Genomic DNA, 124,982 nt, shown 5'->3' on the forward strand with positions numbered 1-124,982 from the left:
TGTTTACTAATGTGTGCATTATGTTGCTTTGGCAGCGTGCCATCTTTCTCCCTGTGCCCTTGCCGCCCCTGAAAAGATGCCATCACTAAATCGCTGGCAACCGTTGCCCGGGCACCTCTTCTTGGCTTTGTCCAAACAAACAAATGGTGATTAGTAGCAAATCCTCGGAGGTGAGTCCTCGTCTTTGACTATGACAGTTCTCCACCATTCGCTTCGAATGCTTCGGGCATGCCACATGTACAAACTGGCATGCTGCCCATTGGATGGCACACTGCAGCTGGCATAGAAAGGAAGAAAAATTGAATAACGGTTACAATAATTCCAACGCTGTTTCCCATTCTGCGACCTATCGTGCATTTACAAATTTAAAGTATTGTCCATCTTTCTCCTCAACATCCTATGATTCTGTCGTTTATCGATATCCGAGTCCTCCTCTGCCTGCTGGCATCTCACTTACTTCTATGCTCCGCTATCCTCTGATATTTTTCCCATCTTCCCTTTCTCTGCCCAGTCTCTTGTTCGTTACGCCCCATTATGCCTGTGCCAAGGTGCCACCATGGTAGCAGTATGGAGGTCTGTTTCTCTTCCTCTTTCATTCTTATTCTCCTCCTCGCCCCTTTTCCCATGCCCATGCCCGCCCCTGCTCAAGTCCTGACTGGATGGCACTGTGCCAACCTGCCACCGCCATCGCTCTCATTTGTAGCTCATCCCTCCGTTGCCCTTCCCCCTGTCTCTTCATTTCCATCCCTCTCTTTTCCCCTTATTTCATTCATTTATTTTCTAGCAAAAAAAAAAAAAAAAACGCTTCACATTGTATGGAACACTTTATGTGATGGACCTCTAGTTATGCGCAAGATTACTTCAGGCATACAAACTTTTCATTCCTTAGAGTCACTCTGCAAATCTTTGCTGTCATTTGAAAGACTTTTTTTGGCACCTGAAGAAATGCTCTCAGTGGCTGCCCTGTAGGTAATTACAGCAGCACTCACTTATTCCACTGAGACAAGAGGAGAAGGACGAAGAGAGCCCCGAGTTTGTAGAGAGCTTGTGCTGTTTTAATTAACTTTAACCAACCCCCCATTATGTGTGTTTCACTTCACATCTCCTAGAGCCTTGAGTAGGTTGTGCTCGTTCACACATGAACAATACAGCAATATGATTGATATGATCATCAGTAAAATTAATTGTATACCATTGACCTAACCCACTTTGCCAAGATGACCCTTGCTCCCTTGTTTTTCTTTTTTTTTTCTCCCACTCTTTTAATTCTCTTGAGTCAAACAAAAGCTGGCAGTGGTGGTGGTGATGCTATTAAGCAAATACTCTCATTAGAACACAAAACATAATGAATATGTAAATGGTGTGTGTAATTTATGCATGGGCTGAGAGACTTGTTGTCTATTCAGCCCTTTATTATACTCTCTATTTTTATCCCCTTTTCCTTAAAAGTTCACACTCTTTACCAATTTACTGCTTTTCTTAGACAACATCCTGTGAGTGAATCCTTGGGGGACTTCTCGAGGTCTATCTATTGTCTCCTTTATTTTGCCTTTTTTTTGTCTACACTTTTCTCCTTGCCTTTAACCATGGTTTGTACTCTCTAACAGTCTTTTTTCTCTGTTTGCTTCTTTTGGCTCACATCCTGTCCTCTCCAAAAACAAACCCTGCAGTGACGCATTAAACCAACAACTGAGTGTTTGAACAAGGTCTTTCTTCCAGGAATATGAATACTGAATAATCTATCCACTAAATCGCATCCGGACCTGATTGTGTTGTATTCTCTGTTTTCCCTTTGTCCCTCTGTGACTGTGTTGATCTTAATGTGTGGTCCAAACTGTGTGGCAAATTGAAGCGTGTCCTGATAGACGGAGAGTAGCCTTGCTCCTGTCTAGGATAAACACCTATAATACTCTGGCTCCCTTGGCAATCACCATAGCAACAAACCATGGTACCCACGTGAGTTGCATAATAAGATGTTCCCCAAGACCATGGACCATAAAGCGACAAAGTGACAAACTAGACACCCGCGGCACTGGCTGCAAGACAGAAAAATTCATTTTGAACAAAACAAAGGTTAGGTTTGACATTTGAATGGTTATTTTCTATTTGTCAATAAGCTCACATCAGAAAACATGCACCCTTACAAGCACATACACCTTTTCTGTGTCTCCAGACCTTAAAAGGTACTGATGAGCTGCAGTCAATGATTGTAATGAGCTATCGATCACCGTGGGAAAACAGAGGGACAGAGAAGGGTGAGGGAGGCAGAGGGAACCAGAGGACACACACACACAAACTGAAGGACTGCCAGAAAAAAAAATAAGAAAAACTTCAGACGAACTAAATGGAGACAAGCTGCCTGAGACAGAGTATCAATACTTGCTTTAATCAAGACTTCATCTCCCATTGTACTGCTTGAAATAGAATTTATGGGACTGTGTTTTCTGTGATCACAGGTTTAAATGGAAGTGGTCAACTCAGGGCTGTGTGTGGATGAGTTGATTTGCGAAGGATGACCATGCAGACACGCTTGCCATGACCAAGTACAGATGCCAGTGAATGGCACTGACGCAGTATCTCTATATTCCCCTCTTTTTGTGCTGTATGCATGGAGTGAAGGCAGACAGCTTTAGGGAAGGGGGAGGTGCGTTGCGTGTGTGTGTGTGTGTGTGTGTGTCGTGTGTTGGCTGGCGTTTCAGATAATGAAATGCAGCAGGGAACAAAGAGCTGGGGGCCCCTATTCTCTGTGCTGCAGCTTCATTTTCACTCCCGTCAGTCTATGATTCTTCTAAACCCTCTTTCTTGTGTACACGCATGCATGTGTGTGCATGTGTGTGTGCGTGCATGTTTATGTTTGTATGAACCAGTTGTTGTTATGTGCACGAGTCTCCCCTCCTCCTCTCCCCCCTGTTAGCATTCTGCATGGCAGATCCCCCTAATGTAATAACTGTGTCTGCATGTCTAATTTACAGCAGGAGAGAGTAAATAGCCTGTGGTTAATTACAGTACGTGTGTGTGCTTGTGTGTATGTGCGTGTGTGAGTCTATGCAAGTGTCTACATGCGCGTGGGTGTGTCAGAATGATTTATGAGTTGCAAATAGCTACACTAGTGGCCCGTTTCTCCTCACTTAGTTTTTAATCTGTCTTTCCATTAATTTTCCTGGAGACGTTATTATGGTTTTATAACAATGTGTACGAGGATGCACATGTGAGTACACGCGTGTGTTAATGAGACAGAGGTGTGGACATTTCGCGAGTATCAGCGCTACGTGGGCACCTGGACTGCACTTTTGCTTTTGCTTCTCTATTTCCCTTCCTTCCTTTTCCCCTTTTTCTCTCTTTTGGTGCTTCATTCACTCTCTTCATTGAGAGCCACAATGAACACAGATCTTTATTGACAGTACACGGTAGAACATGGAAACAGCAGGTCAATCCGTTTAGCCCAAGGGCCGATACACCAATTCACCAATTTGTCAGTGTTAGTTTGAAAGAGAAAAGCAGCTAATCTCTCCTCTCTGCTCTCTATTGATCACACACTTAGACTCCACTTCTCTGTCTAAACACTATTGATTCTCTCTCTCTCTCAATCTCTTTCTCCCGCTCCCTCTCTTTCGGTCTTGCTCTATTCACATACCACAGCACTCAACACCATATTCCCTTCTTACACTCCCACTACTTTTCACATAATAGTTTTGAATAACTCAGATCGTATGTCCTTGTTTGCGAAGCCTTGAGTCGCATTTTAGACGAACACTTGAGAATATTTTTTTATATATAAGTAAAATAAGACTTCTGAGTAATTCCTGTAATAGTATCACAAGTGGAGCTTATCAACTATACAAAGCATTTTAAAGTTTGCTCCACAAGTGTCACAAATCATTGTCCCCTGCTGCGTACTTTCAAAAGCTTATTCATGGTCTCATTAAAAAAAATCAATTACTTAGCAACCCTTCAACAGTCTGAATACAGACTGTGATTTAAAAAAAAAAAATCACTGCTGGGTACACCGTCTCCTGTCTCCTGGCTTTGTTTTTCAGTCACATCACAGGCTGCACTTGAAAAAGGCCACATTCCTGTCAAGATGAAGGCTATGTAAAAATTATAGAGTGATTATCCAAAGGAAGATGCCCCCCCTCCAGCATTTTAACATCACTTCAAATTGAACCAAGGATCTCTATTTGATTGGATTTTGCTTGTGGCGACCCTGGGAATGAAACATTTTCGTTGACAGGTATAGATTTGGCAGAGAAATGATTGTGCTGTGGACAGGAAGATGAAACACAGAGATCGACTCAAATCTATGTCAAAAACAGCCGTTCATATAGCATTTATTAGGTCTATATTGCTCTGCCATAATGCCAAGTTAATGAAATGTAAACAAGGAATCCCATCTGTTACTCACACGCTGTGAAAAGAAGGAAAAAAAACAGCCTAACACCCATGGGCTTTACTAGCCTCCTGCATAGCTCATTTATATTAGATTTGTACACCCCCTACTGGTGCTTTTTACTCATTACAATTTACCCCAGGTTACAAAACATTTGACAGATGGCTTGTGTAACTGAAAATCAGCTGTTGTTTGGTAACTGGTAGTTCAGGAGGTTGAGATGATCGTGAATATAGAGCTTAGGCTTTAATCTTTTTAACAAACAAAAATTCCAGTCACCTTTTACTCGAAGATGCCTCCTTCAGGAGCTGATGCCCAAGCCACAGTGAAATGGTGGTTAGGGGAAGTACTGGAGGGTCGAGAGGATCCCGAGGGTTTCTTCGCCATGTGTCTGTCCATCCTGGGGCACGTAGAGACCCGCTCACAGTTTCTGTCCCTCATCGAGCCTCTGTCCACGGGTGACAGACTCCTGCACGCCAGTCTCACCTCCATCTACCAGGAATATTTCACCAAGGTCAGTAAATGTTTCAGCAATAGAAGTACATTCAGGTTGGAGGGCTTGTAACACCCAGGAGGATTAAGTCAGCAAAAATAAAATACATACAAAAAATGACACGAACAAAACACAATAAGGAAGTAACAGGACTTAATTAAACGACTGGGGTTTTTAGAGATTAACTTAAACTGCAGCATTTGATGACACACATAACTTTAGGTAGCTAGTTGTGATAATCTTAGCACAAACGGACCAACTTACAAGTTTTTGTCACTTTTTCATTTTACCTACTAGCCTAGCTTAACCTAAAATAAATAAATACGTAAATAAATGAATAAAAACATACATAAGTATTAATGATTTCCTAATGGCGGTACAGGAGCAGCTCTTCACCAAAAATGCAAACCACTGCCAAGGCCAAAGTTTCCCCCTTTTGTGAATGCGGAGCCCCGGGATCTGCGTTAATTGGTGATATTTTCCCGAGAACTACGGAAGCGTAGAGCTGCCACCCAAGCAAAATAAAAATAGAGCTATATCACATCATAACGTGGAAACTTTATTGTTCTCACAATATACTATCATGTTAGTACAATATACTTTTCACGTTTGAACAACATAATATCACGTCATTACAATATACATCATTATCACGTTCGTAGAATATAAAAAGGGTTTTTGTTATAACGTGATAATTAAGTGTATTGTAATGACGTGATATTATGTTGTTCAAACGTGAAAAGTAGATTGTACTAACATGATAGTATATTGAACAAACATGAAAAGTATATTGTAAGAACAATAAAGTTTTCACGTTATAATGTGATATATCTCTATTTTTATTTTGCCTGGGTGGCAGCTCTATGCTTCCCTACATCAAGATGATGTCTCCCATTTTTTTCCCATTCCAGTTTTCTTTGTATTTGTAGGGATTTGTAGGGATCTTTTCTAAAAATGTCTAAAAGTAATTTAGAAAATGGAAATTGTCATTTCCTTGGCATTTTCCACTTTCCCTAAACAATTTGAGGAAAGTGGACAAGTGGAGGACAAAATAAGTGGCAGGTCTAAAGAACTATCTAAAGCAGATGAACAGTATCTGAAAGTCATGTCCAGAAGAAATAGGTGGAAAAAAAATCAAAAACAAGACCTGACAGAGTGTTGCTGGATCCCGAGAGATGCATGTGATGCTGCCCATCAGCGCAGGATTTAATTCCAGTGCTGATAGGGATTAGGGCAGGACCCCCTGGAATCTAGAGGGCGGTGTTGGAGATGAAAATGGAGGCTTGAATGAAGCCTGAGTGACAAGACAGAACCGGTGGTGGGAAGAATTTGGGTTACAATAAGGTGTCTGCAAGGAAGAATGACAGGTTTGCATGTGTCCCTTATGAAGTACTTGATGACTGTAAACCAAGCCGTGGTTTACACCCATCTAATTAAAGAGATAATACATTTAAATAAATGAAACACCTGTGGTAGTTTTTGATAAAAGCTAATGTCTTGTCATATAGGGCATAGTGTACACATTCATCTTTTTAAACTACTAAAGAATTGTTTTAAAAGTAATAACAGTGGGTTGTCCCGCTTAAATTTTAGACTGAAGATGACGAGCTTGAACTTGCTTTGGCTCTCTGTCTACTGGATATGAAAGGTCACCCTCTGCAGTCTCCCAGCCAAGAATCCCAACCACTGCAGTCTGGAGATGCTCAAAATCACATAGGATCTGTTCAGCTGAATTCTATATTAAAGCCTGAAGGAAGCAACTGCACCAATCAAACTGGATCCTGGAACAGAGAGAGTCCACCGCAGACAGCCAGAGAGATGGAGTTTCAAATAAGTACATATCCTAATAAGCAGACACTCGGGACAGGTCAGACTGTGTGTGTCTCAGAACAGGAGGGAGATGTGGATCAATCACAGAAACCAAAACGCTCTAAGAATAGGCGGCAGAGGCGAAAATGTACTGGCCAGCACCTTGTAGGTTTACCCCGCTCTCCATCAGCACCACCACCAGTGTTACTGTGGTTCAGGAGGGATTTGCGGCTGTGTGACAATCCTGCTCTCGTGGCGTCACTAGAAGTGGGTGCACCTGTCATACCTGTCTTCATCTGGAGCCCTGAAGAAGAGGAGGGAACGGGCATTACAGTGGCTATGGGAGGAGCTTGTAAGTTTGATCAAGGAATCAGTGCTTATAGCAATACTTTGTCTCAGTGTCTTCATAATAGTTCTTGACAAAATCCTTGTTTGTAAGGCTCTGTATTCTAATTGAGTGAATGTATCTTCCCTTTTTTAAATAGGTAAATATTGGTTGCATCAGGCATTGTTGTGTTTTTCTTCATCTTTGGAGCACATCGGCAGCTGTCTTGTCATCCTCAAGGCAAATGGGGAGATGACAAGTACTGAATCTTCTCTGAAGGCACTTAAGGAGCTGATTAAACAGTCTGGGGCAAGAACAGTGCTGGCTAATGCCTTGTATGAGCCCTGGCTGAAGGAGAGAGATGATCTGGTAGTATCAGCTCTGCAGAAACAAGGTGTTGAATGCAGGATGTTCCACTCTTATTGTCTCAGAGACCCTTATTCTGTCACCACGGAGGGTGTTGGCCTTCGAGGTTAGTCAAAGCATATTTCTATGTGCATACTGGGTTTGCTGATAATGTATACCTAAATTACAATATGGCTATTCTGATGAACTTTTATTGTGTTTCTATGATGTAGGAATAGGTTCAGTCTCTCACTTCATGAGCTGCTGTAGACAGAACCCAGGGACCGCAGTAGGAGTTCCCCTGGACCCTCCGGTATCTCTCCCTACACCTGCCCACTGGCCAAAGGGGGTCTGTTTGGATGAACTAGGCTTGGCACGCATGCCCCGCAGGAAGGATGGCACAACGGTTAGAAACCAAAGCTCTAAGGCAAAACAAAACAACTTAAAAATAATTTAAATCACACATCTGTCAATGTTTTCTTTGTTTTCTCTTCGGCATTCAGGTTGACTGGGCAGTGAATATTAGAAAGACCTGGGATTTTAGTGAAGGAGGAGCGCAAGCCCGTCTAGAGGCCTTTCTTCATGATGGTGAGACACCTATTGTTCAGTTGGTTATCTTAACAGACTTGGCAATGAACAACACCATATATTTATTTCTATTTCTAGGTGTGTATAGATATGAAAAAGAGTCAGGCAGGGCAGATGCTCCAAACACCAGCTGCTTGTCGCCCTATCTTCATTTTGGTCAGCTCAGTCCACGCTGGTTAATGTGGGATGCCAAAGGAGCACGTTGTCGACCCCTAAAGTTCCAACGCAAATTGGCGTGGAGAGATTTGGCTTACTGGCAGCTCACGCTGTTTCCTGACCTCCCATGGGAATCCATCAGACCTCCATACAAGGTGGAAATTAGTTATAGACTACAAAGGGAATATTAACCATACCATAAAATTGTAAACATTTTTTTGTTACCACGTCAATTTATTAATTTGTAATAAAGGCCTAAACCACATTACGGATAATTTTACATCCACTGGCAGGCTTTGCGGTGGAGCAGTGATCGGGGCCACCTCAAGGCATGGCAGCGAGGACGAACAGGCTACCCTCTGGTCGATGCAGCCATGAGGCAGCTGTGGCAGACAGGCTGGATGAACAACTACATGAGACATGTAGTGGCATCTTTTCTCATAGCATATCTTCATCTGCCTTGGCAAGAAGGCTATCGCTGGTTCCAGGTGAGATGCGTGTGCACACTGGGACTAATGCACTCACAAAGATATTGCACCAAATGCCTGACAAATATTCATAAGTACTACTTAACTTTCTGACTGTATCCAACCCATGTTTAGGACACCCTGGTGGATGCAGATGTTGCCATAGATGCAATGATGTGGCAGAATGGAGGCATGTGTGGCCTGGATCACTGGAACTTTGTCATGCACCCTGTTGACGCAGCAATGACCTGTGACCCCTACGGTACCTATGTTAGGAAATGGTGTCCTGAACTTGCAGAGTTGCCTGACGAGCTTATTCACAAACCCTGGAAATGTCCTGCATCCATGCTGCGGCGTGCAGGTGAGACATTTTCTTGTATTTCACTTTTTAAATAAGATAAATGTATGGACTCATGCTTTGCATAGTTTAGTTTCAACAGTTAATATATCAATTTATTACATCGATGCTGTCCTCACGGTTTAGGTGTGGTGTTTGGCCAGTCGTATCCCGAGCAAATAATTACAGATCTCGAGGAGCGAAGGAATCAGTCTCTGCAGGATATAGCTTTGGTGCGCAGGGAGTTTGAACAGTATGTGGACAAACACTCAGGCTGCGATTTGGTGCCTTTGCCCCCACGCCTGGTCTCTGAGGCTTTGGGTTTATCACACAAGGATGGGGCTGTGGTGACACAAGGAAAGCAGTTCCTCTTGCCTGTCATCACTCGCATGGAATTCAAACACCAGCATGAAGATCCGGATGCTGATGCCACATCAAACCCCTACAACGCAGTTTTAAAAGGATACGTGAGCCGAAAGAGGGACGAGACCATTGCTTTCCTTAATAAGAGAGACTTCACTGCCAGTGTAATGCATGAGGCAGTCCAAAGAAAGGAGAGGCTCAACAGCGATTATCGGAGAATGGAGGGGCTCCCACCGTCTCCTTCACCTCGAGGCAGGGCCAGACGAACTCCCACAGCCAAGGACAGGTTCTCTATAGTACCCGGTGGGGCAGTCACTTCTCTAAAGTGACCAAGACTACAAACCTTTTAGTCATTTGCCACAGAATGTAAATATATAACAAATTTATTGAGTGTAAAAATGATGCTAAAACATATTCTGCCAATGTGGATGTGGAAAATATTTGTGGAAACAAAGTAGATTGCAAGGGGGCTGGAAAATGCTCTCAAAAGTTTATATTCAGTTTGACCTCAGGCACTGCGTTAAACAATGGCAGCATACACCGCGTTCCAAATTTTTATGCAAATGATATTTTTCTGTTTTTCCTACATAGTTGATTCAAATGACAGTCGGCATAATTTTCGAGTCATCGACCAATAGAGTATAATTCAAATGTTACTGAACAAAACTCCCGATGAAAACAGTATGTTTTTCAAAAATAAAAAAACTTAAAATGCACTGTTCCAAATTATTACACACACAGACTTTCAAAAGATTTTATAGATTGTAAAGAATTGAAAATGGTTATTTGTTGAATTTGCAGCATTAGTAGATCACTATCATCAAAAGCTATTTCAATCAAAAACATCTTAACAGGTCAAGTTACATATTACCATAGACCCCTTATTTGATAGCAGTTTTACAATTCTTGCATCCATGGAACAGTTTCTACTTGAATGGTTTGCAGGATGTCAGAATAGCCTCCCAGAGCTGCTGTTTGGATGTGAACTGCCTCCCACCCTCATATTTTTTTGTTTGAGGATGCTCCAAAGGTTCTCAATAGGATTGAAGTCAGGGAAGAATGGGGACCACACCATGAGTTCCTCTCCTTTTATGCCAATAGCAGCCAATGATACAGAGGTATTCCTTGTAGCATGAGATGGTGCATTGTCTTGCATGAAGATGGTTTTGTTGCAGAAGGCACAGTTCTTCTCTTTCTACCATGGAAGAAAGTGGTCAGTCAGAAACTCCACATACTTTGCAGAAGTCATTTTCACACCTTCAGGGACCCTAAAGGGGACGACCAGCTCTCTCCCTGTAATTCCGGCTTAAAACATGACTCCACCACCTCCTTGCTGACGACACAGCCTTGTTGGGACATGGTGGCCGTCCACTAACCATCCACCACTGCATCCATCTGGACCATCCAGGGTTGCACTGCACTCATCAGTGAACAAGACTGTTTGAAAATTAGTCTTCATGTAGTTCTGGGCCCACTGCAGCAAGTCTCTGGAGGATCATACACCTTGATGTTCGCAGGGCTCCAGAGGCACCAGCAGCTTCAAATATGTGTTTGCTTCTTTGTAATGGCCTTTTAGCAGCTGCTCTCTTAATCTGATGTATTTGTCTGGCAGAAACCTTCCTCATTGTGCCTTTATCTGCACGAACCCATGTGTGCTCTGACTCAGCCACAAATCTCTTAACATTATGGTGATCACGCTTACATTTTCGTGAAATATCTAAGGTTTTCATTACGTGTCCAAGGCATTCAACTATTTCACGCTTTTCAGCAGCAGAGAGATACTTTTTCCTTCCTATGTTGCTTGAAAATGGTGATCTGCTTAATAATGTGGAACATCCTTCTTTAGTAGTTTTCCTTTAATTGGGCTCACCTGGCAAACTAATGATCATAGGTGTCCAAGATTGATTTCAATGATATAAAGAGTCCTGAGACACAATTCCATCCATGGGTTTAATTGAAAAACAACTTATTTAATCTTTATGACACTTAAACACAATTTGCATAATAATTTGGAATGCGGTGTATATACATATACTTTATATTAGTGCGATTTATTTTTTCTTTAAGCCATATATAAAAATTTCAGAAATAAAAATGACAAAGAAAAGAGACTTTTTAAGGAAATGTTTATTTATTTTTTATTACACGGGTCCTCTGTCCACAGTTTAACCCTTATACATGCAGTGAAGATCAAAATAATTAATACCATAAAGACAAAAGTGCTTTTTAAGTCAAACAGTGTCCCAGGACAGAATTTCAAGTCCTTCAATGAAATGATTTGTAACTATTTTATTCTAGTCTCAGTCTCTTCCACCTTTTGGTGGTTTGATGCTTTAAGAAATCAACAATGGATATTAGGTCAATGCAGGCTGGAAGGTCCCCTAAATTAAGTCTGTAAGAAATTCTAAAGTTCACAGCTCTACAGCACTGACAGATCAGTAGCCTGGAGCTACAGAGCTCCACTGGAGAATGCTATGTATTGCGTTTTAACGGACAGGCACATATTGTGCACCTCTCTCTGCCAGTGTTGTGAGAAAAAGGGAAGGTGCACAGCACATACAGAAAGGTGTTATGTCAGTCCTCAATAGAATGGATGTATCTCTCATATGCAGCTTCATCCATTAGACTGTCAAGCTCGGCAGGTTTGGAAATGCTCATCTTCATGAGCCAACCTATAATAGATGTGTAAAAATCAAGTTAAGCTAAGCTCTGATTCAAAGATGCACACTGGTTTCAGTACTTGGAGGATTAAATGCTTCACATAAAAAAACAATAATTACACAAAATATGAGTATCTTTTGTTCTTTGCATTGTTTAAAGATATAAGCTAAAAAAAACTTATAAGAGAAAATGTTTGTAAATGTCACTGACACCGTTGTGTAATATATACACACACACACACACACACACACACACACACACACACACACACACACACACACTTTTTTTGCTTGAGTAAAATAGTCCATCACAGTGAATAGCTTATGTTTTGCTTTCAGACTGAGTGAATGTTATAAGTGAAAGGTTATTTTAACATTCTGCAGTGCATTACTACCAAAGGCGATAAAGTTAATTGTGATGGGTTAGTTAATTAACTTAAATAAAATGGAATGAATGCAGTGAGGGAAAAGAGGTTGAAATATACAATGTCTCTGGACATCAAATATTCAGATGTTAGTTAGAAAATGTGCAATGAAGGGTCATTTTAATGAAATATAATGTAATGTAACAATAGAACAGCTCCAGCTTTATGGCCTTAATGTAGACCCTGTCTTCACTGTTATGTTGTGTTGTATTACTGCCATCTACTGTCCAGAGATTAAACCTCATAGCTTACTGCCGCGTATTATACTGGGTGATAAAACAGTTAAAAAACATTAGGTTTTAGCAGTGATCTATATAGAAAAAAATGCACCAATCGAAAGAAAATGCCAATGTTCTGACAAACCACAAAGAGTATTGTCATTGGTTAATTCTGTTTAAGCTCTTGCATTAATCTAAAATGTCTCATACATATACCAGAGTACCCTCCACTAACTGCACTGTGACGTTTATGTGTGTACTTACCATCTTTGTAGCAAGATTTATTGACCAGACCAGGTTTGTCTGCCAGTAGCGTGTTGATCTCTACAACTTCTCCAGTTAAAGGAGAATAAAGCTCGCTGGCTGCCTTTACACTTTCCAGAGCTCCAAACTCATCTGCAGGAGTAAATTTCAGAAAGTACGTCATAAGGGACAAGAGGCCATCCACTTTCCTGCGTTGTGGTGACTCTAAATCCAGCGATGACATGCATGAGATCAAGCTATATACCCATCTTAATAATATTCACTATCATTCAGCAAACATCATACCTTGCTGAGCCAGCTGTGTCCCCACCTCTGGCAGTCCACAATAAACTACATCTCCCAATGCCTCCTGCAAGCGGTTAGGAAAAACATTTAGCCAGGACAACCAGAGTATGATGTTAAGAAAACAAAACAAAACAGTTATTTGCGTTTTATTTAAATGTTGTGGAAAGGAATGTCTGTGTTTACATTTGAGTCACTGCTATCTGGTGTTTGAGTGTTGTGCACACACAAGAAGTGTAATGACAACTGTCAGTCCTACATATACTTTCTAAACTTTTAAATAAATGTCAGTTTAAAAACTGTACTTTATATTTATGTCAGTAAATATATGTTATTTAAGTTTTTTGGGGGCCATGTGAGGGAGCATTGCCTTAATTAGCTTGCATACTAAAAGAGCTTTAAATCTTGGATCTGCCTTGCATGTGCACATATTTCAGCGCCATTGTGCTAAAAAGTCATCACCTGCAAAAAAAAAAAAAAAAGATTATGTTTTTATGTCTAATATATTTGCTTATATTGAGAAATAGGCTGTACTCAGCATAATCTACATATGAAATAAAGAAATAACAAGTATCTTTATGACTATATTATTGTACCTACCTACTGTGTGTTTTACACAATAATAAACCCAGTCTCTTCTGGCCACTTAAAATAGCTTTTAAAAATACATTTTTAATGTTAATGAAACACCTGAACAAACAAAGGACACATAAAAGTCCCTCTGCCAAAAACTGAGTGCAGCTTCTACTGCTACTGTGACTGGACTGTTTATTTCAAAACACATTGATAACATTTAAGAGAAATATGTTTCACATACTGTAAGCCATCAAATAATTTATAACAGTTTTAATCAGTGTTGTCTCAAAAAGTGATTTGAGTAATTTACCAAAACATTGTCAGCCTAGACATGAAACATATGCCAACCATATCTCTAAAGAATGATATAAACCAGTTTGTGACAAAGTGACATTTACATAGCATTTACTTATCCAGCTAAAAAGTCTCTTGACATATAAAAATCTGGCCAAGCAGCATCAAATATAACACTATTATAAAGATATTGTGCGGCCAAAAAGGGACTGGATTGATTATAATGTAGATACAATAATGCAGAGTCATAAAGATACTCGCGAAAAAAGGTCATTTCTTTATTTTTCATATATAACATATAAAGTCTATTTACCAATACAATTAAACACATTACACATACAACTCTGAAATCAACTATCAGTTGATAATTTATTAAGACAACACCAGCAATCATCTTTTTTTCTTCTGGCAAATTCCGGAAATCACATTTTGGCACCGGTCTGTGAAGTGCACGCGCAAAGGTGGAATACTCACTTGTGCAAAGTTGCTGATCCCGACCGTCCCGATTCCGTCTTCCACACGAATCCATTCGTGTTTGTCTGTGAATTTAAGCGCTGCAAGATAACACAACATACTCAGAACTTAGCGAGGATTTTGAAGTCCTCGACGAGTATGACAGAAACACTCAAACACGCTGCAGCTATCGTGTCCTTTCTGTCGCTAATGTTATCTAATACAAGACATGCATACTCGAATACCTGCTGACAACCGGCTAGAAGAGGCTAGCGTTCTCCCAAAATAAGGCTTAGATGTCAGCTGCAATGGAGAAAGCGACGCTGAACGAGCGAGTAAAGGCAAAACTGTAGAAAAGTTGGAAGAGAGGGAACGGAGTAGCCAACAGGCAGCCATGTTTGTCGCTCACTGATGAGAGCATGATTCTTCTTCATTGATATGAGAGGTATCAGTGGCGCTTTACTGCCCTCCACCGATCATCGTTATTGATCCTCTTGAGCGCTCGGTTTGCTATTATAAAAACTATTATTATAATTTAACTATCAATAAATTTCTTAAAAAATAAAGAAATGCCAAACTCAAGCCCAAAGTAAATTACTTCTACCCCTGTTGCTTTTTTTTTAAAGTTGCCACAGATGGAAATGGAAACTGACTTAGAAGCGATGCTGCATTATTTTAAAATAAATTTCTTGGCAGTTTGAAAGTTTTATACCATTTAAGACATATTTCAGCTTCAAAGATCATCTAATATTAAAAAAGGAAAAATAAATGTTTGTTTCTGAGTTGTTTTTTCCCATGTGGCTGAATAACTCAGTAAAATAAAGTCTAACATTACCTTGGTGATAAAGTGGAAGGTGTACTACTTTTTATATTTCCAACTATTTTAGTTGATCTTTCCAGTACAACGCCAAATTTACTGTCAGCAAAGCCAAGGGAAGTTATAGTGATTTAAAAATCTAAGTGTATAATATAATGTAATAAAATATACATACACCATTACTTCACAGTAACTCAAATAATGGATTGTAGGTTATGTCCCAATACTTTTTATATACTTTGCTACTCTAGCAATGCTCAAGATTTAGACATTAATTGAAGTATAAGTTAAATAAACATTCAAATCAGTGACTTAAAGATCTAGACCTTTTAATATGAGACTGTTCTAAGACATGCCTTGCTATTTCCTCACCACGTTTCACTTGGAAATAATTGGAAAACAAAAGCCCACATATTCAGCAGCAACAAATTAAAATATATTTTTAAAAAAATGAAACGAAGGTTTTAGAGAGAAATACTGGGATATACTGGCAAATATCTGCTTCTTTCTGTGAGAGTATCACCAGGATTTCAGACTCAGAATAATACTGCGTGTAAATTTCTATGCCCAAAGTAGGGTTGTTTTTTGTTTTGTTTTGTTTTTTTGGAACACACCCAACTAATTTAACATATCTAATATCTATGGTTTTGCTGATGATAAGGATAAACTTCCAAGAAGTTTATCAGGGCGTTATTTCAGGAGCCGTGCTGATATCAGACCTGTTTATGATGGGTGGTTTATTTCCTGGCTTCATCCAAACATTTGTTTAAAAACAAACACCCCCAGCCCAGACGCATGCACACACACACACAGCTCAGGGCTTATTCTGATTGACCAGCCTCACAAAACTTAAATTATTTATTTATTAAGTAACACTTTTATTCATACAAAACAAAACGAAACGAAAACAACAGAATATATAAAGAAAAGTCACTCTCATGCCTGGGAGTTTTACTATTGCTCAAAATTGCATTAGCTGAGGAAATGGCATGTGTACAATTTAAAAAAAATAAAGCGAATTCGAGTGTTTCACACAACCACGCACTCCCTTTGTCCTGTTCTGGCTTCATATACTATGCAGTAAAACAAACTTTAAAAAAAAAAAAAAAACCAAAACAAAACAGAATGACTAAAAGTGTCCTCCCCTATACCAGCACTAAAAGCTACAAACATAAATAATAAAAGCACATTTGTTTGGCTTTTACATTACACAGCTTCAAGAGTCCATCCAGTGTCCGCTTTTCCTTTTTTTGATTCTGAATGTGAGAACAAACAAACAAAAAAAAAACAACAACAATAACAATGACAACATCAATAACAGTAAAGAGAAATGAGAGCTTGCTGTGGAGAAAGGAGTGAAAAACATAGGGGACAAATACTCCTGTGTGTGTGTGTCTGTGTGTGTGTGCGTGCGTTTGGTCGCATCTCCCTCAGAGCTCCTTGAAAGCTTGCTCGCCCTTGTGGAAAAAAAATCATGTAACATGTGTTAGGTCCTCCTGTGGGGGGTGCTGTGTGCTGCTGGGTGGGTATGAGTACTGGCGGTCCATTGCAGGCAGACCGAGGGGGGGTCTTTATTCTTTAAAGTCTCTCGCCTCACTGCACGAAGGAACAGCTAGGTTGGGAAAGCCAGGTCCAAGATCATGGTCACCACCGTGTACCACAGACACAACACACTCTCTCTCCTTTGTACACACACTCCTGTTGCCTCTGTGCTCACAAAAATGTGCACAGTCAGCCAGACCCAGCCACCCCTGATGGTTTTTTTTTAGGTGGTTCGTTCCTCCCCGTCGGTCTCCTGCTTGGTCCTGCGCAGGTTGCTTTTCATCTTCACAAACTCCGGGGTGTTCTCCTGTTCCTCCTCAATTTTCTGTTGCTCCAGTTCAAGCTGCAGGAATAAAGACATTAAATTCACATTTACACGAAACTCAAGTTTTTCCAAAACACATACAGACAGCTTAGCAACTCAGATAAAGTTTTGAAAAAGCCATTGTACACGTTGGGATTTATGAGTGTGTAAATGAAACAATGTCTATCAATCATTTACCTGCTCTAGTTTCTGTTGTCTTTTCATGAGCTCTATCTCCAAGTCACTCCTCTTCTTGTGGGCTTCTTGCTCCTCCTTCTGTTGCTTGAGAACTTGGTCCCTCTTTCTCTTTTCCAGAACCTTCTGGAGCTCAGGTTTGTTCTGAGGTGCCAGACCCCTGTGCAGAATCCATCAATGAAACAGCATGTCAGCTTCAATCAACACATGCTGATGTCACTGCAAAGCCTCATTCAGAAGGAGACTGGCATGCAAATTCATGCGTAATATATGACCTTTTTCTGTTTTGACATGCAGATTAGTATTAGACTTTCGGATTAAACACGGCAATCATGTTACAGGAAAGTTCTGATTCCCAGCAAATCGCAGATTGCTCCGCATCAAAAAGAATTGCATAAGATGATTTTTGCCAGCACAGGAAATGACTTTGAAAGAGTGAGCTGAAACCATGGGTGAGAACTTGGCTGTTTATTTCTTTTCCCAGTTGCCTTTTTTTTGGTCTTTTAGTATCAAGAATGATTGCAGGGAAGCATACGCCACACACGGAAAATGTCTTAAGTCACTGCAAAACCAGTGGGACTGTTACACAACTCAGTGAAAATAGGATAGAGACATCTCAGTAAAGTAAAAGCCTGAGGAGCAAAGATGCAAAATATTATGTAATCTGCTAAGCTCTTCCAAAATCATGACAGGAAAAAAAAAACAAAAAACAAAACACACACACACACACACACACACAAAAACAGGTTGTTTGGGGGGAGGGGGTAACAGCAAGTTTGGGACGTGGGGATATTTAAGAGAAAGAGGAACAGATGGATTGTCCTCTATAAACAGGCAAAAACTAATAAAGATCAAAGGATTAAGGGCAAATAAAGTGGCACAGAAGAAGGGAAAAAAATACTGTGCCTGGTCAAATATCCATCTCCATGCCCTTTACTGATTTAATTTTTTAAACCCTTTAATGCAGATTACCCAACACTCCAACTAATTTTTCTTTCACCATGATAGCCTGAATCTACACAGGCCACAGATGGTCTTCAAAGAAAACACAGCGTCCCTTACCTGAATACATTTTAGCAACAGCACTGCCTTAATTAAATGCATTATTAAATCAAGATGATTACATAACTGAGCTCACGGTGTTCCAAAAAGCAGTGGGAGTTAATTTACAACAAGGGTCTGTTTTATCAAGAGTCACTGCTTCAGTTAAATGCCCTGTTTTGCGTCAGTAAGGGTCTTAGAAAGCTCTTAGTGAGCTGAAGCAGGGCAGAAGGCCCAAGATGTGACTGGGTGGGCTGATTTTAAGTACCCTCACGCAAAAGGGGTGGACACCAAGGTCGGCGACAGCAGTAAGACAGGCTACAGTACAAAGATGCTGACTTCATTCTTCTCTCACCGTGGGCAGCGTTTACATAATAACTAACCTATGCACACACCCCACCACCAAATGCATGCCCTCAGGCAGACTGAGAGGAATGCGTGTTCAAAATCCCACACATCACTACATCCATCTGATCGAATGCCTGGCCAGTCGTGATGGCTGAATTTCTCAAATTCCTTTGTTTGTGTAGGAAGGTGCCATTACAGTTAAGGTAGCCAAGGCAGAGAAAGGCCCCCAGCTAGAGACAGTTTTGTAATCTCTGTTACATAACATATTTTTTTTCCTCTCCGTTACAAGCATCCATCCATGCATCCATCTAACCATCCCACTTTCATCACTGTGACTAATCCACTTTGCAGGCCAGCCTTCTATACCTCAGCACACGATAAAAGCACAATCATTAAAGTTTATTCCCCCTTAAAGCTGGTTGATGCTTGTCAAAATCCTCTGTCTAGACTATTAGAAGCAATATTTTGCAGCAGTTTGAGCCGAAATTTTTATTTTCTATTTTTTTTTTTTTTAAATTTCATTTCTCTTTGGCCAGTTTCCTCCTGATTCTTAAATGCCCTGCTTTAATCATTACACTCTGGTTTAAGACAGACCGGAGAACTGCTGCTGTGATGTAACAGCTGTCACCAGCATGCGTGTTTACAGGGCTATTTATAGTTCAGGCACAAAGCTGCTGGCACTGTATGGTGTGATAAAATACAAACATCGAGTTTGAAAGGGCAATCATGGGCCCCAGTATGTATGTGCATTTAAACAGGCTAAGATATAAACGTATGCATACACTGATAGATGCTCAGAGACTTACAGACCCATAAAATCCTTTGTTTCGTGTAATATCAGTAGCCACGACTGGATTTTCCTCCATGGCATACATCTCTGACTTTTACATAACCAATATTTGCCAAAGGTTTTATATATAATAGCTTCTATGAAATTTGTTATATCCCAAGCCTCACATTACACTGCTGCTGGGAACTAGAGGGACCAGTGAAGTCAACCACACTGACAGCAGTAGCATACGGTAGCATCAGTGTCGTTGACATGGATACAAAAAGGAATTAGCAGAAAGTGGCAAGGTTACTGGATTCACTCATCCTCCATTAGTGAAGATAAAACTAAATTATTCTGAATGTGGAACCCGAACCGTTCCTTCTTATCACAAGTTTATGTTACACCCAGAAACAAACGGGAATGTTTTATTGTCATACTAGAAACTATTGGACTTCAATGGACTCTCACCATAAAGTATTATCTATCTTGATACTAGCAGTATTAAGCATAAGGAAATCCCAAATATTGCTTTATGGCTATGACTATTAAAGGCATAGGGGTGCAGCTATCTTTGTTTAACACTTAACTGCCATTATAAAATATAATCTTGCTGTTGGTATCAACAAAAGGAGGTAAATAATCTCTCTGAAAAAATGTTTTGGATTTTCCACATGTGGTCACCAAGTGACAGCTAGGAGTGCGATTCAAGGTATTTTTCTATCTGCTGACCTTTTCTGGTTCATGAGCAACTCTCTGTGCAAGTCCTGGTGATTACGGGAGGTTTTCACTGGGTTGATCAGTTTCTTGGGCTTGATGAGCTCATCACAGTCTTCATCCATATAGTCCGGTTCCGCCATGACACTCCTCCCTGCTGACAGCGACAAACCAGGATCACAGGGATCTAAATCAACAGTGGGGGGAAAAAAAAAAGACAAAAAAAAGAGACTGATTTAAACACAGTATGAGAAATCTCTGTGTCACAAAGGCAATCATTTCACTTCTTGCAAATCAGGATATGAGCATCTGCCAGATCCTCTGGCATGAGCTCAGGGTTTTTCACTGGTCTCTATAGTGATGAAGGGACTCAGCACTAGAATTACGTAAGTGTTCCACACTGAGTGAAGAGGAACATTTCATCCCCTCGATGGATGATATAAGAAACATATGCATATTAATGAAGGGACAGTAATGGGTACAGCCCTTAAAAGCCTAATATCTTTCTGACACACAGTGTCATGTAAATATTCCAGAAATTACTAAAGCACAGAATTAGCCCAGAGAATCAGCCTACAGCTGTCTGTGGGCTTGAAATAAAACCAAGTCACATCTGTGAACTCCTCCAGATGTGAACAGATGTTTGCTTTGGTCAACTTTACAGAAGGAGCAGAAACCATAAAGTAGAAATTTCTAGCAACAGTTGCGAATGGAGTGTTCACCTATTTTCATACACATAACCAGCAAGTCAAAAACCCTCATTATGAACCATTATAAACTACAGAAATGGCAGGGGGTACTCAGGGTCAGCATGGTGTATATTTTTACTTATTTCTTCATTTAGCAGTGCTCTAGTTATAGCTGTGATTTACTCCAAGTTTGATCAATATCTCTCACAAGTTGCAATGTATGCATGTAACACCATACCATTTATAGCAGTTACTGTTATCCATCTACGTATCTGAACTCAGGCTCACGTGCTCCACTTCAAAGAATGACTAATCAGGAACTTCGGAACGATGCGCATAAAAATCCCAGGATCCAACCGCATGACAAACATACAACAAATGCACTGAGTGATACTTGTGTTTCTTTAAAACACCGACTCTGCAAGCTAAAACAAAAAGGACTCACTACTTCACTGTTGAGCTACTGTTTGAATTAAAGCAAAAGAAATACATAAATTGAAAATGAAATGATAAACTCACCCTGCAGATGAGGAAAGACGGGGTATCTGAACATTGTAGCCATCTCTGTTATTTTGATTTGGGATGTATTCTCCAAGAAAAGCTATTAAAACACGCTGTCCTCTCTCCCTCTCTGGCTCTCTTTTTTAATTGGTATCTTGTAAAGCCTCGTGCAGGAGTCGTGCTTTGTTCTGCACAGCTGTCTGCTACTGAGCTGGTTGGAGTTCAAAGTCTGTTTTACAGCTAAGCTCACACAAACCCTCCCTCCCTTGCTCGCTCGCCCTCTCTCTCTCACTCTCCCTCTCTCTCTGCCCCCTCCCTTACCTTCATTGTTCCATTCACTTTTAATACACACCTCTGGCAGTTTATGACTATGTTTTCACTTCTAACAAAGAAACAGATCATATGCACAATGTTTCACTTACCAAATTTCATGGTACCTTTATCTTTACATTTTTCCTTTATTAATACAATATGTATTCACGACCTCTGTTAGCTTTAAAACTGTAAAGTTATTAATTACGCGACTACTAAATGATTGTCTGAATATACCATCCAATAAAGTCATGGCTACCCGGTCTGACGAATGGCTCAAACTCATAATCAGGTGTTTCTTCGACTGAAAAGAATGGGCTGATAAGGACTAAAGAATGCTGCTTTTGATCTTACAGCCAATCACAGTTACTTGTTCCAAAGACGCATCACACTGCATGTGCCAGACACAATGGCAGTGGGAGTGTGTCCTCAAAAATCAAAACATGCATTCAAAAGCATTGACGCAATGAGTTACAGTCACCACAAGAGGTCGATATTTTTGCATCCCCAGGAGCTAAATGATGTCAGTTACATAACAAAGAAGCCCGGGATAAACACCTAGTGTGTGGCTGCACTGGGTGCAGAACAAAGAGAGAGAGAAATGATACAGAAACATCCTTGAAGAATATTATACGATATGCTGGTAATAGTACAGTTTTCCTGCCTGGTTGTCACGGTTGTAAACAATTCCTTCTAATCTCAGATGAGTAACCCTGTGTTTACCAACCCATGTAGCCATCACAAACCTATGCATATAACTAATTTAGAAAAGCAACATAAATAACACTGGTCACTAGTTTAGTTTACCACTACTTTCACAGACATCACTGACTCTAATATTGTGAGGAACCTGGCAGTCAAAGTGCATTTGTTTTTGACACAGGAAATAGTGATAGTGATTGTAAATGTGAGAAGGGGAAGAACTGTGTGATGCTGTAATCAGGAGCTGCGTGAACCCGCACATGATGGGCACATCAAAGGGTGGCTTCTGTTGCTGAGTTGGACGGGTACAGGAACTTACAGACTGGCAGTGTTGTCACAGTGTCCGTTTAACACATCTGCTCCTGCTTCCTCTCTGCCCCCGGGGAGAGGGGAAGTAACATAAGGAGTTCAAAAGGGACCTACAACCTCAAGTTCGAGGACTGCTTAAAGTCAGCTTGATCACTGGTGGTTCTGCATGTTTATTTGCCCCTTCTGGCTTCTTCTTCTTTTTTTTTTTTTTCTTTTTTTTTAAATAAAAGCTAAATGTTACTGTTGCACACCTAAAATTTAAGATGGGTACAGACAGGCAAGTTAACATGTTGTCCCTTAAGATCCCTCTGACTGCAGCTGCTTTGCCCATCGGTGGGGTTAAGAATGAAATAACATTGTCACTAACAGCCACTAAAATGTATGTAGTAGATTGCACGTGTTAATATGTGCACCTCCAACTCCACCACATCTCAAGATAATGATAATAATAATAACAATAACAACAACACAGTTTTTAAAAAAGCACTTTTTGCTTTTTCAAGAATCCCATTAAATCCCTCTGTGTTTATTGGTTTTGGAGACACACCCTTGCTACTGAGACAGGCATACACAGGCACACACACACACAGAAACAGATAATGAGTCTCCATTCCCCAAGATGTCCAGTAGAGAGCGAGCAGTACTAATATGATTCAAAATATCCGAGCATCCAGCAATAAAATGAGAAAAAAAAAGTTGGTGAAAACAATGGGAACTAGAGAAGAAACAGAAAACTGGGTCAGAACAGAGTCTTGGAAAGGAGAAAAGCAAAAGCGGAAAAAGAAACTTCTTTCTCCCAGCTGTCCTCATGAGCTGTTCTTGTGTTGTAGGTAATCACACTTCTGGATTAAGTAACAGGGAATATCTGATTGATTAAGTGAGGAAAAATGCCAACAAAAAGATAAACAGTAGTGCACAAAGTTAAAACCACGAGGAGGCTTAAACACACACACACTTACTCACATCTTGCTGACACAAGTGTGTTCTTCTCACTGTATAAAAGCGATACTTGTTTTGCTTTTGTTGTCGTTTTATTTTATTTTTTTTAAAAAGAGGAAGCAGTTCAATGTGTTGGCACTGTGTGAGGAAGTGTAGTCCACAGTGGCAGGCTGCATTAGAGCTGATAGAACGACTAGAGTGCCAGCATTGTGCCAAGGAATTGCATCATCATGGCCAGCTTTGCTATATGAGCTAACACGCACACAGACTTACATTCATTATATGGAGTCATTTCTCAACAGCCTCTAAGTTGCCATGGCGATCAGCCACCACTGATTTACCAATTTAGTGACACAGCACTGTGATGCAGGACTTGTGAAGACGCTAGAACATTAAAATAATTTTTGCACTGAATTAAAGCCTTAAAAACAATGTTAATGTGGCTTAAATTGTTAGCTTTGGGAAAACAATGGGAAAAAACTGCATCGTGTAAAAATGTGTTACTTACAACAAAAGCCATCAGACTCTCGAGTTAGCTTCTTTCAGTTAATTTAGAGCCTGCATATTCACCCTTAGTCCTACGGACATATGTGCATCCATTAAAAGAATAAAAACAAAACAGAGCACAGTAATGAGCATAGAAGGGGATGTTGAGCTGGCCGGGAAAACAATACTGTGGATACTCTAAGAAGAAAAAAGAAAAAAAAAAACACAAAAACAAAACAAAAGAAAAAACCAGACAAATGAAGGGGATTGTTAGTGATGTGAACATGATTAAGGAGCAAAGAAAAAGTAGATGACTATCAGCATGACTAACAAGATAGGGCATGCAAAGACACTGACAGCCATACTGAATGATGACATGGTTTAGCTTTTCATGAGTCACAAACGGCCCTCTTCCTGGTGCAGCCTTAGCGACACAGAAAATAAAGGCAAGGAGAGCAGCTGGTGGCCTGCGTCGCCATCTGACCCCACCGTTCTCCTTCTAGGACACAAGCACAGACCATCCAGAGATCTGCACACCACAGGGTGGGGTTGGGCAATCAACTGTCATTGGTGAACACATAGCTGACCACACCCACTACAGCATGTGTGAGCCAAGATCCCCCCCTTGCAATTTCCAGTACAAAAGGTACACAGGGGTTAGGCTTAAGAAAAGCACTGATCTGAGATTTAGCATCCAGTTTTGATGTAGGCTTTGGCAGCTTATGTAAAAAAAAAAAAAAAAAAAAAAAAAAAAGGATCTATTTTTTGGAATTTTTGTGCATTGTTTGACTTTGTGTTTCTTGGTTAAATACGATTACGAATCTGAATATTAATTGCTATTCAGGCCATATATTCATATATACTGACATATGTTGATTGTAGATTCATATGAGCTAAAGAAAAAAACAACAACAACACATTAACATTTAATAAGATGCATATGATTGTGGCCATAAAAAAAATTAACATTTAATCGTATACATCTTGCTTCCTTGTCCCATATAGTCTGCTTTTACTTTGGACAAATCCTCTATATTCCACTCACAGATGGGAGGTCCACCCCTCAGGGGAAATTACGTCATCAATACCCCTGAAGCAACCCCCACACCCCATTCTGTCCCTCTTACACACACAGACACACACACACAGACTCTCGCCTTGCTGTGTGTCACAAGCTGTACAGATCCGGATGTGAATCTCCAAGCCTCTCCCTTAATGAAGCGGCCATTCAGCCATAAATAGGGGAGGCCCTAATTAAAACGCAGAGATAGATGGGCTTTTAACGGACAGCTGAGGGAGGATGGGGGTGGGATAGCATGGCCCTGTGTGTGAGTGTGTGTGTGTGTGAAGAGAAAGTGACTGAAAAAGTGAATCACAGAGTTGACGGTCTACCAGTGACCATGAGATGGGCGTATGGGCTCCCTGTACATACGTGATAATTCACAGCCTTACCACATGACAACGAATAAGTCATTGTGGCGAGCGTGCTCGCTCTCCTGCACCTACAAACACATTCAAGCTGTCATCTAGAAACGCATACCACATACCCACATTTATTTTTTGTGTGTTTTGTTGTGTATTTGCATTTGTAGGTAAAATAATTTGCGTTCAAATGACTATCTAGGTAGTGCTCATCATATTGCAAAGGAGCCAGTAAGATATGAAGAAAAGATGGCCACTGGCATGATTTTGTCTGAGCTCAATGCAAATACCACTCTTGCCACCCGCATCAAGAGTTTCAGTTTAGACCAACTACTCTGGGTATGTCAGAAAGGGTGCCACACAATTGCTACCGAGAGAGCCGAGTGGTGAAGACGCGGCAACTTTGGAGCGATTATATATTTAGCCAAGTACGACAAAGAAGAAACATACAGTGAGATTGAAAAAGGGCTCCTCAAATGTATTCCGAGTTTGGGGGTTGAGATCTGTTTTGTGTTTCCTGCCTTGGGGTGGGGGTCTATAGCAGGGAAATTTAGGGGCCTCATCATGTACTGACCTCCAAAAGCACCCGGACCGCTCCCACAGTACAATGATGTCACTTGGGAGATGCAGGGGTATGGGAATTTACAATCTGGGTTTTAGGGTTCATAAACCACAGATGTGCAAACATGGAGAAAACACCCACACAAGGAAAGGATAATGTGCATCATGTGACAAAGGCATGAGCTTTGCTATGCAGCATGCGTCTGTGCATGTCGGATGCTTGAAAAACACTGGAGGCAAGTCAGTACCAGGCTGTTACAATGACAACAAAAATCACCAATACGCCTCCCAGCCAAAGGGTTCAATCGGGGCATTTGAGTTACTGTTACTCTCTTTGGCAACTTGATACTTACTGTAAATACATTATTTTTGTTTGGCTTTGTAGTGGTTCTTTTGATTTGGAAGGAAAAGTAAGCGCAGACAGAGTCCCAGGGAGTGTCCAAAAAGTGACTGCAGTTTACAAAATATCGATAGCTTCTTTGTATTGGTCTGATAAATCTTCCACTTGATACAACAGCTTATATGGGCTTACTGCAAACAAACTAGAGTTAGAAAGCATATTTATGCTCCATATACAATAATCTACAACAGAGCCATGAATATTTTGGTTTTATCTCAACAAAAAAAATAAGCGCCTTAGCAGATACTGTATCCTTTAAAAAATTTTAGGAGCTTTGCATGTTTAAAATTAAACCTTATTTATCTTATACTGCTCTAAGGGCTTACAACTGGGCCTTGGTGCTGCCCCCTAGTTAATCCACTGTTGTAAATACAGCCTTTGGGCAGCTCCCTCTCTACACAGTTCTTTCTGGGAGCAAGAACAATGTGTCTGAAATGACCACAATAAAAGAGAATAATGACCCCTCTCTGTGACTTAATACAGATTTAAGAGTAGCAGTCTGAAGCCTGAGCTTTTGGCTTGTAAGGATTTGTTGCAAACAGGACATCGTTATCTGAAAAAAAAAAAAAAAATGGCCATGTTGAAGAAAAAAACCCCATCAACTATTGCATCAGTACACATATGGTCGAAAATTAGGAAAGGCATAATAGGTTAATTTATTATATATATTAAAAATATATATATCTCAATATATGTCAGCTTGTCAAACCCTCTCATTATATCTACAATATTTGAAAGAACCCTCTTCAGAAATCAGGCTTTAATACTGACTCTAAATGAGGAACTAAACTGTTCCTTCCCACCAATGCATTTGTTTTATATCAGACAACTTCAACTATCGGAACAGAACAAAGTAGAGGAACATGCATAATTTTACTTCTCCTGTCTGGTTCTAGTCCTCGATTAAAACAAACAAACAAACCTGGCATACCCAGTGCACACTTAGGCAATAACTGTATGTGCAATTGTTAATGTAGTTTTGGGGCTGTGTTGTAAGCTGCAGTTGAAAATGGTTGTCTCTTGTGGCTGTAATTCTTTTATCTGTCGGTGTTATCTTCCACTCCTTTTTGTGTTTCAAAAGCACAGCAGCTGCCAATTTGTCTTGCCTGATGATAACACAAGCCTCACTGCCTCCATCTCTTAAGAGTATCCTGATCTTTCAAATGTGTCTTGACATGATCAGATGAAGCAGATACTGGTAAAATATTATGTATTAGTTGTTAAGATGTTACTTAAAAATGCAATTATGCTTAGCTATGACCTTTCTCTCGTTGAACTGAAACATGCCGAGTTAGACAGTTTCTGTTAAGCACAGAACTGAAATTGTTCCATGCTGTGGCTCCTGTTGCTGCACGGTTTGAGCCCCTGGGGTGAGGCAGATTACAGGATGAATGGGATGGATTGAAAAGGCACAGACACCACTTTGAGTCACGCTGTGGGAATGTGATGAAACTGCACACTGATTATCGCCTTGGACGCACAACAGCAAATACATGTATGGACACAGAGACCTAAATATATTCAAACACTGACATATTTGAGTGAGAAACATTTGGGTGTTTTCCTCCTTCAAAAGGTTAAAATGAAACTGCTGACAACTGCATTCAGGGCATATTTCAGGAAGGGATACAATTTGAGGTCACACCTGTTAGTCAAATACAAAAGGCTCGCCTATATGCTCACAACTGGCACTGACACATGTTCTTGTATGTATATGTACAGACCTGACGGGAACAGGTGGAGAGATGAAGATCACAACACATGCATAAGATCCAGACTTATATACCACAGGCACAGCTGAGACATACGCACATTTCATGTAGGTCCTCCTTACTGAGACATAAGGAAGATCCACACACACACACTTTAAAATTCATTTCCAATATCTGTCTCAATAGTGGTGTGAAAGACATGCAGGAAAATAAAAAAATATATATATATAATTGTTTTGTCTGGCTAAGAAATAAGAAGTCTTTGTTATGGCTCTGTTGTCTGTTCCAGCTCCAGATTCAAAGCTTTGTGCTTTACTGCTGTTTTCCTCATATGGAGCAGGCACGCCCATCCTCATCGACTACTGGCGGAGCCCATCTGGGATCTCACATCTGATTGGCTGGAGGGAACACCAGGGAGTATTTGGGAGGTTCTCCTTTGTTTACATGCCAGTAAAGAAAACCCCAAAAACAACTGTTACCTTGAGCGACCAGACAATCTTTAGTTAGCCAGACAGACACACGGGGGTGCAAGCTGACTGTGCGGGCACACGCATATAGAAACAATAAGGGTCCCAGGTATCCAAAAAACAGGCTAAATGAGGAGCTTTGTTCTCTCTGATTCAATTAAGTGTGCTCGTCATGACAGAAAATGTACCTGTCCTAAGTAAAATGTATCTGTATAAATCTATTTATACAGGCCTGTATAAATAGATTCATACATGCACATTTTACAGACAGAAGTCTTGATCATGTGCTTTTGCCTGATGAAACTTCCAAAACCAAGTATACGCACCTTGAAATCGCAGTCATTTTCAAGTATTAGTAGAATGGGGATCTCTTCTACTGTGGAAGTGTAGCTATGTTCCCGTTTGAGTTAAAGAAAGGGCCATATATCTTGATATGGGCTTACAATGAGCTTAATCCAATACATTGAGCTCAGACTCCCAATCGCGATATAGCCGCAAGGAGGAAAGCATTTAGAGTCAGCGTGCATGCCATCCATTCTCCAAGGCTATGCAAAGTGGTCAGCACAGTAATGGTGCTTTATTGTGATTGAAGCTCTGGCGTAACAGCAGGAAAATCAATGGGATTCTTTGAGAGGCAGAATCGCTGTAGGTGTGTGCACTTGTCTCTGCTTCAGGCTTTCCTTTCCATGCACCTTAATCTGTCTTTCATGAGTAAATCAGTCTTGAGCATGCTTAAACAAGTCTCTTCATGTCTGAGTTGCCACAGGCCCCCCCCACACAGATGTGCATGCCACACAAGCGCTATATCAAGATACTCGGCACCTGAACGGTGACGCAGCCAACTGTAAAACCGCTGCAACAAAACTGCAGCCAAGTGAAAGATCCTTCGTCGATCCTGCTTTTGGATTGCATCACTTGTGTTTATGTTGCATCATAATATTTAATTCAGCCTTTACGGGCGTGAATTTTTTTTGAAAAACTGTAGAGCCAGATTAAAATGCTAAGCAGCTCTCTAAAACAGTTGTAGAAAACATATTTTAAGAAAGCAGGCTTAAGGAGTCCTTTAATGCAAACCAAACATTTTGGTATTTTATATAATGACACTGAACTAACTTTATTATTAAACCTGAGGAGTACACTAGAATAAGTACAACTATTTTGGCTTTAAGCCTGGAAACTATTTAGCAAATGCTTAATGCCATTTAATCATTGCAGTTAGTAGATGATGGCTGATTGAATACACTGTCCTTACACTTGCTGATATTCTTTAATACCTGCTTAGGAAAGGACAAAACCAAAAGACCCAAACAAATTACTCTAGCAAACATCTTGAAAAACAAAGTATTCCTATGACATAAGCATCAAAACAGGAGCACTGTGGCACATTTGAAAAGCTTTAAACAATATTGAAACATACGTTAAAAGTGGCGCTGGACAGAGTGAGGTGGTGTTTGGTAAAAATGCTTGAAGACTTCACTAGCGATCCTCTGAAATCTTTCTTAGTTTACAGGCTAATTACAGGGGTAAATGCTTAAAAACATTTGGTACAAGGTAGTCTTTCACCAACAAGGCCTGAGCTTGAGCTTTCCTGACTCAAACACCTTTATTTTCCTGAGGTCGGTTTGACTCCTTGACATGGTCTCTAACTCTGTAATGATATATCTGAGAAATGCACCAAACCACTAATGGACACTTGCTATTATAGAATGGAAACTCAGATATTTCATTCACATATTTAAATTCCTTTGAGTGCAATGATAATGAAGCAGGCAGCTTTTCAGTTATAACACCCACCACACACACGCACACATACACAGTGACGGCATCAGCTCTTACGGGAAGACAGCAAAGACAGACCTAGTAAGAGAAACAGGAGAGAGAGAGAGAGAGAGAGAGAGAGAGAGAGAGAGAGAGAGAGAGAGAGAGAGAGAGAGAGAGAGAGGAGGAAGGAGGGGGTTCAAAGATCAGAAAACAGATGTAAATCGTTTTGCAAACTCTCCTCCAAATGACTAACACATGTGCAAAACTTTCCCCTCCCTTTAGCACAAACACCCACTACCACACTCTTAGAAGCCATTCACCTAAACGGCAACAAACTCACTCAAACCACCTGCTTTTATCGCCTCTCTTCTCAGTATAACATCAGATCGCCAGAGTTAAACTACCTCACCTTAGGTCTACTCTGCACTATTTACCAAGCTGCTAGTTTGCCTCCACCCAGCAATCACACATACATGCACACACACAGACACACAACCCTCTAGCTCCAGCTGGGGTTTGCCCTGTTTGATTACTGTTGTTAAAATTTAACAGAAACATAATTCGCTATCAAAAAGAAATGCCTCAAGTTTTAGACTTGCTGACCTGTTGCCACTTTAAAAACAGACACTCTCACACTCACATGACAGTTGTTCTGCCTGATGACAGCACAGACCAGTTTGTCAGTTCTGAATGAAGCCATGTGCTTAGACATAACCACTCCTGTCCCATTCCACTCAGAGTCTGACTCACTGATTCAGTCACCCATAAAATGTGGTCTCTTCGCATGTCATTTGTCTCTCCGATTGATCTCCTTTCAACAGTAAATACTGAAGTGCTATGTACAGGTTATGGTAGCTGATAAGAAAAATAGAACAACGAGAGGAAAAAAACGTCTGGTGGGACAAACTGTAAACACAAAATACATGGTTTTGGGGTAAAGGATTATGAACTGGCTTAAAAGCAGGAGTACCATATGTAGCCTTTGCATTGGTTGCATTTTAAGCCCTCACAGGTTCACACAGATACAGAAGGGGAACTATAATAAAGGCTTTTCCCCTCCGCTGTTTCCTCAAAGTATCAAGTGCCACAAACGCTACCTGCTCTAAGAAAACCAAACTGTTGTCTGTGCGTGTGGAAACAACAACCTCAACGTGTTTGTTCCTCACTGTCCCGTCGGCTACAGTCATGCGCCGCAACAAAAGGAGACAATGAAACAAGAGTTTGTATTTCTGCAATCTCATTCTCTCTCTTCTCCGGCTTGCTCGTTTGCCCTTAGACACTTTCTAGTTTCGAAACCCCAAACCGGCCGCTTAGCTATACCCGCGCCGCTTTTTTTTTGTTAGTGCACTTGTGAAGCAAGCTCACGAGAAAAACAGCACGAGCTCCAGCCACGCACGCACGCGCGCGCATACACACACACCTACCTCAAAGTCGAAGCCGACGCGACTTGTCCAACTCGGGTTGTTTAATATTTAAAGTGACAAAGTGGTTTGAGCCACATCGGTGCGTCTCCGGGTCACTTCTTGGGGTTGAGGTGTGTCTCCCTGTGGAATCTGTTAGCTCCGGCTCCACATACACTCAGTCAGGACCCATAGAAAATGTAAATTTAAACGGGGTGGGAGGGATGGAGTTACGTCACACAGGGGCTCCTCCTCCTCCTCTTTCTTCATCTGCTCCGGAGAGAAGATGAGTGGGGACTCCTCGAGCTCAGGGCGGGGCGTGCACGAATTGAACGTTACCAGGTTTCTTACTGAAAACTGGGCTATAGGTGACATGTGTTATCTAAAGCCTTACAGTGGCCTTGTAAAAATTATGTAACGCGTGGAGGGACCAGGCATCAACAACTAAATCTTCATAAATCATGTGACACACAACATGTATGTAAACAGAAATTTCCCAGCCTCGTAAAAGCATAAATTGAACTCTAATTTGTTTTAGGGAAGTTCTGATATGCAATCTTTTTTTTTTCTTTTGTGCATCTTCTTTATCTTTTGCAATAACTGCTTCCTGTTATTACAGCTGCTAATCACTCTGGCTATCACCCATGTGAATACATTGCTTGATAGCACACTTGTTTTTTGTTTTTAAGGACAAGTTTTCATATGTATTGACTTTCATATGAGCTAACTGAGATCTTGGACATTATCTCAATATGTAAGAACAAAAATGCTGTGTTACCACACCTGGTCATCCACATAATGTATTCTATAACAGACTTATTGTGTATTAAGCAGGCCCAATTACATCTGTAACTGTAAAAATCTGTTTGTTTCTGTACCTTAAAGTTGCAACAATTTTCACTTCGAGTGAAAAAGGTCCCAAACCTTTTCTTAAAAAAGTCCTTATGACCTTTACGACACTTCGTTCTGTGGCAGAGCTTCTCTTTGATTGCAACACATCAGCCTGCTGCCTGTTATTGGTTTCTGCAGAATGAGTATGCTGAGCATTATTTGTGATAAAGAGTAATCTGCTTACTGATAAAGGGCCTGTGGATCTTCTTATACCCCCACCCTTGTCCTTCTGTTAAATCGGCTCACTGAAACCCCTAGTTTCATGGTGATCTGTCACTTTACATTGCCTTGCTTATTTCAGGGGAAAACTATGTTTTTCTTGGCTACCTCTCATTGTGTTGGATCATTATTTCATAAAGCTCTAAATTCTTGTACAACTACCAGACCAGGCTTACTGGAAATCACACAGACACACACAAAAAAAGCGCAAAATGGCCCAAGGGTCTGGTTTGAAATCTAAACACGTGGGAGGAGGGGGGTCCAGAGAAGCAAAACATTCCTACAAAGCTTGTCATAACCTAAGACAGAGGTGACTAAGAGTTTTCAGCTGAACAATGGGGTGAATCACGAGAAGGGTCGTCACTGGCAGAAAGGACACTCCCTCCAGAGACCACCACACTTAAAGCAGAAAGCATGCAGGAAGCAGATGTGCGTGAGTGTGTGACTGCGGTTGCATGTAAGAGAATAAAATCTCTATGAAAAATCAAAAGTCGGAGCAACGACTGTCAAAGAGTTTTATAAGCCAACCTCAGCATGCTGTTTCAGATGTATTCCTCCTGCTTAAAGTGACAGTTTTGACATTCTGGAAAATATTCACTGTCTTGCACATAGAAGAGAGGAAACTCTACACATGAGACTGTGGTGGGTGTTTTTGGAAACTATCATACTATGATAGGTCTAGTGAAGTTAAGACTTTGATCTTTCGATTTTGACAAACCTCTCATAAAGGAAAAGTACAAAAATTTCTCAAAATGTTCACCCATACTCACTTAAAACTTAACTTAAACATTAACTGAGCCTTAATTTCAAGAATATAGCCGACATGAAATAATCTATGGTTTATATAAATAAAAGAACAAGCAAATTTTAACTTTGAGGTTTAGTCTTTGCCCCAAGGGAGGAAGAAGGTAGTTCCTCACTGCTAAGGTGACAAACCAAACTACTTTGTCACCATAGGAAAACTAGATCAGAAAAGATATCACATCTGTCACCAGATCCGTTTTTGGTGGCTATAGATTGGTTTCAGCAAAGGTTTGGGGAAGTTTTTTTTTAAACTTCCAAACCACATTGTGATAAACAGATTTAGTGTAGCAGTTACTGCTGGGATATACCCAAATAGTGGTTTGAATATGTAAAAAATCCCCTTTCTCTATTTAATAAAGGACAGACATTTCCATCATAACCACTTTTACTGTTAACCAGAAGCTTTCTGTGATGTCAGGACTGTCGTTATCACATGCACATTGACAGATTTGTGTGGACACATTTGAGCATATAGACACAATCCATAATGTTGCATGTGACTAGCTAATCTCGACAATTTTGGACACTGAAGGTCAAGCTGTAGGTTTTTCCTGGAAAAGATCATCCTTACTCTTCCTCTCTCACAATTTCACACCGCTGCTATCTGAAGTATAACATCCAGGAGAGATGTTTCTGTTTCTGTTCCAGGTTTTCACATGGTGCTTGTTTATCCTTGTGTCTATGTAGATTTGCAGAGATTTGCGAGGCCCCTTGTTTTTTTCTTTTTCAGGCCTCTGAGGGCCTCCACTTTAAACAGGATATAGCAGTTATCTGAAAACCATGGTGACAGAGAGGCCTTCCTGAAAGTGTGGGCAGGTCTTAAAAACCAATCTCTTTTCTGTTTAATTTTTGTGTGTGTTTGTTGCTCCGTGGACCTAGTGATGAAAAAGAGCAAAAGAGGGTGAAGTCATACTGAATCTTGCACCGGTATAGGAAAGGAGTTGATGTAAATAATTGCATAATTGCAGTGTACATAAACTCCACCCACTACATGTTTGACCTACTTCTGAGTAACTGGGGGTTCATACCAGCAGCACACCCACCATATGCTGAGGCAGTGTCTGTTCAAGAGAACTTGGTCAACTTAGCAAAACACCATTTTCTTCTCTGTTGTACTCACACCAACAGACAAACTGCATTCTTTCCACAGTTTTATCCCTCATGTCTGACACGACTACAATTTAGGGCACATAACCTCAGTGCACTGCTGGAGAAAACCACAAATAAGACTCTGTTCTTAAGTGATATTCCACTTTCATGATTTGTGTTTTGGAAGAATTTTCCAATTAGTTTGCTATTTTCAGTTGTTTGGGGTTTTTTGTTCCCCAATTTGTGTGCATTAAAAAGAGGATGTGTTCGGACTATTTTGTAACTAATAAAGCAGGGTGCCTTTTTTTTTTTTAAATAAAATTTGGGCGACACGCCCACTGTCAGCCTGTCTGCCTGTGAGATGTTTTCTCCAGTTGTTCGGGTAACGTAATGCATTCAGCTTTTGCTGCCTTTCCTTCTTTTCCCTGTGAGTGTTCAGCCAAAGTTCAGCTAATTCAATCACTGATGGATGACTCACGCCAGTGTCCCTTTGTGCACAGACACACATGGGCCAAGCGTACGCATGCACATGCACCATGGTGCTTGCCTGGATGAGGTGTGTGAGGTCAGTGCTGCGTCAGCCTCTTGGTACGCTTGTGAAATAATCGGTTCTCGCACAGCTTCACGAGCCAGCTGATGTGCCGTGATGCTGTTATATATATTTCCTGTTTCATGTTGTCTGTCTGGAAACCAACCCAGTTCTTTCACTCTCTCAAATGGAGAAATGAAGTCAAAATTGATAGCAGAGATCTAATTTTGACAAAATAGAATATTTTTTGTAACCTTTTTGTGGTCCATTACTTAAGACTAATTATCAATTTTTTCTTAATTATTTATTACAATTATTTTGACTCTTTATTATCACACTAGATCGTCACACAATCATTTGAGTGGATAAGATGGCACATTCATCACATTCAAAGAAAAAACAAGTGTAACTCGAGCGTAACAAGTGAGCAAATTAGAGACTACATGTCATTTCCCGCATGTCTGCCTGTGTGTCAGTGTTTGCATGAATTTGAATGTGATGCAAGGGAGCTCACGCAAAGATCCAGATACAGTTATTAAACTGCGGCCCTTGGATGTTGTCACAGAGGCCATTATTAATGGCCCAGCCAGCCAGATTTATTGAGCTTTAGTGTAGAGTTTTCCTCTTTAGCTTAATGAATGCCAAAAGGAATGAGAGCAGATGGCTTCCTTACAGTAAGAGCAATATAGCCACAGGGTTGGACAAAAGTACCCACTAATTATAATGTCTATTTTATCACACAAACCATAGACACACTACATTTATATGTCTTTGGGATATAAATCTCACCCACATATACAGTATAAACATGTGCTAACTGATAGGAAATTTGACAACTTGCATGATTTTACATATACAATTTTAACACACTCTACAAACAAACACAAATATTCTTTCACAGCACTGACAGAACAGTTCATGTAGATCACTGAAAGGCCTCAATAACTTACAAATCATACAGGTGCAGAAACAAGACTGACAAAGTTCAACTCAACGGTGGGAGCTAAGCAAGTCTGAGTGAGAGAATTCTTGTGCTTCCCATGTGTCCGTGCACTCATCTGTCTGTGTTTGTGTGAAAAAGCTGAATAAGCAGGATTTACAACATAGAGAGCAAGGCCCTTCCAACAACACACACACACACACAAAGAGTGCAGGAAATCAAGGTCAGTGTGACAATTGTGTGCGTGTGTGTGTATCAGAAAGAGACAGAGGAGGTTCTGTACTTACATTACCCCCTGGTGCACCATAATCTCTCCCATTTTATCCTTAGAGGGGGGTGGGGGTGGGGGGCAAAAGTGTGCTTGTATTGTTTCAGTTTCTCTCACTGGAATAAAGAGACCCCAGTTGTTCTAGACTTACATGGTACGTTGTGTTAACATAACAACTCTTAGAAAGCCATGTGTAGCAGATGGTCTTTCTTTGTGTGTGTGTGTGCGCGTGTGCTTGTGGCACAGAGGCAAAGTTAAAGATGTTAATCCTTTAAAAGCATCTAAATCACTGTTCTGGGTTAGTAAAGCACTAAGACCACTAGTGTAGTTTGTTTAATATATTATTACTGCTCTTTACCCTCTGTGCTGGAGAGCTGATTATTTACACATAACCCCAGTGAAATGATGAGCCTATTGCATTATGTAAGCAAGTACTATAAATGCCACTTTTAACTTTCAAAGATACGTTTTTGTACTGTTTCTGGAACTTTTATACTGGACTGCATTGTCTTGCGATATTTCTTCCAATTCCTGTTCCCAAAACTCTGGAGCTTATCCTAGCTGTCATAGGGCAAAAGACAGAGTACATTCTGGACAGGTTGCCAATCTGTCCAGGATGGGCACAGGGTTATGATAAATTTAGAATCACCAGTTAACCTAACCTAACCCCATGCATGTCTTTGGACTGTGGGAGGAAGCTGGAGTTCCACACAGAAAGGCCCCAAGTGGTATTTGAACCCAGGACCTGCTTTCTGTGAGGTCACAGTGCTAAATGTCCCCCACCGTGCAGCCCAGAGTGCTGTTCCTTTAAAGAATATCAAATGGTTTTAGACAACAAAAGACAAGAGACTGACTGCAGATGGGGCGGCCTTGATTTGTGCATGCCAAGGCTTTGATACACACTGCAGGTCCACTGGCACGCACTGAAATTCACACTAACATTGCAGCTGTTGTATGTAGGCGCACAACATACACACTCAATCACATTATTGCTCAGCCACTTAACTCCATCCTTTTACCTATTTGTAGCCCTCCACCCCTCCCAAAGCTTTGCCCAGGGCCCATCGTCAAGGTAACCGCCAGCACTCAACTCTTCCCAGACATCCTGGCAAGGTGAGTGGACACACACACACACATGCACACGTGCATTCAGAATATCTGCTTTTTATCAGTATTTACTGCAAACAGACAAAGAGAAGTCTCCCTGGTCATTCCGTAACAAACATATTAGGAAACACAAATTCTTCCATAATAACACGCTGACGCATTGGGGCCACAACTGTGTGAACCAGATCATTTCCTCACACGCAGTAGTAACTCTTTTCACGTATATGCCATTTCTTTGCCATTTCTTTGCCATTCAAAGTTGTTTTTTCCATCAGCAGATGATAGCTCAAGGTAGATGCCCCCCTCCCAAATCTGTGCCCAACAAATCAGCAGGGATGATGTGGAGGTGGAGAAGGGAATCAGGAGTAAAAAAGGAGGAAGCTTGTGTTATTTTCCGTACCTGATAACCTTCCATCCTCTGCCTCTCTGTAGTCTGACCTGTCAGACACTGTTTCCTGGAATTCTGATTCCTGAGGGGAGTGTTTGGAAAAGGGAACACAAAGGGATACTGTCAGTCATTGTCAGGTCTTCACTGAATAACAAACATATTAATCTAATCCACATGGCTACTTTAGGCTGCTCCCTTATTGACGAGGGTTCACCACAGAAGGTAGCTCCAAATCTTAGATGTTAGACAACAGATACCCTTTCTGATGCAACCCTTATATGTGGCTTGTTAATTTGGATCTCTCTCTTGTTAGTCAAATGTGTAAGCCAGTGCATTATGGAGCTTCTATGGCCATTAGTACAGGCCTTTAAGGGGCTGACTAAAGTAAAGTGTAGCTGTGCTACAAGAAATAAAAATGAATCCAATATTTGAATGCAATTTGCACACAATAAGGGCAAAATGGGAACCGCAGTTATGCTTATTAACATACTAAACCCTATTTTTAATAGTTGTTTATAGAAAGAACAGTGTGCCAGGAATATTGTCATAAAAATTTCAGACAAAAGTAAGAGTTATGTGGTTCAAGGAGACTATTTAGAGGCTTTAAGTTTGATCTTATCAGCTTTATCTCTGTGACGACAAAACAAGAAATGCCTTTGCACATGTAAGTTTAGTTTCTGTGGCTGTTTGCAGTGGTGTATTGTGAGATCCTTTATGTTCTTTGTTCTCTATTGTCCTCTTCAAACTAACCTCACCATTTGCCTACTAACACCCTTCAGTAAACCTTTACTGTAAAGTGTAGTTCTGGACATGTGTGAATGGCTGTGTGGTAGAGGGTGATACAGAAGAGTTTGTGTCATTGTTTAAAGTGGAAACACATTTTTTATTTACCATCTAATCATTCTTCCTGTGTGTGTTCATGCACGCACGCGCATGTCTCTGTGTGTGTGTGTATTGTGCAGAATGTGCAGATATGACAGCAGTCGGCTCTGGATAAAGGAAGTGTTCCATAAACATGTCCGGCTTCGCAGGAGGGGTCAGAGATAAATGCTATGACGGATTTATCTCTCGCTGATATGGGTCCACACAGACACATAGATGAAGCCTTTTGCTCCAAGAGATCAAAAGCTGCATCTATTACACTGGAAGTCTTAACAGAAACATTAATGACTAAGTCCAGAGAATTACACCGTGGAATGACTCGACTGGGCGATCACAGTTATTCAAAAGTCACCTTCTGTTGCTCACACACTCCTACTCATTTCTCGTACTTGGTATACTGCACAGTATCCTCATTGCAGTCATAAAAGGTCATATTGTTACATTCCACTCCTTGAACTCTACAACAATGGGGACTTTATTTCATACCTTGATGGTAGGATTCAGAAAGCCTTCTTAGTGTAAGTAGTTAGTTGTTAATCTGATGGAGTAATATAGTATAATAGTGGTGCATATGATCAGATCATGCCTATGGTCCGGTGAGCATGAACCTGTTGTCAAGATGGAGGAAGTAAGGTGGGTGTTATGCAGACTTGTTACAGTAAATATTGTGTAACCGCTTTCCTTTTGCCACAGAGAATGCGAATTACATGCCTAAATAAAAAAGCTTTCTCATTCTCACTCTGATTCACCATAACATAGGGATTCCTGTGTGCATTCACAACCTTCAAATCCAAACATGCATTGTACTTTTGGCTACTGTGCAGTTCTACTACAGTTAAATTTCGAAGCTACACAAAATCAAAAAGTGCTTTTATTTGATCTGGTTAATAATGGTTATAGTCAGCTCAGTGCTTTGGTGTCTAAAGGAGAAGATTCCTCATACCAACCTTTTGTATCACAATAACTTGCCATAGGATTTGTGTAATATCACTTAAACTTAATAGAAATAATGGCAAAAATGATCTTCAAAGACTCACAGACAGGCCATGCAGTTGGCAGTTTACATTTCAGGATTCTTATTAATACACCACCCCTCTTCCTTCTGGAGTTTCCAATGCTATTTGGCATTATTGATCAAAGCCTAAGGCCACAGCTTACATAATTTGCACTCCTCCTCTTGGAACAAGATGGAAAACCTCGTACAGAAAGTCTAAACACTGTATAAATATCAGTTTTAAAAATGCAAAAAGATGCATGTACACACACACACACACACACACACACTCATAGCACGGCACAGATGTATGTGTTTGAGGAACTTAAACTACAGAGATCAAATTGGAAGTTAGCTCCGGACATGTTTCACTGACACATTATCTACAGCTGGTGGCAAAATACGTGTGTGTACATGTGTGTCTGTGCGGGTATGTGTGTGGGGGGGATTTCAGATTTTTTTTAACCTGATTAATAAAAACTGAAACTTTAGTTTCTCCTGATAAGAAAGGCGTTCGTTTGATTGAGCTAGATTACTCTTTGCAAACCAACACAGGATGAATGAACAGTTTTATTTGGGTTCTCTGCCCCCTTGTGGTTATATAATTGATTACAACAATGCAATGCCCCCGCATGAAGGAAAATGAAGCAAGCAGCACATCTTTCAAATACCAAACAGTCAAAGTCTTAATGATCACATTGTGGCTAGTCTTATTTTTCTTTGAGAATGTGTGTGTGTGTCTGTGTGTGTCTGTGTGTCATCATGGAAAAATATGATCCTGGTGACAGCTGCAGCAGAAGATGCCACAAAGACGACTTCAGGTACTTCTTCAAGTACTTATATGTGTGTTTGTGTGCGTGGTTATATATTTTCAACATGCATTGTCTGACCTATGAGTAACAAGGTGTTTGTGAGGGTGGCTATCTTATTGGCCACAAAATTCTTACCTCACTATGTCTGATAACAATGGAGGGTCTGGGAATGTGAGTATATTTGAGCTCCAGCTCTGGACTACACTCAGACTCCAGGATGTCAATGTCCGAGTGCTCAGACGGGCTACGGGACAGTGGAGGTGACTCAAAGTATGGGTCATCATCTTTATCCTGCGTGTGGCAGACAGAGTTTGGGTTGGTACCATTTATTTTACTGGTCCTGGAGGAACGGGCAGATGTACAGCTGCCAGCCCTCTGAAGGTGTTTGTGCTGAAATTCCTGTGGGCTGTCTGGTAGGGCTTCTGGCTGAGATATAACTGGATCTGCTGCTGGAAGTTCATGATTATTACTGCTTTGCCTGGAGTTGTTTGCCTCCATAGACGGTGCAGGGTCAGTGTTAACATCAGCTGGATTACCAAAACAATGACCTAGAGATGAGCAAGGTAGTCCATGCATGCCGGCAGATTCAGAAATGACCAAGAGAATAAATAAAATAAATCCTGAAGGCTCTAACATCAGGCAGATATGTGGTTTCCTAACACAGCAATAAATGCGTAGTACTTTCTTGTGGATCATCCAGCACTGGAGTCTGAGCTACTGCCATTTAGGTATTCATATCATTTAAAGGCACATGAACAAGCCAAGTTGCCAAGTTGTGATGTGATGTGTGAAAAAAAATCTTCATACCCAGGAAAGACTTTTGGTTCCACCCATAACAATTATTTCATTAATGCAATAGCGGTCCATTTTTCCTGAAGCAACCAGATCAACAGCTTATCCGAGGCTCGTCTTTAAAAATCCATAATGTGTCAGCCATCTTGGTGAATTGATCAATCTGCTAACACATTATTCTCTCATTGAAAAAAACAAAAAAAAAAAAGGAAAAATAAAACCTCAAAAGCTAAATAAACCACAAACAGTTTTTAACTATAAAGCAATTATTTCTTCTTCTCTTCTCGGTACCTTATCTGCCACCCTGACAACCAGCATGAGTACGACTGTCTCAGGGTTTTATGCGCATACGTGAGTGCCTTGGTGTCTCATTACTCGATCAGGTAGTCCCTGGCTTGTTGTGAATTTGGAGGCTGGGGTTGGTCCACCTTGTTCCAGCTGGACTCTGGTTACCATCTGACTCGGGGTCAGTTACTAATACACTTGCCCTACACTTCACCACTATTAATTAATGAACTCATCTGATCGCAGAGCAGCAGCTCAGGGTGTAAAGGTTATTGCAGCGTTACAGATGGTTGAATATGAGAGTTCAAGTTACAGGCAAACACCGTAAGTGATAGGCCTCAGATGAGAAAGAGAAAGGGGGGAAAAAGAGAGAGCTTGAGAGAGATGGATGGATAGATAGACAAATGCACACAGAGAGAGAGAGAGAGAGAGAGAGAGGGTGGAGGCTGGCATTAGTCCTCACAGAAAAAGTGAGACGGTAGAAAGCCAGCTGCCTTTAGGTGAGAACTACTTGAATATTCATACAATCCCATGAAGAAAAGCTGGATCCATAGTTTTGTTGGTTAATGATTTTTCATAGGGAATATCAATTTTAGCATTGTGACCCAACACATTCTAATCCTACTTTGGTTACGGATGCTGGTTTGGACTGTTTCTTTTAATATAAACGGCACAGGCTCTGGATAAAGGAAGTGTTTGATGTAACCTTTATAGGCTCAGATATCATACTTATATTTTAGACCACAATTATATTGCATATGCTAATAAAATATTTCTAATCGTCTAGTTGTAATTCTGATTAAAGATAAGCTATAGTCTTCATTTGGTGCCAGCTGCATAGTTTTCTTAGTTGAAACCAAAATACTTTATACACAGGAAAAAAATTCAACAGAAAAGAAATTATTGCTAAGTTTCCTGCAACAGAATTAAATGTCAGAAAGGGTATATTCTGTCAAGCGAGGTAAAATTTCAACCCACGTGAGTTTAACAGCAGGAGTCCTGACTCTCAGTGTGTGAACAAAGGGAAGTCCTAGCACTGTGGACAAGCCTTGTGACTCAGTTTAATGCAGCATGTCATAAATTATCCACGTGAGTGCCACAGGAAAGCAAGTTGATTACACAGCCTGCCAGGCATTTTTTTCCCTCTTGAAACTATTATTATTTTATGCGTTTTCTCACATGCTGTAAATTGGGGGGACAGGTTCAGTCTCATGGGAAAGATGGGTCATTTCTAAGTTTCAAGTTCTTGGTGGCATTTTGGTCCTAAGTCAGTTGCACTGCTGACTGTAGGAGAAACACCAGACACTATTATGTCACCGATATGTTTACCAATTCCAAAGAAAGATTAATGTCAGATAACCAGTCAATGAAGGTCATAACAATTTTACACACGATTTTTTTGTTTTAAGCACAATTCTTTGCTTAGATGATTAAACTAATTTCAAATTTCTGTCCATTAAATAGAAAGTTAATAAGAAAACTGTTCAAAAAAAAAAGAGAAGAGACTCATAATGTGCATTTCTGTTACACCTACAGGCACAGAGTTGTTCTGTCAGGCTGCTCTTCCGTGTTTTTTTTAATGCAGTTTGGTGTTATGGGTGTAATGCACACCCTGACAAATTGAGCCAGGGTGTTATTATGAAACATGCATGAGCTTTTTTGTGTAGGGATGTAAACAGAGACATACAGGCTTAGAGGGACTTTATAGCCAAGAATAAAAACATGCAACCAAATTATATCCATGTCATTTTCAGGTTGATATTATTTGGAAGCTTTAGAAATCTTCTATCTGTTAGGCCTTCAGTAGTAACCTGTGTGACAAACTCTACATGTGTTCAAAACCAAAAAAATGAGCACAAACCAGTTTTTCCATGTCAGACACATCAGCTGCAAGTGCTACACTTACTATGTTAGACTTTCAGAGTTGCACGCCGAACATTTATCTCCATAAATTTCTCACTTCAGACACAAAATAAAAAAATATAAATTTGATTGTTATTGCACAGGCAGTAGATAACGTAACACAGCTAACCAGAGCCGTCCCCACAGTAATGTTGCAGAGCTTTGTTTCCCTCTGGTGGTCACTTGTGTGCATGACAGTCACCAGTGTTTAATATGAACATCGAAACGAAGCTGCTCGCAAGATCATGAAAAAATCCTTTCAAAATGTTGTGTGCCCAAAAAATTGCTGCTCGTTTGCCTTCAGCCACCAGTATTATAATTAATATGCTACTAAACATTTCGCTATATTTTGCATATTTAAATTATTTTATGATAGCCAGATTTTTTAATTTAAAAAAGAAATCTTAATTTTTTTTATGTAAGCAACACTTCAGGAGGACCAGGAGGTTAAAAGCATGAATCAAAGATGCGCAAAAGAAAGAAAATACAACGACAGCAACAGAAGGCAGCATTACTTCGCCTTCAAATTAAAGGAAAACTGGGGGCTTAAATTCTGCAGAGAACATTTCCTAAACACATCCATATCACAAAAATGACATCATACAAAATGATGCATTTCACTAAACACTACCATCACAAATCATCACCCGTACGCGCCATTCTTTATTTTGAAAACCTTAACCGGAAGCCCTTTTTTTTAATCCTACACTGCTTGAATCTGATGAGGGATCCCTGGAGCGCGCAGCGTAATTGCAGGTGGAAAGGCTGGGAAGCAAGAGGCGATACAAGCAGGTGTCAAGCCGGGTTCGGGTTCATGATACGTTCCGTTTTTCTCCTGGATTTCGGTTGTTTTTGTGTGTTTGTGTCCCCCCCGCCACCTTCGATGATCTACAATGCAGACCTCAGCTTGGCTCGTCGGTCGTTGCGCTCTCATCCTCTGCGCGCTCCAGCTGATGGACGGGGCGAAAGGACAGAAGCAGTGTACTGAGGTGAGGCTACAGTCAATCAGTCTGAGCTGTTTATTGCTATATCAAAATAACTGACTGTTTATATAGAAAAGAAAGAAAAGGCGAAAGGCTGCTGTGTCTGCGCACGCTTGAGCGAGTTTTTAATCTAGTGATCGAACAGTAAGCACGATTAAACATTGATGTCACATTTCCGGGTCGATTTAGGGTGTAGGTTTGGAGTCCCACTTTATAATTTGCAGCATGTGTGAAGACGCACACCTCAGCACTGCTTTCTGTTTAAATAACGCGAACAACATGGAGGAGTATGAATCACTGTTCAGGTCTGCTGTTTGTTGAACTTCACCAGTCTGTGCTATTAAGTTATCAGTTTCCTGCATGAACTGGCTTTTCCTTCCCTCTGGTCTGGCACAGCTCAACACGTTCTGACACTAGGTTGGCAGCACAACACACACACACACACACACACACACTCAGAGGTGTCCCAAGATAGAGGAGCAACATTCCTCTAAGTCATTCTCTTTTTTCACACTGACAAAGAGATTACTGCGGGCCTCCAGTTTGTTCCTATATGGTGGTTAAATCATTGTGCAGCTTTAGCTCTTCTGAGGAGGGTGAAATTTACCAGAGCTGATATTTACGCTGAAAGAAATTTATTCCGAAGAGGATTTTGCTGAATCATGGTGTGAGATGAATATTGAACAGCTGCCACATCAGTGATTGACCACAGCTCTTATGGGAGTCGCAAGAGATAACGAGGGTTTAGTGTTGCACAGTTCACTATCCTGTATTTATTTTTTGTATCACTACAGCAGTAAAAACAGTTTGTGTATTAATATGCTTGATTTAGCCTCATTTCTTGTGACCTTTATCGGAAAGCGTCGCTGAGCTCTAACCTTAGACCCACTTAAAACCAGGGAAAAAAAATCACTCTGCACACAACAGCCTGCATGTGCCGGGGTGTCAAAATCTGGTTTGGCTCAAGGAATAGCATTATGTAAACTGTCAGAAATTAGGCCACCCGCCTCTGTAGACACAAGATGAGGAGAAGTGGAATCAAGAACACTGGGCCAGTGCTTTTCACTCATGGGCCACAGATTAAAACAATTACATGCAATAATCGAATGTCTAAGTGAGCCTACTTGAAATGTTAAAAGCTGCTGGTAAAATGACTCAGCCTCTTTCACCAGCAGCCCACTGCTGCCATCTCCCCTACTCCTATCACCATGGAGATGGTTTGTTGTGACCAGGGGCAGAAGAATGGTTTTAGCTTGAGAGATTACACTGTGACTGGCACTCATGTTTTTCAGCCAATAGCAGCTGGATTCTGTAGTAATTCATTGTTAGTAGCAAGCAGTCTGCTCTGATTTGCTGGTGATTCTTATCTGGAAGAGATGATTCTGTGCTTTGGTTTGGGTGGAGATGTTTGCTGACCTGCCTCTGGCCTATGTTTACTCAGGGTTTATGTCCAAGCCTGCTATGTTGACTGACGTCTTATGTTTTGTGTGTCTCCCTGGCAGACTGATTACTACTTTGAGTACACGGAGTGTGACAGCACAGGATCGCGGTGGAGAGTGGCCATCCCACAGCACCCTGGGGCCTGTGCTGGACTACCAGCGCCAGTGCGAGGCACAGAATGCAGTGAGTTAAGTGTGCGTGTGGAAAATGACTCAAGCTGATGTGTGTATGTCACCTTCTTATCAGTAGCTGGAACTTTCACCACCACAACCTGACTGTGTTTGTTTGGATGTCGACCAACCATAGAGTGAAGCTACAGGCCAATAACCTTGACGCAAAAACGATGTTACATAATATCTTTCTGTGCTTGCTACGAAACAAGGCACATAATTGATGGCACGTGTTGTTGAAGGTTAGTGGTTGTTTAATGTGAAGTGAAAGGACAGGGAGATGTTAGTATAGCTCCAAGAATGCACAGGTGCTCACTGACAAACACGTGTCCTTGAGGATGTTAACTCAAGCTTGTGTGGCGCTTTTTATTGGGCCATGTAACTAACCTTTCCAGTCGATACTAATGTATTTTTTTTCTTAAGTAAAAATGTGAGTCATAGGGAGTGTTTTTGGTAGTTTTTGTTTGACACTCTTATCATAATGGAGCCAAGATGCCACCGTTTCATTACATGACGGAATGCTCATGTTGGTGGTCATACGAGTTTGGTCTTTATCATTCACCTGTACAGGTTTGCCCAGTGCTTTTATTCAACACCACCTCACTAATGGATCGAATCCAACAATAGGGTTCATGGATGCTTTCTTTTCTGTTACTGTTTTCAAACCTACATGTGTTATGTATGCATAAATTGTTTGGAAAAAAATGTATTTATTATTTTAATAATAATAGTGCCGTGAACTGGAATGCACTGAAGACTGAACTAACAAAATGCTTTCCATATCAGCACTGTTTCTCACCTTTTGTTATTTTAAAAACATTTTTTGTTTCCTTCTTCCTCCTCAGACCACTATTTATATACACTTGTGTTCTCATAGGTTCGTCATCTAATTCTAACTCGCATATGATATTTCAGTGTCATTCACTGTATTGAAATGCAGCACACCGCCCACTTAATGAGCTTATCTGTCACCAGTTGTTATGTGTAACTATCAAAGTGCCTGCCAGAGTAAACTATTTTTAAATCTAGCCTTGAAGCGGTTGCATGTGCTCACATTTAGCATAGAGAAGCATCACAATGGCATTAGACCAGAACAGGTATGAGGAAGCACTGTCCTCATACCTGTTCTGGAGAAATGCAGAGACACAATGGCTCAGTGAGGGGAAAACGAGTACAAAGACGCTGTGTAACAGATGTAAGAATGAAGTTTGTCAATCACTGGGGTTACATTACATGTAATGGCTGATGCGACCATGCTTTTTGCTGTAGAATGTGAAGAAGGTTGGTAAATTCAAAAACTGTTTTCTTTCTCTTTCACTGTGTCCACTAGCCTTCTCGTGTAAGGCTGGAGAGTTCCTGGAGATGTCAGCTCAGGAGTGCACTCAGTGTGCAGCAGGAAGCTACTCCCTCGGTAGCGGTATCCGCTTCGACCAATGGGATTACATGCCTATTGGCTTTAGTAGCCTAGCAACCTCCCTGGAGAACAGCCTACCAGGTTATAACAGCCTCACCTGTAACAGGTAATTGAGTAAGACATTTAAAAAAGGGAAAAAGTTGGGGAAAAATACTATGCTGGATTTATTTTTTCTTTCTTGTAGCTCTTCCTGGGTTCCTCAGGGAAACTATCTGGAGTCCAACAGGGATGAATGCACAGTCTCTCTCATCTATGCTGTGCATCTGAAGAAACAAGGCTCAGTTAGCTTTGAGTACCAGTATCCTGACAGTAACCTGCTATTTGAGTTCTTTGTGAGTATTCGTTGCCTTTCAGTGGAAACATCTGCCATCACTTCATTATTAACTATACAGTACTCTCTGTATATAGTAACCATTGTCCTTAATGTAAATATGTAAGAAAAATTGTTTCTGTTCTGTGTCCTGTGTACTGTTTCTTTGTATATGTGTCTTTTTGGCTGCTGTTACAACCAAATTTCTATTCTATTCTATTCTATTCTATTCTATTATTATTGCTTGTATATACATTTAGCTATGCTATTTTATTTGTAAGAAGCCTGCAATAGCTAATTAAAAAGTACTATAGATTGTGCTCAAGCTAAAGCATAGTTACATAGTTTTCTTACAGTTAATTCTAGTACTTCATTTTTTTTGTATTTTCCCCTGTTCACTTATCCTAACACAGCATTAATGTAGTGATGCGGTGTGTATGCATGAACATATAAACCATGCACAATGTTGTAACTGAAAATGAGTGTGAAAAAAGGGGGAAGGTTTTGATCTGCTTGTGTGTGTTTAGATCCAGAATGACCAGTGTCAAGAAATGGATCAGTCTGATGACAAGAAGTGGCTCAAGCTCACCAAGCATGGCGAATGGGCAACTCATACGGTAAATGTCTCACAGAGCAAGACGACGAGTAGACAGAAAGGGCAGGTTTTTAGCCTCGTTCTCCCAAAACAAATGTATTGTGTAACATCCACCGAGCGGATAGAAGCAGGAAGCGTGTACACAGAAAGGAGCTGGCATCATTTTATATTGTCTCCAGTAATTTTCCACTCATGCTGTAAATGAGCTTCTGCACGTACATATTTTGGTTTCTGCATTGTGAATTAAAACGTACAATTAAATGTAATATATGGATCTTCTTGAGATAGGTTTCTAGTGGTGGTACTGCTCCTTGCTTCTTCTCGCAGGTTAGATTAGACTTGTTTGGTTCAAGAAAATGTTCCATATTGTTCTGCTATTTTAATTCCTTAATAAGAAAATAAAATATGAATTTACTTGCGTGGCATTATATACCATGAAAACAAAACAAACAATCTGTATAAAGTTACTGTTGTCCTGCATACTTTGCAGTTTATGTTTTCTGAACTTGTGCTGTTAAGCTTTATACTTCATGGGTAGATGGCTATAGAGTTACAGCTTAGCTGCTGCAATTAAGCTGATCGCATATAATGACCTTTCTTAATTTTCAGATAGAATATATTATTAATATGTAATCCCAAGCTGATGATGCATTGATATGTGTATTCTAGGTGAACCTGAAATCTGGCACCAACATCCTTTACTGGAGGACTGGTGGTGTTACGGTGGGAAAAAAAGTGGTGAATCCTGCACTGCTGAAAAATATTCATATTGAGGGTTGGTGGTTACTTTTGCTTTTTTAATTTTTCTCTTTATAAAAAATGACAAAAAAAAGATCAAACAATTACTTCTTCTTTCTATCTTTTCTGCTCCGCTCAGGTGTTGCCTACACATCAGAGTGTTTTCCGTGTAAGCCGGGATCTTTCAGTCGAGTCCCTGGCTCCTCCTCATGTGAACCCTGTCCTCGGGACACCTATTCTGGCCATGGTGCCAGTTCCTGCACTCCCTGTAACACCAGCACTCAGTATGCAGGTATGAATAAAAAGCTAGATTTGCCATTTCAAATCTGTTTTGAATCCTAATTGCTATCACTGCTATTCAGAGAAGCACATCTAAAGAATATAGATAGAGCTTGTCCTATTTTTATGTCACAGTTGTCAAACTTTAGACAAAGAAACACAGTGAGCCCGTGTGATCGCAAGGGAATAGCAGGTTTTGGCAACTGGGGCAGCAAAAGTAATGCTTGATCTTTATGTTAGTATATTTGCTAACATTTGTAATATGATAGGAAGGCAGCCAATGCACTAGAATCTTGAACTAGAAGTTTAGATTTTTTCCCCCAGGGGGTTTGAACGAGGACTTTTCAGTTAAAGTATTGTGGTTATTTTATTTGATGATGTATCTTGTAACATACTTTTACATACTGCTACATAATGTTAACATACTTTTTGAAAATGTATTTAGTTGGATCTTTCTACTCAAGTGATTTTTTAAAAAAAAATGGCCTGTACCATATTAAATAGGCACATCTCAGGATAAATATTAAGGACTGCCAATAAGTTGCACTCCTTTGGATTATGAACTAAATATGACACAACCTACTCCTTGCCTGGGACAATGATTGGCCATTTCTTGTAGATGCACTGTTCACCGATATGTATTTTGATGTTATTTTTTTAATATTTTCTAATTGAGCTGTTCTCAGTGATGTGTTTTATGAAGACCAAAAGGCAAAACCAGCTGATATGGCAATACAACTCTTCTTTGTACTTCAAACGAGTTGTTCAGACTGTTTAACCATCTAATGAAATTTAAGTGTTAAGATGAAAGAACAGACAATTCCACAGTTTTTACTGAGGCACACTCTGCCTTGATAAAGAATCATATGATGCATTTAATTAATTTTCTGTTTAGTAAAGTCATTTAAAAGTCACTGGATACAGCTAGATATGGTAGAGGATTAGGGCCACCAGGGAAAAAAAAATGGGCATGTCTTTTTTTTCTTTTTTTCCAGAATTCTGAGAAAAAAGTCAGAATTCTGACTTTAATCTCAGAATTCAGAGAAAAAAAAATTCTAAGGAAAAAGTCAAAATTCTGAGGAAAAAAGTCAGAATTCTGAGCTTAACCTCAGAATTCTTTCTTTTTTCTCAGACTTCTGGAAAAGAAGAAAAAAATCACATGCCCGCTTTTTTTCCCCAGTGGCCCTAGTCCTCTTTCCTAGCTAGATCGTCCAGGGAATAAACATATTTTATTTAGTACATATTTTGCGACTGTTGCTTTACTATTGTTGTATCTATATAAAAGGAAATTTGGGGGGGGGGGGGGGGGGGGTCGATTCTGCTTAAAATTGCTCCTGTTTTTAAATAATTATATTTGCTTTATATCTCCTATGTTAATACTAATATAATTTATCCCCACTTTTCCTAGCTGAGGGATCTGGCTCATGTAAGGACAGACCTCCTTGTTCCATGAAGGATTATTTCCAGATCCACACAGCTTGTGACCAAGAGCGCAAGGTGAGAGAAAAGAGGCTACCTCTTTACTAAAGAGCCTGTTGAGACTCGCTCTATAATCACAGTTTGTCCTTTTTGTTCCAACTCACACCTTTTCTATCTCAGACACAGGTCATATATAAGTGGGTTGAACCTAAGATCTGTCTTGAGAATGTGACTGGAGCTGTGACATTGCCTCCAAGTGGAGAACGAGAGCCCTGCCCCCCCTGTAACCCTGGTTTCTATAACAATGACACGGCCACATGCTCACCATGTCCACCTGGGACTTTTTCCGATGGCATGAAACGTACTGAAAACTTTCTATCTTTCAGTCCTCATTTGTCTTTCACTTACCTTTTGTTTCATGCGGTTTCCCAATTGTGTTTTTCACTGTTTGTCCCCCAGCATGTCAGCAGTGTCCTGCAGGCTCTGAGCCCACCTTGGGTTATGAGTACAAATGGTGGAATGTTCTTCCTTCTAACATGAAGACTTCCTGTTTTAATGTCGGCAATTCCAAGTGTGACAGTATGAATGGTAGGTGTTTATGGCAAGATATGCTCACTTTTGCTCTTTCTCTCAATTCTGGTCTTTTGTCACTGTATTGTGTGATGACTCCAATGAAGTGACTCAAAAAGCATGGCAAATATTTGGCTACCATTAGCAACACAACACTAACCGCAACACCCACATGACACTAACTGCAACACCAGCAACACCCACATGACACTAACCGCAACACCAGCAACAACCACATGACACTAACCGCAACACTGACATGACATTAACTGCAACCCTGACACCAACGTCCCCCCCCAACAACAAAAACATCACCCCCTATGACAACAATGATGCCAACAGCTCTCCATCCTCCTCTAACAAAATAGTTAATTGTGCTCATGGAGAGGAGGGGGGACGGTTTATCTTTATTTTAAGCAAATACACTAGAATTCATGCAGTTTCCAAAATGTCTATACATTATTATACTATATTTATTTACTTATTTATTTTCAGGTTGGGAGGTTGCAGGTAATCACATCCAGACTGGAGCCGGAAGCTCTGATAATGATTACCTCATCCTCAACCTCCATGTTCCTGGATTCAAGTAAGGATATTTGCTTTGAGTTTTTTAGCCTCCATCACTTTTGCCACTGAGCTATTTCTTTCAGTGACTAATTCCCTTCTTCTGTCTTCATATGCTTCTGTTTATTTGCCATCAGGCTTCCTACTTCAGTGTCGAGTCATTCAGGGGAAGAATTTGGTCGCATTACATTTGAATTTGAAACTTCTTGCACAGCCGACTGTGAGCTCTACTTCATGATGGTGAGAAGAGTTACTGACATGATTGCTGCTCTGAAAAATGTTACCATAGATTTTCAAACCAGAAATTTGTCTAATGAATCTTTTAGGATGTAAACAGGAAGAGTACAAAAATAGTGGAGTCTTGGGAGAAAAACAAAACAAGGCAAACCTACACACACATCATGACAAAGAATGCTTCAGTTTCCTACACATGGGCCTTCCAGAGGACTAACCAAGCTTCAGATGTGAGTAGAAGTACACAATTACACACAGATATAAACTCATTTAAACTATATTCACTTCAAAGCTATCAGTGAATGATGTTCATTAATACTTTCCATCCATCCATTCATTTCATTCCCACGGTGACCCTCCCCAGACTCTGCTTCCTCTATGGAAGATCCCACAGTCTTCTGTTTATTTGCCATCAGGCTTCCCGCAGTCCCACCTGAGCCAACTCACCACCAGGTGGTGATCAGCTGTAGGGCTACCACAAACGATTATTTTGATAGTCGACTAGTCACCGATTATTTTAGCGATTAGTCGACTAATCAGATTATGCATCCATTGGACGTAAAACGTACAGCTTACTGCACCAGCAGCATCTGCTCTTATATAACTGTCATTAGCTTGCAGCTTTAAGTGTGTAAGGTATGTGCTAATTAAAAATAAAGACAAGATGATAGTTTCTTAAATTTTAATGAAATTTGCAGATTGTTTCCGTGAACTTTAATAAACTCCTTGCTATCTAAAATATAACGGGACACCTGAGTATATTCTCAAGCATCTCACATTTCTGATAATCAGTTGTCTGCTTGATGTTTATTCAGCTGTGTAAAAACTATAACTTTAATCTCAGCCAAACCGATTTACTCAGGAACAAATAAAATACTAAAAAAGCCAAACAATAACATTTTTAAGTTATCTAAGTGACTTACATATATTTAACCTGAGTAGTGAAAGACAGCGGTGGGTTTCGAAAACGATTTGCCTGGAGTGCGGTGTTCTCACGGGCTCTAGTGAGCCTTGCTCCCGGCTAGCTATCGAGCTAGTGGGTAACAGACGTCACCGAAAACGTCGGAGCGCTTTTGAAAATTTGTGGTGTCTTGATAAACTGAGCAGATATTTGAGGTTTACACAGCTACATTCTCGCCTGAAAATATGTTAAACGTTTATTTTGTGACCCAGAAAGAATAATAAGAGTAATATTAAAACTAACTAGCTACCGCCATTGTTGGAAACTGAGCTGGGCTGTGCTTTGAATTCTGGGACACAGCTTCTTCTTCTTCGGGGTTTAACGGCAGCTGGCGTAATTGTACATGCAGTGCTGCCATCTTCTGTTTCAGTCCGTTATTACACTCTTAAATCCTACTACTTATTCCTGCATCTTTTGTGATCTTACAAAGCTTCAAACGATGCGTCGACTATTAAATCAGTCGTCGACGATTTTGATAGTCGACATAATCGTGACTAGTCGACTAATCGTGGCAGCCCTAATCAGCTGTCAGCTCAGCATCTCTCTTCACCCAAGTATCTAGCACATACGGCTGCAGATCTGATGATACAGTTACAAAGTCGATCACTGACGTGTGGGCTAGGGTGTCCTTTAAAATTATAAATATATTTATATATTATTAATTAAATTAGAGTTATATATAAATATATAACTCTAATTTAATTTACCTCAAATATTTTAGTTATCTCATATAATTGCAAACCTTATTACATATCATAAAGTGCAAAACTGTAAAAGAATAGCAGTAACCTTTGCTTCTTGCTTTTGGTTTTAAGCTGTCTTTGGTTGCTGTTGTCGTTGTGTTGTAATTTGTGCAATAGCTAATAAAATCTGAAATGACCGAGTTCTTGAGGTCAGACCACTTTAGGCACACCAAGTACTCCTTTTTTTTGGTTCTAAAGATAAATTCTGAAGTGTCATTCAGTGTCTTGCACAATATATCAACACTGGAAATTTTATTTCATGTCATCTAGCTGATGTGTATTTATCTCTCTCTACCTAAGGTACGACAGTATGTCAAAGATGTGGCACGAATCTACTCCATCACTGTGAGTAATGCGGTGGATGGAGTGTCCTCTAGCTGTCGGGTTTGTGCCCTCGGTGCACAACCGTCCAGCTCTGCGTGTGTGCCGTGCCCACCTGGGCATTACATAGACGCAAGTACGAGCCAGTGCACAGAGTGTCCACCTAACACATACCTGATGCCTCACGCTGCACCAGGCCCTGATGCCTGCAAATCCTGTGGACCTTCCAGCAAAAGTGACAAGGTTTGTTGCTGTGATTGAGAAAAAAATTAAGAAAATTCTTGTTATCAGTAAGGCAGTACACCAGATACCTGTGTACTTGTTTTCCAGGAGCACAGCTTATGCTATAGTGACTGTCACTTCACCTACACAGAAGGCAATGCCACTCTGACTTTTGACTTCAGCTCACTTGGGCCAGTGGGGTCACTGATGAATGGCCCAAGCTTTACCTCAAAAGGAACCAAGTACTTCCATCACTTCAATATCAGTATCTGTGGAGGAAAGGTGTGCAAAGATGAAAATGCGCAGAAAATCCTGCAATTTTAAATGTGTTGTGCACAAATTGAATGTCATTGCAATTTTCTCTTTTTCTTTAAGGGTCAGTTGGCAGTATGTACAGACAATGTAACAGACCTATCCATCACCGACTCCCAGAGAGAAAAGGAAGGCCCCAACGCCATCACGACCTTCATCTGTCAATCAACAATAATCCCAGCGAGTGGACGAGGATTCCACACAGCCCTCTCCTCGCAGTCCATTAACCTGGCTGACACATTTGTTGGTTAGTGAGCATCAAACACAGATGGTGGCAGCGAAGAGAATTGAATTTAGGATTACTTTTTTATACCTCTATTTTTATTTTAAAAGAATAAAATAATATGTGATAATAAGTAAGTTTTGTGGGGATCATTACTCGTATAATATAAAATGTCTCTTTTTGCTTGTCTTTAAATGTTAAACTCCTGTCATAGAAAAGATTAAAGACAAATTAAAAGTAGACATATTATTAAGTAATACATTTCTATAAATATTAACAGGGGCAACTGTGGATAACAACCTTGAAGGAATAAGTGTAACACCAGATCTGTTTCCCAAGACCTCCAAGAAAGTCCCTGATGTCAACTTTTACTACAGGTGCCTATCATTACAGGCATTATTTATAGAGTGGGAAAAAAAATCAGTGCTTTAAGCTTCTTGCTTTCTGTGCTTTTTGGTGTAAGGTCTTTGGAGACAACTTCATCTTGCGAGTCGGGTCGGAGCGTGGTGGTGACACTTCGCTGTAACCCAGACAAGAGCACTACGGGGGAGCTCTCAGTACCCAGGTCTTTCTCATCAACGTCTCTCTAATTTTCACGTGTTGCATCACAGTTTGTCACTGTTCTGTGCTGTGGTCTAGCTTACTGAACAAATTGTGCCTTTGGCTATTTCAGTCAGTGCCCTGCTGGAACGTGTGATGGTTGCACCTTTCAATTCTTATGGGAGAGCTCAGGGGCTTGTCCTACATGCACAGAAAGAGACTATCATCAGATAGAGGGAGTCTGCAAGGGAGGAAATCAGGTGTGTGTGTGGACATATACTCGACCATGAGTACTGGATTTTTCTTAAAGGCACGTTTAATGTGGATTAAAACAGACTGTGTACTGCAGCTTTCATTTGAAGTGGTTTATATTCACCTCAGATTTTAAAATTCTTATCCAATTTTATAGCCAGCCAAGCAACCAAACGGGTTATAATTCCACAACTGTTCATGCTAACAAGCCTAAAGGTTGTTAGCATCCAAAATATCCATGTATGTAGAAAAATCCCACAAAGCATAAAGCCAGCACTATAACAGTCTTTGTTTCACTTAAAATGCAGGTTGCTGGAATGAAGACAAACCTATTGAACACTTCAAATTTCATATTTACACTTACTAATGTATGCACTGTCCCATTCATATGTGTATATCCACCCTTAGGACTTGCTGTATGTGTGGAATGAACCAAAGCTGTGCATGGGTGGTGTGCCCTTGCCTGCTAAGAAAACACAGACCTGTGAGGGCATTGAGTTCTGGATCCATCTTGGTGCAGGACTGGGAGCTTTCACTGCAGTGTTGCTCGTTTCCCTGACCTGCTATTTCTGGAAGAAGAACAAACGGTATCTTTAGCCTTTTTTAGCTTCACATGTTTTGTTTTTCTCCTTTTTTTCTTTCCTTAACTTTGTCTCTTCTTCTCCATTATTACCAAATCCCATCTCTTGCCATTCTGTCTCTGTAACATCACAGTATTTATGTGAAGATTCTTCGTCTTCTTCTTCTTGTAAATTTCTGCAGTATTGATTCTGTCACTTGTCTCTGTGCAAGGTTGGAGTATAAGTACTCCCGGCTGGTGATGTCTGCTAACAAGGAATGTGAAATGCCAGTGGCTGACAGCTGTGCTGTGATGGAGGGAGAGAATGAGGCAGACATGGATGATGAAGTCGTATACACAAAACCTTCTTTACTTGGAAAACTCAAAGCCATAGCATCCAAGGTGAGAGACACAGTATCACTATACTTTTAAAACCACAAAATTCCACAGTGGCAAAAAACAAACAAACTATATAGTGTTGCAAAATAATTCTCTTTTTGTTTTCATTTTAGAGAAATGGAGATAACTATGAAAATGTGCAGCTAAATTCGGCTCATTCCAAAACATTGGTGTGGAGCTAGAGTGGAAGAACCGTGAAGGGGGCTGAGGGGAGAAATCAGACCCTCAAGAGACTTTGTGACCCCTATCTAACTATCCCCTTTATAAGCTTTGATACCTGGAACACCAACTGTTTGTATGTGCACACACATATAGACACAATATCAGAGCCATGCTCAAACGAGTCACACTAACCTGGTGGCCTTAAAGCTTGGTACGATGGAGCTGTCCAGTTAAAGACTGCGTAGCAGGTGTGTGACTGACACTTCCTGATAGCTGTCTGATTCTAATTTATTTCAGGAAAAAATTGATAGAAGAGCTCAGGGTAAGACAAAGACCTATTTAAGATGTCCTGTTTTGCTATTTTTCTCTCTTCAGTTTGCGTATCGTCCAATATTTCGTTGATACCTGTGGTATAGTTCAACTTCAGGAAAGCTATGATTTGCCTTTCCATATCCCACAGATGTTTACACAGATTGGTTTATTCTTTTCATGTACAATCATTATCTTCTCATGTTTTTGTTGTTTTTTTATTTTATTTGAAATTATATAATGAAGAGAACTACTGATCAGTTGAAATTTGAATTTGCCATATTCTGTTTGGGTTGTGGTGTGGACTGTCCATGTACATCAAATAAATCATGATGTATTTATGTATAACCTGACTCAGTTTGATTATCTTATTAAAAAGCTGCTGAGAAATTAAGCAATAAATACATTTGAGTTAAGATTAAGTCAAATGTATTTGTTCAATACTATTTAGACTCAAGGTACCTTTGCATGCTTTGCAGACTGAAAAGAGGAATACAAAGAGACATTTAAAACATCTGTAAACATATGTATACAAGCTTGCACAAACAGTCAATATTAAAATATGAAGACATTTCACAGATGTCCAGTTATATAGATCTGGTGCACTTGCTTCTATTTTAATGGGATCGTCACCAAAAATTCAAGTTGTTTCTAATACGGCCTTAGTAAAAGCTATGTCAAATCATCAGTAACACTATGGGGGGGATCCATAAAAAATGGAACTGGCAAACAAAAATGTAACTCGTGAAGAAATATGCACTCATCAACCACTTTGTTAGGGGATCCTATTGTCAAGATGACCTGCCGAAGTTCAAACTGAGCATTAGAATAAAGAAAAGAGATCTAAGTGACTTTGAATGTGGCATGGTTGTTGGTACCTGACGGGCTGGTCTGGTTCACACACAACCATCCTCGAGGTTTACATTTCCCCACAGAGGCAGTGCTTTGTGGCGAAATGTCTTGTTGATGTCAGAGAAGAATGGCCAGACTACTTTGACCTGATAGGATAATGAGAGTAACTGAAATAACCACTTGTTAAAACCAAGATACGTAGAAGAGCACCTCTGAATGCACAACATGTCACAGCTTAGAACAGATAGGCTGCAGTAGCAGAAGGCCACATTGGATGTCACTGTTTTCTTTATCATGACAGTGAGTTCAACTTACTCATTTGGCCTCCACAGTTACCAGATCTAAATCCAATGGAGCACCTTTGAGTTTTGTGCAACGCCAGATGCAGGAGATCATTCTGCATCACAGTGGTGATGTGTTTCAAATAAGATCATTTTGAATTTGATGGGATCAACACATCTCAAAAAAACTTGGGACAGGGTGCTGTCCCCATTTCATTTAACAGCAGCTTGTAATTGTGAGCAAAGGAGACCATGTGCTGGAATTTTTGGGAGAGGTGATAATGGACTCAATAGCTGCTCACCAGTCCTGGGTCTTCTTATTTGTATTTTTGGTTTTCTGGTGTGAGAAATATTTGACCCATGTTATCCTAAAAAATAATTTCAAATTTAAAACAATCTAACCACAAATGGGGATTTCCATGTTTTCTCAGTCCAGTATAAATGAGCCTTGACCCAGAGAAGACGTATGTTTCTGGATTATGTTTGCAGTGATTTCTGGAAGTGTTCTCAAGCAGTGATTTCCATTATAGAATCATATCTGTCTGTTAATGAAGAACTACCTGATGGCCCCAAAGATCATGAGCAATCAATACTTATTTTTGGCCTTTTGCTTTGCCCAACAAGATTTTTCTGGATTCTCTGAATCTTTTGATGCACTGTAGATAATGAGTTATTGAACATCTTGCATTAAGGAAAATTATTCTGAAATTGTTCCACAATTTGTAGATGCAGATTAGTGAACTTCTGCCTAGCTAAGATGCTTTTTAAAAAAAAACAAAAAATACAGAATATGTTACTCACCTGTTGCACAATTAATTTTGCACAATTGCAAAATGTTCCTCCAGATATTTCTCTTTAGTACTACTTATGTTTCCAGCCTTTTGTTCTTGAAATGTGTGGCTGCTATCAATTTCAAACTAAGCAAATATTGTTCATAAAATGGTAAAATGTCTCAGTTTAATGTTTATGAGATTTGCAAATGATTGCATTGTGTTTTAATTAAATTTTTACAAAGTGCCCAACTAGTCATCACACAACAAGTTTACAGATAAGGCAGAACTTCATTTCCTGGTTTTGGTTGTTATAGTGGAATGAATGGCATTCATCAGGCAGAAGATTTATATCGTGTCCTGAAAGCATTCAGTATTTCCAAACCCCTGTGGCACTTGGCTTCAACGGTAATATAATATCCTACCAACGGAGGGCACAATATTACCTTAAAATGATATATTACTTTTTAAAGTTACCATTGCGCAAATCATCATGCTGGCTCAGAAGTGGCTACCTTTGACTTTCTGATATACAGGATGCGAAAATTACACAGCTGAAGCAGGAAAAAAAAATCCCCCTCGCGGTTAGAAATAATACATTTGATGAGCCACTTTTTCCCCACTTTTTTCCTTAGCAACTCACCCTGGTCTTCACTGGCATTCGCCATATTGTCCTGCAGATGTCAGTCAAACATTAAGATTTTAAAAGGTAAACTCATGTCGTTTAATTTAACGTCCTCTCTGATTTTTCCCTGGTTTTTGCTTTCCTACAGAACATCATTTTTCAGTGCAAGTTTCTGAAAATTTACCTGTACACGATTCCCGAGTGTTTAATGTGGCTGGAAAACTCCTTGCTGTAAACCGCAGCACACTAGGGTATGGTGGTCATAAGTGTAATTACTGAAACTAACCGCTGGAGGGCGACATTCACTAGTATACAAAAGAAGAGTCCAAATCCTGTTTTACAGAACAGATAACGATAATGTAATCTTGTAAAAATAATAAAGCAAAATGAATAAAATATGATAAGATTTTTATTTCAACAGTTTGACATGTCCCTGACTTTTCTAAAAGCAAAACAAAATAGCTTCTCTAACGTACGTTGTGTCAAACTACAAGCTACTGACTGCAGTGTAGAATGGAAAATTACCAAAAGACTGCTTCATCTTTATCTTTTTTTAATACACACTTTTAACGTCTTACTTTCAGAGACTGAACCTTCACACTGCATTTAGCAAAAACACTGGGCTCTCCGGTAGATGGTTTAACAAGAGTGCCTTCATTGGGGAACAGATGAGGCAGAGTGTTAGAGCCATCTTTTAACATTTGGCAACACACACGTTGAATAGAGCCCATGTGGATATGAAAGTGATGTTGAGAGGCTGTTAGTGTTGCTGGAGAGACGAATGTATCTGCACTTCAACACACATTTTAGCTGCATTTATTGATATTTTTCTGAGATGAACAGAGAGAAGGATGAGAGGACAAAACCAGGTTTTTTTCCTTGTTGTTATTTTATTATGATGTCATCACAGCCTTATTATTGCACATACCATAAACACGGAACTATTGCTTTTGTGGTTGATCAGTTCCAGAGTCCCTTAAACCTCAGCTTCATTTTGCCTGCAGAGATCTCATCTTGTTTCAAAGAGGCCAAGGACACATTCTGCTATACGGCGGGGGCTATAGCACAGAGATCTCTGTGGAGCACACAGCAGTTGGCTGAGGCTGAATAGAGGAACAATGTTTATAATGAATGGCTGCTTGTAAAGGATATTCATGAGTAAAGCCAATTAAGGACGCTTCCAGAGTGAGTTACTTGGTGCATGACATGGTAAAACTCGGAAAGGTGAGGCATTTCAAAGTAAAGCATTTCCTCTACGTCTCAGTTCCAACAGATTTTCCCATACACCCGTTAAACCCTTTTCAAACCTCCTTATGCCTCGACAGCATGCCTGCAGTGGGCTCCCAGATCTAAATGCTTCAGTTCAAGTATGGCCTAGCAGTCTGCTGGTCTTGCTTAGGTGGTCTTGGCTGAGACCCACTGTGTAGCAAGTTTCACACATCGAGTGGAGATGAGGTGGACAAATGTGGCGAGGGAAAGGTTGAAGGGGTGAGGCAGACTGTGAGAGACGGGGTCAAAAGAAGAGTGTGAGATTGTTGTCAGAGACTGGTCCCTGGACTAAATGAGTGGAGAACAGGGTTAAGTGCTCTATTTGTACAACTATTAAAAGCTGGGAGTAGGGTAGAGGGACTCGCAGAGCCAAATCTCATCAGTCACTGCCAATTTGAATCAGAACCAGCAACTCGTTTTTCTTTTCCTCCTTTTTCGGCAACTCCTCACCCCTCCTCTTCATGCGGACACACAGACATTCCAGCAGCGGATGTGATGGTGGTTGTCCATAGCAACGTGCCATGCTGGGTGTATCTTGTGGGAGCAGGACCACTGAGTGAATGGCTAAGCCTTCTTCTAACAAAGACTGCGAATCTCTGAGATGCTTTGAGCTTCCATAGAAGCACTGTGACTTCTGGGCTGTGGGAGTGCTTTACATAATCCAGCAGCAGCTTCCCTCTGCTCCGCCACAGCGCTCTCTCCTGCTGCTCTCTGCACCTGACACACACGCCCCAATGTAGGTCGGCTCATCTTGGCGCATCCTCTGAAATTCTTTCAATCTATCATTCAGTGTGATAATCACAGGGTGCTCTTGGAGACAGACAGCGTAAAGGTGTAGACCAGTCATGAGATGAATGTTCAACAGTTCTACCCACATCTGCTGTAGGAAATTTGAGAGAATAGTTTGAAAAGGCTCGACCGGGGGGGAGAAAATGAGTGATTCCGATCACATATTTTGCTGGAAACATCAAATATAACAGTCACACTTTATTCTAGACAGCATATTATATGTAAACATTTAAGATCAATTTATTAATAATTTACTACCACCTTAAATGCAATAAATTATTGCATGAGTCACTTGTTTAAAAAGAAAATATGCTAAATTACTCTGCTAATATTTAGATTTTCTCGCAACATTCATTTATTCCACCACCTCAGAACTGTCACCCAGCAGCGAGTCTGCAACATTTCCAGCTTGAAACAGACAGTTTGATGTGTGTGGATGTTTTGATAAATTTGATGTACTTTATGGATATGAGTTCTTCTCTAACATCCTTTTGTTAGCTGGGATCAGCCAGCAGCTGACATTGTGTGCTCTGCTTCCTTTCGTGAGCCTCTCTGGGACTGCCAAAGCCAGCTGCTCCTCTGCGCCTCTCAACATCAACACATTTAACACAGATATGTAAACTGCACACTTCAATAACTCAGTGAGTCAAAGACTCAATCTTAATGGTATATGAGCTCCTCTTCCCCTCCCTCATTTTATTGGAGATGCTATGCTGTAAAAAATATATCAGAAATACCCTTTCCCTTTTAATAACAGACTGGAAAAGATATGGGTGGTAGGGAAAGGCATTTTAACCCAGGGATTCCTCCGAGTCGCCATTTCAGTAATTCAGGTAAACAATCGATGGCAGAAGGCTCGTTAGGAAATAAAACTATCTGCATGTTCTCTATAGTTAGCCCACTTTTCCATTCACCAAACAGGGATTTGCAGCTGGTAATGTAAAATTGGTCTTTTACAACTTCTACCTGGAGAACTATCAAACATTACATTAAGGCACATAGCCATATTCAAAACATCACCACATACTGTATCTATGGGGCACAGAAACATCAGCTACCATTCCCCTCTAGCTGGAGAAATTCAGCATGTATTCATGAAAGCAGACCATTTTCCTCCATTAGCGTTTGAGTCATTTGAGTACATAAAGTTCATAATTACAGGGTAAGACACCAGTTTGCTTTTGTCGACACAACTATTGCTGCACTGTCTGTGTTGACAGTTATGAGGCAGAAAAAAAGGTGTTTGTTGTACTGTATCTTTTCAGCCCTGCTATTAGTTATTATTAGCAATCCATTACAGAAATCCTCCATAGAAACAACAGTTTAAGAGTGGGAGTAAAACACTGTTGCTTTGGTGAACACATGTCTGGAACTATGGCCATTAAGATAAAGGGATTCCATGATTAGAAATAGAAAAATGAACATTTGTATCAAAAGCAAAACATACCTTCCCGCAAAAAACAACCACATTAGGTTCTTAAATAGATCTAGGATGCAAAGCACATCTATCAAGATGTGAACGGATGAATTCTCAAACTGAAAGTTGATGAATTTGAGAGATTTTGTTTTTTATACATGTCCATTCCAGCTGTTCTAACCAGTCCAGGTTATGCTTTAGTCCACATTCACTCTAGGGTTGTAAGACCATCAACATTGTGCTGTTTGAACCATCAGTAGCATAATATACAAATGTACAGATACACAATAGAAATACATACATAATTTGTTATTACAATGAGATCTACAAAAAAGCATGAGAATAAAAAGTCTGTGGGGTATTGCAGGTGAGGCAAGCAGAGCCACAAATGTGCATCCAGACTGAGGGACACAGCCCCTCCTACCATGAGTAAGCGCATGTCTATTTACACTGCATCATAACAAAGCTATCAAAAACAAAGGCTCCAAAAATTCCTCCTAAAAACTTTTTTTGTTCTTTTGTTTCTCTACATACAACAATTTTTGATTTCCATGTATATACATCCCTAGAAAATAATTTCCATATAGTTACACACTTTCTACATATGTGAAACGATACAGTTCTAGTCCACGAGGAAGGTGTCTGCTTGTTTGTGCGTGTATGTGCACATATGTGACTGTTTATCTGTGAGCGTTGTGTGTGTGTGTGTGAGGCGGGCAAAGAAGAGGATAATGTTCATCAACTGGCTAACAGTCGCAGGGGGCAGATTTGGAGAGTAGACTGGATGTGGTCACAGAGAGGAAGTAGTAGAGTCTACAATCTCTCTCCCGTTGCACACAGTGGGAACATAGTGGGCGCTGACAGAAGCTAGAAAAGGAAAAAGGAGCAAGGGGGTTAAAAGGGAAAATACAACTACACAGACAGAAAAAAAGCATAGTTAAATATTCAAATTTGTTGGTGTCAAATTAGTAAAAGAAAAAAACAACAACATCTTTGTCATACAAAATAGCAAGATACACAAATATTCATATTTTGCAGTAGAATTAACCTCGAGCAATACCCCCCCCCCCCTCCCCACACACTCACACATTTAACATATTTTACATTTTTACTAAGTCTTGAATTACTCACAGGAACTTACTAACATTAGGAGTTGTCAGGTAATAACAATTCTCAGCTGAATAAGCCCTGTGGAAACACTCACCAACTGGGCTGCTCCAAGAAACTGAGTGATCTGGAAATAAGCTAATTGGTTTGGGTATCTACAATTCAGGGGAGTCTATAAATACAACCCATGTTCTTTTAGTTTTAGTTTCCACTATCCAAAATACCATTAAGCAACGTGAGTTTACAGAAACTGTGGAAATCAAGACAGCATCTGAGAGAAAATGTTCAGATAAAACTGCAGGTCTGCTGGGCAGGAAGTCTAATCAAAACCACCCACTACAAAACAGTTGCTGGAAGCTTTAGCTAAAATAGGCGTGGTGGCGGGCTGTTCCACTGCGCAGCACTAATGCACAAACTGGGTCCCTACATCAAAGAGTCATCAGGAATAAAACATTACCTGTGACCTCATCACTAAAATCAGTGTCTGATGTATGCAGAGCAACATCTGGATAGGTCAGAGATGAAGCTTTTTTGGCCACAATCACCAGGGATTTTTCACCAGGGGGAAAAAAGAAGCACTATTTCATGAAAACATGCCAATGGCTGCCAACTGTTAAGTAAGTAGGAGGTTGGGAATATTATAAATAGTAATAGACAGGAACATATTGGACTTTTTGTTGAGTACAGAATGTTGAGCATATAACCAAATAACCTACCGTGAGATGCATATGAGGTGGCAGCCCCGCTGACACTGAAGCGATTAAGGTTAAGCCTGTGGCTAGTTACATTCTTTTGGGGCTGAAACATGATGATGTGGACCTTGGGGGCAAACATGCAACCCAGCACCACAAAGCCACTCAAGCTGACTGAGATACACATGGTAGTTGTCTGAACCTGCAGAGGAAACATAAGAAGACAGCAATTAGTAGCCAGGTTAGCACAAGACATATCAGTTGAACATCCATCCATGCATCCATCGATCTAGCTAACAGCCACATTGTGAGCAGTTTGCAAGTCTATCACTGTCACATGGAGTAAATCGTTTAATTGCTTGTTGCTAACATTTGCATCCACGGTCAGCTGAGACTTGCCAGTTATCCTGACATGCATGCTTTTGTACTGTTTCAGCTGCTATTACAAACTAATTTAATGATAACAATCTTTAATAATGAAAATACTTCAAAGGAACATTTGAGTGCTTATGACAAAGTGCTTTGAATAGAATTAGAAATGAAAGCAAACGCTGCTAAAGACACTAAAGAAGTGGATCTCTGTGTCTGCACACGCTGCAGATAATCATGCATGTAAAGTGAGAGCACAAGTCTTTGTTAGCATACTTTGTTAGCTTATAACACTTACTAGAATCTATCAATAAAAGACTTAATCAACAGAGACCACAGTGGCCAAAGTCTCTCACTGGAGAGAAGCTTTAATTTTATTCTCTGTGAAATCAATGCCAATTAAGTACACTCTTATTCTCTCTTGATTCCTGATCTCCAGCACGCAGCAGTGCGCACTATAAGTTGCTGTATCCCGCCATAATCGTTATCATAAGTGTTACAAATGTTTGAATAACAGCAATTCCCAGTGAGATCACAATACATCTGAGCATATCAGCAATAAACCCTTCAACGTCTCCTCTGAGTACGTATGTACATAGAGTATGTGAGTGGGCGGCTATGCATATTGGCGATGCTTTTCCCATATCTGTCTAATCTTACAGTAACATTACGTCAAAAAATGCATATTTAGAGGGGTGGAGAGGAGAGCTAGAGAGAGTATGAGAGTGAGCAAAAGAGGGTCATTTATTTGACATTTTACGGGGATCAAATGAGCAGCCCTGGCATCAGCACTCTATCAGCGCTCCTCCCTTGCGCCCTTTGATACAACGTGTGCATTTGTGGAGTGTGTGTATATAAGGTGTGTGTGTGTGTATGCCTAAGATTTGTATGGTCAGGTGAACATTCGCTCCCCTTTGCTGTTAAATCTGAACATGTGTCAGCAGTTTGACAGAGCTTGTTTAAGTGTCACTCCCAGTACTGCACAGCTGGGACATTTGCCAATAGGATTAGGAATTGTTGAAGTTGTGACTACACCTATGTGATTTCTGCTTTGTTAGCTGTGCATCTTTAAAAAAAAAAATCATGTTGAGAAGATAAAAACTGCTCAAATAACCGCATTACATACTTGAAACACCAAAGTGAGTCAGTTGCCATAGAGTCCCATTGTAAAACGCTCATCTTTATCACAGAAATAAAAAACGTTTAAGGTGGAACATGAAACAGCTTTCTATTCTGAGCACTCAAAACGCTTTATACAACATCCAACATCAAAATGTCTACATATAACTTTTGCAGTCTATGGGAAAAAACAGTAAATGTGAAACTGCCAATAGTTAATTTCACCACAAACAGCCCAGAGTATTTAATTCTGCTTTTTATTTGGACCATAAGCATACCATCACAGTTGTGCTGCTGCTAGATAGTTTTTAAGGTTAGGCTTGCATCTTGTTGGGCTAGAGTCAGATCAGTGTCCTCCTTAAATACAGAAACACGCACTCGTGCATGCATGTGTATGTTCAAAACCATACCCTGTAGTCACTGGATGTAACATAGAAGATAGGAAGAAAGGCCAGCCAAATTATACAGGTGGTGTACATGGTGAATCCAATAAATTTGGCCTCATTGAAGTTCTCAGGGCACTTCCTGGTCTTAAAGGCATACCTAGTGGAGAAGAGAATCACATTTTTAAGTCGACAAAATACCCTTTTCATTTCAGCAGTTCCTGATTTGATCTGTAGAACATAAACTACTTTATATAGTACCTTTTGGGTAATAATCAGTGTCTGTGAGTTTAGTTGTGACACACTTACACAGTACACAAGATGACCAGGAGCACATCATATCCCAGTGACAGCAGCATGCTGGAGTCACGTACATTACACTTCAAGATGACGGTCTGTCGTCGCTCCGGCAACGTAAAGCGACGCGTGCCGGGGACTTCCAGCAGCAGCCATACTGACACCATTACTAACTGGACAGAGATTAGACTCAGACAGATGAACACCTGGAAAAAAAAAGGGAAAAGAGGAAGTAAGGTCATCGAGATCTACTGTTTGTCTATCCATCCATCCATCTGACTGATGCAGATGGATAGACATGATGCTGCAATCACTCACCTGAGAGGATGGGCTAATGAAGCGTGGCCTCACGGCTCCCGCTCCGTCTTTCACACCATTGAAAATCCTGGCGATTCTGTTGGTTTTGGTGAGAAGGGCGGAGTAGCAGACAGCAAATGATGTGCCCAGGCCAAGGCGGCGCAGGGCACAGATGGCAGGAGAGGGTTTGGCCAAAAAGAGGAAAGTCATGGCGTAGGACATGAAGACTCCTAGGAGGAGGATATAACACAGTTCTCTACCTGATGCTTTCACCAGTGGTGTGTTGTTGTGTCTGACGAACACCCAAATCACCAGGCCGGTGCACATGAATCTGGGGACAGGGAGGAAGTTGCAGCCAGACATACAATCAGTGTCATGAAGTCACTGCTTATATGCTGTCACACACATAAAGCATGGCTATAAATAGCAAAATTGACTTAAACAATCAACAAAATATTCTGAAATCAGTATATGCTCATGTCATTGTCTGTGCATAGCTATGAAAAATCTCTGTATCTGTATGACATGCTAAGTTTTTCCTCACTTACTTATTGTTGTGAGCTACTTCTGTCCAGTTTTCTGTGTTTGCGACAGTAATTCATAGATTTTCAAAAGCCCTGTCACTTACCCTACACATGCAATGGTAATTGGGCCAATAGCCCAGGCATCTTCCCACATAATATAGTCCTCGGGAAGGTCGTAACAGGACGTCAGGTCGTCAGTGGGCCACTGGCCAGGAGCGCAAGGTGAGCAGGTAAACTCATCAGCCAGGTATTCATGAGGCTCACAGGCTGTACAAATCCAGCAGCAGTACTCACCTGGGAAACAAGAATACGAACAGTTTGTGGCAGATTTTCCAAAGGTGCTGCTACCTTGAATATCACTACAACAAAGACGAAATTAATGAAATTCACCGTCTTACCTGCCTGCATTTTCTTCATCTCATTGCGCTCACAGGGGTCGCTGCACTGCGACGTGGGCACTACTTCTCTGGGCCAGCGAATTAAATCACTGCTCAGACTTAAACTCTCTGCCCATTCACCTACTGGCACGTAACCATAACGATCACCAGAGTGCTGGTAGCTGAAGATGTTGTATCGGCCCACGCCATCCCCCTGGGTGTCAAACTTCACTACTGTCTCGCTGCCTGGAGGAGAAAATGGGGCTGAAGAGAGAACACAGAGACAAAGAGTGGAAAAAAGGCGATAAACCCAGTGGGAAAGGAGATCAAAGCTTAACAATCACAAACAATCACCTTATTGAGGTCTCATTGATGTCTTTTAAAAGCAGCAGTGAAGAGAGGGACAATAAGCAATGGTCAGTAAGCCTTAGGAGTCCAAAACAGATAGTGAAAGGCACTACAAAAGTGTTTTCATTACTGAAGACCAGCCAGTCACAAAAGTGTTTTCTAAAAGGCTATAAATGCCCAGTATGAATGGTGATGTGTGTGTCACTGGCCTCCCACCTGTCCATAAGGTCACCTAGGGACAAAATTGCTGTTCTAAAATCAGATCTGATAAAGTTTATTACCAGATGCATCATTAACAAGCTGCCCATAAAGCCATATAGGCATGGAAGCAGAGAATTGAATCCCTTGGTAATGCTATAGCTACCCACACAATGATAGATTTGGCCTCTGGGTCTCTTCTGTGAGTGAGGTGCACTGCTGAAACTGCCAAATTGGTTTGTATACATGTTGTTATGAAAGGATTACCATCTACCCTGAGGATGTGGGAACAGAAGAGATTGTAAAATTGGCAGGATGTGCGGTCACCATTAAAAAAACAAATAGAAGAGGGCTTTGGACTGGGAAAACAGTAAGTTATTGATGCTTTGCAGGCAGTGCCGGACCTGACAGTGCTGAAACTTGGTTGTTTTGACACAGACAAAGTGTATGCCACTCCTATTGTGCCATCGCTGTCCTTTACAGCAGAGCAGTGAGCTCTGTATTGCTGACACACAGGCATGCGTGTTATACGGTGGTGCCTTGTCGAAAGATGATGTGACTAGAGAAATCACAGTGTATGCTGGGTTTATAAAGCACCGTTCTTCAATTTGAAACAAGGCTCTCGGTCCTCACCGTGCAGCTTGCTTTGATGATGCTATGCCGCCTTCCTCATATCTCTTTGTCTTTGGGTAACTGAATAAATCGTGGGCCAAATTCATTCTCCATACATACAGCCTGGGATCAGTAGAGTGAATCAGGATACAGATTGCGAATAAGCTGTTGGGCTGAAAAGTTTGCATGTGTGTACGTGTGAGGATGTGCACACAAGATTGAAGCTCGATTAGGTTTTGCTTTACAGTTTGATGGCTAAGGTATTGCTCTGAGCGCTGTGGGAGGCAGTGCTGACAGAACCAAAGCTCTGACCCTGCTGTTAGCTGTGTGTGTGTGCGAATGTGTACGTATGTGCACGCAGCACTGACAGGGGCTAAAGCTGTGCTATTGTTGTGATAGTTCAGTGTGCTCAGAAAAGAATGGCGTGTCAGATGGCAGCAGAGGGGGTTAGGGTTTATGAAATCCATAAATCACAGAGACAGCACAACTCTCTATCTTTCTCCTCTCTCATCTCCCTCTGTCACAGGAAATTCTAACTGTCAAGTCTTCTTTGGATTTTGCAGCTAAATGTTTAGGTGACAGCTAAATGAAAATGATTTCAATAAGAAGGTGCTGATAATATCTTGAGATAAAGGAGATATATGAATCCATTATGCTGCACGTCGCCAGATAATAAAGTCTGCTAATATCAGCAAGCAATAAGGCAAGCTGGGACCTCCTCCTTTTAAACACCAATACACACTGACAGAAGACGTTACCAGTGGCTAATTATCATAACTGCACCTTATTAGGACCTTAGATATGTGCCGAGGCCTAATTAGCTGCATGTGGTAATTACGTGTAATACAGACAAAAGAGATAAGAGTATTGGCCTACAGAGCCATTTGAAGGCACTGTTTTTGTCCTTGACTTCCCGCTAACACATCGCATTCAGGCAGCAATAGACTCAGAGGACCGGTGATTCCTCCTTATTTCCAACATCAGTGACCTCGCTGACATGACAGAATGGCTTATCAAGAAAGTGGATGAGGGTGCAAGTCAGAGCTAGCGAAGGCCACCGAGACTCAACTGACTGCAGAGAGCGGAGACACACAGCCCAGGTTATTGACTGATGGACCAAATTCTCTCTCTTCATCACTGTCCTGAACTGAACTAAAAAAAAATAAAACTAAAACAACAACAACAAAGGTTTTTGTTTTGACAGGACTAAGCATCTATGGCCGTAGACTCACTGAATCAAACTTCTGAGCATGTTGAAATTTTGAGACTGGCCATTTAAATAGTAGCTAACACAGTTAATAAATATTTGTCAGTCCACATCTCCAGCCTGTTTTGTTGAATTAAAAAATATATATATTTAGGATTTCCTGATGTCCCAAATAGTTACAAATCTCTCTCTCTCTATATATATACTGATCATGTAATTCACTTGCTGGGCCCACGTCCTTATTTGAGGTTTGACAGCGGTTTAGTAGATAAAGATGAATGGGTTGGACATGAATTGAGGTGCAGTTTGGGCAAGGCCTCAAAGGGGACTGGTGGCGGCTCCCGAGCCTGGCAGATCCCCATGTAGTAAATAGAAGTGAAGAAGTTAAAGAATTGAAAAGGGGAGGGACGGTGGGGCGTGTAAACGAGAATGAACAGCTTGTAGAACTGGTGGAGACGTGGTCCTGCACCTGAAATTCAGATACTTTATCTCCAATTACAGCAAGTTAGGGCACCACAAATGTGCTTTTACTATCAACAGGTTAGCTGTGGCCATATTATACCAACTGAAAGTGATTATAGTGGCCACGTCCTTTAAATATAGTCTTGGTAAACATCAACAGATGCAACTCTAATGTCAGCGATACTCATCGAGATCCATTTATCTTATGAAAATGCACGTATTAAATTCAGTTCCACCGATGGACCGAACAGGGAACCAGTCTGCCCAGTCTGGTGACGAGCCATATGTCCAATTATGAGCCGGTCTGTTTCATGCATGCGCAACACATGCTACACGCACAGCGGGGCAGGCAAATAGTGCACACTCATAACCACACATTAATATATTGTTAGCATGGAAGCTCTTCAGAAAGCAGTTGTCTCTTTGTCTTCAAAGTTTGCCAAAGTAAACCATGTGTGGACGAGTGCGAAAACATTTGTAACAATAGACCTAATCAGGCACTTAAATCACCCTCACCCAGCTGAATACAGACATTTTAAAGAAACTAACAAAGACAAAGCAGCTAAAGCTAAAGCTATCCAGTGCACAGAGTCAGCCACACGCCTGCAGGCTCTATATGAGCCTCGGTATGAGCAACAGATCAAAGCACTTAAGAGGAAAGTTATGGAGACAAATGAAAAAGTGGCTGATGTCCTGTTATCTGTTAAAGTTATAAACATACCGGAAAATAATGTAAACACCTTAAATTAACATTGTTGTATAAGTCTGTTACACCTAAATGTCAGCTGATGATGGGTGTACAGCAACTCATTTTCAGAAAATTCAGAAAAATCTTTTTCAGGTAGCAGAGCACTTATTTTTCAGCTATTTAATAGACAATATCCTGTAACTTACTGCAGTTTTGGGGGAATTGTAAAGTTTAATTTGATAATTTCTCTATAATTTCATTTGCTGTTGGTTTTGGTTCTTAGAAAGAAAATCAGAAGTGGGAACATCAGCATAGACAAGTCACTTTTAGGAAAAAATCAGAATTGACAAAGAAAATTGAAATCTCTAATATCAAATAAAGTTAGACTCCTTTAACCAGCTGGAAACCTCAATAAAACCTCAGGATCTTTATAGCAAAGCTGAAGCACTGTGACAGGTCTTTGTGTTCAAGTCCGGCATCTCAAATATGCAAACTGTCTTTTTCGACCGACCTGCAGTGTTTCCGAAACAGTGTTGCTTAAAAAATGATTTTTAAAAAGCCTGTTCATATTATTTCCAATGTGCACAAAAGCCTGTTTAACCTGCTTTAAAAAAAAGTAGAGTTATTGAGGCATCCTATTAGATGACATCTGATTTATTTGGACAGTGTGATAGTGTCACACTAAAGATGAGCCATAAAGTTGAAGGGATTTAGCAACACTGAGATTTCCCAACCCCGAACTGTAACACACTAAGTTACTGTGATTCATCTTCATGAGAATATGAATGTTTGCATGAGATTTCATGACAAATTACCTAATAGTTGTCGAGATATTGCACTTAGGACCAAACTGTACACTCACAGACAGGCTGACAGACTGACACTGCCATTTGCTAGTGTGGTTGAAACCATAAGTGAACAGTGTGGCTAAAAGGAACTTGATCTGTCAGCTACTTTTCTACAACATGGTTCTGTTACAGCAACACGCTGAACAATAAACTGACGGAATGATTTGTAGCGATGCTTCCTAACGGCGGCTCTTAGGTTTCCACGTGTAACAGATCTTTTAACGCAACCTAATACAGTGTTATATAGATGTATATGTATATGTATAGATGATTCTGTGCCACCTCATCCACACAATACTTCCCCACTGCTCCGGGTGACTTTTTATGCCCGTGAAGTGTCATCAGCAAACAAAAGACCAAGCCTCACTCGCTGACATCCAGCAATACTGTCAGCCAATTCATCTTCCATGTGGTACGCTAGAAGTACAGTAGAAACGGTGTCTTACAGGCTGGGTGAAACATAGGGTTTGCTTTGTCCCAACCAAATCTAAATATACAACTATCTTACTGCAATGGCAACAAACACTTTCATTTTTGTAATGGCACTTGATTAGACAGCTGGGAGAAATGAAAATTAAACAGCAAAAAATACAAAAAAAGAGGGAAAAGAAAGAAAAAGCAAATCAACTTAAGCAAGACAAACTGTAGTTATAAAGCAGCCTAACCAGAACCTTAATTTTTGCGAAACACTTAGCATTCCCACTAACTTGAGAAACACCTTATTATTCTAGCTTAATTAGAAGCATGGTGAAAACAGGCTTTTCATTCAGAAGCTGAGAAATTAATTATGTTATCGGCCATGTCGGGCTAAAGCAAAGCCCAAGGGGGATTGTGGGTATAAAAGGCAGGGGGAGAGAGCGAGAGGAGGCAAAGGCGGCTTGGGATGAATAAGTAGGAATAAGTCATCTTAAAGCGGTGAAAGTGAAGTGTACAGATTCATGTGGAGAGGGTAAATCTTTTTTTGTTTTTGCTTACGTGACTTCACACATACATGCACTCATGCCCCCTCAGTGCATACGGATAAATATGCAGGTATTCACTCACATGTCACAAATTCACACACAGAGGGATCACATTAGTTATATTTATTCTCCCTGTGGATTTGGTCCTAGGAGATGGAGGCGCTGACTGGGTCACAGAACAACAGGCCACAGGGGAACAGAGGACAGATAGGGTAGAGAAAAGGAAGTCTAGAGTAAGGGACAGAAATGTATAGGAGGTAAAATGTAGCAGAAGAGAGCTGAGGCTTGACTGAAAGAAAGGTGGTGAGATAGAGGAGACAAAAGCAAGAAATGGCAAGAGAAAAACAGAAGGTGCTGGGATGGAGAATGAGCCAAGAGACAAGATAAGGGCAAAGAAAGGAGGGAAGTGACAAGCGAGTAGAGGGAGAAGAATACAAGAGAAAGAGAAAGGAGATAGCAAAAGTGAAAAGCAAGAAACTGATGTCATGGTAGCTGAGATACAGGTGGATGGAAAGGAGAGCCTTTAGAGAGAGGAATCAACAGAGAATAGTTGAAGGCTGGATGGACAGATGAGCAAAGTGAGGGAGAGGAGTGGAGAAGCAGACTGGCGCAGAGAGGCAGTGGAGGCAGGAGAGCAACCTTGTGAAGTCTGAGTGGGATGTGCTGTTTTTGAATGTAGGAGAGAGTAGGACACTTTCCGGGTGAGAAAAAAAAGGGGACAAGTATCTAGAAAAGACGGAGTGATGAGGTGGGAGAGAAAGAGTGACGGAAAGACAGACAGCGACAAAGACAGAGAGACAGAGGAAAAGAGACTGAGGGAAAAATGAGGGAGAGAAAATGAGTGAAGGTTGTTCTCTAGCATCTAAACGTTGCAGCAAGCTCAATATGGCCCTGAAGGCACACCGCCTCTGCTAACACAGACATATCACACACACACACACACACACACACACACACACACACACACACACACACACACACACACACACACACAGAGAAAGAGAGAAGGGGGAATATCACATCTATCACCACTATTTGAACAGAAGACTGCATGCATGTGTGTATATACTGATCTGTTTGCTGCAGATCGGGGAGGTGGGTGGGTGGGAGTTGAATGATGGCTTTGAGAAGTGTGTGGGTTGGGGGTGTCTGCAATTTCATGCTGGTAGAAAAACAAGCATTTCAAGCCACCTCATTGTAAAAAAGACTGTTAGGAAGGCGTTTATGTGCCTCTTGTATGTCTACGTTTTGCGTATGAAGCATGTTGTAAGGCCTCATAAAAATGTGTAAAAAAACGCCTCTGTGTCTGTTACTAGTTGGTAAGGAGCAGTTCCCATGATCTACCGGATCACTTCGACAATTGGCAATAGTGTCGGCTTCATTACCATAGCAACTAGCAAGACGAGATTAGATGAAGAGAGCCGCATATGAAAACACTGCTTTTAACACAGAATAGTGCATTAGGGCATCACATACAATGTCAGTAAAAGCTAATAAAACAACAGTCTTATTACATTTAAGAACACAGTCCTAGGGGACATTGGGAAGCTATAAGGAAGCTCCGATTTTGATGCAATGCAAAGACTGTGCAATAAACCTGCATGTGTGTATAAGAGAAGGCGAAAGGAGGGAGACAGAGAGCACTGAAGAGTGTTGGTTTTCCGTCTGCTACAGTTCAGACTGAGAGCACTGCGGATGGTGATGCTGCAGTATTCATACCCCACATTCAACCTCAACTCACCTCAGCTTCTTCCTTACATACTGTAGTCGGAAGGATGTATATGTACAGCAGAGAGCGAGAGTGAGTCATTCTGGGCGAACCAATACCTCAAAACAAACACTGCCGCAAGTTCCCAGTTTAACTGTACCGTCTTCCACGTAGTTTGAGCTCTTATCAGCACAGCGTCTCTGAATGGATTTTTACCAATACAGCTGCTTGTCATTCTGTCAGCACTGTCAGTGTAAAAGGACTCAGGTTGTTTGTATTTGCTGTTCTTTCTTACCAGCTGAAGAATAAAAACGTGCAATTCGCAGACATACATTGGTATTAAAAAGAAGGCAGAAGCGGTGTTAGAGGGAGTGCATTATCAGACATAGAGATGTAGGAAAGTCACAGAGGGATTCACACCTTCTTTCTCATCTGCTGTCCTCTGCTTTTCCCTGCTTTTCTCTCCTCTGCCCCAAAACCCACTCCAGAGCATTTGTCAGCTTCCCGTGTGTGTAAATCTGCATATCTTTCCCATCTCTCACTGTATGTACTCTATAATGGAGTGGGATCATCGGTGCCAAGTGGAGGATGCAACTGCAATTGCTTTGACTGTTTCTTCACTCTCTATCTTATACTTGCTCTTCTTCTCAGACAGAAATGCTCCACTTTGATTTGTAGCAGAAATGAAGATGGGGAATTTCAAAGAGAATTCTCTTCTTCTGCTGACGCATGCCGTCCCACTCCGGAATTGCCTCGGTGCTCACTTGTTCTCTCCCTCCTTCTTTCCCTATCTCTTTTTCTGTCTTACGCTCTCTTACCTTACCCCAAACTCTCTTTTCTCATTTTAGTCTGCCTGTCACTCTTATCTGTAAGCTCCCTCCCCCCCTCCCCTCATAGGTGATGCCATTTTCTCATCCTCCATCCATCCTTGGTGCTCTCTCTCCCCAGCGTCCCATGGCAAATCTGCCGTGTTAGTGTTGTTTGTCTGGCTGTTTTGATGTCTGCTCCTGGTCACGGTTGGTGGAGGAATAAGCACCTCTAAACCTGTGTCAGTCCCTGAGACACAGCAGTTTATTTATAACACTTTCCTTTGTACGCCATCTGTCAGTCAAGCCAATCCTCTGTCTCTTCACTCCCAACTCTACAGAGACTGACAGACAGACAGGCAGCCTGCTATAGGAGCTATTATAACACACACAATCTCATTAGTGCAAGAGAGAAGAATATGGCTGACGGATTAACTGAAGCTCTCATTCCTCAAAGCAACTTTCAAGTGTCGTATCAATTACGCATGGGTAATAGGTGTCAATGGCAAGCTGGCTCTGACAATACATAGCAATTAAGTGGATTTGTTTCAGTACTTTCTATGTTCGTGGCTGCTTTGGCTGAGGAGAAGGACAACATCCCTGTATTGTTTCACTGTTAACTAGGGACTGAAAATTCCCATTGTTGTCCTGCTGTCTTTCCACCAGCTTCCTCTCCAACATTTACTTCTTATTCTTCATAAAACTTCAACACCTTATCGCTCTTCATTCTGTTTGCCGTGCTATAGCTCTCTTACCTGCAAAGCTGACATTAAGGATGTAATCCCTGTAGAGTCTGCGCCCATCCAAGGCCTTCATGCTGTCACACAGCTTGGTGGTGTTAAAGCACAAGCTACGTTGCATGTTATGTAGGGCGTAAGCCATTGCATACACGGCATTCACCACAAACATGATCTTGGACTCGGGTTCAAAGTTATTCTTGTCCATCGACAAGTCCTTGTCACATGGTGGGGGAGGCGTCTCTCCCAAGCCCACTCCGCCTCCTCCCCCAAAAGAGCACTGAAACCGCTGCTCCCAGAACTCCTTGAACCAGGGATTCCGATGATTTTTGACAGGGTTCAGACTAAGGAAGTAGCGGTTGAATTCTGGTATGGGATTGGCTGCCAATTCAAGCGTGATGGCTCCTTCAGCTGTGACCTCATTTCCCTTGACAATGCTTTCCTGCGCACCCCAGCCGTCGCTGGCCACCCATATGAAGGAGGTGTTGAGCCTGGCAGCAGCTGCCAGCAGCTCTCTGGCATCGTCACTTCGCAGGAAAAGAACAGCCACACGGGCGTTTGGCTTCTGGAGGAGCTGACGGATCACAGCTTCATAGGACTTCTTCGCGTTAGACCGTCCCACCTGGACAAAGAGGAGACATGCTGCAATTTAACGACAGACATACTGTACATGCTCCTCCCGCTTATGTTCCCTATTCGTAATTATTTATCACATAAATCATAGGCGGAAATGTGAGAAAAAAAGATTTGTCTCACAGTCTCATACCAACATGCATTTCTGTAGCAAATTAGATGAAAAATGTGACTGTGAAAGCACCCGGAATGAGTTCTTGGAGATAAGCTTTCATTTTCTGGTTCACGACTGATAACACCAGTGTGATATTAAACCCTATTTGGTGTAGGACGAGATAAGACGTAAAGACAAACTTTTATAAGCGGACAAATTTAGCACTTTGCCCATTGTTGCTGGTGCAGCCGTAGGCCATACATCAGGGTGACATTCCACATGGAAGTTTTGGCTTTGTTTGTTTTGTTTAGCTTTTCTTTGTGTTTGCTTCTTATAGCCATGTAGTTTTGACAACAGAAATGTGCAAATGAATTCTTTTTCCTACCTTCTCTGAAGTGGCAATACAGATGTTTCTCATGCGTGCCTCTTGTTCAAAAGCCTCGATACCAGTTTCCCCGTAATCACCCTCGGATGCGACGGTGGACACATAGGTCCAGTTGAAGAACCGCAGGATCTCAGCCATGGCTTTGGCCTGGTAGAAATCAGGGGGCACAGTGCGGGCAAAGTAATCGTACCGCGTCTTGTCGCTGAGTTTGGCACTTGTTGAAGCGTAGCTTATCTGAGGGATCTGGAAGAGCCTGAGAAGATTGGCAACCTGAGGGAACACATAAATCAGGTGGAATAATTCTGAGCCTGCTGTTGTAAAATTAAGCTATCGCAACTGCTTTAAAATTAGAGTCTTGACATTGATTGATTGATATCTTTTTTTTTTTTTTACTGGATTTTCATAGCCCATGCTCCTATGACATGATGAAATATATTTTAATATTTTAACTTTAATATTTTGCTGGAGATACTACTGTAAAGTTATTGCGAAGAGCCAGGGATAAATGAGCAAAAGGAGATTTCCCATAATTTTTTGTAAATTATATTTTTAATGTTATGTATTGTCAATATTGACTGTATCGATAAAAGTAAAACACCCCTTTTTACCGTATCCAGAGCTGAATTAGAATTGACTGATTATACTCTTATGGATCAGTGTGAATACAATCTAATAAGTCAGAATTTTATTAAAATATTTTCTATGAACTTGATGATTTTTTTTTAGGTGATAGTATAAAAAGTATTTTCTTTAGGAATCATTTGACAATTAGACTGAACGTAGTCAATGTCTGAAAGGTAGAGTAAAAATATTAAGGGCCAAAACATGTCAAACTTAACATTTATAACATATATATATATTTATAATATATATATATATATATATATATATATATATATATATATATATATATATATATATATATATATATACCCTAAAACTCTAGGCAGCTTTTGGAAAACCTAAGCACAGTCTCATTATTCAAGAACCACCTCTAGCAGTAATAACGTGAAGTAATCATTTTCTGTTTGACTTCATCAGTCTCTCACGTTGTTGTGGAGGAACTCTGGCAAACCTCTTTACAAAGGTGCTTCAGTTCACTGAGGTTTGTGGGCATTCATTCATGCACAGCTCTCTTGAGGTCCCGCCACAGCAATCAGGTTGCAGTTTCAACTTTGACTGGACCAACGCAGCACATTGATTCTTTCCTTTTCAGTCATTCTGTTGTGGATTTACTGCTGTAGTTGGACTCAATGTCCTGTTGCACGACCCAATTTCAGTCAAGCTGTTGGTCAGACAGCCTCAAATTTGTCTTTCGAATATTCTGGTATACAAAGGACCTCATGTTTTACTCAGTGACTATGAGGTGTCCAGGTCCTGTGGCTGTAAAAAAAAGCCTAAATCATCACTCCTCCACCACCGTGCTTGACAGTTGGTATGAGGCATTTATGCTGATGTGCTGTGTTTGTTTTTTCCATTTAGCAAACTTAAGCTGTGTTGCCATAGCCATTTTAGAAAGAAGAGGCATAGATTAAAGATGTGGTTACATTTGCTGGTGCTCAGTTAATCAGGTGTATTTGATAAGCACCACTAGGCTGCTACTTACACATTTAATTCGTATGGAAGCAGAACTTCCACAGGAAGGTGTGTTTCGCTTTTCACAGGACAAATAGCGGATAAAATGAAGAGCTGTACCAAGGCTTGGCAGAAGAAAGGGAATGGTAAAGTTAAAACAAAGTGGAACTGAGAATCAGCACAAGGAATGTTTATAGGGTTGAAATATATAAAAACAATAGCATCAGTTTGAAACTGCTAAAGCTTCTTGCGCTTAGTTATTTAAAGTTGGTGTAAGTGTTTATCTGTTTCAAGTGATCTTTAACCTTTGACTGCAAGGCTCTTAATCAAATATTTTTAATAAAAGCTGAGAAAAGACTTTTTTTCCATATGGAAAATGGCAACATATATTGAAGATCTCTGCTTGTAGAAGTTGCTTCTTGCGTAACATGAAGATAAAAGAAAACACAGCAAGTACATATGCACATGGTGAATCATTTATTAGCGACGGGTGCCTGAGCTCTAGTAGCGTCTATATTGCATTCCCTTTTACTATTGATTGGGCTATGATCATGTTCTGTTTATTGCAGTTTCAATCACAGGTGTCACACAAACAGTAGAGATACGACTGGAAGACATCCTCGCGCTCACAAAGACATGTAAACATACACAATCAAACATGCACAGGCACCCACAAATAAACACAAACTACACAGCCATTCTGTTCCCGCCTCAGTTTAATCCTTTTAGAGCGCATCAGTCTGTGCTTTTCTATATTTCATTCATAGCTCAGCTGATGAGCTGTTTTGACAACATGTCAGAATCTCATTAGACTAATAATGCAGAAGATTAGAGCACACGCTCACATACATACACCGATGTGCGCCAGAACAGGCCGACACTTACGCCAACACCTGCGCTGACATACACAAGCACGCACGCACTGATGGCTGCTTATAGTTCTGCAGGCAGGTTTTATGGGTTTAAGATGGCACTTGACTTAAATGTCACAGAAGGTCACGCTGCAAAATGTAACCGCATTGCTCCATTACCTGCCACTGAACAATGACCAGCTACCTAAGAGGGCTGTGTGTAGGGACACGGGGAGTTTACTCTGTTAGCGAAAGCTGCCTTCTTCCCTTGTGAGAGAGAGAGGGAAGGGAGAAATGCATAGGAATGGGCTGGATGTGGATATGGAAAGAAATGAAAGTAAAGGACGGAAAAAATGGTGCAGAGGAGGGGTTCTGTGCATTTTCTCCTTGGAATGCAAGTCACACACATGCACACACAGAGACATATACACAGAGACATGAATGAGTAGAGGGGAGGAATCATGCTCGCTAAGTAAATGCCTTCAAGGCACTGGAGTTTAGTTGTGCATGGTTAAACATAAAATAATTCCCTATTACTTCATTTGGAAGCCACAGACAGACTGGCCAAGTACAAAGGCATGAAGGAGTAGCTGGATTAGCTTCACTGGCATTAGATCACAAAACAGCACACAGTTCATGTCTTGTAAACACGGTTGCTGTTTAGATGGAACCCCAAAACAAAACGATAAAAAAAACCCAGCAACAAAGGCAAACAAAAATGAGCCGCAAGAAAACAAAGCATAATTATGTCTGATGAAGGACAAGAGGCAGTGCAGATGTGTTAACAATGGCTGCCCCAGGAAGGAGGAGGAGGAAAAGAAGGGGGCTGAGGTCAGCATACACTGAGATCTCCCCAAATAGCCGGGAGGGATGCCTCAGAATGCATATAAATATGGAGGGGGAAAAAAGGGAAGCAGGAAGTTATGAGAAGTGAGAGAGCAAAGATTTAGAGGAGAGAAAAAAAGCAATATATAAAACGGAAGAGGGAGAAAAAGACAGGGCAGGGTGAGAAAGAGAAGACAGAGAGACAGTTTCAGAGATTAGGGATTTAAGGACTGATAGGAGGAGGCTTTTGTGCAGTCACAGAGGAGTAAGGGAGAAGGAGGTTTTATGCTAAACTATGCAAATTACATAGTTCTATGACAAGAGCTACACGGGCTGGGAAAACACACAAGAGCTCACCGATGGAGCTTGATTCTAAGAAATAGACATACACATACATACACAGTCACATAAATATGAAAACAGCAGAAATGGAAAATGTCACTTTAACCCTTGGTCACGGGAGAATAAGCAAAAAGTTAATGAGAAAGTTAAAAGTAGATGATCACAGTGATTGTTGTTTGTATAACTACTTCTGTACTTTTGTTACCTGTATAGAGACACTGCTAAAAGATCCTCCTATGACTCCTGCGATTGCAAGCGGGCTGTCGTCCTGCAAAGCATATGATCCATCGGGACAGATGAACTCTGTGTCATCCACCTTGGTGAGAGAGGCTCTTACGAACTCCAGAGCCTGGGCAACACAGAAACACAGATATTTTAGAACAAGTGTAATGGATCATGTAGGGTACAATATGGTCTATGTTATCTATTAATTCTTAATCAGCCTTTGAAGTATTTTTGCTGTAATGAATGCGCTACATAAATAAAAGCTGAATACTTTGAGGTTATTTTTTAATGCAAAGTTTCTCTCTTCTTGAAAGGACAATGAAAATCTATTGCTTTACACATGAGGTTGATTCATTTCAGTACAGGGTCCAAATTGTAAATTAACTCATACGAGACCAAGGCAGATTATACTGTATTTAAACTGCTGTGGAAAAAAAGTTATAAATCCACAACCTGTTTAGAGAAACCAGATGTCAAGAATTCAAGGTTTATGCAATCAGTCACAGAGCTCATTGCGTAAGATCACTAGATGCATCATACCTAAATAGCTCAGCAATAAGAAGATTTTTTTGAAGATAACAATCCTTGAGGGGAAAGTGCCATCCTTTCTTTTTATCTGGCTCATTTCCCCCATCGAAAATAGCTTCAATCTATCTTTCTCATCACGGATTTGCTGTTATCATTCAAGGCAATATCCTTTTTGAGGTACATTTACTTCACCTGAATATTACCTTTTAATGAGAGCCTATAGTTTTACTCAATTTAAAATGGAAACGTTGCACATTTAACTTCTGAGGCCAAAAATTACTTAGATGAGCAACTTTTTAAAGACAAAATATAGCAAAAGTTCAAGTCGCCCAGGAGCACAAAACAACTAATTAGATTTTAACTGTGCTGTACCTAAAACGTTACATCAGCATTCACATGGATTATCCCGATATTTCACCAATGTGCTTTTGTGGGGATTTGATTACTTTCAGTGCTGTCATGTGTTTACCTTTAATGTCCTTTAAACTGACTTTGACTTACATATGTAAGATATGATTATGATGCGATCTAATTTTGTGGTAGTGAGACTAAATTTTAGGTGTGCGGGAAAACTACCATATGGCAGAAAATTACATTTGTACACTGTCTAGATTCATCATCTGTCATTGATGCACAATGGCAATCTTCACCCACCTGTTCAAGTGCATAGGTATCTCTGGAGCAGGTATCAAGAATGTGGACCCCTAGGGAGACCCCTGGCAGCAAAGCTTTGTCCGAGTTGATTCTGTCTATGGCAAACAGCATGGCCTCCAGCCTCTGGATCCCTCTGTCCTCATTAACACGGCCACATTCTTCCATGCCAGCTCCTTTTTCATGCACTGGAAACAGGCCGCCGAGCACCAGGTCACCCTCGATGCGGATCTCCCGACGTGACTGGGGTGGGTCTGAGAGCAAAACGCCTTGACACATCATGACCAAAACAAGAAAGGGAATGCGGGCCACCATGTTGTGCTCAGGGAGGATTGTCAGAACGCAAGAACAGGCGTGACAGAGAGCGAGACAGAGGGAAGCGAAGGGCTAAGGGTTAAGGTTAGGGGTGAGGGGTTACGAGTGAAGTGGACAGTGCTCAGTGGGGTTGAGTCAGGCAGCGGCCGTGGATTCTTGGGTTGTTTTGTGGCCCATGAAACGGTCAGGGAGAACTGAACTGGACCACACATGGAGGGGCACACCATCTGGGCATCAGTTCTGCTTGCAGAAGAAGGGAGAAGAGAGGAGGAGAAAAGAGAGGAGGGAAGAAGAGTGGGATATAAGTTTGTCAGTCCACATGCCACAGGGCAAATCTAAAAGCTGAAATACTTTTTGTGGTACAATGAAGTAGAAAGACAGCAAAGTAGACATTTTAGTGGAGTTTGGGGACACTGCTAACAAGGGCTCAGTCATTTCTGCTTTACAGGCAAAGCAAGGCCATGACTAACAGGGATATGGAATTGTTTGGAGATTTTACCCCACTCTTCTCCAACCTCCTCCTCCCTTACATCACCCGGTAAACTTTCTTATTGTATGTGTGCACATGTGTGCGCGCGTATGTGTGTGTGGTGGGGGGTGTCTGCCCCTGGTTGTATCAGGATAAGCCAGCTTAGATGGCTGGTTGATACACGAGCCAAGTCTTCTCATGCCACAGATCAGAAAAGCTTCTCTAATCTCATCTCTGTTCCAGCAATTCTCTGCTTGTCCATGAGTTTATACCCCTAAGTATATGTGTGCATGTGTGTGTGCGTGTGTGTGTTATCAGATTTATTGCTCCCCCTCTCCCTTGCATAATTACAGAGTGAGGGCTGAATGCATTTTACCATGAAAGAAGCTGTCTGACAACAATGAGGCCAACAACAGCTGATGCTACTTACTCATCTTACGACTCAATTAAAGCTGTGTTTTGACTGTTATCTTCACTAATGTGCTCCACCTCCATTTTTGTCAAAGCCAGCCTAAAATATATGAAATATATGAGCTGAATGTTAAAGACGGTACTCTACAGATTTTGCAGTTTACATGTTTGGACAGTACAACCCATGTGAGTATAAAGGTAAGATTTATACAAGAGCTTCTGTAGCTCTGGAGGGGGTTTTGTCCTGTAAAAATGCTTTAGCTTTAGCAGCATCCATGCATTGCAAGCTGAAGTGCAGAGCTGTGGGCATTTGCAAGGCAAATATTCTGTTGGGAGTCATTAAGGTTAGTGCACTGAGATCAGTACAAGTAAAGAAACAGCACCTTGATTATGTGTACTATTACAATGCATCACTATGACCTTTGCATTTAGAACAGGTATCGATAAGGTATCTTGTCATCTTAAATCTTAGTATATAATAATGTATGCCAAGTGTGCTGTAATAGAGCAAATCAACTTCCCTACAGCTAGGCAATGTCTCTAGCTTTTTTAGGGATCATCAGAATATATGGAGTTAGGTAATGGTAAATGGACTTGTTCTTATATAGCGCTTTTCTACTCTGTCTGAGCACTCAAAGCGCTTTATACAACTAATTCATTCACCCAATCACACCCATTCACACAAGCACTTTTTTCTGACCTAAGTGCTAAGTAAGTCTAGTCTACCATTCATACACATTCACACTCCGATGGATGCATCGGAGAGCAACGCGGGGTTAGTATCTTGCCCAAGGATATTTGACATGCAGACTGGAGCAGCCTGGGATCGAACCACCGACCTTCTGGTTAGTGGCTGACCTGCTCTGCCACCTGAGCTACAGCCACCCCAACTGACAATTAAGGAACTGTTCGTTCCACAATAAAAAACACTGTTTGTAACTCATCATCAATATTTGCTTACCAACCTCCCTCGGGTGTGTGGAAAAGCATTTTTTTTCCAGCAAATGTCCAAAACAACATATTTTATGTTTCAAGATCAAGTGAAAAAGCTCATACAGTAGCCAGTAGTACAGTGCAGTAGTACAGTGTTGTTTCTTTTAACCACAACAAAACACATTAAGTTGCTGATAAATTGCTTTTGTTTCTAAATCTTTATGGCAGATGTTGTCACATGTCACCAGTACAAAATGATGTATAATATCAGAAGTATAGAGCAGTGGTCCCCCGGGCCTCGGACCGGTACCGGTCCGTGAGTCGTTTAGTACCGGGCCGCAAGAGTTGAGGCTCAGGTGTGAAATGTATGGTTTTCAGGGTTTTTATCGGTTTTCAGCGTTATTTTGTTATAGTTTTAGAATAGCCTTTATTGTCATTGTACAAAGTACAACGAAATTGGAGTGCCACTCCCTTGGTGCAAAAAGCAAAATAAATATAAATGTAAAATATAAAAAGTACAATAAAACAACTGTAGTGCTCAGACAATAAATAAGTACAATATATACAGGATAGCAGCATAATATAATGATAGTATGAATAGCAGCATAGTATAGTGACAATGGCAAGTATGGTTAAGCAGGTTTAATTGTTTTGTGCTTATTTACTACGGTGATAGCTCTGGGAAAGAAGCTATCCCTGAATCTGTTTGTCCTGGTTTTATGTGACCTGTACCGTCGGCCTGACGGTAATAGTTCAAACAGTTGATTACTGGGGTGAGAGTAGTCCTTAATGATATTGCCAGCTCTGCTGAGGTATCGGGAGTTCGCAATGGCCTCCATGGGCAGAGGGCAGCCAGTGATCTTTTTTTTTGATTTTGTTTTGATCGTTAACTCGGTTTTCCTGGGTCTTTTCACGTGTGTTATGAATAAATCTTCTTTTTTTCGGTACCGGTACTAGTTTTATTTTGTTGTATTTATCCGCGACACATTAAAGGCCGGTCCGTGAAAAATATTGTCAGGCATGAACCAGGTCCGTGGCGCTAAAAAGGTTGGAGACCGCTGGTATAGAGAACACTGAATACTATGAACACTGAAAGGCCTTTACAATTATTGGATGGATTTCCCTAGTGCTAGTAGAAATTAACTAGTGCTTCTCCCTTTGAGGTTGACATTTTTGGAAAATGAATAGTCTGAACTAGTGGATTATTTGATATAAAATTTCACAATGTAATGTTCTTTTTTTTTTTTTTTTTCCAGAGGAAGCACTATAATACCTTTGATTAGTATTTAATCTACTTAACAAATGTTCATATGACAAACACTCAAAAGTAACTTGTTTAGTATGGTATAGAACTCCTAAACATCAGCAGGCCGGTTTTAAAATAACAGCACACAGCCGTGCTGCTGGAGGAATCCAACAGGGTGGGAGGACGCTGTGGGATGCTCTCACTCACTTGTTTTCATTTCATATGTCACTGCTATTCCACAAAACGAATGGCTGATTTCTTGCCAACATGCAGTACTCAAGGAAAAAGGGGACTGAACCTCACATCTGAACCAGCTCTCAAAGGATACAAAGAGCCTTTGTGTGTTCTGTTCTGTTCGGGGTTCTTTACTGACAGGTCACTGTCTGCTTATTTTAACTAGTCTTGTACTATGGCCTTCCACTTCTGAAACAGCTTAAGAAAAAGGCGCAGGTTATTCTACCTCTAAGATAATCCCCTTTGTGAGATGTTGCTGCAGAGGCACTGAATGATCTGTATGGAGCCATTATCACACAGGAGATATTCTGACTTCTGTAACTTAAAATCTGTGCTACCAAAACTTTTTCTGCATTTCACCTGCATAACCAGAGGCAAAAACCTCGCCTTACTTTGGGAAATCCAACTACCTGTCAGTGCTCTTGCTTCATGCCTGCAAGCAGAAAGTGAAATGCTTGCAGCCGACTGTGAGGACAATGCCAAGGCCACATTAAAGCAGCATGGGCCCCAGGGCTACAATTTTTTCAAGGTTAGTGGAATGGTCAGTGACTATCTTAAATTCTTTGTGAATATCCATATTCCAGTGTTACTCGTTCTTACCCAACAACAACATTTGATACGTGCGCAAATGTGTGTGTGTGTGTGTGTGTGTGTGTATTTGGACAAAATGTACCACTAATTTTAAATCAAGAAATAAGGAACCAAATATCCAGGTCTATCAAAACCTAGTGTAGCTATCAACATCTGTGCCTCTCTCCCAGATGAGTTGAGCAATTTTTATACTAATTTTAAAGCTCACAACTTAGAGTCAGTGGCATCACCCCAGAGCCCACCCAATGAGGCTGGTCTACAGAAACAGATCTTAAAACCTCTCAAAGGATTAGGACTCATAGATTTGCTTGCTTTGCTGCTATCCTTCACACATTATTTACTATATTATTTACCAACTGCTCCAGGTGATGCTATATCATTTTCTTGCACACTGCTTTAGTACACCTTGAAATCAAAAATACATAAATTACATTTCTGTTTATTGATTACAGATTTGCTTTCAATACAATTTTCTGGGAAGCAGTTCCTAGACTGTGAGAATAGGTAAACCATTCTCATCTACAATGCATGCCTTAGGGCTGCTTTCTGAGTCCCCTAGAGTACAGTCTGTTTACACAGAAATGTATTGCCAAATATGACAACAACAGAATCATAAAATTTGCAGATGACACCACAGAGATGAGACTAATAAGCAACAGTGGTGAGAGGCACTATAGAGAGCAAGTGGAAGACCTAACCATATAGCGCAAAGAGAAAAACCTCTCTCCAAATATCATTAAAACAAAATAAATCATTTAGAAAGATCAAAGAAAATCATATTCTTATTTCCATCAGTTGGTCATCTCTTGTGGACAGTTTTAGATTTCTAGGTTTACACATCACAGACACCCTCACATTGTTGCTCAACATTAACTGCATTCAATAAGGCACAGCAGAGATTGTATTCTGAGGGTTTCAAGAATTTTGGCATGAGTATCTTGTGTACTTTTAATGGAGTGCCATTGGGAGTGTCTTGACAGGCTTATTCGTAATGTGGTTTGGCAAACTGACAGCTCAGGATGGCTGCCTGAAGGAACCACAAAGGCAGTAGCAAGAATGGTTTGGTCTAACTGCATAATGATTAGACCAAACAAACAGACCCAAACTTTACCACCAGCAGTACAGTACTATCTTGCCCATTGTATATATAGCCTGTGTCCTTTGTCTTAAGGGAGTCAGGCCATAAAAATGTGATTGTATGACTAATTTGAATGAAAATAATGTTGACCTTGAACTTTCTAAAAGATTGAAATTATACTGTTTCGCTATCTCGCAACGATGCTATTTAGTCGTCCCAGTATTCCAAGTATCATCTGTAAGATGAATAGTTTGTATGCTACTGCCAAATCTTTCGGCAGATCCTTAAACATCATGAACAAGAAACATGATTAATTCACAAACCAGTTTTATTTAGATGATCAAGCATACCCTGGGAGTGGGTATAGGTTTGCGTAGCGCCGTACGGTCCAAGCATAGTCGCTCCACTGCGGCCTTCTTTTCGCATGGATAGCATGCATTCTATGGGCATCGTGTTTAGTAAGTCTTCAACTGTCAGACTGTCATGGCAGCAAGAACAGCAAAGGATTACAGCGAAGGTGTTTATAAAATGACGCTAGCAAATTTAGGCTTTATTTAAATGATGGAAGTAGCTTCTGGTTCTAAAGTCGGCATTTTTTTCTAATATCCAGTCTTGGGGGATATTACAAATCTGTGCTAGTGTAAGCGCCTGTATATTTGAGGTCCGCTGGTTTATTGACTAATGTTAGTTAAGCAAGCAGTAACTGCTGTGTTATCATATGCTGGTGCATTCTGATAGGTTCTAACAGTATAGGCACATGGGAACAAGATCACTGCAAATGTTAGCTGCTCTATTTATTAAGACCTAGCATGTGTAAGTTAGCAATAATGCATGCAAGAGTAGGCTAATGAGACAAAACTTGTCCTGCTTTTAGGAGGCTGGTCTAGCGGCTTGTGTTTTATATCAGATATTTTTTTTAACTTCATTTGAGAGGGGCTTGAATTAATATTTTGCATCAGAGCACTTTAATCTTCCCAAGACCCGTGTGAAACAATACTACACATCAGTAAAAAGAAATTATGCTTACTTGCTTACTTACTTACTAACTAGCTAAATGCAAATTACTTTGAAGGGATAATCAATGTATGCTTTTTATGATGATTTATAGCTAAAACACCTAAAAAAAAATGCTTAGAAAGTTATTTCAACAAACCTAGATCCTTGTGAAGAATCTTAAAAAGCATACATTGTCCCAGAACAAGCTGGCAGTTTATGATTTCATTGCATAATGAAATGTTGCAGAAGGTACGACCTCAAGAAGACTTCCCTGGAATTCTTCAATTGAACAAAAAGACTGATTCGTTCACTTAAAAATGTGTAAAGTGTTTAAAGTAACAGATAATTTGCTCATGGACACATAAAGGTATCAACAGGATACAGGTTACAGGATTCTTGATGTGTTGGTAGCACAATTTGGAAATACAAGACTGTCAAAAAAAACCTTACATGCCTTAAATAAATTACACTCACCTGCCACTTTATTAGGTACGCCTTATGAGGTGGTAGTTGCTACTATCAGGTTGGACCCCCTTTTGCATTCAGAACTGTCCTAAGTCTTTTTGGCATGGATTCAGCAAGGTGCTGGAAACATTTTTAGGTCCATATTGACATGACAGCTTTATGAAGTTCATCACATCAGTGATGCGAATCGCCTGCTCTAGAGCATCCAAAGGTTCTCTGTTGGTTTGAGATCTGGTGACTGTAGAGGCCCTTTGAGTATCTCACTGTCTTGTTTAGGAAACCAGTCTGAGATGGTCTGAGCTTTGTCACATGGGAGGTTTTCCTGCTGGAAACAGCCATTAGGATAACACTGTGGTCATAAAGGTCATAATGAACATTGGTTGGCAACGATCAAGTGGACTGTGTCATTTAAATCAAGCTCAGTGGGTAGTAAAGGTCGCAAAGCGTGTCAAGACAATATCCCCTGCACCATTACATTTGCAGGTGCAAATTATACCCTCATATTCCTGTTGTTAGCTAACAGAAGTGGCACCCGGTGTGGTCATCTGGTGCTGTTGGTTACCTAACAGCTCAGGGCAGTCTGGCCATTGTCCTCTGACCTCTGGTACAACAAGGCATTTTTAACCTGAGAACTGCTGCTTAATGGATATTTTCTCTTCTTCCGATAATTCTTTGTAAAGCTTGGAGATGCTTGCATGGAAGAATCCCATTAAATCACTAGTTTTTGAAGTACCAAGACCATGTCATGTTTAAAGTCACTAAAATTACCTTACTTCCCCATTTTAATACTTGGATTAAACTTCAGGAGGTCCTCATGATTTTAATGCACTGGGTTGCTGCCACTGATTAATAAGCTATTTATGGTAACAAGCAGTGGGACAGGTGTACCTAATGCAATGGCCATGAGTGTAGAGCACTTGTTTATTTGTTCAACTTACACACTCACCAGGCTGTTGCTTTGCTGACTTGTCAAAGTGCCAGATTATATCGCTGATGTCTATTTAGTCCACAGCAATTGTTTTGAAGGTATAATTAAAAGATATATAAGATCTAATGTTTTTTTCCCCTTCAAATGCAGTGAAATTACCCATCAGTAAATTAACAAATGCAAGCAAGCAAACAGAATTTTGTGTGCACACACACCTTGACCCCATCACCAGGTTGTCTGATCTTAGCCAGAAATGTTGTCAACCCCAAGAAGCAATCCCGTTAGCCTCCCTCATTCTCTCTGTGTTGTTGAGTTTGCGTTTGTCTACTAAAAAGTCACTCACAAGGCTTGAGTAAGACATAGCTCACTTCTTTTGAATTCTGCCACTTGTGCCTCTCCTGCAATCCTCGGGAGAGATAAGACAGAAGCTGGAGGTTGACGTTGTGACTAGAAAAATCAATCTAGACCAAGGAGCAAGCTCATGGTAAAACTTCTCTTGATTGCTACTTTATCTGTGTGTGTTTATGTGCGTGTGTGTGCGCGCGCACATGTGTAAGAGAAAGCAAGAGAGTAAGTCTCCCCTCTTTAGTGGGCAGGTAGGAGGATGAAAGCGTCTCTTAGATGCAGGCAGCTCAAATTTTTCTTCAGGCGGCTGCCATACCTTTACTACTCTGCTCTGTAATATCACACACATACAGATGAACGCACACACCCAGACAAACACCCGCCCACACACGTGCACACACACATGCACAAACACACACCTCTGCTTCTCTGAGGGGTTGACCTAAAAGCAGACTCTTTCTATGTCTTAGCTTCCTTGTGCATCAACCAACAGAGATCTGAATGAGTGTGGTCAGGAAGCACGTAAAGGACACACAAAATCAGGTTATATGATACATAATAAATGCTTACTGTAGGCAAGGCAGGAGTACTAATACATAATTTGAACTGTAAAATTTATATCATTTATATGGGCATATATTATTTATATAACTGTGATGTTCCTGTCAAATTCTGACAGGAGATTACCTGACATGGATATTTAATTCCACGTAATTTCTATATTTTGGAGGGACATGGGGGCTGACATTGATGGTGTCAATGAAAGATTTATATCAATTCTCAAAACCGTCACACATCCTTGATATGTGTCTGTATTGGAGAAAAAAAAAATAGATCCTCCTTGAATGATTTCCAGTATTCCCCTGAAAAAGCTGGAGTCCCTATAAATATAGCCTCTAAAAATTGAAGTTGATAATAATAATAATAATAATAATAATAATATCATTATTAGTAATTATATTATTGAGTCTAAAAAAAAGAGAACACTGTCATGAGATTAGTTTTGAGTACAACACTGCAAGAAGGCTGCAGATGTGGCTATGTGTTTGTTTTGAGGGTGTCTTGGTGTAAGCACATGTTTATGGATGTGTGTTGTTGAGTTTAAATTGTATATTTATGGAGCTAGAACTATAAGAGTTCTTCCAATGCACCCCTTTGAAACCATGCTTTGCTATAATTGGCGGCTCTTGAGGTCAACTTCCCAGAAATGTGTCAAACAATATCTCCCAGCACTTTTACACTATCTCATGGTGTCCGCTGAAATTGAATGTTTGCTTCATTATAACCTCTTGGAAAGTTCCCAAACCCAGCTTCCTTTCTCAAGAGCAGCGGTGCAAGTGGAGCACACACTGTGTAACAGAAAATCTTTTTGTCCCTTTTTCCATTACTGAAAATGTTTCCAAGGAGGTTAAAGTACAGGACAATAAGCCTTGGGTTTTTCATGCAGAGCCTGTATTAAAAATACTTATTTAAAACGCTGAGTAGTTTTGACCTCAGCTTGTTTTTTTGGTGTGGCAGGAAAACATAAACTGGTACTAATCTTTATAGAGAATGAAATAACTCTCACTACTGCTACATCACAAAACACACCCTTTGCCACATTAGTGGTTAACAGCTTTTTTCCTTTCTTTCTTTTGTACTGCATGGTGCCATTCTTTGGGAATGTAACATTTCTCCAAAGACATACTTTGACATTTGATGACTGAGAATGATTGTAAAGTAAAAGTGAAATCCAATCAGTTGTACATCCAGTGTGCCCTTCGCCTGGATGGAATGTCATGAAATTGGCACATCGAAATGTGACGAAGACCGTTGATTAAATCTTTGTTTCTGAATGATTAAACCCCTAATTAGGCCCATGAAAGTGCACATCAAAATGCTGTCTGTCCCATCTGCTCCATATTTAAGCATGACCAAACAAAACAAACAAAAGCCCAACCAAGTCCAAGGTAACAAACTTACCAAACTACTACCAACACACATTTTACTTGTTTATTCTTGAGAAATAAGATGCACCCGCACAAAATTTAAAGCAAACATTTTTTTGGTTTGTTGTGGTTTGTTGCTATGTGCACTATGTGCTGCTATGTGCTGTGACTTTAAGCAAGGGAGACAAGAAGTCTTTGCATCTGCCCAAACAAACAAACAAACAAAAATAAACAGGATATGTGCTCCCTGTAAAACCACGACCTCTTCTTTACAGTTAATTCACAGACTGACATGCAGACATCGACCTTTGCATTATATAAGCACACACAGCTATTAACTGCCTTACCTGAATTGAAAAGGATGGGAGAAGACACCAGCTGGCACATAGCAACATCATCAAAGAGCCCTATTAGAGAGATATGGGGGGGATACATGAGGTGGGTAAAGAACAGGCAGAAAATAACAGCACTGTTGACTAAAAAGAGAGAGCAGGAAGACTACTGACCCTTCTCCTTGGGAGCTATGATGCAGAGTAACATCTGACAGACAACCCTATTTCACCTCTGACCCTGCTCAAGTCAAACCACACTCCTCTTTTGCTTCTCATGTTACATCCTCTGGTTGCTCCAAAGCAGCTTCCCTGCATCCCTTCCTCCACCCCCCTCCTTTGCTGGTACTCCACTCTTCCCATTTATTTCCACCTCCCTTACACCCACCACAGCCCTCACTCTCTCCCTAACAGGCAGGGCTGCTGTGGATGACACGTATCCAGCAGAGAGCAGCCATGCAGGGTCGATGGACCATGGTACGCTGAGAGGAGAGATAGCTCCACAACCTGTGTGTTTCCACTGACTGTGTGTGTGTGTGTGTATGTGCCTGTTTATCTGACTATTACAGATCTGACAGAACTGAAAGCTGCTCCAATGACATGAATCTCACAGTATGAGAAGACACTGTATGTATGTGTGTGTGTGTGTGTGTGTGTGAGGTCTTTCTTTCTTTCCTTTTTAAGAGAAAGAGCTTTGCTGCTGTGTGCTGAACAACAGACCCCTTAGAAGACGGTGCACACTGTCAGAGCTTTATCAGTTAATTCATCAGTGGCTTTGTGTGTTTCAGCCTCCTTCCATCTCTTTCTCCTTTCTCATTCTTATCTTTTAAGGCCAAGTAAGAACAGTGGTACTTACTACTGTTAAGTGAATGTGAATTCAAGTTGTATGAATTGTTAAAGATGGAGTGCGGTGTAGCCTTTTCAAATTGTGTGAAAAGTGTACTTTTTATTTTCCCACTCACAAAACAATGACCTGCGTGTGTGTGCACGTGCGTGTACATATGAGTGTAGAACTGGTGTCCTAGACTTCTGACAGTGTAACGGGTGCAATGGGCTGTGACCATTAATTATTTACAAAGTGCGTTTTAGGCAGGAAAGACTGATGATCCATAAATAGGACAGAAACATCTCATAAAATACAACAACCAAACAATGAGCAAGACATGATGCACAACCCTCCAACCCTTTAGTATTAGCGCATAAATCTACATGGTTTTAAAAAAAGTCTTATAAATAAGTTCATACCAAATTTTATTTGCATTTTATAGCTCTGCTTATTATGCCATCTTTTATTACCATTTACCAGTTAAAATGAATAATCAGGTACTCAACTCGGCCTTTCCTGTATTGATCAATTGGTATATTTCTGACCTCCATTAGGGTCCGAGGTTAAAGGTGGTATTATGTTAGACATGACATAGAAATGGACCTTAGAGAATTGCAAATATTTACCACACAGCCTCTGAACTCTGGTTTCTCATAATAGAATGCACAATCCTCCTTCTGTTACATACTCGAAAGTAAATTTATAATGAAAATAGGTTTAACCCATATAGAGCACGTTTAGAGCTACACAGGCTAGACTCTGCTCTCGTGTGCAGTGGGTACTCCAAAAGGATCCTCTACTAAATGAGCTTTTAACCTTCGAGCACCACAAAAAGTCTGCAGTGGGAGTACTTAGCACTCTGTTTTTTGTAAGTTGCGGTACAGCGAGACCTCCAAAATGGTTTGAAATTAACCATGAAAATGCATTAAGTGACAGAAATTGTATTAATAGTTTTAATTTCATTTCAACTCCGCTTCGTTCGAGTCTCGTGTCAAGTTACAATGTTAAACAAGGTGTTCAAACATATAAAATATGCACATTTGTCTCTGTTTTTCCTCTGTTTTATCACCGTAACTCCAATATGTTTGAGTTGTTGATAGCTGATGGCAAAGAAAGAGCAACATCACCCAACATCTGAGAAATTTTTACATTTAATTGACAAAAATAAAACAAAAAGAATTTAGAAATTATTCTGCATTGTGTTGAAAATCAATTAATATTTTATCCTTTCCCACTAAGTTTCAGTGAGATGTCTCTGCATGTGTGCATTCCCTGGGTTTTGTGATCTCCAGCACGTCTGACTGCATGATTTAAACATTAAAGAATGTCTGTTCAACCTAAAAACAGAAAAGGGTGGCGAAATGTGTGAAAGCATCCATCAGACCTGCAGTTTATCACTATAAAAGGCAGTGGACCTGTCAGAAGTAGAATTACTCCTCAGTGGATTGCATCTATCAACTTAACTGTCATGTAATGACCCTGTGAGACATCATGACGCATCAGTCTAACTCACCATGGCACAGATCTTGTGGTACCCTACTTAATTCATGTTCACACAGCTTGTAACTCTGTCCTCAGCATGGTCGATACATGAGGTGCACAGAGCTTTAATAGACAGGTAGAGAGTAATGGAGTGTTGACCACAGTATAAGCTATCTGAGGCTGTTAGAAGAGTACATTTAATTGAGTTGGACAGAGACAAAAGCCTTTCAGATAGGAGCAAATGTTGGTTGGCTTTGCTTGATTTCGGTTAGGTGGTTATGTGCAAAAACCAATTACCGCTGACATTCCTCACTAATTATTAGAATATAAATTATGTACTAAGTTTATGATTTGCCCTCCCACATTAGCCCTGGAATCCTCATCACTGTAATTGTAAAATTCATTGTTCCCACATCAGCACAAAAAGTTCAGTCGACTGAATTTAAACAGGAACTCTTTATTTAACTATATTAAAAAGTTCAGTTTCGTCTTTCTGATTTGTGAATATTATAATATTTTTTATGTTTTAAAGCAAGGGAGGATTTTATTTTTTTTACTATGAGTGACTATCAATACCAAACAAGACAACCCCCCCCGCCCCCCCCCCCCCCCAAAAAAAAACAAATGCATACCCACTAAAAGCCTATATGCACAAATGTATATAAATAAGACCTGAAGTGAGAATTTTTAAGTACTTAGTGCAACATTAATTATATTGGGTCATATGTGAGAAATTATAAAAGCTATAAAACCAGCTGACTTTTAGGCAACAACCATAAAGCATACGCACACAGACCACTTTAGGTACACCTTGCTCCTTGTGGTCTTGGATCCCCTTTGGCCTGCAAAACTGCCTTAATTTGGTGCTGGAAACATTCCTCGGAGATTTTCATCCAGCAGAGATCAAGACTCATCATATCAGGCAACATTTTTTATTTAATTTTGGTGCGCCCATGCAAATTAAAGCCTCAGTTCTTAGCTGACAGGAGCGGTATCCGGTGAAGTCTTCTGCTGCTGTAGCTCATCTGCTTTAAGGATCGATACGTTGTGTGGTCAGAGAGGCATTTTTGTGTAGCTTGGTTTCAGCTAGAGGTTATATGAGTTGCTGTTGCTGTCCTATCAGCTCAGCACAGTCTGGCCATTCTCCTCTGACCTCTAGCATCAACAAGGCATTTTCATCACGAGAATTGCTGCTCACTGGATAGTTTTTCTTTTCTTTGTAAAACCTAGAGATGGTTATGTGGGAAAATCTCAGTAGGTCAGCATTTTCTGAAATACTCCGATCTGGCACCAACAACCATGCCTCATTCAACTCACTTAACTCACTTTTCTTTCCCATGCTGATGCTTGGTTTGAACTTCACTATGTCATCTTGACTAAGCCCACATGCCTAAATGCTTTGCATTGCTGCCATGTTATTGCCTGATTGGATACTGTATCTGCATTCATGAGTGGCTGAAGAGGTGTACCTAATGAAGTGGCTGCCACTGTTGTAATACTTGTTTTCAGTCGTTGTGCTTTGCAGAAGACATTTATCCAATACATTTAAAATTAAATCTAAATTCACAATTGTCCAAACAACATTTTCAACCTGTGGCACTATGCTGTACCTACTATTATTTATTGATTACTTCACAATGACATTCACAGCTCTCATGCAGTTCCCAGGTGTGTGCCAGATGCCCGCACAGCAGTGAGCAAGGAAACGCTGAGTGGTCGGATAGAGAGAGTTTGACTTGAGCAATATGGGTGAATACTGTATGAACAATGTAGTTACTATACCTGATGCAACAGGGGAGGAAAGGTTACTATGGCTCTAATGTGACCAAGACCTGAGACGCTTTACAGTACTGGACAATTCTGTGTGTGACAGGAAGTTTTGCCTGGTTATGACATACAAATGAAAGCAGAACTACTTGGTATTTCACGCAGTAGTCATTTACCTATCCCAGTTGATAAAACACTGCTGACCAGTGACATGAGATAAAGAAGAAAACTGACACTGTGTGTGCTCCTCACAAGTTTAGTTAAAACAGGGATAAAGCCGTTAGCTGAATGCCCTCCATTTTAAATCACATATTCACAGACAGAAGTAATAAAAAACTCAGTTGCGTGCCACTATCACACTACCAAAGGGAATATAAAACACTAACATTAACATACATAATGACTTGTACTGCTGTTTTTCCATTTTCAAATTGCCCATTCCAAACACTAACCCAGTTCTGGATCTTCATCTTGTTATTACGCTGTGTATTATCAGCTATCAGTTAAAACAACCTTTAATTGGCATCAGATGAAAAAGGTTGTAATCCAGCAATAAAACATCTGGAAATGTCACGACATCTGCATCAAGTAACTTTTGTTTTGTATCGATAGCCACAATTGCATGACCAGGAAGCCACCCCTCACTATGCATTTCACACATTCTCTCACACACACAGTTTCCCTGCTCAAGATCATAATTTATTAACAAGTCTGATCTCTCTCTGAGACACACCATCACAGCTGTACATCCCACTGCCCTTTCGCTCACTGCCTCATCCCCTGAGCGTATGTATGCATGCGTGCATGTAGTGAAAAAGGGATGTCAGTGCACGCAGTGTATACACGTGCATGCTGGTAAGTGTGTGTGCAGCTCAGTGTATGCTGTGACTGTAGTTAATGATGAGTGGTGAGCTGTGGGAAGCAGCAGTGATTTCCAAACACTTCCCTGTTTCCTCACTGGAGCACAACAGTGAAAGGATCATGTTGAGCACAGCAACAGTGCATCACAAAATGATAAAACTGGAAAGACCTTCAAAGAAAGAACTTCAGGAGGCCTCCGAGAATGGATGAAGGACCTATTTTTTGTATTAATGACTACTCCCTACATGGAATCACTAAAAACTGCAATTATCCACAAAATGAAACCATTTAACAAAAAAACAAAAACAAAACCCCAAAATGATACATGCTAGAAAACCAGAATCTTTATATAAATATGCCAGTGTAACTTTTTCTCTATGATGCTTTCTCCTGCTTTCTAGGATTCCTTATTTTAGGTCACTGTTATAAGCATTATGTCCCATCATTTTTATTTGTCAATAACCGTCTTACAGCCAAAAAATATGCCAAATAAACATTTTGTAAAATTTAGACATGCTGGCTTTTGGAAGTCAGTATAGGAGTGATATTCAAGTTATCAGTCCTTGGTACAGCCAAACTCCTAAATATCATGTTTAAAAAAAAACAAGAAGACAATCAAGTAGGTGAGGCCAGACGTCGATGTGGCAAGTTAGCAATGTGCAGATTTAAAAGTGGGGAAACTAGAGATCTATTCATTTGGAATAAACTTCCTTGTGCTTTTTTGTTTGTTTGTTTCTGTGATGAAGCTGCCATGAAAGTGATAGTGCTGTCTTATTATGATGGTGTCGTACATAAAGCTGAATGCAAATATGGCTTCATGGAATGATACCTACTTTAACAAAATATTGGGCTGTTGGTGAGCAGCAAATTATTGCATTTAATTACTTCAATAGACACTCGCTTATTCTTTTAATGAGTGCTGATGCCACTGGTTGGTCATAAATTCATCCCATAGGGACAAATAACCATTCATACCTATAGCAACTGTTAACCTACGTGTCCATGCAGGATAACACACATGGAGCAGACTGACACAAGCAGAAACAGAACATACTTTGATGAACATATTTGTTCATCAAAGTGGTTCATTTGTTTTTTGCATGAAACAAGTCACTGTCATTTTTAACCTACCTGTCTGCTTACTGTGTTAGACTCGTCTTGGCTTTACGCTGAGATTAGATTCCATGTTTTCATCCCCTCATCTTCAGTGTTGATGAACACAAGAAACCAGAAAGAGAAAGAACAGAACAAAAGAGGAAAAGTCATGATTCCACATCAACGTAACAATTGTGAAAATACTATCTCGTGTGATGTTAATTTCATTTATGCCTTGTAGGTATGAGACTGCCTACAAAGGCTTCAAGTCAGGAAGAAAATGAATTCAGCACCAAGGACAGCGACATAAAAAAGCACTCTGCTGTCCTCAGAAACACCTGAGCGTCAAAAGTATGGAGACACCGTTGACCAGTTTAAATGAATATTACTGTAAAATAGGAGCAAAAGCTGGTAATTGACTGTCAGTGGCAGCTTTTTCTATGCTTCAGTTTTAGTGACGTATGCTTCATTAAACATTTTAACAGGAAAATATCCTTTTAAAAAATGCATAACATACAAACGATATTTTTAACATACGCACAAACGATTAAATAAAGAAATTATTTAAAATTATTTATATTCCAGTTAGTCACACTTAATCCTCTTCACTGGAGCGCCACGCATCTCAGCAAAATTTCAAATGATAATTATATAATGTGATTGTTTCAAATAGTTCTAAATCATGCAAAAATATTTGTATATTTTCATCCTTGTCTATTAAATTTTGCTCAGTTTTGATAGTTCTTTAAATGTTCTCATCCTTTTATACTCAGTAAAATTATGTTCCGTTTTTAATTGGCTAGGACATTAGTCACATAGATAAATAAAGAAATAAATAACACAACATGGAATATCCATATTGCTTTCTAAAATCCCACAGTCCCAAAGCCACTGCTTAACAGATGTTCTGTACAATATGTACTGTAAGCCTTGATAAGATTTAGTAAACTTCCTCCAAAATAATTAATGTACTGAAATCACCTCCTATTAGAGGTTTCTGTAAAAAAAAAAAAGAAGTTTAGCCCTTGTTAGGAGTGGGAGACTTTTAATTGAATATAACAAAAATATATATAATGTCTTAAAAAACACGCTTGCAGCAAAATTTCAATTTTCCTCTCTCCTTTTTTTCTCAGCAGTTAATGTACATCCTACAATTTGTAACATATAGTCACCAACTTATGATTAAACACACCTCCGTCTCAGCTGTCATGCACAATCCTGTCAAGCTGTTGAGCAGGTGCATTTGAGGATGTTAGAGCTCCCCACAGCACATATGGCTATAGCTGCAGAAAAGAGGTCATTATAAAGGTGACGTTCTAAAAATTTCTATGAGTACTTTGTTATATTTCTAATACACAAGTCGCTTTTGGATTTAACTGCTATTAACTGCCACTGTGCCCCATGAATAATAAAACTTTTTAAATGTCCTATAAAAGCTTAAAGAACTGACTACTACATAAATTCTCACCATAATCTCTCATTTATAGCTCTAGAAAAAGGACTTTGGCTAATACGTCTGATTTATAAGAAAAATATATAAACTGATAAAGTCATTTTGTCATCGCATCACAGAAAACATCATCCCATAATATGTAGTGGTCAGCGTTTCTTCTAAAGTCAGAATCTATGATACAACACAAGCATGCACATACACACACTTTGCACTGCTCTACAGCAGCTAATGATGAGGTTCTGTAGTACATCCAGTTCAGTTAGGTGTAGTGTGTGGAATGTACATGCCCATTTTGACATATATAGTACATACAAACAAATCGAAATCACAATCAGAAGCTTGTAAGCACATTTGATAACAAAATACATCCATTCAGCAGGAGAAATTTTCAGCTGCCTTACCCACAGATTAACATCTCCTGACACTGAAGAACGCACATAAATACATTTACACATAAGCATGTAAACATAAGTTAAAGTCTTAACATGTCACTACATCCCCACCTATAGTTGTCATCCTTGCACGCACATGCAGAGAGTTATTGATGTGCAAACTCTCTGTACAATTGTTAAATTAAACTTAGTTATGCAACAAGTTTCACAAAGAATTTGCACTCAGGGATGTTGCTTTATATCAATAAGGACATCCCAGCCTAGTTAATCAAACATTACATTTTTACAATATACATAAAAACCATAATCATAGAAACATGAATATTTTATATTCATATATATTATTCTGAAAAAGCATGTAGCTGTCATTTTACACAAGCAATGATAACATGTTCACGTTGAGCAAATACACTCTTATCTAACTGAGCAACATAGTTAATTTAAAAATTCTCATTGCTTGTTATTTAGTAACCTAATCATTTTGATATCGTATTCCTAATAGAGCTAAAAAACAACAACAAAAAACAACAGTATATGATTATCACAGATGGACATTTGATCATGGTTTGGTAAAATTCTATATCACCTAGTAGTTCCCAATTCAATACAGTAACTCCAGTATAACAGAAACATTATTTTGTCCTTATCTGCTGCATATCATTCTAGTAAAATATGACAATTTTGGTTAAAATTAATTAAGAATAACCAAAAGTCTTTCACTGACTAATCAACACATTGATGCATGTTTCAGCATGGGTGGTGTGGGGCAGGAATGATACCTGTTCTGAAGTGTGTCCAAAATGCACACCAGTAAGAATTAAACACAAAAATACACACACCTAAAATGCATTGTTTTTGTTTTTATGTTTGTTTTTAAAAGACAGCACATTATAGACCCTTAATATATTAAAGCTAATTACAGCCTCTCTCTTGGGGCTTATAAAAACGCACCTGCTCTACATGAATTCCGACACGGGCCATGATTTTTCACTGTTTATAAAACTGTAATTTGCAGTTGTTTTTCTAGTAGAGTGCAGAAGATTTTAAAAAATGGCCAATAACATGTGGGTTTGGCTATATGAATCAATATGTTTATCCAGTTATCCTCTAAGTTCTGTTACCCCTCTACGCTTATTAGTGAGAAATATATCATTGCTAGTTAAAGCCAGTATAGCTCATAGACAGCAACTAATGTGGACATTCCCATTTTGTTTGTTCTACCTTTAGTGCAGGTCCACTTGCCTTTCCTCTAGCGCAAGGTGTGAAGTGGATCCTTAGATGCAAACGGAAAGTAACATTGATAAACAATAACCAGATCCAGATATCGGATCCACCTGTATGCCTCTTTCAAAGACTACCCGCCCATCCTTCCCCGGGAAGCCTAAAGCCAAGGGACATGCCTCAGTGCGGTTTGTCTGAACCCAAATAACTTCTCCGCGCGGAGTGAAATACGCAACTGCAGATAGTCTTTGTTTCACCTTCTGTATCTTTATCGTGCATCTGCTGCAGAGATTAGCAACCATTTTTCCTCCGCTGACACAACCCAGAATTACTGAACGTGACTGAAAGGAAACAACAAGCACGTTTATGCAGTACAACTGGCTTTTTAAATCCTGCGCAAAGTTCAAAGCAAATTGCTCCCTACAGTAGGATTGGCTGACGCGCGCTTGAACGCTCCCGGACTGTCAATTCTTTCACTGCACTCTGACAACCACTGCCTACCAGTCAGGAATGTGTGAGATTTGACCTACCTTGACGGCTTCGATCCTTGAAAGGTTGCGCACAAATCTCAAGCTGCTGGAAGTTTGACTTAGTCTACTCCTGATCCCTCGGAGGAGTCGCACTGAGAGAGAGGATGGGCGCCACTGCTCTGCGCGCCAGCTCCGTGGCTGTGTGTGTGTGTGTGTGTGTGCCCGTGAGCGCGCGTGCACGAGAGAGGAGAGAGTAAGTGCGAGAGAGAGAGAGAGAGAAACAACAGACGAGCAGAGCTGAAGCCCCTTGCCAAAGGATGCTTCAGTCTCCTAGCAACAACAATCGATCTGGCAAGGAGACATTTTTATTGGATAAAAAGAAAACTTAGCCACTCACCCCCCCTTTAGCACATGTTTACCACTCAGAACAACAACTCCAGCTTCAGTGAGTGAAGATAGAGAGTGAGAGAGTGAGAAGAGAGGTGTGTGTGTGTGTGTGTGTGTGTGCTGCTCCAAAATAGATGTTTTATGTGTGCAAAGGTGCAGAGTGACACAGAATTTGTTCGCATTCATCTGTCCTTGTAGCCCGGCTCAAAACACATAAGCAGTGGTGTATATATAAAAATCCTTACGCCTTTTTTAAATTTTATGGAGGCTCTATTAATGTTTAAAACACATTATTACAGTCAATTTTGTCAGCATGAAGAACAGCACTAAACATGCAGCCCATGCTTCAGCTTGCTCAGGCATATTAGAAGAGAAGGACATCCAACCCCGGAGATGTGACTAGAAGTTTACATCATGCGTCACACTAACAGGATGCATGATATTTTTCACAAGTTAGGTGTCAGTCTCTCTTACCTGTGTATTTCCCATCAGGAGAACAACAGAAGGTGGCATTCAGTAGTGTGTGCGTAGGTATAGGTGTGTGTTTATGTGTACACAGGTACGCATCTGAGTATCTGTACTAGTACGATTATGCATATGGAGTCATTAGAATGCAAATATGCAAGTGCGCAGCCCCTATTGAACAGAAAATACTCTTCACGCATGATTGAGTAACACAGCGTCCTCTTTCTCTACTCAACACCAATACACACAGAAATACGTAGTACAATGCACACAGACACACACTCGAACACAGGCACTCATTCGACTAAAGCTTGATTTTGTACTGTAAAGTTAGTCAAGTGCATAGAGATAGCCTGTCTGAGGGCTTGCTCAGAGCTGTTTGTGATTGCAGCTAAAGGCCACAGCATGTTGTTTTGCCTGTTTTATATGGAGATTTATGACATGGAAGTTTCTAACTAGCTTGGACGTTTTTCCATACATGCAATGCATGATGCTACCTGGCATCAGAAAACTGTGAGATTAAGCTTTGGTTGAGAAGAGATTTCTTAGTTAACTGAAGAAGAAAGGGTAAGAGCATCCACTTCACACCTCTGTGAAACACACATGCATGGGAAAGAGGTGGGAAATGCACACACTCTCACTTGTGCCGAGTGTCAGTCACAGCTTTCTCGGACTTCCATTCCTCATCCCTGCCGTTCCAGCTCGGAGATGCTGGCTACTCTAATAAAGGCCTCATTGTCTGGATGGCATGCATATATGCAAAAAGCCTAGAAAGCCAGCTTTGTCCCATAAGGGTCACTCAGCTTGAGAGCTTTGTGCCAGGCCTTTCCCCACAGACAGCAGAGTCAAAAAGAAAGGAAGAAAGAAAAAAGAAAGAAAAAAGAAAGAAATAGAGAGAGGAAGAGAGCAACACAGAGAGAGAGAGAGAGAGAGAGAGAGAGAGAGAGAGAGAGAGAGAGAGAGAGAGAAATGAATGAGATAGATGGCAAATGTGGACATCCTGAACATCACTGTATGAAACTACCTCATACTGTTATGTGTATTTGTAGAGGAATTTAACGTTTTGCCTTATCATGGTGAATTGCTCCAGCTCATGCATCAGGAAATGGCTCTGCTGGGATTATGTTTCCTTCTTCTTTGATTCCCCACAGATTGTTTGTGTCCATGCGCTAATAGAATTAACCATGCTTCATTTCCCATGGTCTTCTGTCCTTTCTTGGCCTCGTGATGGATGGAGCTTCACACAGAGGAGTGAGTGTGCTTAGAAGTGTGCCCAGTGTTGGTCAGACAACCGGTCTAGTTATAACCACAAGCGTCCATTTGCTTTGGTCAGTATGGTCACTTGTGATGTTGCCAAGTGGACAAAAGAACTCATAAAAAAATAAAAGTTGAGGCTATTAGGGAAATTTCTGTCTGACATAAAAGAAGTATATTTTTTAAATTGAGCCTCATGGTTAGTGTTGTTAAGTGCTGTTGTTTATTCAGATGTGTCGCTGCAAACTTAAGCATGTTGCCATGTTCTTTGTAGAGAGAAGAGGCTTCAAACAAGGCTAACTGTACAAATGCTGACTGTATCATTTAACATGCTGCGATGTCCACTCTCAGGAAGATAGGCAGCTGTCTAAAATGTTTTCTGCTTGAAAAACATGAATAATTGTGAGTAATAATAAATGAACAATATAATAATAAGAATAAGTAAATAATCTCTGTTAATGTAGAATGATGGAGTTCAATTTGTTTGGAGGCCTCTTAACAGTTCCCAGATTGATAGGCAACTTAGTTGTTCACACATTACACCCTTACACATATTGGCTTAGATTTTATTAATAAATAATGACATGATATTGTTCAGCTGAGGTTGTCTGTACCTGATGTTGCAATTTTAGGACCTGCTAAGTTCTCATATATGAAACCCTAAAAATGTAGACATCCTTTTACACATGACTATAGTTCACATTTTTTGTAAACATGCATTGCAAAAAAAACAAAACAACCAAAACCCTGTAACCCAGGTTTTTTATTCAGTTTGAATACTTTCTTGATAACATTCTCTTCTCTTGCTAAGGTCCCATTCAAAAGACTGGAATGGTCTGTTCAGAATAGCGTAGATGCTGTCACAGTCGCTACTCCACAAAAGTCTGCCAGTGTGTAGCTGGCATACGAACACAATGTTCATATTTGGAAATTAAGACGCATATCAAATTTGCCCTAAATTTGTTTTAGATGAATAGATAATAATGTGTGTGTTTGGGATTGTGTATCAAATGGTTAATGTTGTTTTTGGCTGTTTATGGCTCCTAACAGGGGGTTGGGCTCTAATTATCCTGGTTACAGAGGCATGGCCAACAGACTGTGGGCCAAAAACACTTCACAGGACGTGCACTGACCTGTCTCTTGTTCGTCTGCTCATCAGTCACCCCCCTTCACACACACATACACGCAAAAAAACTTTGTACTGAATACTTTGTCACTGAACAGTGACTCACCTGGCATAGCCTCAGTCTGCCATGTTTTACATCTAAACATTACTTGCTGCTATGCAAATATGCAAATTTCTAGTAGAGAAAAAAAAAGAGTGAAGAGCAAAAACAAGAATTCTAATCTGTGTTTCTATTTCCCACTGTTTTTCTCATTCTCATTGTGTTTTATGGTTTATTGCTTTCTAATGCTATTAGAATACCAAGGTCCCTCGGTTTGCTGGTTGCCAGGTTTACAGTACAACCTACCCCAGAGCCCATCCTGGCATCCATGGTGATCAGTATAATTGGGGATTGAACCGAGAACTGGCTTTTATAGGGAACTGGTTCCTGTTAGTTGAATCGCTTGTAATACTTAGTCTGCTTGCCTATCAGTTCCACTTATCCGCTGAACTTGCGCTACAATCAGCTGATTTCAGTTTTTGTGCAGGCGAGGAAATTAGTGGCGCAGGTTACAGTGTGGATTTATTTTTTTAAGTTTTACTGCACAAAAAGACAAGAGTGAAGTAGAAACTGCATCCAGGACAGAAACAACTGCATTATAAACTTTCGCTCATTGCAAGCACCTGCACAGATTGCATGCTAATGCTAAGCTAGCGAAAGACCCAGAGCGATGTTGAAGCTGAATGAATGCAGAACCCAGCCCTGCAGCCAGATCCTAAACTTCAACAGGCAACAAAAGCAGTGATGAGCAGTCAGGTTGCGGCCTCTTTTTCCACCTGTTCATGTTTATAAAGTAGAATCACTGTGCTGTTTGCCCTGAAGTCTCTGTGCTGGTTTCCATATGTGCTGTTTCTGGTGTTCATACGTAAATACCAAGAGAGTCCTCATTAGGATAGGGATTTGTGTTGGTCTGTGGAACTGTAGCCAATAGGTTTATATTATGAAATGGTAACTATGAGCATTTCATGTGAAAGTACTGTGAAGAGTAGTGTAACAAATTTCTTTCTACAGGGCGTAACATACTACAGTACTTTTAAGAAAAGTATGTTTGCGCACACAACATGCACAAACATTTGACCACACAGCATGCAGTTAATTTGCACAAATGTAATGTCTTTGATATGTTGCATAGCGATGGTGGTGACTCTCAAAGCAGAGCCAAAGAGAACCCAATGAGGATAGATAAGAGAACTGATAAGTGATGTTGATAATGGGATTGGAATCACTACATCCCTACATACTGCCACACCTTGTCACTGTCACATGGAGGCTGGGGATAGAATCTGTGTAGAAACGATTAGTGGACTGAGGGTTTACTAACAGAGTATCATACTGTTCAGCCTCCTCCCAAAAAAACTTTATTCCAGGGTGCTGAAAAGGAGGCTGTCACTTGGATGGGCAATATGAATCCTTTCCAATCTAAACTGTTTTATGGATTTGAGTTGGCTTATGGCCATGTCCCCTAAGCAATTGTACACTGGGTTCAACAGGATAATGGAGTATGAGGACCCCTTGTTGAGATCCTATTTTCATTCATATTTCATATACGCATAGATTTATGAACAGAATCTCAAGGCAAAGTTGGGATGAGAAGTGTGTCCAGTCCAACCTCTGCTTTTTGCAGTTCATATGCAGTTCTTTTAGTTTTGTTAGATCACTTCCCATTTGGGATTGTTTGAAGTTGAGTTTCATGAGAGTTAGCACCTCCAAGTCTGAGGCATGGCTTCCTGCTGAAGCAGAGTGGATTGTTCACTCCAGGCAACAAAAGGACTCTTGTGATGAAGTGGGAGCTTAGCTGGAAGTCACAAACTTCACCTCTGGTCAGGAGCTCTGAGTGTTGACCAAAATATTTAGATTGCAGAACAGTGTGACACGGCTCAACCTCTGGGGTATACCTGCTGCTTCTTTGTGTCAAAAGGAGTTGATATATAGCCTGGGAATGCCTCGGGAGGGATTGGAAAATGTTGGGGAGAATGGTGTCTGTAATTCCTTCCTCAGCCTGGTGCAGTCACAGCCTTATGACAATTCATAAAAACAAATAAATGCACAAACTGCCAAAAAGCATCTGTTTTTCTAAAGAAAACCCCAAATAAATCATATAGTGAAGAATATATAATCAAAGAAATCAACATAAGAAAAAAAACCAACCTATAAATAAACAAAAATACACAAAGGGGAATAAACAAAAACAAAACAAACAAAATACAAAATAAATACTGACCCTTAATTACTGTTAATTTTAGTATTATTATCGTGTAACTTACAAAAATGTAATTTACATATACAAACGCCAATGCAAGCAATGAGTGTTTTCAGGTATATGTATACAAACACACACACAGACTGTATAGTATCTGATCTGGCCTATCCTCTGAGCTTTCTCACCATGACCACAATTCATTAGTAATTGACCGCAGCAGCCTCACTCATTAAACATTAACAGGCTACTGGTGAATAATTGATTAATGATATGAGGCGATCTGCAGCAACATTCTGACAATAAGAGTGCATAGATGATAGAAGAAGAGGCCAAATCAATGTAAGTCAGACTCTGACACAGGATGCAGATATGTTCAATTACCTACTTATTCAATTACTTATAATTCAATTAACTCGTGATTCAACTACAATTTAGATAGTTTTTTCCCTCCATATAAACAAACATGTAGTGCATGCACATTTTAACAGCATTTTGGATGCTGAAGACAGTTGGAAACAGACTGACTATTCCTTTTCTTAACTGTCTTAACTGGTGATCAAAGAAGTGTTAGCACAGTCGTAGTTTTAAAGCTAAAGCCAGTGTTACAGAATTTTTTTAGATCTTCATTTTTGAATCCTAATTTTGTAGAGCAAACACTTTGAACTCTGACAGCCCTCAACTGGTGCAGTTTTTTATTAATATTGTGGTCGGGATGCAGTCTGCAGTATTTTTTAGTATATCTTTTGGAGAGTCTGGCCATCTTGTCTTTAAAATTGAAAGGCTGCAGGACTGATTCACAGTTTGTTGTAAATCCTTCAGATTAAAAAACAATCTGATTTATTTATTTTTTTTTAGAATTACAGTCTGTGTTTCCTGATATGCTGTTCTTTTTGTACGGAAGATAAAACTTGCCACTTATGTCCAAAACTGCTAATATTATATATGCTTTAAAGATAAAGACATTTCTGTCTGACACTTCTTGTTAGTTTTAGACACAAAAAATGACTTGGGTTGCATTAACCCTTATGTGGTATTCAAGTCTGTGGGACATTTTTAGTGTATACTAAAAGATAAGAGATTGTGCCATTTATCTGGACCACTGGACTTGTGTGCCCTTCTCTCTGTTCTTCTTAGTATTTTGTCTTTCTCCTTTTATTTTTCCCGCACAAGGCTCCACTTTAAAAAAAAAAAGAAAATCATGCCGCTACACCTGTCTTCTACCACTTTCCCACACATTTTACCCTCTGTTTCTTGGCACTCTTTCTAATTTTTCTCACACTATATCCCAGCTGCAAATTGGAAGTGGGACACAAATACATAGCTTTGCCTCAGAGAGTAGCTAAGATACTTAAATACAAAATTATTGTACTGTTTTTGTAAACTGTATGTAGCATGAATGTGACATAATAGCTTCTATAAATACTTTAAGTCTGTCATGATAAGAACAAAACTTGATGTCTCTGTTTTCTTAATGAAAAAGGTGACTTGGAGCACAAAACAGTGTAAAAAATTAAGGTAGGACAGTATTTTCTATAAGGCTTGGTAGTGCTACTCAAAAAAGAATTGTATTAATTTTATTAATCGCTCACTACTTACAGAAAATAATTTGTTACACTACCTGTTAGATTACCTTTGGGCTAGTCTACATAATGGCTGAAGGTGCACTGTCACAGGTAACTGTATAACATTTTAGGCTACATGCATCCTCTACTTAGTGTTCAAGCATTAACATAATTCAGCTTGAATCAATTCAGTTCAGTTCGACTGACATAGCAATCAATAGGTGAAGGACTTCTATAGCCCTGTCCAGCTGTCCTAGATGAACTGCCTGTCTCATGGAATCTCTTCCATGCTTTGAGGCTGTGCTAGGAGACACAAAAACCTTCTGGCGATGGCAGGTATTGATGTGCCAGTAGGAGTTAGACCACCTGTGCAACCTCGGAAATGTCCAGGTATTGCCTCATGCTACTAGTAGTGACACTGACCCTAGCCAAATGCAAAACTAGTGGGAAAAAAAACAATCAGGAAAAAACAGAGTGAAAAATGATTCCTGCTTTGTTTCATTGTTGCTCCTCTAGTGCACCTGTTATTAATTTAATTGACAACAAAGTAGCTGAAACTAATTAATAACCCGATCTGCTACTTAATTTAGTTACTTTGCTAAGACTTGATGTAGGTGTGAGTGGAGTTTGCAGTTTTCCACTACAGTTTTTCCCTTTCATGCAACAAATATAAAAAGAATATCTCTATTCCTCAAAAGATGCAGATTGCTATTCTATTTTTCTTCTCCCTCCAAGTGAGTTGATAGGAACAGAGGAAGAAGAATAGTAAATGGACAGGTACTTGTACAGGGCTTTTCTACTCTAAATGAACACTCAAAGCACTTTTTAGTACAAGCCATTCACCCACACATAGAAACACTCATACAAGTGCTTTTTCATATGCACACTCACAATTTCAGTGGCTGCATCGAGGGCAACTCGGGATTCAGTAACTTGCCCAATACTTCCACATGCAGAATAGTCAGAAATCACACTGCTGACTTTCCAATTGATAGACCACCTATCTCCTGAACTACAGCCACCCTGAAAGAAGGACTAGGAGAAATGCTTTGCTTATCCCAAAAGTTGAGAAACCCCTGTGGTACAGCATCTAAATATTATGCAATAAGGAGCTTAAAATTAGTGAAAGAACATGATTGATGATTTGTTTAAATATCAAGCCCACATGCAGATTTCTGCAGACTAATGCAAGTAATAACAGATTTGTAAATCTAATGTGATTACTGGATTTATTATAGCAATTCATTACATTAGTGTGTTACAAAAAAATCACAGAGGGGATTACACTAGGGGTTTCCTTTGGAAGTTTCAACGCTACTGATACCATATAATTAGTAATTGAAGTTTGGTGCCTGCATCATCCAGAGAGTCTTACTTTCTGGCTTTCCTCACTAAAAATATGCAATTCTTGAAATTCAACATTTTCATTTTGGTGGTCCTAAACATAAAGTTTAAAGATAGAAAAAGATATGCTTTTTAAAATGAATAAACACAAACTGAGAATTGATAAGTAATTGTGTCTCTAAAAGCATACAGTTGTATGGGTTGGATGTTGGAGAGGTTAAAACAGCAGAGAAACACTTGCACTGATATGTCTGAGGCAGAAATCTGAAGTTTAGATAGATCGTAAAATTAAGAGGACTCATCCATCTATCCATCATCTTCTGTGTTTCTGGGTCTGGGTTGCAGGAGCAGTAGCTTTTGCAGAGATGCCCAAGTCTATGTCTCCCCAGCCACCTCCTCCCATTATTTCTGGAGATGCCAAGTTATTCCCAGTCCACCACTGTCACATCATGTGTCCAGTGTATAATGGATATGGCCTCCTGGGCTGCTCCCAGTAAGACATGCCAGAAACACCTCATCTAATAGGTGTCCTAGTAAAATGCCCAAACCACCTCAACTGGCTCCTTTAGTTCTGGAGGAGCAGCAGCTCTGAGATCCTTAAAGACGACCAAGCAACTCCCTCTACCTCTTTCACTTGCATCAAGGATTTAATTCTTTCAGCACATGCATAACCATAGGTGACATATCTGAGGTATCTGTGTTTTGAGACCAAAGGAGAGGAACCACTTGTATTTGCAGTCTTGCTCTTTCTGTGAGTACCCAAAGTAGAAGATAAGAACATAGATACACGTTCACTTGTGTGTTTACTCTATTTATTATCACTGAGGAGAGTATTATCTGAACTTACATTTATTTCTTAGAGACTAATCCTAACCTGTGCCTCACCTCTGTTTGGTGATTTACATAATGAGGATTTATTATTTGTTCCCAAAAGGAAGGCGAGTCTCCATTATGTGACTGTCTAAACAGATGTACGTCCCCGCCAAATTATAAAATTATAGACTCACACATGTAAGTGCTGAAAATCACAGAATGAACATTAGGATAATAACAGGGTTCTAGCATCCAAAATTATAAAAGGCTGCTTCCTTAAGGATGTCAGGCTGAGAGAGAATGGAGTGAGATATGCCCACAGTGAGTGCTGATAAAACTCACTAGCACTTGGCAGGAACCGAAGGTGGCAAAGGTGCTCTATAATGAATAAGAGGCAGACTTACTCCTTTAAATCAACTAATGGTGCTTGTATGCCTGTACTCATAGAAGTGTGTCTTATCTGTCTTGTCTTCTGACAGCAGTAAGGCAGGCAGACCAGTTCATTATCACATGTTTTAATATTTAATTTTGAGATTTGATAAAAAAAAAGGATGATTCTTTAATGAGGTGATCCATCCCTGGCTATCAAGAGTCATCTAAACCAGGGCAGCTCTGCGATATCAAAACTTCTTCTCATCTTTGATTTACTCTGAGGTAAGGCATGTTGTTCTGTCTTCCACATGTATTTATAGTTTATCTCCTAGTGAGTATTATGTAGCACGCGATTTTGATATACGCTTGTGCATGCATGCTTTAAATAGCGCAGAAATCATTTTATCCTTGTCCATTAATCTCCCATTTGGTTAATTATCACTTTCACTAATTACAAACCTCTCAGCTGAAGTAGACTTCCTCTGCCTGGTTCTTCCCTTATTCTTCCTCTCCATTCCTTCTCCACTATTTTCTGTGTCTGTGCTGCAACATTGCAGCACAGACTGTCAATGAGAAAACTTTTAATAAGCTGCAACTAGACCTATAATGAAATGATTAAGACATCATGTAGCATGCTCTCATTTCAGGTGATCTTAAGATAGTGACACTGAATGAATTTCTAGCTTTGCTATTATTCCCCCCCCCCCATCCCCACACACACACTTTTTTTTTAAGTGGTTGCCTTGGTTGGAACTGGTCACATATCTCCTTCCATCGCGCTGCTATTTCTGCCCATGCCTCAGTCGCTCCAGGATGGCTGCTCTGAGAGGAGTGCTTTGAAGAGCTGTCCAGGTGAGAGCTTGGCAAAGGCAGAGCTTTTCTGCTCTTTCACAACACAGAGTGCCCTCAGGGACTCAAATTGCCCTGCAGTGTTATGGATAATACTCCTAGCCACACAAAAATCACATACACAGACACATGCCCAAGAACTCCATTTACAGCTTTCTCTGCATGTGCACAAAGGATGTGCACACACTTACTCATACACACGCTTAGTTGTTCACATATTAAAATAGCAAGTTGGACTAACAAAAGAGGAAGACAATTAGTCTGGCATGAAACTTTCCCTTGGTACCATTTCAAACCTTAAAAAAAATATAATAAAAAAAAAGAATTAAGCACTCTAACTGTTTAATTTTTCTCTCTGGACTTTAGTCCTTCTCTCCACCTTTCTTCTCATCTTCCTTTAATTTCAGCTCCCTTTCCTAATCAGCGGAAACATAACCAGGCTACAGACCATATGAGACCATATGTTCCAGTGTGTGTATATGTGTAATTATGTGTGTCCAATTTGGTGTGCTGTTCTATTCAAAGATGCTGAGGAGAGGCAATGATGGTGCAGAGAAAACTTAACTCAGCTCTTGACAGAACCTTACAGGTACCACCACAATGCACTAAATGTTAATTCCAAAAGCTGCTGCTCTCTCTGCTCTCTTTCTGAATCACTCGGATGACAGATGTGTGTCTATACGTGTGTGTGTGTCTCTGTTAGGACTGACGTTATCTCACAGGACAAGGCTTCAGCGCTTCACCACAATGTTAGGGTTTTGTTTTTTTTCCCCTATAATATCAGAAATACTTTCTCAGTATTTCTTTCTGATATTATGGGAAGGTGTTTGTCTCTGTAATGCAACCCAAGCTGTTTTTTGCTTCACAAAACTTTGTAAGCCACCAAGTCAGCTATGGCTATTTATACTTTGTATATCTTGGTAACATTTTGATGAATAAATAAATTCTACATGTGCTTTGATTTCTTTAACGCTACAGTATTTGTGATTTCCTATGAATCTCGTGAAAAGCTTTGTCCAAGATTTGTGTCAATCCTAAAAAAAACAAACAAAATACAAATCCTATGCATTCAGTGATACACAACAACAGCAGACAAATATACAAGAGTTAATGCAAATACGCACACCTACTAACAAGAGCACCCAGAGAGCGCAGCTCCCCTCGAAGGGGAAGGGCTACACAAAAACCTGAGTGTTTTTTATTACAGCATGCTGAAGTCAGCCAGTTTTTATTACAATATAATGATGAAAGTCTTTTATGACATCACTGGGATGTTGTAGGGCTTCCTGTTAAAAAAAATAAAAAGTGTGTTGCACAGCTCTCTCCATGCCATTTCATATGATATATTACTCTTTATGTTTTCTTTAAAAAAAATTCCAAGTCAACTTTGATCCTGGGTGCTAACAATGATGGTCAAATGCTTAGCCAACTTAATTGCGCATGTCCCCCAAGGCTTAATATATTTTTGTGATAAATATACTCCTAGCAATATAAAAAGTGTGGGTAATATAAAATTTAGACACCTTTTCACATTCCGTTTGACCTTGATCTTAATTCGATTTTTACCAAAATGAAATACGTATGTTCGTAGGACTGCAGTCTTCTGGACAAAGATCTCAGATGTTGTCCTTGGAGCCACTCGCCTAATTTGGTGGTTACTGCACTGAGCACTCCGTTTAGTTGTTCGTCGTCAGTCTGGATGCTGGGCATCAAAGATTGAAGAGATCACACTTCCTCCAGGGTTACTTGCATTGTAGCATTCCAACAGCCCCCAGCTCTCGCTCTCTCTCTCTCTCTCTCTCTCTCTCTCTCTCTCTCTCTCTCTATATATATATATATATATACACACACACACACACAAGCATTTGTTCATGTTCCGGTGTGTGTGTGTGTGTGTGTGTGTGTGTGCACTGGGTAAAGGATATGTGTGAACTGTGGCATAGAGCCTTGGGGGTACAATTTCAAATCACAGCCTTAAGGTGGCCTCTTCACTTATCAAGTTAAACAAGCCAGTTACTGCGGTGCACCAGGTGAGCCAGTGTGAATAGAAGATATGATATATTGGTTGCAGTAAATATTGGGCCTGAATGTGGACTAGATGGTTAAGATGGGATTGCTGATGGGATTGCTTTTATTTACTAGTGAGAGTCACTGCTTAGATGTTTTTAATGGCAAACAGAAGTTTACAAATATTTTCTTTTCTATTTTTATGTATTTGTAAAGTACTTTTCACTTTTCACCAAGATTTATTTTGTTTTAATTTATTAATTTGCAAAATCTCATATAACACGATGATTAATATGTCAGCCCTGTGGCAGACTGGCGACCTGTCCAGGGTGTACCTTCCCTCTTGTCCTGTGACAGCTGGGCTCCAGCCCTCCCACAACCCTGAACTGGATATGTGGTTAAGAAAATGAAAAGAAAGACATCTGGATAATTAGCATTTATATGTGCACCAGTTTATTAAAAAAAGTAAATACCTCTTCATTAAGACATAAAAATACTGAACCTTATCAACTTTTATATGGTTGATATATGGATAGTTAAACTACCCAGAAACAATGGTTGTGAGAATATATATTCTTCTTGTTTTTATATATTCTGCAAACCTGGGATCCCACTGGCTAGTTTGTGTAGCCTTAGGGCATCCGTTATAGCCAGTGGACATCAAGCTCAGATTTCTTGTCCTGTCTGCAAGTCAAAGCTACATTGTTATCAGAAATATTCAGTGTTTATCTAATGCTTTTCAGCAATTGCCACCCCTCTTTTGGTATATCATGCACCATTTACCTATATGCAACCAAAGCCTGCTGCAACCTGATTGGTCAATAGCACTCGGACTACAAATTTAAATCAGATGCAAAGAATCTTGTCCATTGCCTACAGATTTATTAATTTACATGCCAAATGTGTTTACAGAGATTTTTCTTCTACTAACGTCTGCAGTCAAAGTAGCAAATGGATGATTTGTGGTTAATGCTGGGTTTTGGCATGAATATATTTTGCATGCAAGCATAGGAGCAGATCTGGAGTCAGTTTCATGTCTAAATTAGAGCACTCTGTAGCAACACATTGTAAATGAGTCTTAATGAGTTTCCCAGCCTTTATTTTCTGCACTGTTAGACAGCCCTATGGCAGCAGTGAGATGTCTGCCGCTCCTGCTGGGGCTAATATCCTCTAGCCATCATGATGACACTGCCACCAGTCATTCACATACACACAGGTAATTGCATGCTCCAGGCATATACTTTATATATATTTGTGTGTAAGCGTGTATATCTGAGACAGCTTGCTGTGCTCACTATAAGATACTGCTGGAAAACAAATCTAACAAAATGAAAAAGTTCAGTCTAAGTATGCAATACTGCATGTGTGTTTTTCACAATATCTGTAGATACTATTTACAACCCCTCTGCAAGTCTTCTTTTGGATACACATTTGTATCATTTTTCAACAAGACAAATGTCGTTTATAATGGATTTTAAAAGCATTACAGCCACTGGAAAACCCAGTAAAAATACACGTCTTTAGTGTAGAGTAGAAGATCCTTTTTTTGGCGTGTAGTATGTCAGCATATGCGTGTGTGTGTGTGAATGCAGCAGTGATCATCTCGTGACTCATCTGAATGCTAAATCTCTCTATGAGACTTTCATGCACAATGTCTCGGATCCTCGTGTATGCAGCTAAACTCAAAAACAAAAATCATGCTTATTTTTGCATTTTTATTAAACTGCTGGCAGCATCTGCCATGAAGACTTACAGATCTGGTAACTGAATATGTGGGACAGCATACATTAATCATAATGATATTGAGTTGAGTGACAGATAGTCATATCAGCATTTACATAAACAAGTGGAACAGGGTATGAATCCAAATGATGTACCATGAAGTATGGATGATGTCAGACAAGAATTTACCACAATTGCTGAAGAGCATAGAGTAACTGACAATCAATCTGACATCGCTAACTGAGCGTGTGTCTGAGGATGATTGTCTGCTGATGTTTTTTTTTTATGTTTTGTGAATGTAAAAAGAGGGTGCTTTACCATTTGAAGATTTAGCATGTCTATATTTAAAGGGAAATAACTAATCCGTGTGCGAGTGCTATTGTAAAATGTTCAAGGGACGGGAGCCAGTCTAATAACACTGTTAAGGATGTGATGAATACAACAACTATAGGCACTCTAATCTAAGGGTGTTGCATCACCTCATACAGCTAATCTTCTTATGGTAAAAAAGGAAGCAACAAAGATGCTGCTTAGCTGGGCAAAGAGAAAACACATGTTTGAAGAAATCAGACTCAGTGAATCAGTGAATTTTTTTTCCTTTATCCGTGTGTCTGTTCTTTCACCCTTATGTCAGTCCATCTGGCCTTTTCTAACATATCCACATGCTAGTTCTTCCTAAGCTGCATGGCACTTTCAGTTTGTCCTTCAGTTGGTTCAGAGTGAAATATTTCATCACTGGTTGGATTACCACGAAGAGGTTAATCAGCATCCTCACAAAAATAAGGTACCCCCCAAAATAAGAAAAACTAATAATAAACGAATAGCATTTCATGTTATGAAATGTAATGCCAGGGGAAGTTGCAGGGGGAAGCTATTAAGGAATCTGATTGCTTGTGGATAAAAACTGTTTGATATTCTGGAGGTCCTTGCTTTAATGGATCTAAACCCTTTCCCTGATGGGAAATGATGTTGGAACAGGTGATGGGCAGGGTGAGAAGAGTCGATGAGGATACGTAGTGATTGCTGCAAACAGCGGGCAGTGGAAAAGGTTGTAATATCGGGCACCTCTGTCCTGATGATATTTCCAGCAGTTTTAATAACCCTCTGGAAGACTTCATGTTTTGCCTTTGTACAGGTGAACACCCAGGCAGCCAGACAGTATGTCAGCACACTTTCTATTACACATTGATTCAAACTGACCAATAGCCTCTGTGAGGTGTTGTTGGGGTTTTCTAATGGCCAAGGATGCGTTGTGGAGTCCCAGGACAGTTGCTCTGTCACTATCAGGTCTTTAAGTCTGATGTCATTAGCCATTTCCAGGTCAAACTCTGTTTCAGATTCAAAAATCAAACAAACTCTGCAGTATCACTGAGATTTACAAACTCCAGTTTAACATCCAGGTATCCATGAAAACAGAATTTATGAAGTTTAATGGAGTTTGAAGTTAGCAGGGAGTTCTAACTGAGGAATTTATGAAAAATGAAAACATACAGCTCTGCAGTCACTTGCAACATAAATGAAGAAAAAAAACCCTAAACAGCAGTGACGTTTGTAGGGTTACTGAAGTTGGACTAGCAGGTAGTATAATGATGGCTAGCTACACAGCTATGATTAGCATAATTTAAACACATTAGCACAGTGAAGCTGGAGGACGAATGCTAATAAAAATTAACATGAGGGTTCGAGATGGTTAGGGGCAAATGCAGTTGCATGGCAGGATGGTGAAAATGGACCAAACTTCAGTCAGGAGAACAACTGAGATACTCCATCCACAATATAAGGTTAGTCATCAATATACTGCTGCATGGGTTGGGTTACATCGTAAGGTTTTAAAAACTGAGCTTTAAAACATGCTGCCGACGAATAGTAGTAATAAAAAATGAGAGAGGCTGACAGTAATCACTGACTTTCTTTTAGGGTCTTGTTCAGATTAAATAGGACAGGATACACAGCATTAAAATATGTTATGAACACTACAGCCTTAATAAACACAGAGTAGTTTGGACCCTAAAGCAGGGTTAATACATCATCACTTAACAACCAGATTAGCTCCTGCAACTTGAAGCTGGTGAAATGCTCCAACTCCTTGCCTTCAATGCAGAGTATTGGGTCGTTGCACTGACCTGCCCTCGACAATCATCTCTTTTGTTTTGCCGATGTTCAGGGAGAGGTTGCAGTCATAGCACCAGACAACCAATCTATAAGCAGACTCATTGCTGATAAGTACAAGCACCGTGGTGTCATCTTCAAACTTGAAGATGTGGTTTGTCTGGTTAAGAGGAAGAACAGACATATATGTAAACAGTGTAAAGTAACGGACTGGGCATACAATCTTGTGGAATAGCATTACTGATGCGTAGAGTTGAGGAGTGGTGCTTGTGTGGTTTGATTAAAAAGTTCAACAACTAATTGCATAGTGAAGAATTGAAGTTTAAGTCCTGGAGATGAGTTTGCCTGGCAGGAATGTATTAAAAAAAACAACCATAGTCAATACGGACATATGTATTCTGAAGATCCAGGTAAAGATCGAAGTGTAGAAGCCACGCCAGTTCATCCACTGTCAACCTGTTTTCCCCATTGGCCAAACAAAGCTGTCAGAATGCTTCTGATGTGTTTTGTGGCCAGTCTCTGAAGTCATTTAGCAGAAATCGGGGTGAAACCCACAGGACTAAAAGCATGTCTAATCATTCTTCAATTAGACTTTTTTTTGTTGTTGTTGTTTTTAAATCACCTTCTAATTTGTATGTTTTAGTAAAATCTGTTGGCAACTAATTTTTTGCAGGATGTTTACTGAGACATCCTTTTTGCATTTGTAGTTGTAATGACAATCTCTTCAGATAAATGAATATGGAAAATGTCAACCTTCAAGGCTTACTGCAAGACACATTCTGTAAGGTGATGTCAGGGTTGCTTTAAATATATTTTCCACACCTAATGAAACTGTGACATGGCTTTCTAGCTAATTTGCTAGAAAGATGACAATCTACCTATAGTATTAGCGAATACAACCTACAATGTGATACCTCAAACTTTGGCGCAAGACCCACAAGTGATGCTCAAAGTGCCAATAGATATGAAACGAATGACCAGAAGAAAAATTGAATGACTGATTAAAAAATGCAGGTTGTGAGATCATATTTATTTTTTGACTTCAAAAATGGGATGTCAGGAAATGTTTGTGAGCATCCGACTCAACTTAATCCCAACATTACCCAAGTCTAACCTTTACCTAAGGCTAACAATAACACAAAAGCACACTTCTTATTTGAAGGCGGTGTGTTATGAGGGCTTCATGCAGACAGATATACATGTGCACCATTGCTGGTTATGGTCATCTATGCTGGAAGGCTGATTTGTTTTAAGTATGTTTGAAAATGGAGCTACTTCCTGCACGTTTCACAATAGAATCAATGGTGAAAAAGTTCAAAGATAGACATGCACTTGCCTTGAAAGAAACTCTGCATTCTACGTTTAAAAGCAAAAGCATTGCTTTCTGCATATTGCAACGTGTGCAACATGCTTTGTTTTAAAAGTGAAGGTATTGTTCAATGTATTGTTCTTTGTTTTGGTGGAATTTTCTGTTATCAGAGTGCAAGAGTCTGCACCAAAAGAGGTCTGTAGCCGGACTGCCTTGGAGGAACGTTCATGCTACCCTATGTGCTAGGTTTCTCATTCTGATGTTGAGCATGTGTCTGTCTGTGTGTATTTCTTTGTAGCCTGAGGGGAAAACAGCAGTGCAGGCTGCATAGAATAAACATAAAGCATCAATATTAGTCAGAGCAAAGGCAAAGATGTAGCTTGTAAGATGTGAGCAATTGATAAATCTTAAAATACCAGAGTACCAATACATAAAATTTCCTACACCTTTTTCCCTCTAAAGTCCCTCAGGTGTTATTGTATATTCATTACACTGTATCACTCTGTATGTACACATAAATACAAGCATACTCACATTTGCTGTGTAGTGCTTTAGTTTTGGTCATTTGAATCTTTTTGGCCTTGAATAGATGTAGTTTATATGCTCGCCAACCAGCACTACCTTGTCTTTCCCTCCCTCTCTTCCCCATCTCTTCTTCACCTCTTCCTCCTTCTGCCCGAGCTCTCATTCTTCACTCCCACCTTCTTCTTCCTCCTCGCTGAGTACAGGGCAGGGTAGCAGAACTGTCTCGTCTTTGAGATGTGAGGAGTTTGATCTTCAGAAAGTGGAATTTAGATAGCATGTCTTGCTGTGCTTTGGGGATCTGTACGTGCGCATGTGCATATGTGCACGTCGGTGTGCATATACACCCACATGCGTGTCTACCTTACATTCCAAAAGATAAAAGCGCTAACCCTGACATTGCTCAGTTATGCTAAGTAAAACAACAGGAATAGTTTACAATTTTAGCTGCAGAAACCTGACTTTGGCTTTATAATCGTGACAAAACACATACATGAGTCATATTTACAATAGATCATCATTCTGTTATATATACACACATACGCATCTAACAGTCTTTGCTGTATCACTGTGTTATTTTCAGACTGATAACCATAAATTGGCTTTTTCTGATAGAAGCATGAAATTCATAGGAAGATTTAATGTATAATACATCAAATTTAAGCAATAAAAGACAATTCTTTTAATTTCACTTGTTAATTTATTGATTTACCTGATTTTTTTTATAATTCTAAAAAATCTATGTATGTTGAAAGAACACATTTTCCATTGCACTTCTAATGAAAAATAATTCAAGTGTTAAAAGTGTCCTTCTCTTTTTTTCATTCTTTATTCTGCTTATTTTTTTATTCTGTGGCTAGCAGCATAAATCAAAGGCAATGTTTGGCCTTGATTTTGTCTTTTCAAGAAATTATTTCTTTCTGCTGCCCATAGAGCCCTCACCCTCTCTTCTCTCTGAAACGTCTGACTGCATACTCGTATGTGTGTGTACATCGATTAAGTATTTCTTTTATCTGGGAAGTAAGTTTCTAGAGTGGCTTTGTAGCTTGAGATGTCTTGTAAAAATATTTTCAGGGGACCATGACCTGACCATTTGACCAACACTCACCATTTCTTAAACACATGACAATATTTTTTCTTAAAACCTTACCACCCACAGCCAACCACCCAAAGCCTTACCATCCTTTGAGGATAGGTTAGATAACCAGCGTGTTTCTTCTAGCGTCTCATTGGAAGACACAGTACCAAACAGGTGTGGCATTTATAAAAAAAAGTGAGTGAGTGTATTTCTGGAGGGCTGTGTGAGCAACTCACACATCTGTATGTGCATTTGTGCTTGTGCACATGTTCAGGGAATAGGTGATGTGTGTTTGAAGTGCAGAAGTACCAAGCCAAGTGTTACATACTCTTGGATGGCTTTGTTGCCAGATGAAACAGAGAGCGAGAGGGAGGGAAACGGAGAGACAGAGCTGAACTTAAGTAACCCTCCTGCAGCGTATCACATTTTGAATCTAGCAAGAATTTAACTGAAGAGTTTAACTTTCCTGATGTCACTGCCTGAACTTCTGTTGAACACTCAAGCTATGTCAGGATAGAAGTAACAGCTACTTTTTGAGTCCTTTACCTCAACAGTTTCAAGTAAACACCACTTTCAGTGAGCCGGGGAAAAACATTATGCTTATAGATCAACGCATGGTAACAGTGTGCTGTCTGAATGATAAAAACATACACACATATATATACTGTAATGTTTCTTTCACAGCAGCTGCTTTCTTTGTCAGTATTTTTTGACTATACATGTACTGAATGCAGTCTCATGAAGGAAAACAGATTTCAGCTCTAGATGGATGGAAAAATGAGGTTTAGCTCACAAAAAAAAGGTGAAGGTGAGAGGAAGATACTCTTATTCAACTGATTTGCTTTCCCCACAGCAGTGCACACTTTTATGCACAGTGGGACTCTTTTAGCATAACCTTGATCCATGATTGAGGGACTGGCTTCACTCCGCTGTGTCAGAGCTCAATGTGTTGCACAAGCACTTTCTTTATCCAATTTTACCAGACATTCTTCTCACTTTTGTAGAGGTCTCTAACCTTATTTGAGCTTCAGAAATAGTTCATTCACACAAGACTAATCCCACCTAGGGAGAGCAGTAATTTTGTAAAAAGTGTGAAGATAGTGATTTTAATTCCATTGGAATTTCTCATCGGAATTATTAAAAAAGAAGAAGAAGAAGAAAGCATCCAGCACAACTGATCTGATCTGTCTTTCGAAACATTAAAATATGTCCGTGTTACTAATTTTAAACAAACAAACAAATAAATAAACCAAAAAATTAGATTTAGATCCTGCCACAGCACACTAACAGCTGCATTATACTCATTATACTGTAACATTGTTAACATAATCACATTGACCATAATCAGTCTATACTAAATGAGAAGCAACATAAGGAAGCTCCTTTCAAGCCATTCTGGTCTCATCCTGGTTCATTATGGTTTCCAAACACACTAACTGCGTACACACCAGTGCAGTGAGGTGTGGTCCTCTGTTGCAATGGTATACATATTGTAGGTGTACACTATTTGTGTCTCTGTTTGTAGGTGTTTGCTCTCTCTCTCTCTCACGCTCTCTCTCACGCTCTCTCTCTCACACACACATACACACCACCTGTTTTTACAAAGTAATTGAGTCACTTTATCCATCTCTCCCTCCTCTATTTTTTTTTTTTAAAGTTTACTTCACTAGGGTGGATGCTAACATGTGGATGGCTACAGTGGCGGGGGTGAGGTGGATGAATGAATCCTCCGGTTTATCACTCTCAGCATGTGTCCCTGTTTTATAGGCAGTCTGTGGGGGAATTCAAATTGACTCCACTCGGGCTCTGACTCTGAGTTTCTATTGTTAGACCCGAAGAGATTTGGTACCTTTCCTTTTTCTCCTTCATGCTCCTGACTACATTTTCCATTTCTGTTCTCCACTACTCCCTGCTCATATGAGCCTGTTAAAATAATTCTTGCTTAAATGTGTTTATGCAAAAATTTGAATGTATGAATGTCTATAATCAAAACCCTCGTAAATGTGCCTATTATCTGAAAAGCATTATATTATCTCTGTGTAAACGGACAATTCCAAAATGGTATAAACAGTATTTTCACGCGCACTTGTATTACAAATATTTATAAAATCCTATAAATAATGTTTGTTTGTTTTTGTAGGTTTTGTTTACTTTCCTATTCAGGGATTGTCAACAACTGTGCATTCCTCAAAGAAACAATCAAAAATATTATTATTATTATTATTATTATTATTAATAATAATAATAATAATAATAATAGTAAATATGAAACAAACAACAATAATGAAACCATAAAAGGTAAACTGAAGTCGATGTGTTCGTTCCCCTTTTTGGTGATATTGATAAGAGCGGCTTTAAGGATTCACATCTTTATTAGCACGGATAGAAATCTTGATTACCTCACTTTACTGTTATCTGACCTTGGAAAAGTAACAAAGTGATGGAGCCACATGAAAGAAACGGGGGGTCCCATCATTCAGAGAAAGAGACTGACAATAATACAGTGAATACGGAAAAGAATCCAGATAATCATTACAGCTTATTGCAAAATCCTCAAAAGCACACATTTATTTGATAACAAATAATCAACAGTCACTGTTTGAGTTGTGTAATCCTGTTCTGTCTTTTTTTTTTTGTCAGAAGTGGGAAATGTCTGAAATGATTTGGTAAGGCACTGT

The 124,982-nt window shown here is 40.1% G+C and overlaps 5 protein-coding genes and 1 long non-coding RNA gene across 12 annotated transcripts; 2 read left to right on the forward strand and 4 right to left on the reverse strand.

Moving 5' to 3' along the window:
- Positions 1–2,194: 2,194 nt before the first annotated feature.
- LOC146515608 (uncharacterized) lies at positions 2,195–5,527 on the reverse strand. The gene is made up of 2 exons (XR_014875064.1): positions 5,230–5,527; positions 2,195–4,879 (listed from the first exon to the last, which is right to left on the reverse strand). It is a non-coding gene; the product is annotated as an uncharacterized LOC146515608 (long non-coding RNA).
- On the forward strand, positions 4,680–9,986 carry LOC146515609 (uncharacterized). Of its 2 annotated transcripts, XM_085166136.1 has the most exons (9): positions 4,680–4,901; positions 6,474–7,041; positions 7,175–7,486; positions 7,593–7,765; positions 7,863–7,947; positions 8,026–8,258; positions 8,397–8,591; positions 8,706–8,931; positions 9,055–9,986. In XM_085166136.1, exons 1-9 carry the CDS (start codon positions 4,680–4,682, stop codon positions 9,597–9,599), a joined length of 2,559 nt encoding a protein of 852 aa, XP_085022262.1. In that variant the 3' UTR covers positions 9,600–9,986. The 2 variants fall into 2 exon arrangements, with proteins under 2 accessions (XP_085022262.1, XP_085022261.1); XM_085166135.1 differs by having other exon boundaries at positions 7,863–8,258.
- Positions 9,987–11,382: 1,396 nt separating this feature from the next.
- On the reverse strand, positions 11,383–14,903 carry LOC146515610 (glycine cleavage system H protein, mitochondrial-like). The gene is made up of 5 exons (XM_085166144.1): positions 14,688–14,903; positions 14,464–14,543; positions 13,123–13,186; positions 12,838–12,969; positions 11,383–11,942 (listed from the first exon to the last, which is right to left on the reverse strand). Exons 1-5 carry the CDS (start codon positions 14,836–14,838, stop codon positions 11,845–11,847), a joined length of 525 nt encoding a protein of 174 aa, XP_085022270.1. The 5' UTR covers positions 14,839–14,903; the 3' UTR covers positions 11,383–11,844.
- A 1,380-nt stretch (positions 14,904–16,283) lies between these two features.
- On the reverse strand, positions 16,284–32,026 carry fam107b (family with sequence similarity 107 member B). 2 transcript variants are annotated; one of them, XM_085166146.1, is made up of 4 exons: positions 31,861–32,026; positions 20,191–20,362; positions 17,304–17,460; positions 16,284–17,144 (listed from the first exon to the last, which is right to left on the reverse strand). In XM_085166146.1, exons 2-4 carry the CDS (start codon positions 20,316–20,318, stop codon positions 17,025–17,027), a joined length of 405 nt encoding a protein of 134 aa, XP_085022272.1. In that variant the 5' UTR covers positions 20,319–20,362; positions 31,861–32,026; the 3' UTR covers positions 16,284–17,024. The 2 variants fall into 2 exon arrangements, with proteins under 2 accessions (XP_085022272.1, XP_085022271.1); XM_085166145.1 differs by lacking the exon at positions 31,861–32,026 and adding an exon at positions 21,384–21,604.
- A 12,403-nt stretch (positions 32,027–44,429) lies between these two features.
- On the forward strand, positions 44,430–57,805 carry elapor2a (endosome-lysosome associated apoptosis and autophagy regulator family member 2a). The gene is made up of 22 exons (XM_085166939.1): positions 44,430–44,727; positions 46,224–46,344; positions 47,662–47,851; positions 47,930–48,077; positions 48,583–48,672; positions 49,320–49,425; positions 49,528–49,680; positions 51,076–51,164; positions 51,267–51,447; positions 51,546–51,674; positions 52,152–52,242; positions 52,358–52,460; positions 52,547–52,684; positions 54,459–54,722; positions 54,810–54,983; positions 55,077–55,260; positions 55,517–55,613; positions 55,700–55,801; positions 55,910–56,036; positions 56,437–56,615; positions 56,821–56,989; positions 57,100–57,805. Exons 1-22 carry the CDS (start codon positions 44,632–44,634, stop codon positions 57,166–57,168), a joined length of 3,000 nt encoding a protein of 999 aa, XP_085023065.1. The 5' UTR covers positions 44,430–44,631; the 3' UTR covers positions 57,169–57,805.
- A 3,043-nt stretch (positions 57,806–60,848) lies between these two features.
- grm3 (glutamate receptor, metabotropic 3) lies at positions 60,849–103,453 on the reverse strand. Of its 5 annotated transcripts, XM_085166942.1 has the most exons (15): positions 103,206–103,453; positions 100,802–100,892; positions 99,646–99,716; positions 93,597–93,656; positions 83,314–83,865; positions 82,112–82,255; positions 78,314–78,583; positions 77,220–77,823; positions 68,647–68,889; positions 68,353–68,542; positions 67,746–68,055; positions 67,440–67,633; positions 67,158–67,290; positions 65,284–65,461; positions 60,849–64,327 (listed from the first exon to the last, which is right to left on the reverse strand). In XM_085166942.1, exons 5-15 carry the CDS (start codon positions 83,623–83,625, stop codon positions 64,251–64,253), a joined length of 2,655 nt encoding a protein of 884 aa, XP_085023068.1. In that variant the 5' UTR covers positions 83,626–83,865; positions 93,597–93,656; positions 99,646–99,716; positions 100,802–100,892; positions 103,206–103,453; the 3' UTR covers positions 60,849–64,250. The 5 variants fall into 5 exon arrangements, with proteins under 5 accessions (XP_085023068.1, XP_085023066.1, XP_085023071.1 ...); XM_085166940.1 differs by lacking the exon at positions 100,802–100,892; XM_085166945.1 differs by lacking the exon at positions 93,597–93,656.
- Between the last annotated feature and the right edge of the window lie 21,529 nt (positions 103,454–124,982).

The sequence above is a fragment of the Neolamprologus multifasciatus genome, chromosome 7 (genome assembly GCF_963576455.1).
Source record: "Neolamprologus multifasciatus chromosome 7, fNeoMul1.2, whole genome shotgun sequence".
NCBI classification, from domain to species: Eukaryota; Metazoa; Chordata; class Actinopteri; order Cichliformes; family Cichlidae; genus Neolamprologus; species Neolamprologus multifasciatus.

What these genes read in the sequence shown, in the direction of transcription:
- elapor2a (XM_085166939.1), top strand. Translation starts at nt 44,632, where the DNA reads ATGCAGACCTCAGCTTGGCTCGTCGGTCGTTGCGCTCTCATCCTCTGC. An exon ending in GATGTCAACTTTTACTACAG is followed by an intron (nt 55,614 to 55,699) that starts GTGCCTATCATT and finishes TTTTGGTGTAAG; the next exon opens with GTCTTTGGAGACAACTTCAT. An exon ending in TCTGCAAGGGAGGAAATCAG is followed by an intron (nt 56,037 to 56,436) that starts GTGTGTGTGTGG and finishes ATCCACCCTTAG; the next exon opens with GACTTGCTGTATGTGTGGAA.
- grm3 (XM_085166944.1), bottom strand. Translation starts at nt 83,625, where the DNA reads ATGGTGGCCCGCATTCCCTTTCTTGTTTTGGTCATGATGTGTCAAGGC. An exon ending in GTATTGCCACTTCAGAGAAG is followed by an intron (nt 77,824 to 78,313) that starts GTAGGAAAAAGA and finishes CTCTTTGTCCAG; the next exon opens with GTGGGACGGTCTAACGCGAA. An exon ending in TCATTAGCCCATCCTCTCAG is followed by an intron (nt 67,634 to 67,745) that starts GTGAGTGATTGC and finishes TTTTTTTTCCAG; the next exon opens with GTGTTCATCTGTCTGAGTCT.
- fam107b (XM_085166145.1), bottom strand. Translation starts at nt 21,426, where the DNA reads ATGGCTACAATGTTCAGATACCCCGTCTTTCCTCATCTGCAGG. An exon ending in TTGCTCATGAACCAGAAAAG is followed by an intron (nt 17,461 to 20,190) that starts GTCAGCAGATAG and finishes GATTCTGCACAG; the next exon opens with GGGTCTGGCACCTCAGAACA. An exon ending in GACAACAGAAACTAGAGCAG is followed by an intron (nt 17,145 to 17,303) that starts GTAAATGATTGA and finishes TTATTCCTGCAG; the next exon opens with CTTGAACTGGAGCAACAGAA.
- LOC146515609 (XM_085166135.1), top strand. Translation starts at nt 4,680, where the DNA reads ATGCCTCCTTCAGGAGCTGATGCCCAAGCCACAGTGAAATGGTGGTTA. An exon ending in GGAGGGTGTTGGCCTTCGAG is followed by an intron (nt 7,487 to 7,592) that starts GTTAGTCAAAGC and finishes TCTATGATGTAG; the next exon opens with GAATAGGTTCAGTCTCTCAC. An exon ending in AAGGCTATCGCTGGTTCCAG is followed by an intron (nt 8,592 to 8,705) that starts GTGAGATGCGTG and finishes ACCCATGTTTAG; the next exon opens with GACACCCTGGTGGATGCAGA.
- LOC146515610 (XM_085166144.1), bottom strand. Translation starts at nt 14,838, where the DNA reads ATGGCTGCCTGTTGGCTACTCCGTTCCCTCTCTTCCAACTTTTCTACA. An exon ending in GGATCAGCAACTTTGCACAA is followed by an intron (nt 13,187 to 14,463) that starts GTGAGTATTCCA and finishes AACCGCTTGCAG; the next exon opens with GAGGCATTGGGAGATGTAGT. An exon ending in TAAATCTTGCTACAAAGATG is followed by an intron (nt 11,943 to 12,837) that starts GTAAGTACACAC and finishes CATCTATTATAG; the next exon opens with GTTGGCTCATGAAGATGAGC.